Raw genomic sequence first — 103,129 nt, forward strand, 5'->3', positions numbered from 1 at the left:
CTCTTTGTGTTAAACTAGGAGCTCCAGACGGAGGTGGACAGCCATGAAGAGCTGTATCACTCCCTGGATGAGAATGGCCAGAGGATCCTAACCTCTCTGAGGGACCCTGAGGACCGGGTTGTGCTCCAGAGACGTCTGGACAACATGAGGCAGCGCTGGAACGACCTGCGCAGCAAGACTCTCAGCATGAGGTGAGACACACCTGGATACAGACGATCCAAAGAGGGAGAAATGGTTCAATTTGGATCCAGATGATTTAAAAAAACAAACAGAAAAAGGTGGGAGGGAAAAGCTTGTGCTTGTTTGGTAGGTCACAGCTGGACTCCGACATGGCTCCCTGGAAGAGGCTCCACATGTCACTGCAGGAGCTGCTGAACTGGCTAAGGCTCAAGAGTCAGCAGCTGGAGCAGGAGAAGCCTGTAGGGGGCGACGTTCCCGCCGTGCAGACCCAGCTGGATACCCACAGAGTAAGGGGGAAACATGACACAAGTTTATGTCTACGATTAATAAGGAAATATGTGATGTTTTTTTCTGGTGTAAAATTGTTTTAATTTGACTTTATATGGATTAAAACATAAAATTGCTGTGTTTAGAGACAATAATAAAAGCCTAAAATGAGAAGAATCAGACTGGAAGAATCCATGACCTCCTGAAACTCACACTAGCATCATAATTTAGTATCTATATGCAGGGTTTGCCACCAAACAACACAAGAAAGAAAATAAGTAAAGAGTAAATATAATATCCTGTCATGGTAAATGGTAAAAACAGCCAATGAAATCGAAGAAAACCTACAGTGTAGCTGACACTCTGTTCCAAGCATCGTTTGTTCTGAGATCAGAGATAAGTGGAATGAGAGCTACCTCTGGTGTAAGTAGATAAGAGACTTGAACATGTGTGCGTGTGTGTGTGTGTGCGTGTGTGTCCCAGGGGTTCAAAATGGAGCTCAGAGCCAAGGATCCGGTGGTGACCAAGGCTCTTGATGATGTGGGATTCTTCCTGTCCGAACTGCCTAGAGAGTCACCATCACCTGAACTGAGAGGTAAAACACACACACACACACCCACACACACGCACACACATGCCCGCACACAAACTTCATTTATGTCTAAAACAGACTCGCTGACATAAATAACGCATTTATTTCTGCTTTATAATGTTTTTTGTTTTGAGATTGTTACGTCAAAGAACCATTCATCAGTTACAGATCCTTGAAAAAGTATTCTTAGCCCTTAACTTTCTACATTGTGTCATGTTACAACCACAAACTTCAGTGTTATTTAGTGGGATTTTCTGTGTTCCCATCAAACACTAGTAAATTGCAATGTGGGGCAATACAATACAGCCTCACTTAACTGCAGTTACAGCCACTAATCATTCCAGGTATGTCTACACCAGGCTTCCATATCTACAGACAACAATTGTTGTTCATATGCACATGCATGGAGAGCATCTGTGATCTCTCAAGTGTTACCACACATTCTCAGTTGGTGTTACGTAGATATGGACTTTGATTAGGCCATGTTAAGACATGAATATGCTTTCATCCATTGATTTGTAGCACTGGTTCAAATATTTTTTTATATAAGACATTTATTTATTTATTTATTTAGTTAGTTATTTTATTCATTTACAGTTTAAGATGAGCATGCTATATGTTGACTTTAACAAAAGTTTTGACTGAAACTAGTCTAGCCCTTTTCTCAAAGGTCAATTAACTATACGTTGTGTAACCAAGCAACATAGGAAGTCTTCATGAAAATGTTATTTACTACATTGTTTAATCATGAATTAAACAGTGATTTCCCACGTTTTAGGTTCAGTTTCACACACCCTGTATACTACCCCACCTGTAGAATGAATTTGGAGGATTTTCTGTAAATGAGGGAATGGTGAATTCTGTTCTCAAAGTTTTTGAGCTCCTTCAGTTCTGAAATCTGACATAAAGGGAAGCGAGGATTAGCGTTCCATCTCTCTTTGCTCATAAAATAAAAATATGCATCCTAGTGACAGCCTAGTAACGACTGCTTGTGGAGGTCGACACGGAAACGCAGTCACAGATGCTTTACTGGCCGCGCTGTTTGCACCATGGCACCAGCTTGGGATAGAAAACAAGCCAAGCCAAAGGTGTGGTCTAATAAATCTGACAGGCTGCCAACTTGAGCACGTTCAGAGAGGGCTGAGAGGAAGAGGGGAATTCCAGCGTCTGCTCATTGCTTCAGGCGTTAGCTCTATCGCCCTCATGTGGCTCTCAGAGTGGGGCCAAGTTTAATGGCCAAAATTCAACAACTTGAGGGGCAGACGCAAGGGTCTAAATACCTTCCTAAGGCGCTAATGTTTCTATGGTCTAGTCAAAATTTTGACCTAAATTCAATTGAGAATCTGTGGCAAAGCTTGGAAATTGGCGCTCAGAGGAGCTTTTTATCCAACCAAACAGAACTTGAGCTATTATGTGAAGAATAGGTGAAAGTTTCTAGAAACATACCTTCACAGAGGCACAATTGAGCAAATATAGCTTAATAAATGAGACTGTTGCTATTAGTTACTCATTTTGCCAGACTTGGCTTATCCCAAATGTCAGACATCAGCCCGGAGGAGCGTGCTCAGAACGTGGGCCGAGTGTTGCGCAAAGAGGCAGACGATGTGGTGAGCCGGTGGGACCTGCTCAACGTCGACTCGGCCGACTGGCAGAGGAGGTTGGAGTTGGCCCTGGACAGACTGATGGAGCTTCAGGAAGCAGAAGACCTGCTGGACAAACAGCTGAAGCAGGCGGAGATGGTGAAGCAGGGCTGGGAACCTGTAGGGGAACTGCTGATTGACTCCTTACCTGAGCACATCAGTAGAGTCAAGGTAACTCCAACAGAGCAACAAGTCTCTCTGTCTTCATAAGAGTAATTATTTGCATTGAAATTTTTATATGAGCGGTTACAAATGTTTACGTATATGTGTGTGTTTCTCTTTGGTTCAGGAGTTCCAGGAAGAAATAGCTCTGATTAAGGACGATGTGACACACATGAACCATTTGGCATCCACGTTCGATCCATCTGACATCCAGTTGTCTCCTAGCAACCTGGAACGCATTGAAGACCTCAACACGCGCTGGAGACTGCTTCAAGTATGTACCCTTAAACATTCTCACACACACACACACACCCACACCCACACCCCCACACACACACACACACGCACACAAGAAAAACATTTTCCAATAAACTCTGTTTTGTAACTTCATTTCACCCAGTTGGTGTGGGCTCTCAGTTTTTAAGATTATGGTAACAGTTGATGAAAACAGCAATAAACACTAAAAATGTATCACTGTGTGTATAATGAATCTATATAAAAAAGACTTTTTGTAATAGGACTGCACCTGTATTTTTTGTTGTTGTTGTTGGCTAATGTAACTAAAGTTTTGCCGCCTTGCTTACCGGGTTTTTTTTTTCTTTAGCTAAAACAACCATTACTGATATGCCAGGGGCTTCCTGCTGTGAATTTAATGATGTCAGGGAGGACATCAGTGGAAATCATTTGTATTTACCATCAAGAATTGGCAATTTGTCTCCCACCCAAACCAGGGTATTAACCCTCCAATCTGGTTGGCTCCCAGTTCCCTAGCCTTGCCATTTTTAGTTATTTACCTACTAAAATGCTCTCATTTACAATCATGACCAGTGGATGACTAAATTCAGCTGTGTGAAGACATTTTGTAAAGGTCTCTTAACTTTTAATTTTAATTTTTATGTTCATGGATCGAGAGGTCAAAGCTTTTACCTTATTAGGACATTAGCCTGAGTGCCTTCCATTAAAATGTTACGGTGGTTGAAAAGCTGAAAACACATGTAGGCAAAGCTTTTAAGGACATTAGAGCAATGTTTGCACTATATTAGCCAACCAAGGCTGACATTGCTTTGACTAAATTTAGCCAAGACCTCAGTCCCAAACCATGTTAAATTTTCCTGTGATATATTTGGTGAAACAAATGACAATCCCAACTTCGGTGGGGTCGTGGTTCATTAGGTACAGAGGTCACACACACACACACACACTTGCGGTTCAGTACGTGTGGATTTATCTGTTCCCGGACGTTTCTGTGACGTGGAATTTCAAATTATTGGTGGAAAACCGGCCTGTTCACAGATTTATTTCATAATCTATATCTGAAATATTTAAAACAAAATGCAGCTTGAGAAACTGGCATAGCTAAGCGCATTGCTAATTCACACGCTATTTGTTGGTGTTTGCAAAACAGCCATTCAAGGAATGTCATTCGTTTTCCTTGATGCTGATTGGCTGTACCCCCAAGAGCGGAGATAAGGAAAATCATGGGCGCTAGCTTCTGCGGTAGTGCTAAGACGGTTTCTGTTGAGCATTACTGCTTTGTGTATTAATTCATATTAATTAAAAATAGGCAGCTAACGAGCTATGCCTTGTTAGCAAGCTTGAATTTAGCCTTAATGTTATCACTAAGCTAACTAAGGCTGGATACAAACACATTTTTTTCCAATCATAAGACTTATTTACTATTCAAAGTGCATTCTTTATACAGCCAGCTTTGTTGTTTGCTGCTAAAGTTTGCACACAATGAATAAATTCTAGAAATAAAGGTAGCAGCATGTGGAAGTGTGAAGTTTGTTCTGATTAGTTTTTTTGTGTATCTTCTGGTAAACGCTTCTGAAAATTTTTGGGAAGGATTTGTGACCAAAATAAATTAGATAATGTCAGAATCTAACCAAGAATTACCAAAAAAATCTACTTTAATGGCTAAAACTTGAGCAAATTTTCTTTTTTAACACACTATTCAGTTGTATATTCAGTATGGAAAGCAAAATAAAATGTTGAAATGATGAGTAATTACATGTATGTAATGTGTGACAAAAAAAAATTTTTTCAAAAGAATATATCAGCAGGTTGTAGTAGTAGTAGCTGGCTGACCTAGCATTTAAATGATAGACTGCACTCTTGAGACTACACCAAGTCTTTTATCACAACAGGCATTTATGATCTGAGTGCTCTTCTAAATATTTTAGACGTTTTGGCTATTACTAAGATTACTATGATTAAACTGAGCTAGCTCAGCCTTCATGGTAGAATACTTTCATAATGACGAGGTGCCGGTGATCAGAGGCAGTTCAGCCTCGGTTTGTGTCAGCAACAATAAACACCACCCTTTGTGTACTGGAAGTCAACCGGTGATCATAACAGGGTGTGACGGATAGAGCCAATCAGCTGGATGAAATGGACGCCTGGATGCAACAGCGGTGACAGGACCAGAAGGCTAGTCTTTCTGAAGTTAGGACCGGAGCAGATGCTTTGGCACCGACACAAACATCTGGCTTTCTTTTGCAACAATAAGCCAAGGTGTTTCTTTGCTCAGCTTCCGCCATAACACACAGTTCACTACTGTGTATTATAACATCTTGTAATATCAGCCGGGTCTGCAAAAAAAATTATTTTATGCAAAAAAAAAAAAAAAACCCAGTGAATTTGTTTGCTTATATTTAATTTCTGTACCTTTTTTTAATGAAAGCATTTTAGTAGTACAAATATTTGCAGTGACCATGACCCTTCACCCACGTTTAAGTTTTGGCTAATTTCTGATAGCATAGCAGGGTCCTGATCCTGTGGAAGGGGGCCCAACAAATGACATAACACTGTTGTTTGATTTGCCTAGCTTAGACTCTGACTTGGATCAGTGACTGTCCCTCTCCTGGAAGCTTCCACTGTTGTGTTTGAGGAGAGACACAGAATCAAACTCGTAATAAAATGTCCATCAAAGAAGCTGGACCTGATCATGTTAGAATCAGGGCTCATCTCTACGGTTGCGTCAAATGTTTGCGTATGGTATAAGTGAGGTTCAAACATTCGTTTAAACGTTCAAGAACTTTTCAAGAGCATTGACCCGAGCTGAAATCCAGAGTACCGATTGCTGATGCAGCCTAACGGCAACCTGTCGGCCAGTGATGCAGTAGTTTGTTCTGCCGTCACCGGCAATCGTGGAACTGTACATTTTGAGGAATGCAGTTCTGAAAGAAGGGGTGAACAACAAAACTTGCCGAACCAATGTGGAGTGTTTGACTGTTTTACTGGTCTGATACCAAAAGCTAGAGGACTGTCGTAATAACTTTGGCTTCTGTTGTTCGTTTTTCATTGTCCTTTGAATGTTGACATTTAGAGTTTAAACTGGTTCTTGATAACGTTTAGTGTTCAACGTTATCAAGGTATTAATGACTTGTTTAGATGGGATTACGCCTAAACTTCATGTTGTACATCTAATATATGTTTATGTTCCTGTTGGGAGGAGGGGAGTAGCTCGAGATTCAGCTCTTTCAAGTGAGTTCACAGTGTTCTTTTATGCCTAAAGGGTCGCAGGTGATGGTCAACATAGGCACAAAGTGCACTCTCGGTAATAGCAGCAGATTCTGCCTCAACAATCCCACAACATCTCTTGTACAATTCTAATCAGGTTACCGTGGATACGGGAAAAAGCAACTCGGGCAGCAATGGACTGGATGAGGTGGACTCAAAGGTAATTTCAGTCCCTGGCTGCATAGAAGCAGAAAAACTGGGACAGGCCATCACTGTCGCATCTTCTTCATCTCATATCGCGGCTCTCCTCCTCTCACTTCCTCTTTCCCATGCTGTGTCATCAGCTGCTTTGTCATTTGGGTAGCAGATGACAGGTTGGATGTTTAATGAGCCAATCTGTCCACAAAGATGGACTTTAACCCATCTCAGGACTTCAACGCCCAAGCTCACACACAAACGATGGTGCTTCCCTGGGGATTTTAAAGATGTAGCTTACTGGCAGGCGTTGACAACACAGCAAGAATCAGCTGAATTTCCATAATCTTCTATTAAGAAATGATATTTTGCCATGCATTTAATCTTCACAGACACTACTTCACTAAAAATAGTGTCACCAGTATGCCTGTTTAGTGGCTCCAGGACTATTCACCCCTCCACAAATGTGTTCCTTCTGCTAGTAGATATTATTTATGGAAGTCATAAAACCACAAATTGAAATACAGACTATAGAAAATTCTATTCAAGAACCATTTTTTGACATTGGTCTTTTTAATTCTACTAAAAATAACATTGATAGAAAACCAATAGCAGTTTTGAAAAGGAAACAATCCACATTAACAAATATCCCTCTCACTGAAATGAATCTATATATTACTGAAATAAATTAACTTCATGATGATGTTCAAATCTATTGAAATGCCTATGTCCCTTTACAATCCGACAGTGAATCTTTCTGCTAACGGAAAAGGGTTAGCAAAGCATTTTGATTGGTGTGTGGCTGTCCAGCCTCAACCTCATTAGGTTTTGATCCAACACAGACTTTTAGCAACTGGGCTAAACTTGCGCTTTTGTCAAGTCACACAATATTGGGGAGCTACCAGATCATCCACAAGGACTACCTAGCTAGCTAAAGGACTTTAGCTTGTGGCTAGCTAAAAGATGTTAGCTAGCTGCAAGCAGAAATACTGGAACACTTTAGAAATTTTGATTTCTATTTATCAAATAGTGATCTTGTTGTCATTCATGTCCTTTTAAATCTAATTTAAAAAGTCGTTTTTGGCAGGAATGAACCTAGCCCAAAGGGTTCATAGATCTTGGTGGTATTTATAATAGCTTGAGTTAAGGAGGAAGTGAGTTGACAGGAGAGTGGGACCATTTCTGTTGTTTAACTACTGTTGTTTTGATACTTTTTACATTTGAAATTGAAGTATGTAGACATGCCTCATTCAGACTGCATCACCTTCAGTTCCTCCACTTCAAATTCAGTTATCCTGTCCATGCTCATCTTTGTTTTCTTCACTCAGGCCACCAATGTGTTCTTTTGTACCCCACTTTGTCTTTATTAATGCTTCTAATTATTTACAAGTGTCGATTTCAATGTATATAATTTAGATTTTCTTGGTGATAAATTTGGCTGAAATTACTTTTTTTTTTCTTTTTACACAAACCAATCGATGCAACTAAAACAAGTGGACGTAGCTTGTTAGTTAGTGATTAAGAATAACATCAAAGTGGAAGAAAAAACATACATCTGCAAAATGTAATAATGATCTACTCCATAACTTTTGTACACATTGCAACCGAAGAAACTAAAGGAATAGTTGCGATTTTGCTGAAGTTGGCAAAATCTCAATAAATTAGTAGATATATGTATCATATTTATGTATCATAAAATGCATCTAAATGAACATCAGAGGGTCAGGCAATGAATAAAAATGTTTATTTTATTTTTCTTTGAATGGCTCCTGCTTTCTGTCTAACAGATATCTGTCAAAGAACATCTGAAGCAGCTGACAGACGCTCACACAGACTTCTGCCTTTCTCAAGGTGAGGCACCACCCCCACTGCTACTCATTTCTATATACCCATAAAATTATGCTACACTTTATTTATACAGTAAAAATACTGTAGGCTGTTTGGTATTTTATAAATTTAAATAAAATATCGTCACACAGACGTCACCATGTTTTACGTTGGTGACGTAAAACATGGTTTTACGTCACCAACGTAAAACCATGTTGCAATGCAACAACATTCTTGTTGCATTGCAACAAGAATGTTGCAATGCATTCTTGTTAAATGACGTACCCTAGATTTGACTGCACTGGTAACAACTGTTTAGGGTCCGGTGTTAGGTCCATGATTTCACATTTGGTACTGGTAGCAGTAGCAATGTCTTCGTTATCATTTAAAGGAACTTCCAGTGCTTCCTGTTTCCTGTATCTGATGTTTCTCCTAGCGTCTTTCGCTAGCTAGCAGGGTTTAGGCACTTTGTATACAAAAACTGTCGTCACGTCATTTGTTGTTAGCTTGCGAAGGTAACGCGCTTTAGCGTCTTCATCTATTTTGCTCGTACAAATGACTGTCTTCTGGAGAGAAATGTTGAGGGTACAAATAGGTCCTTCGGAAGTTATTTTAGCTCTTCCCCACTTCGCTCTTCTTCTTTTTTTCATGTGGGAAGCGACACTCACCTCACTGTTTAATTTTTTTTTAAATTACATTCAACATCGACACGGTGTAGCATAGTTAGCCTTCCTGTATTTACTCAGTAGATTCCAGTACAGAACAGATCTAACTAAGTCATCAACCCAGCATGCATTGCGTAGGTGAAAAAATATAAAGATGAAATTCTTCAAGTAATTGAGTTTTTTTACTTATCACAAACAGCTATTTTTTCATTTAATTAGTTAATAGGATAATTACAACATATTTAAGCCTCTATGTTCAACTAACTTTATTATGAAAAACAATAATTAAGTGCTCAGAGTTCTAAATGTATATATCAAGCAAGCACTTTGCAAACTCACACATTAAAAATTGAACAAAATATTTCCCAAACTGTTTTTTTCCTCCAGCCTGATGGTTTTCAGTCTGAAGGTTTTAACCAGGTCAGCTTTTACATTCTCACAGCGCTCTGAATGTATCCTGCATTTAACTTGTGGCAGGAAGATGGGTTGTAATCAAATTTGTGTGGTATTTCCTCTTTGGGATTATTCAAAAGTGGGAAACACTTTTTTTTTCTTTAAATATGGATGCTAATCCCTTCGGTCCTCATGCCCGGACTGAGGAATTTAACGTCAAGGTGGCTGGACAATGGTTTGACTTCAGTCCAGTTCTTTTATATTACCACAAATGACGAAAAATGCCACCATAAGATGCTGTACAAATTGACAGAATTCATATGAAGTTATAGAAAATCCAATTTGCTCCGAATTCATTTCAGATCAATTTATGTGGCATATTAATAATATTGGGAAATATGATCTTGCCAGGTTTTATTCTGCTGATTTTGATAGCTGTGTTTTTGATCTAATGTAAACCCAAAAAATACGTGAAAATAAATAAATAATACAGGAAAGTATTAAACCACAAGCCACAAAAGGTTGTTAATGGAAGGTTAAGTGGAAGGAGGAAGTGTGTGTTAGGATAAAAGAACAAGAAGCTGGGACAAATTTATTATATCTACTGGAAAACAGAACAGAGAACAGAAAAGAGCAGGCTCGCTTTGCAACATCCTATCTTTGTAAAGGTTAAGTAACAAAAAGAAGATTAAAAAGAAGACTATCTTGGGATTTGTTGCACCTTTTTTAATAATGCATAAACTGTGTTAAAGTTCAGGTCTTTTGTTGTGACACTCCTCATCCGTCCCTGTGTCTTCTCCAGGATCAGTAGAAAGACCGTTCGAGCAGGGCATCTCTCCAAACAATGTGCCCTATTATATCAAGTAAGTACAGGCCAGCTGATCCTCACATTCTCCTGCCCTTTGTGTCGCTCCAAAAGCAGCTCTGTTTCCTCTGTTCTTAGCTAAACGGATTTCCCTTGGGAACTTTAACTCAACTTCATGTTTGTTTTTAACATATTTTCCCCCCTCTACTTCTTCTAATGTTTTGTTTTACATATATGTCATATGTTTCGAAAGTGATTAAAGCTCAGAGAAACGTCTTCTCATACTATTTTTGTTTGATCAGTGTCAAGAAAAGGAGAGTATATAGATAAATTCCTACATTTTGTGGTTCAGTGATGTTGAAGACTGATTTGGGACAAACTTATGAACCTATGAATCAACCGTAAGGGAGCATTGTGACAAAAGCAGACGTTGGGGAGTGATTTTATTCCACGTTCTAGATTCGTTTTTTATTATTATTATTATTTCTGCCACCATAAAACATATTTAGATATTTAAAGTCTATTTTAACACTACCTAAAAACAAATAATAAAAACTCAAAACATTTCTGGTGAGGAAAAGCCTTGGACATCCCGACATTTTTTTCCATATATAATGTCTAACTCACTTCAGGTACAAATGATATTAACCAGTGGCGACCTCCAGGCAGGGACACGGGGGGCCATGGTCCTCTTGAAAAAAATCTTCTGCTAGTCTGGTAGAGGATTTAAAGAGCTGTTGGGAGAATTGCAAATCAGCCATTTGTGCTTACTTTTAGACCTCAAGCATGTCGCCATCTGAAAACAGAGCCGCAAGATGATTAAGAGTCTCCAAAACCCTTAAATGTCACCATTGAAATGTCAACATTCTTGCTAGCATATCCTTGCTACTGTTGATATGAACCTTCATGCTTGTACAATTGGAAAGAGGCTGCTAAAGTCACAAAAAGAAGAACTGGAAGAACCTGATGGAATTATTTGGACACCAGAACAGAGAACATGTTTGAACTTTTCCTTAAACGGTCAACGTACGCCATGCGTTACTGTAAAGTCTTGGACAAATTGTCAGCTTACCAGGGAAAAGATGAGACGCTCCAACCGAACACATGCTTCTGCATTTTAAATCAGCTGGAAGCTTTTCAGTAGCAGCTGTTCATGTTTAAATACCGGCGAGGATCTCCTGATGGATCCACATGTTTTCATTCTACAGTTGGCACTCATCAGTAATTGGGCGCAGGGATAAAATCCAGAGTGGATCGTCCGGATATCTGCAGCTGTACTTGCATGGGCACAAACTGCTATTGTTTCACTGCACACACACACGCACACCCCTCCACACTGTTCCAGAGTTAATGTAACAGTTGAGACTTGTCCTCACTTTTCTCCTCAATCCTGCAACACTGACTCCCAAAGCAGAGCTACTCCCACCCCCCACCCCTCTCACCCTTCCTCCTCCATCTCAGCTTATCTCTCCTTTCTCACAAACAAAAGGCACTTTGCTCTCCTTCCCTCCTCTAGCTCTCTCCTAGCCGGCCCTTATTGTTCTCCCTCTGCTTCACGATGCCGAGTGCAAGTGGTGTTTAGCTCTCTCTGTCCGTCCTTCTTGTCAGGGAGGTGAAAACCCCCCTCAGATGATGTTCAGGCTCTTTTGCTCCCCTGAAACAGCAGGAAGGGGGGGAAGGGATTCAGAGGCAGGGAGCCTGATCTCTGCCTTGTCTAGCAGAGCTGTGGGTCAATGCTGAGCGGCAGGCCAGGCTAGACAGGAAGTAAGTGGGGTTTAATTTCAAAATAAAGATCTTCATTAATAAATCAACAACTTGTGGATAAGTGTAAAAGAATACTTCAATCTTAGAAGCTAAGATCAAAACAGACCTCCAGAGTTTTGAAACAACTCTCACCTGAAGTGACATTTTATACAATATTTTGTACTGCTGATTGAAGTAGGAAATAGAGGTTGGAGGTTGTGCGACACCAATAATCTTCCTATGTCAAACACAAACTGAAAGGGACACTTAAATTGGTCAGTATATAATAATGACAGACATATGAAATCAGTACAATATAGAAATGGAAATGAAATATGCATTTATTTCAAACTATTTTAAAAGTTAGAATAAGTCATTATTTAGAATAAATACAAGTAAAAATAAAACTAAAGCAAAGCTAAATTACAGGTTAAATTAAGTATTTGGCTATAGTTTATTTTTGACTGAAAAAGATTTAGTTGATTTTGTTCTGGCAACGTATCTTAGCAATAAATCAGAGTTTACTGTATGAATACTGTAGGAAACCCTGTTTCTTTCCCTTTAATAATGCAGCATCAGCAGAGTTGAGTATGTGGACTCTTCCCATTTTAAAAAAAGTAAATAAATAAAATCCTCTCCTCAAACAGCCTAACCTATGAAATTCTGGTGGTCGTCCCTGATTAACCCTGCTCTGTGGAGGCGGATATTGATGTCTGACATAGTTTGTTTCCTAAGAGAAGAGAAAGAAGTTAGCTACTGGTTGCTGAATCCCATCTGGATATCTATCTGAATTTAAGTTGCCTTCAATCATCACAAGTTTTGTTTTCCTTGTGAGGGAGATGCTGCTCCTCAGCAACACTTGTAAATGGTTTATGTTGTTACTGCTTCTTTTTTTTTACAGGTTGTATTCCACATTTTTATTTGCAAAGCATAAGTTGTTTGGCATTGGAAAACACATACTAAACTTTGCTGCTCAAACCACAAATGCATTTTTTTTTAACAAATATGACACAATTTAAGGGGATAGAAACAGGCTTTCTAACTGTAGGTGGGTGAAGTGTCTTTACTAAGGACTCAACGACAGAAGCAGGTGGAGAGGGGATCAAACTGACAACCGATTTGTCCCCATGACCCTTTCAACATGAAAGTTGAAGCCAGATCTTTTTACACTGTGTAGAAATACATCAATGTTTTCCACTGTCTAACATTTAATCAGACTAAACTTTCCCTTCCCAGACAATGATGTCACATTTGAGCATCATTTAAGGCACACCTTAAATACATTGCTTTATTGTTTGATGTCACTAGAAGATCAAGACAAGCTATGCAAGTTTATATAAAAATAAAAAATACCATTAATAGTTTATTTAAGAACACAAGTGGCTACATAAAAATAACTAAAAATAACCACATGGATTTACATATTGTCACCTTCTTAAACTAATGGGCTAATTTATTTTTGCCTAAAGTGATTTTGACTTTAAGACAAAAAAAAATCACCCCCTAAAATTTTAGGAAGGTGACAATATTTAAAAGACATTGCAATCTAAGAACATTTTAAATGAATCTTGATAGTCTTAAATATGAATACAATGTTGCATGTGCACAAGTTTTACTAGTTAAATCGAATTACTCATATTAACTTTTGATGTTCTCATAATTTAAGACCCCCTCCGCCCCCCTGAATATTTGGACTCAGCCCAGTGTTTCAGAATCCTAGCTACGCCTCTGGACCTGAGTTAAACGCCTGTTTTGCTGCTCGAAAATAACAGGAATTTGTTTGAGAGTGACGCTGAAGCCATAAAATAAGTGGGAAACGAGCGGTTTCCGCTTTTATTTTGTCTGACCCAGCGGAAGTGTTCCTCCGCTGTATTCCCGGGACGTGTTAGCCTCCGCAGCCCCGTCGCTACCGCTTGCAGAGAGGAACACACACGGACTCGGTTAGGCCCTTCACGGTAACCTCGGACGCCTCTCGCCGGTGTCAGGAGACGCTCCGTCCGCCTTCTCCTCCTCCTCCTCTCTCCTCGCCGAGTCGAGCCATCACCTCTGGACTTGCAGGGCTGTGATTTGCGGGCGATGCGGGAGCAGTTTCGGAAGTGAGTAGCTGCAGAGGGGCTGGGGAATGTTTGTGGTGCTGATAAATAATGGGGATGGTGGTAATGCAGAGGAGCCTTTCACGCACATCGACCGTGCGCTTTTACTGTCAGTCAATTATAACAGAATATTAAAGTAAATTGTCGGTTTTGCGGAGAAATGAGTGAGAAGCGCTTTCCCCTTTCTCCACTAATGAAGTGGGAGGTAAATGGTTCTCTTTGGGACTGATTTAACCCTTCCTGCGGTTGTTACCGGGGAAGCGAGGCGAGGTGTGCGGCCACTCGCGCCTCCTCAAGCCGCTCTCCTCCCCGCTCCTCTGCTGCCATATTGGAACATGAATCTGTATATATTCAGCCCGGAGTTGCGCCTGCATGTCAGCAGTATGTGATTGAATTTTGCCCACTGGGAATACGTGGTAATCTCAAGGCGTGTAATACACAGACCCCCGCCGTCAGTGCAGCAGTGTGTGAATTCCTTCACACTCCACACACGGTCACCTTCCTGGCCAATCGGCGCAGAATTGTTGCACATTTGGCGCTGTTTTGCCCCGATCCGCTCTTCCACTTATCGGTTTTCAGCATGGCAGGATAGGATGTAGTCTTTATGGGAATGGCTGCTTCCCATTTGTGGCACGCATGTGATTGCAGGTGTGTGTGTGTGTGTGCTCCGACTAATTCACTTTTTAGTCCAATCAAATGATTGAAATGAAAATCAGTCATTAAACAAATGTCAATTTTTCGAAAAGCATAACCTGAATGAATGCCAACATATCGAAACCAACCTAGTTTAGACATTCCTCTTAGCATTTCTTTTTAAATTAAGCAGCATTGTGTTTTGGTCAGAGAATGGCCATTCGTTTCTCAGCCTGCACTTTGACTAGACCACTCCAAAACCTGCTTTTATACATTTTTGTTGGTAAAACTGCTGGTTTGCTTCAGATTATTACCCTGCTGTGTAACAGTAAACTTGTTTTTAAGCCTAAAGTTCTCCTTCCTATGTTCTTCTTCAGGATTTATCTGGATAAATCTTCTAAAGGATTTATGTCAATATTGTTAGCAGCTAGTGCCTAGCTTGTTGCTGTGCTTTCAAATTCTGTTATTTTCTCACCTTTTTTCACTAGTCACTTAAATGTGTTAGAAACTTATAAAAAATTTTTAATTTATTAATCAATTGTTCTCATTGCTACTCAAGAGCTACTTCTCTATATGAAGAGTCTTAATCATACAGGGCATCAAGTGTGAAGCTCTCACTGTCCTATCCAAGGGACAGAATAACTTGTCTTTGAATGATACAGCAGCAAGAGTAGCCCTTAGACCGTAGTGTGTTGAGAAGTTCTGCACTGCTTTACAATGATCATATGTGATGCTACAGATCCATGTGTTACCACCCAGACATCGGTTTTACTCTTCACAACATCTGTCTGAACCCTGGTGTACCCCTCGGCTGTGACATCGGACCACTGTTTTTGTTCATTTTTTACTTCTCCTAATGATTGTCGATTGCAGACTGACTGCTCCGAGTATTTCATAGACTCTTGATTTTATCTTCACGCGCAGCCATGTCTGGTCTGGTTTATTTGAAAGGTTTTTTATTTTTATTTTAGAAAGTCAACCTATTGTTTTTGTCAGTTTATTTTAAGTTGGCTGTTATTCTCCTAATTCGACTGACTGAACAAATTAAAGTTGTGTTGTTTTTACATGTTTGACAACACTTTTTAAGCTTTTGGTGTGTTTAAATGTGCTGTACTGGTGACGAGTTATCAACTACATTTGTAATTCAGTACATTTATGTTTGTGTTTAAAAAAAAAACATTTTAAGTCAATTCAGCCCTGTTTTTCTGTGTTGGATCGATATCAGCCGATACTAAACCTCAGATATCGGAAGTGGGGAAAAAAAGTGGATCGGAGGATCTCTAGTAATTGAAACATGGCTTCTAGTTGTTACCGTGGTACCAAAGTTCTGGTTGAAACGGCAAAAATGAAATGAGGAATGTATATTGATTGCAACATCAATCAATATATTATACAATCAATTAGTGTAACATTTAATTAGTGTAAATATTACACTAATTTTCTTGTTAATATCTCTGTAATGACATTTTTCTCATATCTAGTCTCTTTGATTTTCATTTACAATTAAAGTGTCGTTTTCAGCTGGTTGCTGAAAAACGGCAGCTGTTCACTGTTACATAAGTCAAGGCTCTGCGTTGGACAAACACCTTGCTCGACCTGCAGCCGCTCTCAGTCCCGATGCGTTGCCGTGTTGCCGATGAAAGCAGCTGCTGCACATTTATTCGGGGGCGTTTGTGCGAGCGGCGTTCTCATGACGAGCTGCTGTTTGTCCACACTTTGAGGCTGAGGATTTTAGAGTAGCTCTTCACCAGGGGACCCCTCTCCTCATTACTGGGAGTGCGAGTGTGGGAGAGAGGTAAAACAAGCCCGCGGGCCGATTATTGTTTGTGCGTGCTTCAGAGACGGAGATTAAGTGCGGGTGTTTCTCTCGTACAACCAGCCGGACCGGGTTGCGTTTGTGCACCGTCGTGCCCCCTGGTAGAAACTGGACAGCGCAAAAAAAGTCCGAGCTGCACTGCGTTCTTCTTCTCTTCTTTGTTTTGCTCGATGCAGTGGTTGAGCCACACCGCCCACTGTGTTCAGAAGTCACCCACTTTGCACACCTACTATTAAAGCCTGACCTGAAACATCCACCTGCACAGAGGAGAACACCAAGATATCATTTCACCTTCATCCCCATCTTTATTTACTTCAAATACTGAAGTATGGCTGGAAATATTTAAACTAGTAATGTGAAAAATTGTTTTTCATATTTGGACATTTTAACAGTGGTGAGAAATCCAAATACCGGTAATGTAAAAAGAAAATGTGCATCATATGTGGGGCCAGTTGAAAAAAAATAAGAATAAAGCTTACTGGAGACCGACCCAATATATATCAGCATGTCAGCCAATCAGGGTCTGAGAGAGAAGAAATTAAGTTATAGGCCTAGTCAAAGGCCAGATTTTTCCTTATTCAGCAGCAATATTCCACGAGAGAGACAGCAATTGCTATAAAGGAGGGTTTAATTAATATTAAAATTCATTACTGATTTTGTGGCGCTATTTCAAGATCAGTGTCATCGTTCACAACTCCAGATTGGCCCTGTTGAAATTCTACTGGAGAAATCAGGCGGGATTGGCCGATCAAACCCAAGCAAGATGGCAAAATTTTTTTTGCTTTCTGTAAAAACCGGGTATGACATTCCCAAAACCACAAAAGCCATATCCAGGTTTCTAAAAATACCTAACTCACTCCTCCATAACGTGTTCTGTATTATAAGCCTGGCGGGCCACCAGGCTTGCCAAAAGTAAAGCCTGGAATTTGCTTTTACTTTATTTTAAATACAGCTTTTTATACACCACTAATGATAACAGATAAAGCTAGTTGACGCATTTATGGTTTTCTGGGAGAAACCTGCCTCCACAACATTTCATTGCTGTCACTTCCATTAGTTTGTTGATCACATAATTGAGTTTCCAACCAGCAGGTCAAGCTAAGAACCCTCCAATTGCCGTCGCTAGCCCCAAACCTTTTCTGGACACCATCTATTTAGGCCCAAATACTGTTGAACTTACCAACAAAATATTTTAATCTTTAATCTTCTTTTAATCTTTTGGTCCCTTTGCAGCCACCAGACCCAGACGACATGCTGGGACCATCCCAAGATGACGGAGCTCTACCAGTCTCTGGGTAAGCTTCACCTCAGTGTCTTTTAAGGTGTTTTTTAAAAGAAAATAAAAATTTTTATTTTAGGGTTTAAACTTGCGATGTAACGTTTTGCTTCTCAGCCGACCTGAACAACGTTCGGTTCTCGGCCTACCGCACAGCCATGAAGCTGAGGCGCCTGCAGAAAGCTCTCTGCTGTGAGTACCGTCCCGGTGGCTCCTCGCCCCGTCGCGACGCAGCGCTCGTCCTCCCCATTCGCTGCTTTCTCTTTCCCTCGCCTTCGTCCCGCCTCTCCTGCCTCGTCTGTACTATTAACCATCTGTCCCTTTCTGACGCATCATGGTGTCCATATGTGTGTTTACTCATCCCTCTCATCTTTTGCCTGTGGATCTGCAAAGTGGGAGCTGCCTACGTCTTTTTGTCAGGCTGCTGCGGCAGCACAGAGCAGAGGAATTATATGTGACGCCAAAGTGTTTTTATAAATAAAAGCAAAATCCCCAGGAGTGGAGTTCTGGAGTTGAACATTTGCTCTGTGAGTCTCGTTGGTATGTTTCTAGCCACACAGTCTCAATTGGATTTAGGGCTGGACTTTGACTGGGCCATGCTTGCTATCTTGGTAGCTCTTGGTGCATGTTTTAGGTGTTTTTCTACTCTAGTTTCAAGTATTTGTACGCTGTGTCCCCTACATGGGCTTCAGACAACTTTGACTAGAACTTTCTGTGAATTTTAATTGGTGATATCAACAGATTTATTTTAATAGGATTAATTCTATCTCATAAAATCATTCCTTCTGAGATTTGGAGGAATGGATGGCTCTACAGAGCTGCAACGCTAAATTTAGCAACTATTCTAAAAATAAATTTCTGATTATTCTTTTCTCCTTTATTTAGGATGGTTTGTAACAGAATATTTTCCAAGTTACCCAGGAGTAACTTGGTAAAATGTCCTAACTTTTGCTTCAAGTACGCAACTCTAAATTAAACCAAAAAACCCCAACAAATTTACATTTTTTAACTAATGCCATACACAATAAGGAAGCAACTACTTCTGAAGGCAGTTCCTTACACTGAGCTCAATTCAAATGTACTGTTTTCAGATGGTTGTTACACCATCAATGTCACTAAATAAAATATTTTAATCCGATTAAACCTTTTGTGCCTGCTAAGGCTCAGAAACTTAAATGTTTCAAGACTTTTTGCAAATGACTGACAGGCTGTAGCTGATGATTGACCAGCACCTTTGTCCTTCAGTTGTTCGGTCGCTTCAGTAGTGGTGTTCTCTGAGGCAACATTGCTTAAAACTGTAAACTATTCCAGTGAATGTCATATGTATTTATCAACTCATTTTCTATTTTACCTGGCCCGTCTGAAGGCCTTGGAAAAGTTGAACGCAACTGAGACCAGTTCACACAATTTTGTTTTTCTTGGACTGCGGAAGATGAGGTTTACTGTCAACCAAACTTTGCTTTCATCCAAATCTTTTAAGTCAGTAAGTGACGCAATAAAATGATTTACATCTTGAGAACATGTTCTGTTTTGCCAAGGTATATCCCCCTTTGTATGACGTTATTTTTGGCGTTCCACAAGGACCCATTCTTGGCTCTTTTCTCTGTTGAGGAAAAACTCACCAAAGCCTGGAGAACTGCTGATTAAAACAGCTTTTTAGGGATTTCAAGACTGTCTGGTGACATGGAAGCAAAGTGGCATGTACTCTGTATAGACACGCTCATCATCTGCGGTGGTGTTTCTCTGCTTAGTGGACCTGCTGAGCATGCAGACGGCGTGCGAGGTGTTCGAGCAGCACACCCTGAAGCAGAACGAGCAGCTGCTAGACATCTCCCAGCTGGTGGCCTGCCTCACCAGCCTGTACCAGCGGCTGGAGCAGAGCCACTCCCACCTGGTCAACATCCAGCTGAGCGTGGACATGTGCCTCAACTGGCTGCTCAACGTCTACGACACGTACGTGAAAGCACGCCCGACACGATCCCAGGAGTGTTTTTCCCCCAGAGCTAACCAGGTTCTGAAATGTTGCTTTGGCAGCGGGCGCACTGGGAAGATTCGGACTCTGTCGTTCAAAACTGGAATCATCTCGCTTTGCAAAGCCCACCTGGAGGATAAATACCGATGTAAGTCCAACCAGCTTGTACATAAAACCAGACGTTACAATTAAAGTTGTGTCGATCTGATATTATCCCGATTCTGAAAACAATTCTAGATCTATTAAGTTCAATTCCATGCTTTGTGCTCTAAGCAACATCATTATTATTTATTCTACATTATATTTAGAATTCCTAATTATACTTTCTGGACCATTTTAAAGGTTTGTTGCTGTTCATTTTTAAATGTCTGACCAATATAGTCAACCTATTGTTTTGTCAGTTTCAGTTTTTTTATTATTTATTTTACATAGCCTGTTATGCTAATGGACCTTACCACAGGGGCCGTTTTTCATTGGCTGATGCCCATTCTACGTGGTAGTGTAGAATGGGCATAGCCCTCTCACAAACACACGCTTCCCGTTAGCCAAGTACAGCATAATGACAGTACTGATACAACTTCTACACCCGACTGTGTTGGGTGTTGTGTCTGCTACACAGTCTGACGTTAGCTAAACAGATCAATATGCAATGTGTCTGTATCTGACATACGCTAAAGATTTTATTTTAGCAGAAAAGGCTTTGGACTAAACTGTTACTCGTGTTAGCCACTCTAGCACAAAGTACAGTGTATCAGACCTAGGCATACTCAAACATTTGCCAACAAACCCCAGGAATCACCCACTGATTTCAAAAGTAACCTACAAAACGATGAATGCCCGACTTACCCAGCCTTCCAAGAACAATAGGCATCAGTGATCTTGTCCACAGCTATATTGATGTAGAGGGTGTGTGGATCTGCCGTTTTCCTCATCGAGCGAAAGCATTTTGCTGTGACATGAACAATGTTGGAAGCATCACGTGGCTCAAACACCTTGATCTCATCCAAAAAAGATGACATGAACTTCTTAGTTCCTCTGTCCATTGTAGTAGCTGATATATTGTGAAAATCCGGTAGAAATTATGCACTAATTGAGTCAGAAATACACTGTAGAGAATCAGTCGAAGTGGAAGACGCCACGTTTACATAGAAACAACGCGCCGCGAGGCTTTGTTTGTGAGACTTGCGGCCACGTGGGATTTTCTAGGTTGGTTGTGGGCGGAGCTTGGTAAGGTCCATTGCACTGAGTGGATAAATTAAAATAGTTTTTACTTGTTAGCTTGTGAAGCTATCGGTGTATTTAAGTGTGATGTACTTAAATGTGTAACTCAGTGCATTTATGTTTAAAAGAAGAAAAGGTTTAAGCCAATTCGGCTGTTTTTCTGTCGGGTCGGTATCGGCCGATACTAGACATCAGATATCGGCATCGGTTTTGGAAGTGAAAAAAATGGATCGGTGCATCACACAAAGCATGGTTAAAATCCATGTTTCACACATTTTTGCTTAATATTTTTGTTAAGCATTTTTGTTTACTTTGTTAGAAAAATACATTAAAAATATTTTTAGAACAAGAAAATTATATTTTATAATAAGGATATATATAAAAATGTGAATTTATTGTAATGTTTTATAATTTTTTTAGTGACACTATTATTTTGAGTCCAAATTTATTTTGCACAAGCTATCATAAACTGTATTATGAGTTGATATTTATCCTTTTTAAAAAAGTTTTCAACTCTTTCTCTCTCTCTTCCTTCTCTCTACGCTCCCCTTTGCATCTCCAGTTTTGTTCCGACAGGTCGCCAGCGCCACGGGTTTTTGTGACCAGCGCCGTTTGGGCCTCCTCCTCCACGACTCCATCCAGATCCCCCGGCAGCTCGGCGAGGTGGCGTCCTTCGGCGGCTCCAACATCGAGCCCTCGGTCCGCAGCTGCTTCCAGTTTGTACGTGCCTCCATCAGAACCGGTCTGAATAGACCTGGATGCAGACACAAGCACTGGCTAATTCTGCTGGGTTACATGTGATTACTTGCCTTCTCATTTCCCCGCTGCCTGCCTGCCTGCCTGGCGGTGTGAAGGCAGCTTATCATTATCCAGATCAGTAGCTGGCGTCAACTTTGTAGTCTTAACTCGGCTGTCCTGCTTCTGTGGGGAAACGGAATGAAAGGGGAACATTTTCCTGCTAACTCTTCTCTGTTTATGTTGTGATTTTTAGTTGGTTACTCCTCCCTGAAGAGACACTTTGAAAAATATGGTGTAAAATCGACTTTTTTGAGCTTTACATCATGTTATAATGTTATTACCTCAACAAAAACACACCTGGAGTGTTTCCTTTGTTCTTTCATGCATGTTTGGGAAATCCTTTAATCTCCCGTGGCAACCACCTTGAAGCGACTCAGTTCCTGCTTCGAGGTGATGTTTTTGCAGCTTCCAAGATTTGAAGCTTCCGCCTCACAGAACAGCCGACTCCCCCACTCAGCTTCTTCAGACTAGCCAGTAGCAATTAGCAAACACCTACTACGTTATATTCATTATAGGAGCTACGTCTCAGTGCAATGCTGGTAAAAATGTTGTCAAAGGGTTAATAGAGGACCCATGCTGTGACGACTTCCTGAAGGCGCAGTTTCAGAAAGAGTCAGGAGCTTCTTAAAGAGACAGAGACCCAATTTCAGCGCGTTAAATTACAACGTCAAATTTATTTTACTCTATATTTGATATATGTAGCATTTTTATAACTGATGGTAATTTATTTACTTTACTTTTAAAAGCAAATGATGCATCTCAATAAGTTCTGAACCTAAAATTTCTTTATTACTCCAAAATCGAAGTTTCTAAGAAAATTTCTCTTTTCAGAAATGTGAGCATAGATGGACTGATGTGCTCAGTTCCTGGTTTGGGTGTCTCGCATTCGTCTTTAAGTTCTGTTTCTCTCTCTCTCTCTCTCTCTCTTTGCAGGCCAACAACAAACCTGAGCTGGAGGCCTCCATGTTCCTGGACTGGATGCGTCTGGAGCCTCAGTCTATGGTTTGGCTCCCGGTCCTGCACCGGGTCGCGGCTGCAGAAACCGCCAAGCACCAAGCCAAGTGCAATATCTGCAAGGAGTGTCCCATCATTGGGTTCAGGTGGGTGAAGTGATTGAAATCAAAACCGATCTAATATTAATATCTGTGGCTCGATCAGCCGATACTGCATCGGTATCGGACCCAAAAAAAAATGGATCGGCGCATCGCTAGTTGAAATGTGATGAATTGGTCCTGATTTCCTTAAGTTTGGGATCGACTGATCTTATCCACCCATCTCATCAGTATATTTGGTGACTTTTCAGACAAAAGAAAAAAATCTATATCAAGGAAAATCCGAATTAGTAGGCCAGGCTTTTCAAAGATCAGTGATCGGCCAGAAAACTGCAATCGGTGCCTCCATAATTCATTTTTCTTATTTCATATTTTATTTTGTTAGATGTATTATGCCGACAGTATCTTTCCTTTTCCCACAGCTGACTTCAGCCTTTTTGTGTGCTGCCAGATGCCATGGTAACCGTAACGTGATGTAAACATGCCTCCATAATAGGACTGAGATCATAACTCTTCTATTAACTGACCCTGGTTATGACTCAGCTTATTTCTAAGAACAGTTAAGAGGCTTTTTCACAGTAAAGCCTCAGTCAGGTTTATGTCAGAGTGGTAGCCTGATGCATAAACAAAAATACACTCTGAGCAACAAATGTCCTACATTTATTCATCTATCTTCTTTACAGAGTTTTTTTTTTGTCATATACAACTGATTTTAAAAGATAAAGTCAAATAAACTGCAGTATATGGATTCAGAAAAATAGAGAGTACACAAGGAAAGAAGTTGAAAAGAAAGACACAAAGAAGGCAGAAGAGACGAAGGAAAAGAAGAGAAGGAAAGGAGAAAACCAGAAAAAAAAAACCTTTTAGATAATGGATAACTGAGACTGGAAAAGATGGCTGGTGTGTTCCTCTCCTCATTTCTTCTCTTATTAATCATGTATTCTGTTTTTCTTATTCTTAAGATATCGGAGCCTGAAACATTTCAACTATGACATTTGCCAAAGCTGCTTCTTCTCTGGCCGCGTTGCCAAGGGACACAAGATGCAATACCCCATGGTGGAATACTGCACTCCGGTATGTTTGGGCCAGACCTGAAAAAGAATCCTGCAGCGTTTAAGAGTCCAGCTGCATCCAACTAATACGCAGTCTGATTGTGCTTTGAATTATTTTCTGTTAGTGATGGTTACCATGGAAGACAAAGTGCGTTCTTTATTGCTTTTCATTCAAATGAATCTAAGTGGATTACAAGATGGCTCTCCACTCCATCTTGTCCCCGTCTAGTTTTGAAATTTGAAGTTTATATCTTGGCACAGTGACCATAAACGTAATCTAACATATTCTAGTCCAGATTTTGTCCATGATTGCAGCAAAATGATTTGCCACCTTAAAGATTTCTTGATTTTATTTTATTTTTTACTTTTTCGTCAGTTGCGTTTCAGATCATCAAAGCAAATTTTATATCAGAGAAAGAGAATCCAGTTTTTAAATGATTTCATGGATCAAGTCCATGAACCAGCCTTGTCCCATGTAAATCTAAGCTTGTCCTCCATGTTAAAGGATGAAGTAACTTTAGTGAAAATATATTTTCTGGACAAATTTTACCATCTGTTGTTAAATAGGACCAGTCTGACAACATGAAGTAGGCTGGAGGATCTTTACAAAGCGACACATCTGAGGAAATTCTCCAACAGATGAGAATTGTGAGACTTTAGATTCCTCTTTAAGGAACCATGATGCAGGACTTCTTATCAGCTGTGTAATGTAAATGTAGATGGGTTTCAAAAACATACGTCACCAACTCATTGTTTAAATTTAACATTTTGTTTTGGTTTTTCCATTTAAAAAAAGTGTGTCTTCTGGAGTTCTGACCCTCTTCTTTGCGTTGTCTCTGCAGACCACATCAGGGGAGGATGTGCGTGATTTTGCCAAGGTGCTGAAGAACAAATTCAGGACCAAGCGCTACTTTGCCAAACACCCACGCATGGGCTACCTGCCCGTCCAGACCATCCTGGAGGGGGACAACATGGAAACGTGGGGCTCACAAACACACACACACACACACCCACACACACACACACACACACTCAATACAGACAAGAGACACAAGTAATATTCTGACCTAGAGAAGAAGTCTACACAACTCTTAAATTTGCTATAACTTACAAGGGTCACTCTCTTTAAATTTTGAACTTAGAATAAAAGGACAGAAGCATAACAAACACCTAAAGACCAACCACAAGTTAATATTGCTTCCTGATATTGTTGTGAGTTTTGAGTGGGTTTTTAGATTTTAGATTTCCCAGTCAAGCGTAGCTTCTTCATGCAGGACTGTCTGATCACATCAACGTCTAAGCTTTCAGATAACAACCGAGGCGAACTGCACCTCTGGGTCTGTGACCAAAATCTGCTGTTCCTCAAATGTTATTAGAATCCAAAGATAACCCGATTAAATACAAAAAGCTGTTTTCAGATTTATTGGTATTGCACTGAGGAATTGTATATTTGCTGAAGAAGAATGAAGTGAATTGTTACTCATTTATATCAGCTAAAGATGCCCTGACAAATACTTTTGTAAATTTCAATTATATCAGACAAAAAAATAACTACTACGTTTGAATTATTTAGATGTGGAGGGTTATATCATCAGCATAAAGAAGTACATAAGAATTGTTTAAAGAGTATTTGTGAAAAAATAAGTGATCTGAAAGGGAGACCCTGTGGAACTCCCTCTTTAATAAGACAGTTGAGTTCTCTGGGAAAAACAGCCAAACGGGACATGAGGACCTGAAAACGTTTCCACTTTGTTCCGAGTTTACGTGAATGAAAACAAACATTTAGCAGCATTTAATAAATGTAACATTAGCATTTTGGAGTCCAAAATAAATGCATCAAAATTTAATTTGCTGAATTTGTGTCAGCAGAACCGAATGAAGGCTGAAGATCTCTAAAATATACCAAGAACATTAGCTGCATGTTTTCTATATTTGAAATATATAACTATATAAAAACCATCTGAAACTGAATCTTCCACTGTAGCATAAGCGTGCAATGGAATCTGGTGCTAGATTAATGTGTAACTGGACTGTTTTCTTCTACCATGCTAAACAAACACATTATCACACCTTCCTTATGTTTAGCTTTTGTGTGGATGTTTAACTTCCTTTTACTCAATAAAACTCAGCTAAAGGTGCACACTTTGAACTTTGAAGAATATTAGTAGAGAGATAAAATTGTAATGATGGTATGCTGTTTCTCTTCCAGTCCCGTCACTCTGATCAACTTCTGGCCTGTAGACCATGCGTGAGTATCTGACACACACTCTCAGTCTGCAGCTTGTTTGCTGTATTTCCATCCAGTTATTTTGTTCTTCTGATGGGTTAGGGTTAGCATCTGTTTTTTTATTTAAAAACAAAAACATGGCATCCAAGCACTCAGCAGGCTGTAGAAGCAGGCTCAGTAAGCTCAGGACTTTGTCACCACCTTGAGGTTACAGCGATCTGTTGCACCAGGAACAGATCGCCAACAATAATGAAAATAACCTCACATCCTTAATCCAATCAGCTCCTCAACCGGAGCTTAAAATAAATGTCAAACAACCACTACAACTCAAAAGGTTATTTTTCTTGTGCAGTAATTCATTTTGGAAAAAGAAAGTCTCATAAAGACATTAATTAAACACAGTGGTCAGAGCAGAAGTCTGTGAGCAGGAGCCGCAAAGGTTTATTCTTAAAGCTGGTTGTAAAGAGTTTTAAAAATGAAGGGTTAAAATAACTTCTATTTTTTTAATAGACATCAGTAAAAATGATGGGCAACAAAAAGGTCTAGCGCAACCTATGCCATCAAGCATTCAGTGCATACATACACATGGATGTTTGTGTCTGATGTTTAAAACTTTCTGTAAAACTGAATTCCAGTTTTACAGAAAACTGGAATTTTTAAAATTTTAAATTTTCTATTTTAAATAAGAAAATAAGCATAGTGCTGTGTGCAATCAGTCTATTTAAGTCATATTAGTCATATGGCAAATTACTGCAACTATTCAAGAATATTAAAACTTTTGAATAAATCACAGTATCATCAACGTAAAGCAGGATAAACCATTTATCCAATGTCTGGTATTTCCAGTTACGACTGTCCTTTCCTTTTTGACTCCTTTCCTTTTTGACTCATGCCGTCTCGTTTTCCTTTCTCTCTTACAGGCCTGGATCGTCCCCTCAACTCTCTCACGACGACACACATTCTCGGATCGAGCACTACGCCAACCGGTAACACACACACACACACACTCTGTATTCTTGCTTTCCTGGCATTAGGTGTTGCTAACATGATGTGGTGCAGCAGTCTTTACCACCCCCTACTTATGTTTTTATTCCACTCATATTCCATGCTGCTGTCCTCAACCCTGGAAGTTTCCCAACTAACGGCCAATAATTGCTAATTATTTTAGTAATCTATGCAATATTTTGAGTTTTCCCTACTGTTGTATCTGGACACGAGGGGTTGAGAACATGCATTAAAGGGGGCAGCAGGAGCGGGTCAAGGGGAGTTGTGTTTTTGGCAGTTGTGTCCGCTAAGTATCACCACCAACTTCTGTTTTTATTGGCTGATATGGCAGCTTCCTGTTGTTCAGGAGTTTGTTGTTTGCATAACCACACTCTTAAGTATACTGACAAAGTTTAGAAAAATGGCCTCAATGTTGTTATTGTTTCTTTGTTCAAAATCTAATTTTGAGGAGGTTGAGCAATGACTGTGACGGAGCACAACATGGGGAAGCATCACTAAGGGTTTAGCATAAATGGGAATCCACCCCTTTAGGACCTCCCACACCATGTGATACAGAATTGTTATTTGGAAGGAAGATGTAGATGGTTTTCACCATAACTTCAGATCTGTCCTTTCCTGGAGAAGTGGCAAGAACAAAGACACTAGACACCAATTTCCAAGCTAACATGGACGAAATTGTTCTGGTCAGATGAGACCAAATTGTGTTGCTCTTTGCCAACAAAGTAGGCAAAGATCATCACAGTTTGTCGCCTCAAAAAAAATCCCTGCTGGGCTTCTTCAGAATACACCAAAGACATGACTGACCACTTTCTACCTAACAGGTAGTCTCTGAACAAAAGCCTTCAGATCATCTGGTACACTTTGAGACGCTAGCCATCTTTACAACATATGCTAGCAACCTGGAAGGTAAACCTAAAGCATCCAGCGTGGCTCAACACTGACTAGTATTATACACTTTTATTTCCAAATTTTAAAAAAATCCCCCAAATAATTCCAATAAAGTGTTTCTTGACTTGTAAACTTATAAAGATCCAGAGCGGTTGTTGTATATTGTGTCAAAGATAAAACAAGACGCAATAAGTGGTTCACTAAGTGGGGAGAAAAAAAAAAAGAAACAGTCAGAAATCATCATAGTTAATGATCCAACCAGAACTTGAAATGTTCTGGAACTGATGGAAGCCCCTGAAGCTGACAGCCAGCTGTCGGTCTCCGGTTTGGAGAGCTGCTGACGGATCACAAACCAAAGAGAAGAGCCTCTTTGGTTTTAAGACTGACTGCTCTGTTTCTTCCCCCTCCACAGGTTAGCTGAAATGGAGAACCGTAATGGCTCTTATCTGAATGACAGTATCTCACCCAATGAGAGCATGTGAGAACAGCTTCTTGTTTTTGTTTTTTTTGTTCTACCCTGTCCTCCTAACTCTCTGACTGGTTTTCTGCGTGTCGGCTGCTTCTGTCGTCCTTGTTTCCACTGGCTGCCTGTGTTACTCATCTGTAAATGTGTATTCTGGATTTAAAGTCATATCTTTTATTTCTTTATTTTTTTTAATTCCCCCCTTGACTATCTGTTGTTCAGTTTTATTGTCCTCCTTCAACATTCTGTTGGATTAATGAACAAAAACCCAGAAATGTATGTAAGAATACATATTCAAACTCATCACACAACCATGTTTTAAATAACTTTCTCTTATTTCCCTTCTAAAAAACAATCGTTTTTGCAGTATTACCTACGAAATCTAGAGTTTCATCTAGTCAAAGAATCTATAGCAAAGTTCAGAGAGAGGACACTTAATGCTCAACTATTAAAACTCACCTATTTATCAGTTTCTATTAATACAACACACAAAACCCAGTAGGAGTAAAACGGGCGTATTTCTTTGATTGTAGTCGATCTTCCTGAGACTTTGTCTTCCTTACTCAACTTTATCAGAGAACAAGTAGAGGATGTCCAGTCACTGGCTTTATCAACCAAGAAATGACCAGAGCCAGTGCACAGAGTAAACATGTTTCCTAGATTGTTTAAGAAGCAAAAAATGAAGAATTATTATTATTTTTTTGTTTTGTTGTTCTGATAGGACAACAAAACAATTCTGGCAACATTTCCAGGACAATAGTTGGCTAATTTATGTTGGTGAGGTTTTGGCCTGAGCCAGCTCTGCTCTCTTTAGCCTCATCAAGTGAAAGTTCAGAGTTTTTGGCTTCAAAATCTCATTTTTGTTGCAGTTATGATGAGAAAAATGTATTATCAGCATACATTTGATAAGTGATGATGTAGTACTGAGCTAAGAGGAAGCGTACAACTACACCTTGTTCCAAATTATTATGCAAATTGGATTTAAGTGTCATAAAGATCAAATCTTTTGTTGTGCTATTAGATTTCTAGATGGTATTGTGTGTCAGGGCTCTTTGAATCACTATAATTAATTTCAGAGAGCAGGTTGATTAGTTTGTCTGGTGAGCTCAATTAAAGGAAATCTATTTAAGAAGGATGTTCCACATTACTAAGCAGGCCACAGGTTTCAAGCAATAAGAGAAAGAGAAAGAATCTCTGCTGACCAAAATCATCAGATAGTGTAGTGCCGTATGACAAGGTATAAAAACATTAGATATTTAACGAAAACTGAAACGTTATCGTACTGTGAAGACATTTGTGGCTGATTCAGAACAAAGATGGGTTTGTACAGATAAAGGCAGAATGAGGAAAGTTTCTGTTAGATAAATTCATCGGATTAAGAGAGCAGCTGTTAAAATGCCCTTACAAAGCAGCAAACAGTTATTTGAAGCTGCTGGACCCTCTGGAACCTCAAGGTGGAGGATCCTCCAGAGGCTTGCGGTGCATGAACCTACTATTGGGCCCCTAACCAGAGCTCACAAGCAGAAACGGTGGCAGTGGGCCCAGCCGTACATGAAGATTAACTTTCAAACAGACTTGTTCACTGATGACTGTTGTGCAACCCTGGATGGTCCAGATGGACGCAGTAGTGGATTGGTGGTGGATGGCCACCACATCCCAACACGGCTGTGACGTCAGCAAGGAGGTGGTGGAGTCATGCTTTGAGGAGAGAGCTGGTCGGGGCCGACCAGGTGTGAAAATGACCTCAGCAAAGTATATGGACTTTCTGAAAGATCACTTTCTTTCATGGTTCAAAAAGAAGAGCTGTACCTTCAGTAGCAAAATCATCTTCATGCATGAAGATGAAATGCTGCAAGGAATACCACTGTGTCATTGGCTGCTATGGGCATAAAAGGGGAGAAACTCATGGTGTGGTCATCATCCTCCTCTGACCTCAACCCTATTGAGAACCTTTGGAGTTTCCTCAAGCAGAAGATCTGAGGGTGGAATGCAGTTAATATCAAACCAGCAGCTCTGGGAAGGTTTTCTGACATCCTGCAAAGAAATTCAAGCAGAAACTTTCCACAAACTCACAAGTTCAATGGATCAAGAATTGTGCTGTGATATCAAAGAAGGTCCAATGTTAACATGGAACTCTGTCTGTTAAGATGTTTTTGATTGAAATAGCTTTTGATTTTAGTACATGCTGCACATTCAAAGAATGACCGTTTGCAGTTCTTTATAATCCATAAAATGTTTAGAAAATCTGCTGTGCATAATAACTTGGAACAGTGCATATTGAGTTTTTTATTTTTGAAAAACTTACTGTCCTCATGGGGAGCTTTGTTTAGTAAAATTTGATTTATACTGTAAATCATGAAAATTAATTTTCAAGTCATTTTTATGACTTGAAAATTATACTGACCATCATTTGCATTGACCATTTAAGAAAATCTGAGAAAATATCACTTGCATAATAATTTGGAACATGGTGTGTTAAATGAAAGTGCCCCGAGAACGGCGCCTTGAGGAACCCCAAAAGTAACGCAAGAACTGAATCAATCTAAAACACTTTCATGTAAAATGATCAGAGCTTTCCATTTAGGATGAAATGTTTGCGTCAGGTTTGAACAAATCTTTTTGTCTCTTAGTGTCGTGAGAAGTGATGCATAGTTTTATTTTAGTGTGTACAAAATGAAGCCAAACACAGGACAGACTTTCAGATGATGGCAAATGTTTTTCCCAACCTGTAGGCCAGCAAAAATAAATCCTGTTTTTGTTCCTTATCATTATTTTATTCTTCTTCTGTGCCAACAGTTGGTTACATTTACAAATCTTAATGATGAATGATCCAGTTTAAGATTCAAAGAACTTTTCATGATTAGATTTTAGGCTGGACAGAAATAAAATCAAAGATAAAGCAGTGATCAAACTGCTCATTTATTGATAAAGAACAAAAACAATGTTAATATTTTCAGTCAAACATTTTCCTGTTCTTCTCTCTGAGCTTCAGATTCTCCATCTGTGTTCCAGTCCTGTTCTGCTGCTCCTTCATTCACCTTCTGCTTTTCTTTTTCTCCATTTTTTCCTGTGTGTGTGTGTGTGCGCGTGCGTGTGTGTTCACACATGCACGTCCATGCCACGGTGTCTCTGTGACCTTATGAATGTGTGTGTCAATCATTGGTGGGTATGTTTGATGTGTGTGTGTATCTGCAGCGATGACGAGCACATGTTGATCCAGCACTACTGCCAGTCTCTGAACCAAGGCTCTCCTCTCAGTCAGCCCCGCAGCCCCGCCCAGATCCTCATCTCCATGGAAACAGAGGAGAAGGGAGAGCTGGAGAGGGTCCTGGGTGACCTGGAGCAGGAGAACAGGTCAGTGGAGGAAAGCGGTGTTTAATGCTCGTTAAACCATTTTAAAGTAGGAGCAAAACTCACTTCCACATCCCAACCAAAACGTTTTCAGTAACTTTGCAACCCCAACAGTTGAAATTAAGCCTAAAAACATAAAATCCAGTAGACTTTTTCCCCCCCGCATATGAAGGTACTATGAATAAAAAAAACTGCCCCTGATTGTAACTAAAATACGTTTCCGGGAGCTCTGAGTGGAAACTCTGCGATTCTCCTTACAGGAAGCTGCAGGCCGAGTATGACCGTTTGAAAAAAGCCCACGACAGGAAAGGTCTGTCCCCTCTGCCTTCGCCGCCCGAGATGCTCCCGGTGTCGCCGCAGAGCGCTCGAGACGCCGAGCTCATCGCCGAGGCCAAGCTACTGCGGCAGCACAAAGGTCGCCTGGAGGCCCGCATGCAGATACTGGAGGACCACAACAAACAGCTGGAGTCCCAGCTGCACAGGCTGAGGCAGCTTCTGGAGCAGGTAATCAATACCGTCTCTTTAAATACATCAAACACCAACTGTGAGCTGCACCAGAGAAAAGAGCCGACTCGTAAAGACAAATTTAATATGGCCGCCATGTTTAAAACTGGTTCTGCTTTTGATTTGCCAAATAAGCAACTTAGTTCTAAACCCGTATTTCCATATTAGATGTAAATAATTAGATAAATTAGACCAGAATGAAAAAGTCCCGAGAATGGTGCCTTGAGGAACTCCATAATAAATTAACAAGTTTAAAATGCCTTTTACTGAGGTAAAAGTGCCTCAGTAGTGGGACTGCCTTTTATACTTTGTTGGTATCAAACTTTGTTGACAAATAGTCCTACAGCCAAAATGGCTACCTATGAAAGGTAACCATTTTGAATCATATCCTGTTTGAGTTCTTAAACTTTTTGCCTCTAGTCATGTTGACAGACATTGTAAAACATCATTACACGTGACAAATGAAACAAAAATATATTATTTTTTGAATATTTGACATTCCGATCTTCAGCTTGACGTCCAAAATGGCTACATTCCAACTTATGTTTCTAAACCAAAAAATGCTCAGAAAGACTAAATTTAGCCCAAGTTCAGTGAAACTCCTTAGACGTCCAAACCATTTTGGACATCAAGCTAAAGTTTGTAATGTCAAATATTCCGAATTTAAACCTGGAAATTTCAACATCTGATGCAAAAAATATTATTTTTGTTTCATTTAATTTTAAAAGTAGTCAGAAGTGTTGATGTTTTAAAATGTCTGTCAACATGACCGGTGACAAAATGTTCCAGGACTCAAATAGAATATGATAATTAACATAATCATTAATGTGTATTGAGTATTTCTATGCAATGAACTCAGGCGTCCTTTTGCACCAGTGTAGTGACATCTGGCCAGTCATGGTCAGACGTTATCTCTGGTTCAGCAATGGTGGCGGTCGACGACTCACTCAGGTGTGTGTGTGTGTGTGTGTGTGTGCGTGTGTGTGTGTGTGTTTTTCAGACGGATTCCAAGGTGAATGGCACGGCCCTCTCCTCCCCCTCCACCTCCTCCCAGCGCTCCGACTCGTCCCTGCCGCTGCTGCGCGTGGCAGCCAGCCAGACTACTGACACAATGGGTAAAGAGCCTTCACCCTGCAGCCAGTGGAGCAGGAAACGGTTGGTTGCTTCCATTGATGTTTATAAACCATCAAAGGATTTGTCGGTTTTTAGGCGATGATGAGTTTTCCAGTCCTTCCCAAGATGCATCTGGCCTGGAGGAAGTGGTGGAGCAGCTCAACAACACTTTCCCTCACAGCCAGGGTACAACGCTCTTCACTTCCTTTACACAAATGTGCCGAGGCGAACAATGTTGATTAGAAGATCTGAATATTTTTGTCGCTTTTCTAATCTCAGTTGCAAGGTTTAGTTTCAGGTCTGAAAATATTCCAAACTTTATTTCCTCTTTATGTCTTATTCTTCTTTGTGCTCCTGTTCCTCAAAAATGTAGTTTAGAAACACTAAGTTTAGCCTAATTTGCTTAGACATCCAAACAGAAGGATGACTTTTCCCTCTTTCTTCGTGTCTTTTCTTCCTTTTTCTCGGTGATCCAGGCGGGAGAAGGGGACATCCATGAGGTCAGTCGCTCAGTGTTCCCTCTCCCCACCTCTTCATCTCTAGAGCTTGTTTGCACCATGAAATAACCAAACTGGTAGCATGTAGTTTGCTCTGATTTTAGTTGTAAGTTTGAAGAAATTTTCTTGCTGAGGATGTAGATTTATTTAGCTAATTGACCGTTACAATAAAACAGCTGAAAGTAGACTGCAGTTACTATTTTCTGTCAGCAGGAGGCAGAGTTTCACCATTAAGGAGGTTTAACTGGAGGTTTTGTTGGAAATTTCTCTTATTTACAAGAAAACACTGTGATATTCTGTTGAAAATGTGTACATTTGCAAAGACTAAATCACAACTAAAATATTCTCTGACATTGTAAAGTGTCACATCTATAAGAAAGAAAGCAAAACTCAAGTTTTCTGACATCTGCCATGTTGGAGCTGCTTCTTCATGGCGAGTCTGAACCCGGGATTTGTCAATCTGATGAAGGGAAAGAAAACTCACAAAAGATTCCATGTCACTTCTTGCAAATGTACAACTTTTGACAGCACAGAATATCTAAGCTTTTAGGCAGAAATGTAGTCGTCTGTCATACAACAATAGACCAAATTATTGTTGTATTTGCTTCTTGAACGTCAACACAATTTTTCTGATGCTTAAACTTTCCAATTATTCACTTAAAATGCTTTATAGTCATAAAAAAATTCTGAAAAGTGTGACATGCAGTGCATTCTTGAATAAATAAATTTAAAAATCCAAGTTTTGACACTGATTTGCAACATGATTAGCTTTGTCCACTGCAAACATCATACAGAACGGCCCAAAATGCCCTTTAGCACAAAGTCTGGCGCTAAACACGGAGCCATACTGCAGTAAACACAACAAGAATAGCAAACAGCCTTTTCAGTCAGCTTATAGAAGATTTCTTAAAGTCTTCTATGCAAAGCTAAGGCTGCAATGTTATTGATTAAAATGCAATAAAATTCTGAGACAAAAGCGTGAGCTACTAAATTGTCAGAAAATTATTTGCTTTGTGTTTCACAAATGTCGAAACAAACTTTTATCGCATTACGGACACAACACCACCAGAGTTTTTCGCCTTCCAGTATCAATTTTACCTGAAGACAAAATGCATGCCACACTTTTCAGTCTGCACTAGTAAAACGTTTTGAAATCAAATTATGCTTTTGCTATTTTCTGCTTTTGTATTGTGACAAAATCTGGAAAGTTCAAGCGGCCGTGCATGGACGGTTCCACATCGAGGGTCAGAGGTCTGCAAACCTTCAGCTTCCAAAACGTAACTTTTGTTCAGTTGGGTTTCTAACAGTGAACTGTGCTGTAAAATACGTTGGGTCTACAAAGTGTGAAAGTTGCTGACCTCTGGTCAATATGCTGCTACTAAACTAACAAACTGACTGTAAAAAACACAAAGTTCTTCAAATTTAAAGTTATTGACAAAAATAATGAAACATTCCTAGAAAGAGATTTTCATATGCCAACATATTTTGTCTATTATATAGCATATGAAAACATTTTTCTTCTTTGTGAAAAAATGTATCCCTGATGGTACATAAACAATTTAACCTCTTAACTGGAGCGACGACATCGCCCTACAAACTAGCATTTTGAGGGTGACAGTTCAGAGGTTAAAGAATTGGGATTCTCCAGGAAAAAGTCACTTACCTTTTATTTTTAGTGATCCGAATCGTCTCCCTGCAGGTCCCAGCATCGGCAGCCTGTTCCACATGGCGGACGATCTGGGCCGCGTCATGGAGTCACTGGTCAGCGCCATGACCGCCGAGCGCAGCGTGGAACTCCTGCGTCCTTTTTGATCCCCCCTCCATCGTACCGCATGCTTTTCTAGTCGAAACAACTGGATTGGAACCCGTTTACACAGAGAATATAATGTCTATTTTTGTGAAGGATTGCAGTTAAAGCAACAAGTACAAAAAAAAAAAAAAATCTAAGATTTGAGTAGTTTCTTAAAACATCCTGTTTTATTGTTAAAAGGAGCTGGTTTTTAAACTTCTATGCAATTGTACAAAACGAGAAGCGGGGTTGAGAAACAGAGACGGCGTCTTCAGTGTCCTCGTATATTTGCTATCTCTTTCTAACTGGGGAAACGAGCTGAAGCATTTCTCACTAGATTCTAACGATTGTAACAATGAGGGTGTTTTCTAAGAGGCAGTTCTCTTTGTGTGTGTGTGAGTGTGTGGTGCCTAAAACTTCATAACAGTTTGTTGGTTTTTTTTGGAGGGGAGGGATGCTACTTTTTAGAAACTGGATGGATATTAATACCCAATACAAGCTCTGATGATCCTAATAACAGTAAAGCAAAGTTTAAAAGAAAGAAAGAAAAAGACCTCACACACCATCATTGCATCAAGAAGAGTTACTAGAGGGCACTGTTTAGTTTACTCCCCTCATCTGAACAAAGGTTGTTTTGGTTTTTTTTTTTACTTTTTACTTGGTAGACAAATTCAACACGTTGATTTGCAGCTGATCACAAATCTTACATTTGTAAGAACTACAAATGCGTCATTTCCCTAAAAGGTCAGATTTCTGGCTTGGCTGCATCAACATGTTAAATTCTCCAAAGGTCAAAGTGTTCAAGTGCAGACCAAATTTTGATCAGATGTATTTTTTCCATCATCTCAAGCAGAACAATGAATCTGCTCCCATTTTGCACAGAGACAGAAAAGTCTTCCGCAGTTTAGAAACTTTTAACGGTCAAAGCCTTGATCCATGCGGCAGAGGAACATTTTAACTGTTTGATTTCCACTACCTGTTATTAACTTAACCTCAGGTGAAGTTTGGATGTTAATTTGACCTCTAATCAGTTCCACACTCCAAGATTAGTAAAAATCATAAAGATATTTCTAATTGAACACTGGTGGACGCTGAATGTTCTGTCGAGCCTAATCTGGTTTTTTGTGTTACATTTTGTCTTTGGTTCAAAGCAAGTTGGTTTCGTTCTGTGTGAGGAATTCTGAAATTAACGTGCGACTAAAAGAAAAAAAAATTATTTTTTTCATCAGATTCCTGCAGCATTACCCAGTGAGTTTGAAATTTTGACCCAAGTTGATTTCTTTAATTTTCTATTTCAAAGAATGTCATTTTCACCTAATTTTTTCAAATAATACGTCGGTACTTCACAACATATCATCAAATGTATGCCTTACTACTGTACTATAAAATGCTTTACTGTATACCAATAAAGCATGCCGTTATGTTGACTGCCTCCCTGCTTTATTTCTGACATGTGTATGAGATGACTAGCCAGTTTCATACTGTTAGATTAGCTTTTTATGACGTGATGAGCAGCTAACGTATGTAAATTAGGTCACAAAGGTCTTCTTGACGTGCAAATTTAGATTTTACTCAATTCAGACGAGAAAATTTGTGTACGAACCCAGTAACTCCGAGGTCAACTACAATATTAACAAAGACTCCACCGCAGCGGTCAAAAACTGCGGCGGAAGCGTCAACACCTGGCTGTCACCCCTCGGCTCATGTACGTGAGGCTTCAGCACCATCTAGTGACCAAACCCAAAAAATACACCTGGCTGAAGCAAACAGGAAGGGGCGGGGACGGACCACATGGCAGTCTTGTTCCTTGTTTGGAAAAGGGACCAATGCACTCCGGAAATGAAGGGGGCGCTATTTCCTACATTAGCCTCCCTTTTTTATTTTCTTTTGAAATCTGAGATATATCTTCATCTTTAGGATGGAGTTCCTCTGTCAGCAAGAACCGTGAGCTTCAGCGGAGCTCACAGTTTTTAAATTCTGTAGCTTTCTCTGTACTTCTAAATCTGCTCCTTAGTTGCATCTTTTCAGGTCTGCTACTGCCTCTAGTGGTGTGGGGTGGGTAGTAACATAACTACTTCACTAAATCAAAATACCAAATTCTTTATTTACTATTAATTCTGGCATTACTGGCACCATAAAAGGGTAAAGTTTCTAACACCCTACATTTTCATTTTCTTAAGGATGTAGGGCTAATTAAGTGACCTGTACACATTATAAATACCTATTTGTCTCCATCAATTATAGGAGGAATAAAAGAAATAAGGAGACATGAAAAGCAACATGATCAACTACAATAAACCATTTATAATGTATTCATAAGAAACCTAATTGAGCAAAAGTCAATAACGAACAAATTAACTGGGTTCACAGAAAAATAACAAATCTGGTTGTTAAATACGAGCAAAAATTCACATTTTTTTCTTTTGTGATGCCAAATTATTCTAAGAGACTTTTTGGTGGTAGCGTCTTGCACATAGGACAAAAATAAAATGAAACTATTTAGTCTATCAAGGTGGAAATTTTCCTTCATCACCAAAACGATAAAATAAAACACATTCATAGAATCCCAATATCAATAACTTGTGTATAGAGCAAAACACTTTGCACCCTGTAGGTAAATGTTATTTAGTGTGGTTAATAGTGATTATTGCACTGTCAATAAATGACTTCTACTAGATGTTAGTTGCCAGAGGTGCTAGCACCTTAGGTGCAGAAAATATTCCCTGCTGTTCCCTGTTCTTTCAGCAGCAAACAGTTGAGACAGAGACGGAGGTTTCTCCACTATTTACCTGCTATTGAAAGTATTCTGAAAAGTTAGTCTGCAGCTCATGCGACCATACCAGCAGAGGAGATGAAAAGTTAAAACACTCAACATTGTCTTGTACACAACCTCTAGTTGGGTAACCCCAGGATCACTAGGTCTTAAGAGATAAGAGTCTCTGAGAACATTTCTTAAAAATATAGTGTTTTCTGCAAAGTTGAGCTGGCTGTCCAAGAATGACAAACTATTTAAACTGGAACCACTTCTAGATCTTGTTTATGTCATTTAATTAGCCCTACATCCTTAAGAAAATGAAAATGGTGTTTCATTAGAGAATTTATCTTTTACTGAGTCAGTGATGCCAGAATTAATGGTAAATAATTTAGACTTTGTGGTATTTTAATTCAATGAAGTTACTTGTGTTACTACCCCCACTCCACTAGAGGCAGTAGCAGACCCAAAAAGATGCAACTAATGAGCACACACACACAAAAAACCAAAAACAGTACACAGAAAGCTACAGAATTTGTTAAAAACTGACTTGCGCTGAAGTAAATAAAAGAGACGAGTTCAAATATATGACGAGTGGAACTCCTTCCTAAAGATGAAGCTATATCCCACATTTCAAAAGAAAATAAAAAACGGAAGGTCGTGGGTAATATAGGAAATAGCGCCCCCCTTCACTGCCGGGGGTTCCATTTCCACATAAGGTATTTTTTTTATCTTTATTTTTTTATTTATTTAATATATCAGAATAACAATGACAATCTCAAACAAGTCAATACATTACATTACAAACAAAAAAATATCACCACTCCTACTGTTAATAGGTCTAATTGGATACAGAGGCTAGAGCAAAGCATTAAAGTTAGTGGAAAAAAAAAAAAGTTAAAATAAATTAATTAGAGGGGGCCACTAACTGAAAATCTTCCATTAACTCAAACAATTTAATTGCGTTTAAATTCTGCATTTTTCTCAAACGTTTAAAAAAGGAAAGTTCATTTTGGAGAGCAGAGATTGAGAGGGAGCATTTTGATTAGCGACATTTATGGATATAATATTTTGTTACAATCATTAGAACATTGACTAAAAATTTCAATTTTTTTTCTTTTAAGGGTAAACCGAACTGAATGTTTTGTAGGGAAATAAAATCCACATTTATTGTGTTAGAAGACAGAAAATTACAAAGTTGATCCCATAAGTTTAATACTTCTTTACATTCGTAAAACAAATGTTTAGTTGCACAAAAACCACAATTCTCAACATTACAGTTAAATCTCTCTCTTAAGAACTCATTGGAAGGACATGTGTTATTAATTATTTTAAAATGTAATTCTTTATATTTGGGAGGAATTGGGAATTTCAAATAATTTGTCCATATTTTGACTATCGTAGATTTGTTAACATTTTGTAAGAGAATTCTGCTTTTCATTCTTCCTGGGTACATAACATTTATATAATACTGATTCAAAAACCTGTTGCTGCATTTATTATCTCCAATGTCCACATGCTCAAATCAAATCTTATGGAGTCTAGGAATACAGAAATTAGATCAACTGTTTTTAAGTAACAGGATGAGGACATTAGTGATACTACGTAAAACTTTTTTATAACTTGTTAGTGAACAATCAGTTCTATACTTCCTGTTAAATTCCTCCAAACTTAGAATATCACCATTTCCATCCAGTAAATGAGTAATTGACCAGATTTATTAATTCCACCAATCTTCCATAAATATAGATTTTCTACCACATAGAATGGTTCTGTTGTTCCACAGTAGAACATTATGAGGGCTGAAGTTGTTTTAACATTAACTTCCACTGTAACAAAACCTGTTGATGGAAGTTAAGGTCACAGCAGGTCACAGCAGGGGGCCAATCTTGGGAATCACCTGCTGCGCACTAAGCTAGCTGCTAACAACAGTAGCACTCAAACCTTTTCTGGGGACAACGAAGCTAGGGCGTAAAAATAATATACTTTACATTACATATGAATGCCTGTCTTTCTAAGTAACCGTCCAAAGTATCTGAAAATACAATTTAAACGCTGCTATTCTTACCTGTTGGAAAGTGGCCGCTGCAAACTCCAGCGTTGTTAGTTTCTGCAACTTCCACTTTTAGCCGCAGATTGTTGATCCACTTTTCTCGTCTTTTTTCAGTTGGTCTTTTTAAATAAACTCCCTTGTGAGCAACTGCGTTGGGAACACGAAACATTGACCTGTCTCTCTATTAGAACAGGTGGAACAACCGGACACTATACAAGCTTTAGGCATCTTGAACCTGGATCAACGGAAGTAAACGGGCTGCATTTCCTTTTTGACCGCCATCTGCATTGCGTGACGTTTGCACTACGTCATCTGAAATCCAGCAATACTTTGGGCCACAGCCAAAAAATACACATTGGTGACTATTAAGTGCCATAAACAGTCAAACCTCTCAGGAGAGAAGACAGTGGTTGATCTGCTACATGCAGCCAAACCAGCCAGAACCATGTTCTACAATCAACCTCCTTAAATCTGAGCCACAAAAATAGACACTTGTGCACCAGTAAATCTTAATAACTTTATTGTCTTTGTTCTCATGATTTTACAAATATGATACTTCTGCAATTCAACTTTGACTGTGCAACACAATGGCATTATGGACTGTTAACCTGACATCCTAAGGGACATCCGTGACTCCAGAAGGTTGTGAATCCTGCAGGCCAAAGGCCTTGCATGTAAGTTTTGACCGTTTAGTGTCATCTATGTAGTGTTAGGTAAATATCCCGCCTGCTGGATTCACTAGCAGCTTGTACATAATGGTCCACGGGTGACGTAATGACGGCTACTTTCAGTTTCGGAGAGCGACTCCTCGGACGTGGGCTTGAAGTTAGACAGTCTCTTTGGATGAGGTTGGTTGTTTCTGGTCAGGGCGGCTCGTCTTTTTCTTAGAAATCTCGCCATGTAGGTTTACAGATAAGAACAATGGCATGCAAGACTCACATACAGACCCACTTATTTCCGGGTTTTTTTTTCTCCATTTAAAATAAAAAATAAAGATTCTGACATGGTGGAAACACCCAACGGCCAAGCGCATTGAACTATACGGAGGACAAGTGAATTTTTATTTCTTTTTTTTTTTGCTCAGTATGGCCGCTAAAACCATTTCAACATGACAGCTGGCTTCTTTTCATATTCAACAAGTCCCTTTGTGAGGACATAACACATCTCACAGTTATATTATTTCTTCTTCTACACTTTTTTTGTTGTCGTTTTATTACAAACGTATGTGCTTTTGATTTGAAACGACTCGGGGGGGCAGAAGCTGAGAAAGTTTTGCATTTCAGTACCAGTCCCTCGAACCCCCACCGGCGAGTTTTATTGCGAATGAAGTGATAGATAACCTCTGAACAGCAACACACACTTCAATATGGCACAAGCGTCTGAGAGATGACCGAGAGATGACCGAGAGATGACCGAGAGATGACGTCGTCGTCGTCTGCGTAAGAGGGCGAATATAGAAAAACCAAACCACACCATATCTGAAAATATTAAGACGGTAATCAATAGGAAAGAAAACATGCAGTCTGACGCTCTGCAAGCAAAACCATGAAAAAAAAATGAAAAAAAGAAAAAGAAAAAGAAATGCTCCCCTTCCAAAAACACGTGTTCTTCCAGGGCTGGATGAGGATTCCTTCTCTTCGGAGATCGCACGCCGGGTTGCGAAGTGAAGCGCGAATCGACCCGACTGCCTGAAACGTTGCGTTTCGCCAAATAAAACTTTGCAGAAAATGATCCGAACTCTCTCCTTAAAGCACTCGTTTGCCTACAGATGTCGCACTAAGACATCCTGTGTGCTCGTCTTGCTCAGCTTTGGCACCGTCCCTGAGGTACCCGACTGGAAATCTGGAAACCCAAACCCCCCCGTCCCCCACTTACTGAGGATCTTGTTGTCTCTGGAGTGTTGAGGAGAAATCTACACATGAAGGCATTTTCCTCCAGCCCTTTCTTCGACTACAAATAAATATTGTTTAAAGTAAGGGCCAATCGGTAAACGACAACAAAACGAAAATAAAAAAAAATGTAGTGGCTTCATAACTTAACAACGCTCCTGCTTGGTCAAATAAAGAAAGAAACATTACAAGGGAGGAGATATCTAGAGCAGTGGTTGTTTTACAATGGCGACAACTATGTCGAAAGAATGACCTCAGTTTGTCGTGTGCTTTAGAACGGCTTCGCTCGGATGGAGGTCATGCTCCGTCTGATCCAAGTCTCCGCCCGCTCCGATCAGAGGAGGGCTGCTCAATCGGCGTAGTGCATGATGGATTCCACATAGTTACCGGGGAAGAGACCCGTGGTCCCGTTCATCACTCCCTCAAACCAGCCGTCGTCGTTCTTCTTGATCACGTAGATGATGGCGCCCTCCTGGAAGGACAGCTCGTCTTCTTTGTCGCGGGTGTAGTCGTAAATGGCCACCACTGAGGCGAGGAAAGAAAGGACGTGCATGAAGTGTAGATTTGAACATCTGGAAACGTTTCCAGGACATTAGGAAGCTTCTGGGGGAAGTTGGGATATTTGACTGCTGTACTTGGCAAAACAGGCCGAGTTCATTTAAACTGGTTGGTTTTCCAGCTTTGAAGCAAATTCAAATTTCAGTAGCATTGAGAAGGAATGAGAAGAGGTGGATGCTCTCCTTGTTTCAGGAGTTCAAAGTTCAGTTTTGGAACAAACAAACGTGTCCGAAACAAATAAACTCTCAGATTAAAACACACGATTCTTAAGTAAATGTATGAATACAGTTTATATGATTTTTCCTTTCTGAACACAAACCTTTCTCCAGATAGCTGCGTGGGGCCCATGGTGGGTCTTCCTCAGCGTAGGGGTCGGTGTACTCCACCACCGCCGAATCCTCTTCCTCCTCGTCATCCTCATAGTCCTCGGGCGGAGGCGGGGGTGGGGTGGGCTCTTCAAACACCGGCTCGTCGGCGGGCGGAGGCGGCGGCGGCACGTCTGAAACTACAGGAAACGCGAGACGACTCACTTTGAAGGAAAGAGGCGACCAAGAAAACGCTGAAGGGTTTGGGGACGTAAACAAAAGGTGCCATGCGGGTTCAGAAAGAGACACGCTGCCATGGAAACGAATATGATGCATGTAAAATAAGCGAATCATCCCACAGCAACATGCTTTAGTAATATGAACCACCAACATCTGCTGCCACAGAAGCCTGCAGTTTATCCCACATTCACTTTTAACGATGGCATCATCTCAAACTAAATTCCTGCAGTTTTAGTCGGAACGGCCTGAATGTGGAGGCAGCAGCTCATGTTGGTGGACAGGACAGTAAGATCAACCAGGAAGTGAAACAAAGAGACGGACAGCAGCCGATGAGGAAGGTGGAGTTCACACAAGCCAAGGTCACGTAGAGGGAGCAAGGCGCTAAAACGCTACTTACTAGTCTCCTGAACTCGGGCCACAAAACCCATGAGAGGCAGCTGGGGGGTGATCTGCATGGATGGGGGGAGGGGCGCGTGTGGGCCTGCTAGCACCAGTACACACAATCACACACCAGCATGAGGTTAGAGAATACAAGAGAAGCACAACAGAGTTAAAGATCAGAGAAAAAGGAGCAGAGACTCCAAAGACAAAGTAGAGTCTGAACATTCATTTGATTTTTGCCATTTTATTTCAATTACAGTGTTGGTAAAGTGAATATGTTTGAAAGGAGAACATACAAAGCTCTTTATCAAATTGAAGTTATGTGAGCAGACAGTTTCTGGCAGAGAAACAGGACAAAATATTGCAATAAGAAAAAAAAAAGAAAAGAGAAAGAGTGAAGTCTCCTGATGTCGATACGAAGCATCAGAGGACAGGAAATGATTTAATAAAAGAGAAACAAGCCAGAGATCAGTTTCCTCTACAACTTAAAAGCTTCAATATAGGAACTAAAGAAGGACAAACGGAGACAAAAGCTTCATTTTTGTCAAGCAGCAGAAATGAAAAAGGGTCTGACTAGCCTCTCCTATAAAGTCTTGTATTTTAAATAGTTCACCTCACAAACTAAGTCATAAATGTTAAGTAGAAGGAACAGAAGGAAGTAGTAGAAGGAAAAGGACGGATGATTTTCTAAATGTTCTAAAGACTGAAAAGTCGTATTCAACAATATTTAATCCTCTACCACCGTTATGTGCTGCTCTGACCCATAAAACCCTAATAAAAATCCCTGGGAGTTTGTGACGAAGCGAGTCTGGACCCGTTCTGCGTTACCTTGGTTCTGGGCGAAGTGCGGCCCCCCGTTGAGCTGGCTCTGGTTGTGGTGGGCCGTGTTGGGCTGGCCCGTGACCGACGAGGGCCGGCGGAACGGCAGGGACCCCCCGACCTGGGGGTTCTGGGGCTGCTGCTGCGCCGGGCGGTTCATGCTGTAGAACTGAGGCGCACCTATCGACAGACCACAGCAGGGGGCAGCAGAGACTCCTCAGTTGGTGAAAGAAATTACAAACATTAACATTTAGGAATAGATGGAATGTATAACATTAGGCTAACTCTGCAACATTTAAACAGCTTACAAACAAGATGCTAATTATGATTAGGTTGTTTTAAATTAAATGTACACCATCTGTTATTTATCTTAGTTGCTACTGATATACATAGACAGAAATTCAAATGACTCTGAAAGAAAACAAATGATTCATGATGTTCAAGATGAGAAAAGTCAAGAAACTGCTTGTTAGGGCAGAAATTTGACACCAGCAGGGAAGAAAAAGCTAAATACAACAAACAGGAAACACAGAAACTGTTCCGGCAGACGGTTCGTGCTTTTTACATCAGAACAACACAACGTCTCACACAGACGCCAAAACGACCTCTGTGTGAGACGCAGTGAGGAGGATGATGGGACGTCTGAGGGGCTACATGACAAACACTCAGAGATGAAGTGATTAGACTTCTTTGTGTATTTCTAGGTGTATTTCAACACTCTTCTGTGTGGAAGTCGTTACTATCATATTTAATATATGGAATATTTTTTATAGCTGAAGGTAACACACATGGCAATATGTGTCTATAAACTACATGATACTGCCCCTTTAAAAGACATTTGATTTCATGATTTAATGCCTTGAAATTGGGCCTCTGTTTCTTTAAGAAGCTCCTGCTCTTTCTGAAACTCCGCCTTCAGGAAGTCATCACAACCCCGCTCTTCTATTAAACCTTTAAACAACATTTTTCTCAGCGTTTCACTGAGAAGCAGCTCCTATAATGAGCTCAGCAGATGCTCAGTTCCACCAGTTGTTTGCTAATTGTTCCTGGCTAGTCTGAAGGAGCCGAGTGGGGGAGTCACAGCTTGGAAGCTTGGAAACTGAGGCTTTAAGGAGGAGCAGCGTTTCAAAGGCGGAGTTTGGTTGCCCCGGGCGTTTTACACAGCTGAATGGTTGCCATGGGAGATAAAAGGATTTCTCAAACATGCAAGAAAACACTCCAGGTATGTTTTGATGGGGGAATAACATTATAACATGATGTAAAGCTGGAAAAAAACCAAAAAGACAACATTACATAATAAAGAGGATGGCGGTCCATTACAAGCAAGTTGCATCTCGGTGCGTTTGTGTCTGACCTCTAGACACAAACACACCGGACAACATCCAGAGAAAACCCAACGACTCTTTGATTGCAGTGCGGAACGTTTACAAGACAAGACATGGATAAACCAAGCATGGGGCGGTGGGATGAAGGGTGGGGGGGCGTGCAGGGTGAGCTTCTCCCACTCACCTTGTGCGGGGTTGCCATAAGAAGCGGGGCCGGTGCCTGAGGGGGCCATGGAGGCAGGGAGCTGAGGAGGGGGTGGGGGCACAGGCGGGATCTCTACAGAGGGGTTCGGGGCCTGTTGTGGGCCGTCTAGGACAGAAGGAGGTGGCCCGGGGGTGGTGGCAGTGTTAGGGGGAGATTTGGCCGTGTTAGGTGGGAGAGGGGCTGAACCTGATGGGTAAAGGTGAGGGGGTTAAAGGTCAGAAAGGAAGGAAACAAACAAACAAACAAAAGAGACAGGTGAGGGAGGGGAAGAACAGCAGATCCGAAGTATAACCCGACGCTCGGATTAGTTCAGTTAGTTTCCGGCCGAGGAGGATAAAGGACGCCCAGGGTTACCTGGGAATACTGAGGGCGGGGCAGGCGTCGGCACGGCGATGGGCACGCCCACGCTACCACTGCCGCTGTTCTCTCGGCTGCTGCTGCGACTGCTGCTGGGGTGGCTTCCTCCGCTGCTCCCACTGCTGCTGACGGGGCGGCAAGACGTGTCAGAACACACACACACACACACACACACACACAATGCGATGCACACTCTGGCTTGTTTTCTTCTTTACGCAAACATATTTGTGACGAATTAAATCGTCATTTAAGCAGCTAATTGTGTAATTACGCAACTCAGATTTAGTCATTTCAACACAACAATAAGAGGCAAAATGTTTTTCCACATTCTCTTAAAGCGGCACCCTCAAGAAGCATCGATGTGTTAGTGTGAGCCTCTGAAATGACTGATAAGTTAAATAAATAAAGCGGCTGGACGCCTGAATAAGGGCAGACAACACAGGAGACACTGTAGCAACAGAAGACACACACACACACACACCCCAACATGAGAGTGTGTGAAAGCAGGAAGACGGTGAAGAGCTGCGTTTCCATTACAAATGTACGCAAAACTCTTGAAATGTCAAAAGAACACAATTTTATCATTGCTGTGTTTCTAATAAATAAGAAAACAGTTAAAAACCATACATGAATAAGTTTGCTCATGCAATAAGTCACTAAAAAACATCATTCTTTATTCACTTCCTGTTGTATTCTTCATGTTCTGCGCCAGTGGCAACATCCAGTTGTTGATCATGTGACTTGCAGTTTTGCGAAATGAACCCACCTCATCCTAATGCCAAAACTTTTCACCAAAAAGCGAGAATTATTTTTCTGTTTTTATTAGCGTGGGTCCAATTAAGCAAATTTATTTTGGAAATGTCAAGTTGTGCAGTTATTTGCTCAGTAGCTGCGTGTCCATCAGCCCGCTGAGATTACAAAAATAACCTTGCTTAATACAAACACAAAGGTTAAAAATAAACACACACAAAAAAAAAAAAAACTAGTTTTTCTGTAAAAAAATTTTTGGTGGCTTTTCAAACGTATGGAAACAGATGTATGTCACAAAACTGCAACATAAACACTTTTATCGCATCATGACTCATGATCGGCAGCTGGATGTTTCTACTGGTGAAAACGACAAAGACGACAACAGGAAGTGGAGGGAAGATGGTTTGTTTTTGTTTCGTTGCCATGGTTTTTAATGACTTATCGCGTAAAGAAACTTACTCACGTGATATTCACTTAATTACTTGTTTAATGGACACACCTCGATTGCAAAGTTGTGTCGGTTTTTTTTTTACATTTGCGCACATTTGCAATGGAAAAGCAGCTTCTGAGAGATGAAGAGATGTAGATGTAGAGAAATTCAGAGGAGAGTCGGGGGGGGGGAAGGTTTTCTCGTCTTTACAGACTGGAATAGTTTGTGAGCAACAGATGGGGACACAGATTCAAACTGTGTTTGTGTTTCTCCTCAGAGCGGACAGGAGCTTCACAGAGAGCGTCTGGAAGGACAAAAGCGCATCAAAAAGATTTTGGCGGAGAGTCGCTTCAGAGAAGAAGAAAGGTTTTTAGAAGCTAGCAGCGGGGCTGGGGGGATAGAAAAGGGGCTTGTTTAAAGTTTAAGAGTACAGAGGCATGCTGGGAAGCAGAAGGAGGGGCGAGGGGGAGTGAAGGGGTACCTGTACGTGCGGTTCCTCTGATTAACGGATGCAGTGCGTGCGGGGCTCTGCTGGGGGGGCGCCGTGTTGCGCGTCGGGCTCGAGACGTAGTCGTTAGGGACAACGGGAGGACGCACCGGCTCGAGCGTCCGGAAGGGGGAGTGGCGCCTGTGAGGGGGTGAGGGTTAGGAGGAATCCAGGGGTGGGTGAAGGGGGATGCATTCAAGGGTGAGTGTTGGGGGGGCAGGGAGTAAAGGAGGAGGAAGAAGAAACAAAGTGCAAACTTAAAAAAAATGACATGACGGATGGTAAACAGGTGAGGTGATTGCTGTTGATGGGGAAACACGGAGCAGTTTTTCCTTCTCAGTCAGGATCAGACAGAAATGGTTTTGATAAACTAAAGATTCTCTGGTGAGTGTTGGAAACAACATGAAGCAACTTCAACATCTGGAAGAGTTAGCTTCCTGGTCTGTGAATGAAGCATTAGAAACGGGGTAATTAATGTCAGTTTGGGTCAGTATATTGTTAATCTTATTGTTTTTAACACAAAGAACTTTTTGTGTGAACCTTTACATCTTGTTTCTGCTGTTACACCCGACTTTCCGCTTTGCGGGACAATATTCTATATATTTTCTTGCAGCCATTTCCCACCTTAATTATCATGCTTTCCAGTTTTTCTTTAAGTGAAATTCACCTTGATGAAGGCATAAATTAGTACATTGATGGAAGCTCAAATGAAACTTGTTTTTATGTTACATAAATTGTCAGGAGACAATAATTGTTGGTGATTTTGATTTAACAACAACAACAAAAAAGAGGAATTAGTCTCTATTTTACACATCTTTCAAATAGACAGTGGGCATTTATGGAGATAATTTTCTAATTTCTTATTCTTATGATTCTTATAAATGAAGATAAGAATCTTCATTTATTGTCACAATAAATTCCAATTAATGTGGTTTAAAATCCCCTAAAACTGTCTGTACTGTTAGTTTTACTGTTACCTCCACTGTATATTCAACGAGAGTATCAATTAATTTGAAAATATGATTAAATACAGTCACTTTATGTATTACACCTCTTTATGTAATGTAATACGCGTAAAGAAGCACAATATAAATGGGCGTTTCTCGAAATCTGAATTTTTCTGTGGTGCTACGACCTAAAAGAAAAAGTAATAATAAATACTTCCTATTGTCGCTGTTATCGTTATCACAATATTACCCCAAAATATCGTGATACAACTCATAGGTCATATTGGCCACCCATATCAAAAAGCCTTAGAGGAAATCTCTGAGCAGATCTGAAAAGGTGTGTGTGAGCAGGGCGGCCTACAAACCCGACCCAGTTCCACCGGTTCTGTCAGAGCAAACGCTCCAAAATTCAACTAAACTATTGGGTCAAATATTTGGGTGTCCTTCAATGAGCTTCTCCCAACGTCGTATCCGACCCGACTTCTGATCTGAGAAAGAGATTTTTTATTCTTCCTTTTAAATATAATGCTTGTAAATATCTGCTTTCTCTACTAATTGTAGTTTATTTTCTCTTAAATAACTTTTAACAATTATTTAAGCTAATTCTCGTTAAGTGCACTCTTCCTTCTAATCAAAAATATTTCAAAATGCTGAAACGGTGAATGAGTTACTCTCTCACCACGTTTTTTAAAAAAAAATTTTAGTATTATTGAAAAGATGCAACCAAATTGTGTCTTTTGCTTCGCTTGTGAGCAAAAACAGTTGAGTCTTTAGTCCAACAGCAGCTCTGATAAGTTTAAAACATGAGGAAACAAAGACTCAGTGATCAGAGCCTCTCTCTGCGTTTGGATGGCAAGAACATTTTTTATGAGGGATGTGTAGAAGCCTGGAGTGGTCACACAAACGAAAAGGTGGAAAATAAATGAAAAAAAAAAAATATCCGAGGAGATTTTTCACAAGCTTTGATGCGTCATGGATGATCGATATGCATCTTGAAGGGACAAACACACACCTCTGTGGGTCAATATGAAGGTGTGGACACGCTGGACCTCTCAACAAACAACTGCAGGGCACAAACACAAGCTTCTTTTTCCACACGCAGAGACGAAACAAACACAAAGTTACGAGCAGCGCAAGTCGAACCCCTGAGGGATAAACACGCCTTTCATGAGTTAGGACACAGAACGTGTGCAACTTTCAGCTGCTGTGAGAAACTCAAAGCAAGTCCAACTTCTGATGGGGTTTTTTTTCCCACCAAGAAAGAAGGAATTTTCATTCGAAAATATCAGCCGTTTCCCAAAAACATCCTCTAAGTGAAGAGATGTTTGATTAGGCTCATAATACAAGAACTGATCTCTTCTTTATCACCTTTAAACACATCCTACACTTGTTTAATAACTCAATATGAAACCAAAATGCAAAAAAGCTTTGCACAACACCAAAGAGAAAAATCTTTTCCATTCGTTCATGAGCCAACACAGCTTCCATACTTCCAGATGTCTTGGCCACACTTCAAAAGCTGCAAAAATCATTTACCAATAAATTAAGAGCAGGTTCAAATGTTATGAACCGTTCCAACCACCTGGCATTTCTACTGTTTTTGTCTTAAGTTACACCAAAAGAAAAAAAAAAAAAACAACCAACTCTGAATGATGCCATCAAGTCCCAAAATGTTGATGAAAAGCCAGCAACAGGTTTCTGTTTTTTCTGTCAGAAGACAAGAATCTGTCCAACATCACAAAGGAATATTTGACTTTTCCGATAGAAAATTGATCACAGAGAGAAGCTACTACTCTACTGTTAGACAAATTTCTATGTATAGAAAAAAAAAAGAGAGATAGAATGTCTGAATATACATTTCCATATCATACAGATGCAGTCAGAGTATTTGGTTGAAAACCATCCTAAAGTCAACAGTGAAATTTTAGTTCAACATTCTCCACAAGGTAACATGCAGCTATTATTAATGCGTGAACTGATGTTGATGTTTTATTAATGACGACCTGAGAAAGGCCAATAATGTCAGCCGAGCTCATGTATTGTTAATCCCGGTCCAACCTGTTCTGAAAGTAAAGCACAGATCAACTCTGGGGGTCTGCACCTCTTCAAATGCCCCCCCCCCCAAAAAAAACCCCAAAACAAACCCGCTGTAGCTTACATACCCAAGGGTCCCTTTCCCTGACATAGGCGGACTGGGGGGCTTCTGTGTGGGGGGGTTGGTGCGAGGGAGGGCGCCTCCTCCGGTTTTCATGTTTTGAGTGCTGGCCTGTGTGGGAGGACAGAGGCGTGAACACCTGTTGGCTAGCTATAGCACTTAAAAACATAAACAGCAATGACACCAACCGCAAGAAGCAGCAACTGAATTTCAGAACACGGCAATTCTCTTTTTTTCTACTGAGAACAGATCAGAAAATCAGCAGCTAAATAGCTGAAGAACAGGAGACGACTAGATGATCTATGATGGAGGACTTTCAGTTGGACTCAAGGAGGTTTTTGTAGACTGTCCTAAAGAGCTACGGTCATATTCCCAGCACAAAGTTGAGCTTGTTCCCAGTGTGGGAACCTGTTTGTAGTGTCCATGGACAGGAACTCATGCTGTGGTCAAGGAGAGGAAGACTTTCTGGATGGGGAATCTCAAGATCCCCTCTTTTGTTTCAGATTCAAAAGGTCTGTTGACCTCTTCAAGCCGTACACTGAAGGGTCTGGCGATTTGAGGTTGAAGTTGCTGAAATTAATCCATCGTGGTTCTCAACCAGAAGACAACTGTTACCTGAAGATTGGGAGCAAGTGTCAACCAATAGTAGCTGGACATTTTCATTCTAGTATTAAAAAGCTCTTTGACTTTGATTTTAAAGAATTTTAAGGCTTGAAAACGACGGATGGACTGAAATTTTAGCAGATTTGTCACAGAACGAATTTATGTTGTTTTGTGACAAATTAGTAATTTCCACTTTCTATGGTCATCTTATCTGATTATGAATAGGAATGAAGAGATTCTCAACAGTAAACAAGGTGATTAAAAACAGAAAGAAAGAAAAAACAGAAACAAAAGCCACTCCCATTGCAATTCAACCCAATCCATCGACACACCCTGAAAGCAAAACAATCCTCACCTCATTTCAGGCTTTTACTTTGAAATTCTTACCTTAAACCTTTGCAACCACTAGAGTTGACAACAAAGAGACATTTTGGCAAGCATTAAGAGAGAAACAGAGAGAGAGAGAGAGAGGAAGAAATCAGGGGGTTAGTTGGAGAAAGAACAGTAAAGTTGGTTTTACTGTGAAACAGTAAAGTTGGTTTTCTGAAAAGCTGCTAACAATAGCTTATTGTTCAGATCGGAGGAATTCGATCTTCGGTGCTTTTGTTTCCCCGTTTCTGGGAAACAAAGACGCAGACACTTTCCAGAATAAACCACTTTTAATATGTTATTATTTGAGAAAATAGCAGGACAGAAATCTGTTGCCAGCAGCAGGTGACAGACTTAAGATTTAGTTTCCTGGCGAAAAACACAGACTTATTGATTTTTTTCCTCCATTACTTCACTCTGAAATGCAGTGAAATCCGAGAGCTCTCTTATGTCTGACCTTTATGTCCTCTACATTAGATTTCTTCTTCTTTTTTTTCTTTTTTTTTGCATCCACAAAAACACAATTTTATTCAGATTTTAATTTGAATCAAATTTGGTCAAATGTAATTTAATTTTATATTTGACATGCATCCACACAGAAACAACTCCTATGTCTTGGTTTAAGGAAAGTAAACATTGTTAGAAAAATCTAAGTTCATCAGGATTCCTACATATTCTCAGTGCAAAATTCCAGACTTAATTTTATTTAGCCACATTTCTTGATAGTGTTTGGGGTTTTGTATCAGTATCACATGAGCCACACCCACCTGTGATGGACAAAATAACAAAATAGTCTGAATGTGTTTGTGTCACTGGGATTCCAGTCAGTAATTTAAAAAGTCAACTGGAGATTTTGACAGAATTATGTGATATGAATTGTTTATTCCGTTATTATAATGTAAAGACACCTTAACGGTTGAAACACGGGAAAATGTCTTGTTATAAGTGAAATAATCTGACACTAAAATTAGAACCATTTCATAAATATTAAGAAATTATCGTCTTAAAATAAGCTCCTGTGTCTCGCTGAAAAGTTACTTTTGAGTTAGTTTTGCTTTATTTCAAGTGTACCAAAATATTTGCACTAAAAAAACAAACCAAAAATACTTGGTATGTTTTCTATTTACGAAGTAAATACAAAACTTTTTTTTTTCCTATTCATATTTCACCTTTCTCCAAGACTAATAAAGTAAAAGCATAAACAAACAGATTCAAATCGCCTCAAAACACATTTGATCGAACGACACGAGTTCCTTTTAGTTCGTTTGTTTCTTCAAGAGTGTTCCGAACATTACAGAAGAAAAAACAGTGAGCACCTTGACTCCGTGGCCCATGTCGTCCAGCAAGTTGTAGTCGACGGGTTTGCGGATGTAGCGGACGGGCCTCTCGGGGTTCGCCGGGGCGATGATCTTGTGCGTGCGGGAGGTGTTCTTGTTGGTGGTGAGGATGCCGATCTCTCGCCGCGCTACTTTCTCTTTGTGGATGTCCACCGTCTGAGGGACGTGAGGCAGTAAAGGTTGCGTAACAAAACCACTGAACCCAATTTCTAACTGCGGACGCTTTTTTGTGCGCCGGATCCGCCTGTACCTGCGAGATGTGATTGATGGAGGACTCCATGCGGCGCAGCTGCGACGCCTGGATGTCGAGCATTTGCAGCACATTGTTGGCCAGCGTGTTGATCAGGTAGGCCACGCTGGCCAGGGACTGGGTAGTGTAGTTCTTGGTCTCCTCCAGCGCCCTCTGCTTGTCTGGAGACTGAACAAACATGCATTTAGACGTTATAGCTACCTAGAACAATTGTGCTAAACTTCCATACAATACGATACGATAACAATGAATAAGATAATCTACTGAAACTCTCAGTGGAGCTCTGAATGTGAGTTTATGTTTACGGTACAACTGTGTAAGAGGGTTACATTTTGAGCAAGAGCTCAAGAAATGTAGCACAGATTTTATTTTTTTTAAAAAGTGGAAAATTCAACTGGCCTGTATAAACACGTCGACAGAAAAATGTGAAATGACTCGACTTGTAGAAATATGAGGTTTAAATGTCAACAGGGGGTTAAAAGTTACACCTCTAATTTCTAAATTGACTTAAAAAATCTGATGCCAAGAAAATTGCTTGATAGTATTTCTGATATCTTTTTTTTTTTTAAGGTACTTTCATAAAAAGTAAATAAAACAATTTTAAAAACTTGGTAATATTAGCTTGTACTCTATAGTTAGCTATTAAATAATAACAAAAAATACATAATTTCTGAACTTTAGACAAACTATTGCATTTTTAAAAATTCTTTTAAGCTTTAAGTAGTTAAAATTAAGAGTGCACTGATTGCAGTTTTATGGCCAATCACCAATCTTTAAAAAGCCTTGGCTTCCTATTCCAATACAGATTTTGGTCTGAATACTTACCTAATATAGCAACTATATTTATTAGTTTATAATAAATATTATAATATTGACTGGTATACAAACTCCCAAAATTAAGAAAATTGGGACTGAATTATTGGTGCACCACCTAGTTATCATCACTTTCACTTTTAAATGCAGGAAATCGTAGAGATTTCTTGATTTCATTTTTGTCTTAATGTCATTATCAGCCATTATCATCTGTCTATGGGGCACAATGACATCTTTTTCTAGAAATAAATTAGGCTTTAGTGACTTAGAAGGTCTTCAGTCATTAATTCGTGTGGCAACGTGTGGACAAACATGAATCACCCGAGAGGTAAACGGTATGTGAGCTCTTTTGTAAGCAGCAGTTGAAGATGACAGATTGTGAAAATAACGCCGCACACTGTGATCCACGCGACAGAAACGAGCTGAGAACGTAGAAAATGGCAAAAACAGAGGTCGAGTAAAACCCAAATCAAGTCGTAGAAGAACCTAAAACAGATAGATTTGGTCTGAAAGGAGTTGCTGGAGGCGGGTTGATGAGAACATGGAAGTGAACGTTTCTGACACGGCACCTATCAGAGCAGATTTCAACACATTCAATCAAATAAATAAATAAAGCCGTCTTTCACTTCTAATTCAAACAACAAAAATCTACTAATATGACAAAGATTTTTCCCTGCCAGGACAAAGCTCTGAATAAGGAGCTAATCTTAGCATCCATGTCTTAATTACTTTGGGAAACATTATTCTGCTAAACTGGGAGCAGAAAATCAGTTTGTCTCAGTCACATCTGTTCACACAAATCCACTGGATGCCACCTTTCCATTTAAAACTAGACAGCTGTTGCAAGAACCAAATGTTACTTCTCATAAGACACAGACCCCTTATAACGAGACACATTTATCAGGAATCACGACATAAAGCAGCACTGGGAGAGTAAACAAGAGCGTGTTGGAGTATGAAGACTAACTGGTTAGGAAGGAGTTTTATTTTTATCAAAGAAAAACATGCTTCTTTACAATAATAGAAAATTGAATAAATCATTTAATTAAAAAAAAAAAGGTTATTAGTAGCAGCCAAGTTCATGTCAATAACAGGGTTAAAACCAGAAAACTTGCTAACGGGTTTTTGAGTTGAAGCATTTTAAAGGTTGACAGAAAACTGGAAAGTATTACTATGTAGCAATACCTAAACACCAACTACAACGTCCTAAAAATGGCAGACATTAAACAAACAACAAACTCAAACAAATAAACAAAGCTTAGCCTGGTGGGGGCGCAAGTTAAACCTGGAGGCCCGCCAGGCTTATAATGCACTGAGGGGAAACCCTGACAATTAACTCTGGTAATAAAATGGAGATGAAAACAGAATAGATGTTTTGCCTGCATGTTAGATGTATTCAAAATATAAAATTAGTTAATATCAAAATAAAATTAAAAAAAAAGTAGAAAAGTTCCAAAACCTGAAGAAAATCTACAGGTTTCGGTTTGCTAAACTAATTGGAACTGTTTGCGGCGGTGGGTAGAGACTATATAACAGTCTGTGTGAGCCTGGCATGAAACAAGGCATAAATATAACAACAAATAAAGCAGAATTTAAAAGCCACACAATTGAAATCATAAATAAAACATAAATCATTGAGCTCATTTAATTGTGTATTGTGACAGGCTTAGGTCAATACGTCGTAAGGAAAGTCTCCTCCACCACCACAGCTGATAGAAACGTCAATTCTACTAATAATAATAATAATAATAATGTCATGAATAATAAAGAAAAATGGGTTTGGATCATTTGAATGACATCTTATGCAAGTAGGCCAAAAAGAACTGAAGTCTGCAGACAATTTCTAAGGGTTAATTTTATGAGACGTCCGTCAAAACAAAACACCACAATAAGTGGAAATAGTCAAAACAGCATTTTTGACATTAATCTAAAAATGTGTGAATATGTTCAGAGTCTGGATGTCATTTCTGACGGCATTTCTGTGAAGCGCTCACAAGTTCCAGGACTACATTCCCTGGCGACTGATGATGTTACTAGAAACCTGGCCCACATCCAGAGGAAGATGTGACACATCCTAGTAGTATTCTCCTGACTAACACTCCTGTCACAGCAATGTGAGAGGGATAGCAGCTGTCTGACCGGGCAGCCTGTGGACAAACAGCTGGATAGCCACGCCCTTCCGTCTCCAGGACAACCGGTCAGACCTGATCAGGTCAGGATTTCACTATCACACCTTGTCAAATCTTTCTATCCGACTCAAGCAGATATAAATGCTGGAAAGTTGTGGTTAAATGGGCAATATTAGACTGGAGTTCCTGCATCTTTAACTTAAAGTAAGTTTATTAGTCTAGCAGTCCTCGGAATGATGCAATTGGGAGGCCAAACCATGATAAACAACCAAAAAAAAAAAACAAGAAATAAAGAAATCGGCCTCTGTGTGAGCTGTCGGTCCCCCACCCTATCGGTTCACTTCTATTACTGTGATGCACATCTGCTGCAATAATTGAGTACACTAATAAAGCAATTCTAAAGACTCATTTGAATATATTTTAAGGTTCTGCATTGCATCTTAAATCAGCGGTGTAGTCGTGGGATCACAGCGGTTTATCTGCTGCCAACCACAGCTCAGCAGAGATTAGTCAGACTACATATCCTTCATCGATAGCTGCCTAATCTCCCTGATCGCGACGATTGATTTCGCGGCCCATTTATCGTTGTTCTTATTATTTTATTCTAACCTTTGGTGATGAGGGAAAGTGGCTAGCTAGTGACCTGCGGAGCTACAGCACACACACCCACCTTAACGTTGTTGAAAATGTAAAGCTAATTGTTGTACATGTTAATAAGGTTAATAACACTCAAACCTGCCACTTGTTGACTTAGTTTCAAACCAGACGCCCTGAGAGTGCCTCATTTTCGCCTTAGCAGAGGAAAGCTATAAAAGAGCGCTAGCAATAGTTAGCCTAGCATCAGCTCGCCCAGTCAGGGATGCCCGTCTTAAACCTGAACCAAAAATTGCGTTATAATAACATACCTGGACATAGTTGCTTTCGCAGTATTCTGCTACTCTTTCCAAGTTGGTGAAGCTGTCTAGAAGAGCGCCTCGTCCTGCTGGAATCTCCTCTTCCAGAAGCATTTGTAGCTCCGCCATTTTCACATCTTTTGGCAGAGCGGGATGCAGGGCTCGGCAGCGCCGCCAGCGGCCGCGTGTGGTACTGGAAGGGCTGTCCCAGAAGCAGGGCTTCCCACGATGATTCATGTTTAAAATAGAAGTTTCCACACTGACACACGGAGATGGACTATGCAAAATTAATCGTTTTCAATTCTATTTCTTTCTTATAAACTTCCATTGATGTTTGAATATTGGGTAATAAGTTTGAGTTGCAACGCAGTTCCCCAACTTGTAAAAATGTGCAGTTCACCACACTTCATATTTGTTTATGCTTGTAATAATCAAGCAAGTAGGCAGAGTCATGTAAAGTTATTAGAAGGTACGTTTGCAAATCCATAAATAAACAAATATTTTGTAAAATTAAATAAAAGACTACAACAAAAACAATATTTTCTGTTCAAATTTATTAAACAAGAGGCCTTAAAAAGTGAAATGAAAATATCCAAATGTTGTAAGGCTCTAATGTTTGGCCTAAGGCAGCAATAAAAATTATGATTACCAATATTATAAACATCTGCCAAAAATAAATCATGTTAAAAAAAACATTTTCACATAGTTTCTACTGATTAAAAAAAATTATTTTGTATTAATTTTGACAAAATTAAATAGTTACAAAATAGGACAACTGTGGAAAGTCATATTTCTACGACTAATAAAAAGACATAAAATTAGTTGTTTAAAAAAAAAAACAAAGGGAAAAAAAAGGCTCATTTTGTGGATCCAGAAAAAGGAAGAGCTGAAGGGGTAAAGTTATTTGTCTTCTCCACAGATGATTTACATAATCGTTGATAAAGATATACTTTCTTGCTCAAGAACAGATCGACCAAATTTTGGAAAGCCACTAGATGGCAGTGTTTGTTACAGTGTGCTCCTTTAAAAATAAAACTTCATAGCTCTTGCCTTCAGAGCTCGCCCATTCATGAAGTAGAAATTTATTTGGCTACAGGTTAGAAAAGTCCTGAAAGTCTCTGGTCCTTACAACAGGTTCAATTAAGAGCTTCATTTTAAACCACAGCTGTAATACTTTGCTGGTAAATTCTCACTTAAATTGATTGTTTTCTAAGAGCATGATGCGTTAGTTGCTGGGCTCTTGTAGACTATTTTCAGCTTTTTCTACTGCTGACGGTGATCCAGGTTTCGTCCTTGGGTGTGGACACCAGCTCAGATTTGACTTCTGCCACTTGATCTTTCAGCTGGTGAAGCTTCAGCTGTCGCACCAACGTGCTGAGTAGGACTGTAGCTACAGTGTAAGCAAACCTACCAAAAAAAAAAACAATTTAGCCAAATATTAAACCACAATCTTCTGACAAAAGCTGAGTCACAGAAACGTGAAACTACCTGAGTTCCGGACACGTTTGGTTCCCTGAGAAGCCGAGTAGGCAGAAACTCTTCCTCGCAGGTTCTTCCTCAAATCGATCTGGATCAAACCTGATAAATATAGAATAATGTTTAATTTGCGCAATTTTATCTCCAATAGTGAAGCTAATTTGTAGATACAGCCAATGGAATAAACCAAGTACCCTTGGAGCAAACAGCTTATAGAACCACCTCTGAAAAAGAAGTTGCCAGAGTGAGACTCCTTGTGGCACACCTTGGGCAATGTCTAAACATTGGTGCCCACAGAAAATTTGCTCATCAAATAGTCAGAAAAAAATTAAGTATACCCCATGAACTCTCAGTAGTTGTCTCTTTTTTGCCATATTGCCTTTGCTTGTTGAGGATTACACACCTTCCTTTTTCTGCAACGCTGCGTTTCAATCACCATGAATCTTCTTCAACCACTAAAGTAGATTTGCTGCCATGTTTGAGATTACCGTCCAGTTGATGACCCAGTTAGGAACAAACTTCTAAATGGAACCTTTCCTAAAAGATTTCCGCTTAGGACTCTTCTCTGCTGTAAAATGATAACCTTTAAATAATTTGGAAATTATCCCTGAATTTGTACAAATTGACAAAGCATCAAGAGTTGCTTCTCTTAAGGTCATTACTGGTGTCTTTCTGCCTTGTGTAAGCACACACACACACACACACACACCCACACACCCACCCCCACCCACACACACGTGTACTCCAGGCCAATAATAACTGTGTTTCCGTTGGCCATACAATTGTGCAAATTGGAATTACAAAAGTAAATTGGCTTAATGGAAACACACCAATTTTGGGGAAAAAAATAAGTAAATAAAATTCAATAAAAAGTTTCATATCACATAATCAACAACCGGATGTTAGTGATGGCAGAAAAGACAAAGACGACGACAGGAAGCGGTAGGACGATGATGTTTTTTTTAACGACTTATCGCACGAGCAAACTTATTCACATGTGATTTTAACTGTGTTTCTTATTTGCTGGAAATGCCGCAGTTGCGAAAGTGCGGCGACACTAGCTGAGTACGCAACGTTTTAGTAGTAAAAGCAAAGTAAAGACTCCTGCTTTTACAGAGGTGGTCACTTAGATGCAGCAAAGTTGTACTCAGTTTTTCCATATTAAGAATCAGAGATATTTTAGTTAACTACAGGTTGAACCTGTAGGGGGCGCTCCATGTGTCTGCATCCTGAAGGATTACTCCCAGGGCGTAGATTACCAAAGTCTGAAAGTGAATACATGAAACGTTTCTGTTACTTCCTCCTATTGTGGCCACAAGCTGGACACCTAAAGAAAGTTGATACCTCTTTAGGGATCACATGTTGATCCACTTTGCCCTCCACTTCCTGAAGTCGAGCAGCTACGGGGGTCAGCTTGGCGGTCCTTACTGTCTCATTGAGAACCTGCTGGCAGTATCTTCCCAAAGAGAGACAAGATTAAACTCAGCAGCTGTTTTTCTTAAGCATCCTACATATGAAGGATGATACTAAAACTGGAACGGGACGGGTCTCACCTGAGCTGAGGAATCTTGTCTAGGGAAACCGGATCAGAACCCAAAACATCTTGTAACTCCTGGTAGAGTTTGTCTTGGACTTCTTTGGACGTGGACAGGAAGTGAAGCGCCCAGATGCACACTGCCGAAACAAAACAGCATTTTTCCTTTGGGAAACTTTTTTATGGGGCAAAGCAGTCATTTCTGCTACGAGTTAACTGTCAGGATAATTTCTCGCTTACAGTTAGCAGTGATGACGCATCCAGCCAGAGTGAAGACCATGCAATCCTCCATGACCTAAAACACCGAAATACAAAAAAAAATTATAATTTCATGAGGTTCTCCATCAGTTTAAGTTTTTTGGGGGGGGTTTTAAGCTAACAAAGATTCCACCTGTCGTTCTGTGAGACTGGACTGAAGAAGAGCATCCACAAACGCCGTCTGTTTCCTCTGGGCCTTCCTCTCCTTCACCACTGACAGAAGCATGGATTCCATCTCTGACAAAGCTGATCAAAGGTTTTCAAAAAAAAAATCATTTATGGTTAAAACAAAAAGAAAAATATCCAAAACAATAACAATAAAATGTAAAATCCTGCGTAGAAAGAAAAAATTAACAGATCCAATCTTGCGTCTAAATCGTCCTCCTGGTTTTGAAGATGAGTAAAGAATGTACATAGTTGTAGTTCCCAACTCTGCCACTAGATGTCTCCAAACCCCTCTTATGTGCATGGATTGACAATAAAGTGAATGAAATTCTCCGTGTTGAATTTAGATTCAAACCCATCAAAAACTAGACGATGATTACATTTTGATATGTTTTCACTTTTTTTTTTTTTTTTTTACATAAACTCTCATTTTAGCAGAATACGGTTCCTGAAATGCAACAAGTACATGTTGCTGTTTTGGTTATTTGTTCAATTTTTTTTGGTGAATTTTATCAACAATGCAAGACTGAAAAAACGTCACTTCCTACTCAGTGTGTTTTAATTAATTTTTCTGTTCAAGTTTACAAGAATGTGGGTGAAGCAGCAAAATAAATAAGCCAATCAGGAAGCCCCAAACTTATAGAGAATTCAAAGCTGTTGGCTTCCTAATTTTTGCACACGGAGTCAATCAAAAGTTTTGTCAAAACATCATCACAGACTGAAAGTAGATCACAACAAAGTTCAATGATTGAACTCACCCTTCTCATAATGAACTTTCCTACTGGAGCTCTTCTCCAAGGAGCCGTCCATGTAGCCCTTCCCAATTTCAGACCAGATCTGGCAGAATCAGAAAAAACACTTTATCAATTTTGATTCAAAGAAAAAAAAGAAAAAATTCAAATGATTCTCACCGCGTCGTGGTTCTTGCGGAAGGAGATGATTTCGGCGTCATCTTTGAAGCGCTCGCCCAGACCCAGCTGGGTGACGGTCTTCAGGGCCAGACCCAGCAGGTGGGCACACAGCGGGGTGTGCTGAGCCTCCGGGAATGACTTCCACTTTCCCACAAGTTCCTCCGCCACCTAGACAAAACCTCCTGGTCAGCGGGTCTCCTTTGATTTGAGGCGAGCCTCATTTAAAGCGAGCCGGACGAACCTTGAGCACGACTGGGAAGTTGTTCTTCAGGCTGTTATTGATGGCACCTTCATATAATTTCTTTCTAACCACTGACTCGTTGGGCCCACCTCCCATCCCCGGGGGGTATCCGAGCAGCGACTTCAACATGGTCTCAAAGGAGTCGGCTGAAAATCCGAAAAATGGGAAGAGTTTAGGTATTCACATGGACAAAAGACACTCATTTTGAGTGTGACGTCCTTACTGGTGTGATTGGGGTTGATGTGCTGCTTGAGCTGGTTCACAGAACCCAGGCTGACCACCGGCCGCCCGCCGAACCAGAAGGACGCCACGGATCCAAACTCCTGATGCAGGTTAACAAGGAACTCGTGCAGACTGCCTTGGTTGATGATGTCCTGCAAGTTTCCATCCCTACAGAATGGAAAGAAGAAGACAGAACATTTGTCTGTTTATGCAGCTGCCTTCAGAATTGTCAACTGTACAAATAAGTAAACATATATTTACATGCACCGTTTCATAGTTAAGCAGTTGTCCATGACTTACTGTGTCATATGATTATGTAGGAAATTAGCAAAATGGAAAAGACAAAAACATACTTTTCAACTTGTTTAAATATGCATAGTCTGATAAGAACAGAACAGTAATTACTAATATGTACCAAACTAAATATAACTTACTTCTCATCTGTGGGGTACAGACCAGGGACACCAGAGGCCCTTCTGGACGACTGAAAACATGTTTAGAAGAACCAAGTGAACATATCATGGCGATTTCCATTTGAATGTTGTTCATTTTAAGCCTATTATTTTCCGTCTAAGGGAGTCCAAGCTCTTTAAGACAAACAATTTATCATGCAAACAGATATTTGTGCTTCCTAAAAATCGGCTAACAAATTATACACTTTTCAAGTTTTAAAGTGTTCATATCTACGCGTGTTTCACCTTTTTGGCTGAAACCATAACTCAGAAAACTGTGGCTTTATGCACTAAATTTGTAGCGAGTTGAATAAAATGAATGCCGATTATGAGGTAACATTACACAATGTATGGATTTGTAAAACTGTTACACATCAGCCATTGCAATTTGCAAAAATCTGTAGATGTTTTAAAATCGAGTGTTTTGTGTTTGCAGTCTGCCCTAAGGATAGCAGCCTGCTAAATGCTAACTAACTTTAACTAATCTGGGGCTTACCGGGTACAAATAGAGAACAGCTCCGACCAAAATGATGACAAACGTGACCGCGAAGATGGCAAAGTCCAACATGGCCGCGCTGTTACCTTTTATTCGTGTATGTTTTTAAGTTTGCGTCCAAATGTTGCCAGTTACCACGTCAACGTTGCACATCTGTGTGCGACTGCACCGCCTAGCCACAGCAAGAAGACCAAAGTAATCGAGTATGGGTTTATAGAAGTTCACGGATTTAAAAAAAAAAAAATTTTTTATCTTGACATTTGAGTAAAATGTTTCAAATTTACTAATAATACTTTTGTCTTAATGAAAATAATCGAAAACTCATAACAACTTAAACTTAAACTCAACTTAAAAACTTGTTTTAATATCTTGATCTTGACATGAGTATTTGATCTCTATATGATGGAGTATTAGGGCCACACAAATAAAATAAAAATAAAAAACTAGAATGAAATCATAATATTACGAAAATAAAGTCGTAATATACTTGACCTACCCACCTCAGTTTATATTTGTAAGACAAAATAAATCTTTAAATATTGTAATTTTAGTCTGTTTTCAGCTTTGTTTCTTATAGTGAGTAAATAAATAATAATAATTTTAAAAACATGTTATTAGTTATTTTTATTTCAATGATCCCAGAAAATGCGTCTGGACATCTGCTGTTCAGTGGATTTTATTTCATAAATATTTTATCAGACATAAAGAAGAGCCATCATTGGATTACTTTAAACTCTATATTTTAAGAGACAAACACATTTAAAAAATACAACAAAAAATCATCTCTAATACAATCACAGATGTAAACAATGTTGCAGTAAGAAGAGATTAACAGTTGCTCCTTTTTTTTCTTTTTTTCAGCCAGTTATTTCTGGTTTGTCCTCCGGCCTTGCCGGCTCAACCTCCATCGCCCTCAGATAACCTAAAGAAAACACGACATGATCTGTGATTTCACTGGAATTCAAACAGTTTGCCAACGTTGTCTTTCCTTCTCACCCTCGGTGTAGTCTGTCTCCGGCCTGGTGGCGATAAAGATCCACGCCAAGCCCACCAGCAGAGCCACCACCAGGTTGACGGTCACCCACGGGTGGAGGATCTGGTGCTCCGACCCTTGAGGCCTGCAACAGGAACAGAGGAAACCGGGGAATGTAATCCTGGCCTTTACGTTCGCTCCGTAATGTCAGGATTATCTGAGTCGTCGCACCATATCGTTGTGTTGGAGGACGCGTAGAGGTTGATCCGATCGCTGGTCATTTGCTGACTCAGAGAAAGAATCAATGCAGAGAAATACACTGTGTGGGAAAAACAAAACAGAGTGTGGGGTTAAAGCAAACAGAAACAACAAGGATCAATAATCTCTGAATGGACGTGGATTTACAGAACGAAGCCAGAGCCACTGGATCCAGAGTGATGATCTGCCGCAGAGCCACCGGACCTTTAGCCAGGTTCACCCTGACAACAGAAAAGCAAAAACAAAAAATAAATCATTCTTTTTCAGGCGTATGTTCATATTTTGGTGAACATCGGACCCATCTGGACAGATTGTTCCTAATCTGATCAAAACATGTGGTTCTAGTTAAAGTGTCACTAGAATTTCTTTAACTGGTTCATGCTTGTACGACGGCGTATCAGGACAGTTGTAGACAGAAGAAAAATAATCAGACATTTTGAGATTAATCTCAGAAATTTTCTAGCAAAAACAAAGACAGCTATGAGTTCAAAAAGTCAGGCGTGCTGTAAAAAAAAAAAAAAAGCAGAACTTTTGAGGTTAATCTCAGAGATTTCCTAGAAAGAAAACGTGGAAATTTCAAAAGTCGAAAAGTTTCAACTTTTGAGAGAAATTTTCCCAAAAAACTTTCATTTGCAAAGTGCTGTTCCATTTGTTCTCTCTCTAGTCTTTGTTCTTAAAACTTCAGAAAACTAAGAAAGGTAAAAAAAAAAAAAGAAAAAACACGTTTCATGAGATATGACCGTAAAGTGAAGTTGGCTCTTTTTCAAATAAAAAGATAAGGAAAAAAAAAAGAAATTGGGAAGGTGGTGAAAAACTTATTTCCAAATATTTCATTTTTTCTCCTCTAAAAAAAAGAAACATTCCTTCATTTTTCACAGCAAGAAACCTCATCTCTTCGGAATAAAAGCCCTTTTATGATAAAAGACGTTTTCTTAAGTGACTCATCTGACTTTTTGTAAAGTGTAGACTCTTATTTTGAAAGGGATTCCTCCTGGTTCACCTGTCGAAGGAGGCGACGGTGCAGATGGCCAGCAGCATGTAGAGCAGGGCCTGTGAGGGGTAGGCCAGGCCGTGGTACTGCTCCAGCAGGTTGCGCAGAGCGGTGAGGTGCTGCCCGGCCAGCATGTAGACCACCACCACGTTCCACACGGCGTAGCCGGCCAGGAAGCCGTGACAGAACAGACCGAACACCCTAAATAAATAAATAAATAGAACGGAGGAGAAGCATTGAGGAGGATGCAGGAGAGGTGAAGGCTGAGTTCTCCGGGTTTCCCCCCGCCTGACCGGAAGCCTTCGTGCACTCGGACGGAAACGTCTCTGGTGGTCCAGAGCGGCGGCATGTGCTGCAGCTCGGCCGCGCCGTCCATCTGCTCGCCCGTCGTCCTCCAGTCGGAACGCTCGGCGGCCTGGAACCGCTCTGCGTATCAACACGACAATAACAAAAAGAAAAAGAAAACAAAAAAAAAACCTCAAAGTCATCAACCTTTCCACAGAGACATCTCTGGCGAGGTGCGCCTTCATTCACGACTTGGTGTCTAGCGATTTTGGTCGGAAGCTGAAGATTTTCAATTCGTTTCGGGGAAAAAAAAAAAAAAAAAAAAATGACTGAATCTATTTTTTCCCCACTTCCTGTCCTAGTGTACACACAGGATTGGGCCAGGCTAAGAGTTTTTTTTATTAGGAGAACTAAAACTGCTGCAAGGATAAAGTCATAATATTAGCAGAATAAAGACGCCATGTTGCCAGAAAGTTGCATAATTACTTTGTATTGTTATGACTTTATTGTCATATAATTATGAGTTTATACAATAATTTAAACTTTATTCACATATTTTAAAAACTTTTTTCTTGCATTATTATGACTTTATTCTCATAACATGATTTTTTGTCATCCGACTTTATTCTCATGTTATTATGACTCCAATCTGATATTATGACTGTATTTTCGGATTATTATGACTTTTTCCTTGAATTATTGCAGCTCTACTCTCACTTTATTACTTACTTTGTTCTCACAATATGACTTCTTGTCGTCCCATTTTATTCTCATATTATTATGACTTTGTTTTCACATTATCACAACTTTTTTCTCTCATCGGTTTTGTTCTCATCGGACTTTGTTCTCCTTAATACGACTTTTTGTCAGGCGACTTTATTCTCATGTTATCGTGACTTTTTTTCCGCATTCCTAAGACTTTTTTCTGTTTTTATGATGACTTCGCTCTCGTATTCTTCCACCTTAATGTCATAAGACTTTATCCTCGGAACGGCCTCGTTCTATTCATGTAATAAAATGTCTGTAATTAATTTTTTTCCCCCCCTGAGCCTGGTCCTAGTATTTGTGAGGGAGACAAAAAAACATTACATTTTCATTATATTTGTACATAAATTCAGGCAGTGAGGAGTTAAAAACAAAAAAACAAGCTTATTCCACTCATAATAAACTTCCATTATTGTAGATTTAATGGAGTATCTTACATTTTTAGTTATACATTGTTTCTAAAGCATAATTTATTATGATGTCATTAACTGCTAGTTTTATTTGATTCTTCATATAGCCTGTAATTCAAGTGTAAAGCTCATTACTTTACTATAGATAACCATCGGTGTGATGAACTCACTGGTTCTCTCTACGAACAGCTTCCCGACCGGCTGGCTCTGACCCTGCGGCGCTGAGAACAGGGCCTGCTGGGGGATCGGCGAGCAGCTGTCGTTGATGATGTCGTCCTCTTCGACGCAAAACTCGTCGGGAAGCGGCGACTCTGCGACCTTCGACCTCCTGAACACGAGAAACACCTTTTTTTTTGCTGTTGTTGTCGTCGTCTTAACTCTAGTTTTGTTATTTTTCTTTGTTGTTGTTGTTTTTTTTTTTACTTTTTCTTTTTGGTTTTCTTCACCACTTCTTCCCCGTCGGTGGTCTGATCTCCTGTGTCTCCGTTGACCAGGTCGGCTTGGTTGTCTTCCAGATCTGAATTCGAGACGGATAAGCTTCAAACCGCGACCGTACTTTTGAACAACATAAAAGCAAAGCGGCGTGGTTTCACCTGTGGACGTGGCTTTCTTCTTCTTCCGTTTCCTCTGCGTCGGAGCATCTGTTGTGGCTTCCAGTGTCAGGTGATCTCCGACCTCGGACGCCCTCCGGCTGCCGAGCCCTCCCATCTCCATTTCCTGATCTGAAGAAACATAATTATTCAAAGAACGCTGGTGTTTTTGGGGGGGGGGAGGTTCCGGTTTTTAACCTCAACTCCTTACCGTCCACATCTCCTTCTCCGTTTGCGTCTTTTCTTGGCTTCTTCTTTTTCCGTTTCGGGGCTGGAAAATCTGTTAACGGTTTTCCATTTGAATTTAGAAACAGAAATAAATCAACAATGTGGCTTCTGAAATAAAAATGGAACCCACCTGCTGTGTCTTGGCTTGTATGAAACAATGACAAAAAAAAGAGAGTTTTCTTATTATTCTCATTTTTAACAAAGACGTTGTTAAAGAGGAAAGGTTTTCCTACCTGGACATGGTGGGAAGAGCTCGCTGCCCTCGCTATGGAGACAAAAAAGCAAGCATGAAAATAATTATCTCTAATTATTTAGTCATTTTTTTTACCAATGTAATATTACTGATAATCAAACAAAGAGTGGGCCTTAAAGAGATAGTTCAGATTTTTGGATCTATCTCCAAAAACACTTACCCAAGTCTTTAAGAAAGAAAAAAAAAGATATCTCCACCACATTTATTGTTTACTATTATGTAAAAAAAATGTATCATTATTTTAAAAAAAACAAACAAAAAACATTCATGTGTTTTCATACACGTGAAGCTCCTGCACAAATCTGCCTCTGGGCGTTGTTACAACATGCCAAACCCATAGGGGGCAGTGTTGCGCAAAAACAAAAACCTAATTCAGCCAATCAAATTGCTTCAAAATTACCACAGCTTATTGTTAGGAATTAGACATTGTTCCAGGAGGTGCAGACAGGTAGATAAGTTGAAGTCCTTTTAAAACAAAATAGTGTATTAGAATATAAAGTAAAAATTAAAAAGAAACACAAGACAATGTTAATTGGGAAATGTGTCAAAGCAAAGATATAGATATTTTTGGCTCAGACTGTAATGCCCAAATCTCTGTTTTCACAAAGGAAGTTTTCTCAAATCTCCACTTTGGTCGAAGTTTTTATAAACAATAGTTTTTAGTGACAGGAAGCAGAGTTTTTGTCGGGATGAAAGGTATTAGTTCTCCCAAATATCTGTCTGTATTTAGATTAGATCCAAGTTGGATTGGTAAATTATTTTGAAGCTCTGTAGGTTTTATGGTACATAAGTATGAACAGGTACCTGCACAGAAACAAAAAATGACCACAAAAAACATTAGTGGATGGATGTGGATGGACGTTTGAGCCTGTATATGTAATTTTGACCTTGTGGAATAGAGAAAACGCACAAATTTAAACCTGTTGACTCAGTTTTGTTTTATTATTTCAAACAACATTGAAGCTATATATTCATCCCACCCAGATAATTTTGTTGAGTATATGTAGGCTACTGACTAGTATTGTTAGGGGGCTAAGGACTGATCTTTGAGGTACACCACAACCGAGTTATTGAAGTAATTAACTAAAAGCAATAGAAAAAAGAAGTTCTCTCGAAGAGCAAAAAAAGGCCTTAAAAGAACAAATCAAGATGCAGCATTTCTGGGGTGACTTACTTCCGGTCTTGTGGGAACTATCTCTAGGAAGTCGGATTTCAAAAACAGGGCTAACACAATACAAATTAAAGTTCTAAATGTTTCAAAACACACATTTTTTTAGCAGTTTTGCCAAAACTTCAGAATATTTCATAATGAATAGCTTACCTTTTAAAGAGTTTCGCACGTTTTTTCGCAAACTTATAAGTCACTGTTTCTGTCAAATAGTTCTTTTGAAACTATACCAAACTGTCCAGGCTATTAGTTCTACTTGTACCAGTACTTTGTCTCCCCCTCCCCACCAAAAAAGTATTTAAACCACAATAACTTTGTGTTCTTATAATAATAATTTAAAAAAACCCTGATCCAAATAAGAAACTCTTACCCTTACTAAACGGAGCAACCACATGATAAGTAGTTTGTTTATTCCCGGACATTTACGTAACATCTGAGCAGGTGTGGGTTTCAACACTCGTCTAGCAGAACTTCTTGGACCTAGCTAAGCCTGAAACAAACGGCTGAGATAGCAAAAACCTTACCGTGGTTTTTCTGGCCATTTCGGTCAAGAATGCAACTCAGAGCGAAGCGAATCCTGACAGATAAATCCTGAGCTAAATCTGCCAAGACGGAGGATTAGTTGGGAGCAGAGGTCAGACGATTTAAACCCTTTACAAAAGACTTGGAGCATCATAAGAGTGGCTGTTTGTGGTGATCGAGACGCGAGCTTCGGTGGGATTTGTTTTGCTTTTGCTGACGCCGTTGCAGCGCTTTGCTGTTCGGGAAACCGCCACTTTTAAACCTTCTCGAGTTTTTGCAGCATTTATTCATTATTTTTGCTTGGTATTAGTAAAAACAAATTAAATGAGATCTGACAGAGATCTGTAATTATATGGATGTGTCAATAATTCATTAAATACAGAATTTTATATCAACATCTTCAACTAATACTTGATATCAATATGTATATATAGAATTATTGATATATTTATCCATTTAAGATTTTCTGCACTGGGGTCTGCCATGGAATAAAACTCAGTGGGCGGTCCTCAATAGTCCCCAGCATCTGATTGGATAACCTGCACAGTCTTAGCTCCTCCCACTGCCCTTCATGGATACAATTAGTTCAAATAAAAGTTAAAGTAGTGAGGTAAAGCAACATAGGACTACGAAATGTTTCAATTATTAATGGTAATGCCAAAACAATTATGCATTCTTTACATCTATATGATAAATGTACATTTTATTGTTTATATGTATTTAAAATATTACTAAAAGAGAAAAATTATGCACATTTCTTATTTGTGTATTTCTAAGTGTATTTAAATGATCACACAAATACATATTTATTCACTAAATTGCAAAAAAAAAAACCAACTTGGTAATTGGTACACAATAAAAAAATGTAACCCAAAAATAAAATTAATTCTTTTTTTTTTTTTTACTTTTCATTTGCTAGATAACAGCAACAAAGACAAAAAATCTGAGCATTTTAATGTGGAAGTTTTTAACTTCCAAATTAAACGATGCATTTAAACTCTCTTTTTATTTTTTTGTCTACATAGTTTAAAATGAAAATCGACTGAAATAAAGAACCTCTGAACTCTACCAGACCTCCAACATCCTGCCGTAATAGACACTGCCAGCACCTTTTAAAAGAAATGCAACAGAAGGATAAATAAATAAAATAACAAAATTAAATTTCTCCTATTATTAGTAGTTAAATTGTATCTAAAGGTCCAGTTATAAAACGATTAAATTTAAAGTTTTATAGACTTTATTGAACCCTACAGAACCGTAGCCTTAGAGCCAGCCCCACTTCACCACCCTGTACTTAAATCAGCTCTGACTTTCTACAGACAGTAATAATAATGGAACCCTAATAAATAAGTGAGTTCACTTACCTTAGGAAGAGGCGGCAGCTCCCTGAACCTTATACTCTGCAAAGTAACAGAAAAAACACAAGAAGTTATAGGATATATTTTTTAAAAACAGCAAAAAAGAAAATGGATGGAGGGTGTGCCTGGATACAAGTATGAAACAAGTATAAAATGTATCATTTTATTCTGTTGATGTGGGAAAATTACAATAAACAATGGAGGGAGGAGGGAGATGCGCATTTTGTTGGTAGAAAAACAGGAACTGTTTTGAGTTTCTGTCGCCAAGTCCGATTATTATAAGCGGCTGTGGGCTTTTTTTTTTTATTAAAGTTGCTAGCAAATTTAATGAGTGGTGGGTTGCGCGTTTTGGGCTCGTTTTTGAACGTGAAGTTGCTCATTTGGGCTTGGAAATAAGCAGACAGAAACCCCAGAATGTGTCTGACCTCCAGTTAGTTTTAGTCAGGCTCTGCCTGCCCATCATTTCCCGGATGATCCGTCCCGCTGCGTCTTTGTTAATGTCAAGTTAATATATTACCTGTCAATTATGTCGAGCTGTCCAGAACATTGGAAACATTGAGACTAATCTGAACAGCGCAATGAACGTGAAAACAGCCACGAATGAACGTAAAGTTGTGCAACTAAACGCCATTATAATTATTAATATTAAGATAAGTGTCACAAATCTGTGCAGCAGCCATCTGAACTGTGGAGCAGCAGGAGGAGCTCTGTGCTCTGACACCAAACGCAGGGCCGTAACGCAGAACCTGGAGGCTGGGGGGCCCGAGGGGTTAAAATCCTTCTTAGAGTTTTCCAGACAATAGTGGAAAACACAAAAACATGCACAAATTACTAACTTTTTCTTTTTGTACTGTAACCATTAAAAAATCTCCCCTTCAGTCCAACCTTATAAGTGGAGACACATTGTTGATGTTACCATTATAAAACAGCTTACAATTAAGTTTTGGTAAAAGATCAATGTCATTTTCACAGCGTTGTTGTTAGCAGCTGCTGGAAGTAACTAAAAAAGTTACTTTTAATGTAGCTCAGTTACTTTCCTAATCAAGTAGTCAGTAATCTAACTGAGTTACTTTTTCAAGGAGTAATCAGTAATCCGATTAAAGTTACTTTTTCAAAGTAACTATTCTAAGTTCCTGTATATTCCCACCAAGATAAAGCTATTTGGGTTACATGTACGTTGTTTTTCACAGCTGCATGGGAACCAATCCGTTTCCCATGCTGTGGATCTTTTATCCCTTTAGTATAAAACTCATGTGTTTCTCTGCCTGGCAGATCTTTCCATCCAGACCCGCTTCATTACTGATTGTCTGTATTGTGCACAATTTATGAAATCACCTGATTGAGTGATTTCACCTGACAGTGCTTGGAAATAGTTTTTTTTTCCACAACAATGTTGAATAAAATGATACATTTTACCAAATGTATCATTTTATTTTGAATAAAACGTATCATTTCATTCTGTGTCTTACAGACATTGAGATGTGAGAACATTTCGACTTATAAGAACCGTTATTCATCTTGTACATAGATTATTAGTACTTACTTTACCGTCTCCTCCGTCCATTCTCGGTCTTTTCACCTAAAACCTTTCAGCGAAATGAATTCCTGTCACATTCTCATCAATATAAACGAACTTTTTCAACACCAAGACAGTTAAAACTCGAGTTAACGCCGGTTTGTTTACCGTCCCTGAGCTACCTTACTTAACCGGATATGACGAAGTGCCAGGAAGTAGTACGTCCGATTTCAAAATAAAAGCACACGTTCAAAAAATTCAAACTGGAAACGCACAACAAAGTGTCCCAAGTTAATACATTTCTGCACGGATATAAATATACTTTAATCAGTCACAAAAGTATTCACATATTTAACTCTTTTACTCAGGTTGCAGTTATATAACATTTTACTGTAGAAAGCTTTTTTACGTTGATTTATTAAATTACGAAGTCAAATTTCTAAGTCGTATTTAACATATATGGCATTTTTACCCTTCAGCTTAATGCAGTTTTTAATAACTTATGTGTACTTAGTTACTTGGCTGTGCTATAAAATGGCAGCCTGAAACATACATAATAGTGCCCTTTCAAAATTCACCTTCTTTTTAAGATTTTCTTTTTTTGTCATGAAAACACACAAAAACGAGACACACCAAAAATATTTTATTTCTATATTGCAAACATTCAGAAAAAAAAGTATTTCAAGTTTGTGAGTACATTTCTGATCTTAAAAAAAACACACAAATCAGTTTTAGTGGGTTTTCTTTTTTCTTTATTGAAAATGGAGCTGCTTCCAAAGTACAAAACTGATTTATTTTAATCTAAACACCTTCCAATCCAGTACACACAAAGCACATCTAAATAAACAACGACGTTGAGCAGAGTTAAAAAAAGAAAAAAGAAAAGAAATTGTGACACAGTTTATGGGATTTCTTGGGGCTTTGTGTCCTCCTCTGGGATTTAAAGAGATTTAAAGACCAGAACAAGCTTTCCCCACATATACATACAGATCAAAGGATTTACATATTTCCTGGCTTGCTTCCCCTCAAACATCCAGGCAAAGATTTTACATTTCAACATTTGTATCTTCCCGGCGAAGAGTGCTTTAATCCCTCTCTCTCATGATTCGGCCGTGGGTCGGATCCAGCAGGCGGGGACCCACTGTGGTTCATCCTGTGCTTTCCTGACGGCTGTCAGCAGCTGGACACAGGAGTCCTGCAGCTCATCGTTGACGATCACCTGGTCAAAGAACTGCCAGTACTGAGCCTCGATCTTCCGGGCGGACTCCTCCATCTCGTGGAAGTCTTCATCCTGTTGAAAATCAAAGTCAGATTGGATTTCAGCTTGAAGCCTTTGGTGGATTTTTGTGGTTTGATGACCATAAAAAAAGAAAAAAAAGAATGCTCAAATCTTTAGCTTATATTTTTGTCTGACCCATTTAATCACTGTTGTTCAGCTTTTAAGTTCAGCATAAACTGAGTTTTGTAATAGCCACATAGGAAAATATATATAGTTTTTGAGTGATATAGGGCATACATTAGAATATTTTTTTAGATAAAAAAATATAATAATAATAAGGATCTCAAAAAATTGCAAAAAGTTTGAATTGTATTATATAAATGAATAATTAACACATCTAAGGTGGAGAAAAAAGAAGTGGCTCCAGTACAATTCCTTGGGTTATACCTCATGATAATCTGACCGCTAAAACCACTAAACACACAACAGCAGAAATAACTTTAAAATAGTCATTTTCTGTCATCGTATTGGACAGTTTGCATGAAATCTTTGTGCTGACGCTGATTTTTGATGTCGGTCAAACATCTCTACTTTGGTCTCATCTTTCAAAACTCTTCATTTCGGATCCATTTTGAAGTTGACCCTGGAAGACCCTGTGCTGGTTCACTAGTGACATCATCTTACACCTGCTACTGATCCTACTACTGTCTGTAACTAAGAGAGACTAGATGTAAACAATGAAAGCCGGCCGTCAGAGTGCATACTTTGAATGGACGGTTGACGTAGTAGTTGGTGGTGATGTACGAGTCCTGTCTCGTCTCCCTGAGGCGCTCCAGAGGCGGGGGCTTCACATAGATAATGTACGCTCTCAGTTCATGAGTCCTCACTGCCTGAACAACCTAAACAATGAGGCAAAGTGCGTTCGTTTTACTCTACGTCAACATTTCTGCCTCTAAAGCAGGTGCGTGGCGAGACTTTCAAGGCTTACGTTTGGCTCTATGTCAACGACACAGATCTTTCCGCTGTTTAAAACGTCTTTCACAGCATCAATGCTAGTTCCGTAAAGGTTACCTTTGTACTCGCCAAACTCCAGAAACCTATGAAAAATAACAGCGCTAAATTACAACATCACAATTTATTTGAAGGCATTTAAAAGCATGTGACAGATAGGAGCGTTACCGATTATTAGAGATCATGTGATCAAAAATCTCTCGGCTGGTGAAGTAATATTCTCTCCCGGATTCCTCGTACCCTCTTGGACTTCTTGTTGCGTCTAGTGAAAGAGGAAAAACTAAATATATGACTTGTACTAGCTAAAACAACGATGATTCATAACATTTTTGTGACTCTGAAGGCTTTACACGTACGAGGTATAGCTCCCTGGAAGATGTTTGGGCTCATCTCGATCAAGCGCCGTCGGAGTTCATTCACACCTACACCAGATGAACCTGAGGAACAAGAACAAGACAAAGTCTTTCTTTATCCAGACCCGTGATATTCTGAAATCAAACTGCATACTTCTCCAGATTGTACAGACATCAAGCCAAAGTTTTATTTCTGTACCTATGAGGGCAATGACGCGATGCGTGTCCTCTGGGTGGCGTTGGTACCGGACCACCTCCTCATAAGGGTTATTTGGGACGCTGCTGCAGCTGCTGGGACAGCGGATGTGGGAGGAAGGCTGAGTTGTGCTCTGGGAACGCCGCCGACACAGACGGATGCTGCGCCTGAACCCCGCTGATGGTTAAAAACAAAGGATTTCAGAGGCTAAACTATACAGACGCTTTTTGCACCGTAACAGGAGGCGCAGTGGACGCATATTTTACACGCTGTAGAAGTGCTGTTAAGATATAAAGTCCACGTGTTAATTACACGTGGCATTTTCATGCGTTTTCGTCACGTAAGCATCACGTCAAAGCAGGGGGTCGTCACTAAGTTTCAAGGACAACGGGGGCTTTCGGAGCGGAGATGCAAAGATGTATCAAACAGCAACAAGAACGGAGAAGCTGCTGTAAGCAGATAACTGATATAATAAAAGGCTTTCCTAGCAAATGTTAAGATAATCAGAATTTTCTGCAGGTCTACATATAAAATTTATACATTTTATAAAGTTATAAAACTTACGTTGCCTTCTAAGGACATTTGCCAAACATTCATATTTGTATCACCTTCCGAGGAACTCCAGCCGTATTTCACACCAGTTATGTGATTATTTATTCAAACTCACATCCTGGTCATATTATGCAGATTTTTGTTGTTGTTGTAAAACAACAAAACATAATAATAACAACAATAAAATATCCCCTCCAAATTATTTACAGGGCTTCAAAAAAATGTTTAGGGCGGCTGTAAGCGATGAGGTTTAGGTTAGACCTGAGGAATCGTCATCTCAATATTAATATTATTCAACATCACAATTATACATGACTGCACAAACTCACTATTATATTTACACTACAATTAGTTCATTTTCTGGAAAAAAGAGCAAACAAAAAAAAATCGCCATGTGCAAGTTATTTGGTGGGGCTTTTGCCCCCAATAAATACATTCACTGACTCTGGATTTCTCTCATGGAAATTCATACAAATTATGTGAAACGCACATTTAAATATTAAATGTGCACTCTAATAAACAATTGCTTTGAGGTCAGTAGTTACCCAAGTAAACTCCTTCAATGTTGCTGCTGAAGTCATCCTCCTCTGATGGGGGAAAAAATAGCAGAGAAGGAACATTTAGCAAACTTATTGATTAAGTGAAAACCTAATGGATGGAGAAATTATGACTGCAAACATGATACAGAGGCTGAAATCTATTAAGCTTTCCTTCTCTCAAATTAATTCAAAGATTTAAAAAAAAACCCAGCAGTCTCACCTTCTCTGAGCTCCTCTGACGTTTTGCGCATCAGGCATCACAAAGGTTTGGAAAGGACAAAAAATGTTTTCCATGAAGGGCAGGAAAACAGATTGAGTCGTCGATTTCAGGCTCCAAAGTAAATTTATTAAAGACTTACCTACCAGATTCAAATGCCTCCTCATCTGTTTTGACCCCAAAAACACACACAGAGAATTAAATACAAAAGAGGCAAATAAATAAATACAAACATGTGATGGTACCATCTGAACTAAATCTTACCTGCTTCAACACATCTCTCATCAATGGCCATCAAATCCTCCTCTGAAAAAGAAAAAAAAAAAAGACGTGGAAGGATTTTTTTAAATTCAAAAGAAACTTGAACGTAACTTTTATTTACCTTCGTCGACGGTGCTCACTGCAGGAAGCATGGAGTGAAACAGATAAAAACCTATCTGTGAGTTCATATGGACGATTGTATACATGGCAACAGCAGAAATCAAGAGCAGGTCACTCACAGATTTGCATGCAGATGTGTGGTTGGTACGGCTGGGACCACCAGAACTCCCTCTGCTTCCTGTAACAGGAACACAGTTCAGGGGAAAGTTCTTTATTTCTCCAAGATACAAATGTAATCAGTTTGCTATAGAAAAAAAAAGTCTTGCACATATAAAGCACAACATTCCAGATGAGAAACAGTTCTATTAAAAAAAACTATTGTTGCTAAAGGTGTACAAGCTAATGGATCATACAGTGTACTTTTTTTTCAAAGACTGCAATTAACTGACAGATTTTTGGTAAAGTACCCCAAAGAATAATACCAGGATCACTTCTTTTTTTACCTGAAAAGTTTAGATATTGTGCAACTTGAAATTGGAAATCTGTCTCTTTAAGAAACTCCTGCTTTTTCTGAAACTCCGCCTTCAAGAAGTCATCACAACATCACTCCTCTATTGACCCTTTAGCAAAGTTTTTACCAGCATTTCACTGAGAAGCAGCTCGTATAATAAGCTCAGCAGATGCTCAATTGCTGCTGGCTAGTCCAAAGGAGCTGAATGGGGAAGGTTGCCACGGGAGACTAAAGGATTTCTCAGCAGCTATCCCGTCAGCCCGTCAGTTCCCGAAACCAAGAAAACAAAAAAAGCTTGTGAAAGAACACACAGGGTGAGTGTGAGCCCTGTGTGTTCTGAGCCTGTTTCCCTTCCTCCTAGGACTGGGGGAGAGTTTTAAAGGAAAACCAGATTTTCCAAAGAGCTCAGGATGAAAATACAGCTTATTCAAAGCAGAACATCCCTCAAAATCCTCCATGGAGCTCCTCCAGACCGATCTAGGTTTAAAGCATCTTCATAAAGAAGATGCAGAGTGTTGGGTTCAGACTCACCGTTTGAGCAGGCTAGTGGAAGGGATGAGTCCGGCACAGGCCGAGCTGCCGGGCAGCTTCTTGGCTTGCCACCAGAGAGCGTCAGTCTGGTCCACGATCTCCAAGATGTCGCCTTTCTTGAAGCTCATCCCGGCGTCGGCGCAGGGGATGGTTGGGTCCTGCTGAGGGCTGTAGTCGGTCATGGTCCGGACGTAGAGCTGAGCAACGATTTACACTTGGTTTTTTGAGGTTTTATGTCTAAAACAAAGAAATTACAGAAGTGTGGTGGAAGACTCACCATGGTCTGGTTGTGGATTGGCCTCTCTGTGATGGGAATGACCTTAAACATGATGGTGCCATGTGACCGAGCTTGCTGATCGGATGTAATTAAACAAACAATAACTTTATTATACCCTCTTTATCCAGTTAAGACTACAACATCTTACAGTAAGCATGGTGGATATTAAATGATGGAAATAACCGATTTAATTTCTACTCTTAATCAACCCACCACGACTTGGATAACTTGCTCAGGCTCCATTCCGTCCACAGGAAAACCATTCACCTCTATAATCCTGTCTCCTGCATGAAGCAGGCCTGCATACAGAGAAACAAATTCAAACTAAACCTGAGGATTTAGTTGAAAGATATGTTTAAAAGTCATTTGGTTACTTTTTCTGCAAACATAACCAAAACACAAGAGTTTAGTAAACAGGTTTGAGGTTTCTTTGCAAAAATAAATGCGATGCCCATCTGCATAACATGAAAGCCTGTTTGTTTACTAAAATAAATAGCTTTTGAGGAGCAATTCAAGGGGCAAATGTTTAAGAAAACAAAGGTTTCAGAGACTCGGACTCTTTCGGAATAGTTGAAATATTTGTTGAATCATTGCAGGATGGAGTCAGAGATGAATAGATAGATCTTTGGATGGCAGTATGCCATTTTCTTTATAACTTCACGGTGTTTATGTTGTAATTTTGCCCTCACTCCACTGTTCACTATAAAGTGTCTCACCACTTCGATCGGCCAGCCCTCCGTGAATAACACGAGCCACGAAAATCTCTCCCGTGATGTCATTTCTCTTTATGGTCGCTCCCTGAAACAGGAAACAGAACACATTGTTAAGCGCGGCGGTTGAACAAACGGCGTGACTGGGATGCTGATGAAGTCTGCTGAAGGTCATGAAGGGACAGAAGGAAGTGGATGAATTTGTAAAGACAAGAATGAAACAAGGGCACAAAAGGAGAGGAAATTCTTTCAGTTCTTGAATGTAGCTCGGAAAAATGATTGGAGGCATAGTGATCCAAAAAAAAAAAACGCTCACTGTTATTAACCCCTTTATCGTCACTCAGGTGGGTTTCTTCCTCTTCTTCTTCCTCCTCTGGCTGGTGCGACATCCCTTCACATTGTTGGCCGTCTTCATGAGTTCTAGTTCACCGTTTGTAAGTAAGCCTCTAGAGACGTCTGGATCACCAGGGCTACGTTTTCCTGTTGTGACGGTGGTGAGTGGGGGTCCTTGATGATTTGCAGTGATAGGAGAAGGGCCCTTTGAGGTGGAGGGAGCATCCAGAGAGCTGGCGCTGGACGAGGAGGAACATCTGGACTGCTCTGCGTGTGAAATCTTTATATCTGTCCTGGTGCTTGTGAGGAGCGTTTGCAGGCGGTCCACCACCTGGGTGAGGAGGACCAAAGACTGCACCGTCTCTGTCATTCGATCTGTTGCGGCTACCATCCTCTCTCCCAGGACTCTAATGTCTTTACTGCTGCTTTCCATTGAGCTGGCTGCTTGTTGTACCGTCGTCCTCAACTTGTCCAGTCTCTCCTGATTGGACGTCTCCATGGGTGTCTCTTCCGGCACCCGGCGAGGCTGCATGGGGCTCGGGGGAGCTGTGCGGACGCAAGGGCTTTGGGCACGAAGCTTCTGAGGCAAGTCTGGATGAAAGTAGGTGCCTTTGTTGAGGTAGCATGGTACGCCAAGACAGGGAGGATATGGAGCACAGGTGAACGGTCCCGACTCTTTAGCAGGGTGATCCCCAGAGAAAACAGACAAAATATTAATCCGTATGGCAATGAATAGATGGATGGATGATGGATGAAGGCGGAGCAATGACGAGTTTTCAAGGCATCGTTTCTGGAAGCGTCTTTTCTTACCAAACCCAACAGGGTTGTAGACGGACGGCGCCGACTGGTTCAACTTTTGCTCCAGATCGGTGTAACAGACGCTGCAGTGAATGGTCTGCTTGCGATAGCTCACTTCGTGTCGAGGCGTGCAGGCGAGCAGATGCGGTCGGACCCCCGCGGGGCAGCACGGCAGCTCAGCCGGGTGGCAGTAGGTCCGACGGACCTCGCAACACGAGAAACGCCGCAGGTGCTCCGGAGCGGGGCTTTGCACTCCAAATGTCTCGTCGCTGTGAACGCTCCAGGCACTTCCTGTCCCTGATCGACACCTTCTTGCACAAGCATGGGACGTATCACTCAGCCCGCAAAGCTGTGACACAACACAGTCACTGAAAATATGCCGGTTTTTTGCTTGTTGTTTTTTTTTTAAAAATATGTCAATAACTTCTTCACCGAACAGAAAATTACGAAAACGTAAAAATAGCAAAATCACAGATTTTGTTGGATGGTTAGTGGCTATAAAGAATTGAAAGCACAGAATGTATCTGATATGGAGAGCAAGTATAATCGTGATGTTAAACAAGGTGTGGACAGATCTCTGTTGTTTCTGTCTAACATAACAAACTGTAACAGCATATCATACTAGCTCTGTAATTTCCCAATAAACAAAACTTGTTTTCTCTCATAGAAATTTAGTTAGATTTAGGAAACTAATCAAGGACTTCATTAAGTCTTTGAATCAACAAAATCTTTCATACAATCTTTTCATACCATCTAAATGCAATATAATGCTGTAAATGACATTTAAATGTGGTCTGACTAAAGGTTCAGATCTCCAAAACGTAATAAATATAATAAAAATATTTTTACTAAGCCTTAGTATTAGTTTAGTGTATTCATCATAACTGAGTCAGGTTAAAACTACAGAATAGTCCAAATAAATACTAATCAAATGTTTTAAAGTTGACTTCATTCAACTGATTGGATTTTAAATCTTTCAAAATGAGCAGATCACCAGAGGCTGCTTGTTCTTGACCAGGCAGACGATTCGGGTGGCCTCCTCATCGTCTGGCAGCTCGTCCGGCATCGGCGGCAGCACCGGCTCGTAGTCCTTCTGGGCCACGGTGTCATGAGCCGAGAGAAGAGCCTGAACGACAAAAAAATTTAAAATCCTAAACATTGTCAAGATTTTATCAGGGAAATTCACTTTATCGCCACTATTATCTGGGATTCCACAAGTCTGGCCCAAGAATTCTAGACTTTTTAAGACTATTATTATTCAAATTTAATACTAACTTAAATCATGAAAGAAGCATATTTATTAATGTAGTTGCTTTCCAATCAATAACTGAATAAATATCTTTCAGCTGATATTTGTTGACTAGCGTGCAAGTCTAGCACTTTTCCACTGAGGTCACCAGACTTCAACGTTGTTTCGAAGTGCACAGTGAACTGCATAAATCCGATTTTCAAGTCAAAACTTGCTAAATGTATCATTTTTATGAGCTACTAGTGGAAGAAAATTGGCATTTCACTGTAAACGTATAATACAGCAAGTCCTGCTCAAGGCGATTTTTTTCTAACGGAAAAAAGTTGTTGAAAAAGGACGCAACCAAATTAAATTTGAGAGCTTTTGAGCCTTAAAGTCTCATTATGTTTTTGAAACAAAAATAATAATATATATATGTTAACCTGAAAAAAATGACGCAATGTCTTTATTATGTTTTCATTAAAGTGCCTTAAATAAACACATAACGGGGCGATTTTCAACCTTTTCCTACCTACTTCATCTAATCTTTGTGATTCAACATCAAGGGTGTAGGTTGCAAATTAATAGCTGATAAAATTATATTTTATTAACTTAATACTTTGATTCAATGTTTTTAATACACAGAGATAGTATCAGTGTGAGCACATCTTTTCAGGAACTTTTCCAATGTCTAAACAATAATGAATCAAATTCCTAGGGCTGCAATCACATGTGGAGTTCCTCAAGGCTCCACTCTTGAGTCACTTTTTTTTATTTTTTATAATGTGGCTAAAAACTACAGGGACTGTTGAAACATCTGTTATCTTTTTTTGTCATTTTTACATTTCCACATGCTAACAACAAATTTGAATAAAGCAGAAAGCAGCTGGTTTCTCACCTGCATGTGCGGCTGTCGGAGGAGACGGTACAACTCTTTGGCTTCTTCGGAACAGTATGGGAGCGATCTGATGTCTATCAACAACTACACCCGAACAGAATACATGTTCAACGTGAGAAAAGTGCACACCGACTGTCCTAAAATGACTGCATAACAAACCTGAAGTGAGAGTCCTGAAGCAAAATCCAGAGCTGGAGCTGGGCAGTCTGTCAGACACCTTTGAAGACATTCGTACACCTGAAAACAGCATAAAAATAGCCTAAAATATTACAAGAAAACTTTTGCTAATTGAAAAGGTGAACATAGAAATGTCTGTCTACCAACCTTAAGCAGCGACTGGAGCCAGGAGGCGGTCAGCAGACTGTGGAGGACCTCTGCTCCATCAATGTCCTGACTAACAGAACGTCTCACCTCCTCAATCACGTCCGACAGGATCTGCCGCAGGCCTGCAGCGGAGAAACCGTCACATCAGACCGCCAAACCGCACAACAGATTAAACCTGTAGGCCAGGACTCTGCTTCACCTTGCTCTCCCAGCTCAAAGGACGGAGTTACGACCTGAGCCTCCACCGCCTGCCTCATGATCCCTGGACCCCCGACCACCTGTTAGCTGATCACCAGGACGGACGGTAAACCAGGGGATTAATGGATGTAAGTCAGAGAGCTGAAAGAGAGATTCTTTGATTCGTGTTATTTAACATTTCTTTGATATATGGTCAGCCTCTCTTTTTTTCAAATCATAAAATGTTTGTTGATTTAGACAGAATGTGTGTTAAGCTATTCCTTTTTTTTAAAAATGGATGTGGTACATGACATCGCACTATAGTGCACCTTCAAAATTGTCCCATTTACAGTCTGTAATGTGTTGTAGCTCTGAAAGGAAGATATACGAAATGGAAATGAAATTGACAAAACCTAATGCCAAAGTTATTGTTAGGATAATTACATTCAAAATTGCAAAAAAGAAAAAAAAGAATACAAGAAATCTTTTGAACATTCCCTGCAGTTTTAAGCCATATTTATATACAAAAAAGAGGTCTCGAGAACAGAGTCTTGAGGAACTCCACGTGTGATTGAAGCCCTAGTAATATTATTTTATATTGGTTTTATATTATATTTTATGATGGGTTTTTTTTGTCTTTGAACACTTTTTTAAGCTTTTTTTTAAAATCAAAATTGTTAGCCCAGACACAAGCCTAACTACCTATAATTGAGAAATCCATATCATAATTCTTGATTCTATATTGTCTTTCTGCTAAGCTAAAGCTAACTGAATCTGCCTGGGAATCTAGAATAAAACAGAACCTTCATAGGGAAATTTTGCCCAGGTTTTTGGGCAAAATTACTGCCAGAATAATTACTGCATAAAACTGAAGCTCATAGACATCCTGTAACTTATTATATAAAAGAAAACATGTACTCAGTGATTGCAAGGGACTTTGGTCATGTGGAGACACAGACATATAAACTTGAGTGTCATCAGGTAAGGTCAGAGACGTTGTCATACTTGACAAAGTGGCCCAAAGGTGGAGCCTTGAGGAACTCCACATGATTGCAGCTCTAAAATCAATTAAAAACAAAACTGACACCCCATTAGGGACAAGGGTGTACAGAAAATGGATGGATGGATGGATGGACAAAACAGAGGTTTGCAACAAATATCGAGTTAGGCACAAATAATTTGCTAGACATGAACAATATAACTTTCAACGATCTCTAACCAGTCACCAGTTTGGAAATAGTATTTTGAAATCTAAACAAACACAAAAAAACATTTGTCAATTTGGTAAATGTTAACGTGGACGACTCGTACAAATATTACTCCTTACTGATGCATACCAGTTTATTAATGTGGCTTCAAAATGGCACCACACAGCCCCCTCCACTGGTGGCCCTGATAGCATCCCTACCATATAAAGTGTATTTTAGGCATACACTACAACACAGAATTAAGTTAATTTTACAAAGCAGCAGATTTAGAATATTTCAAAAAATCTGTAAGTTTGTCTACTTTAAAAAAGGGAGCAATCCATGGTGTAGGCTGGCAGTGGGATGAAACGGGAACATGTAGTCCCAGCTCTGCTCTCATAGTCCCAGCTATGAATAGGGTCAAATGTTAATGGCATGCTTTATGACGTCAGATGTGGAAACGGATAATAATCTGTGACTGATCAACAACACACCAGAGTTCATCAGAAATCAAGAGAAAGCAAACTAGATTTGCACAATGGGCAGCCACAACTCTAAGGAAGAATCAACTTTAGGGAGATGTTACTGCTTCAACAGGTTCGACTGTCCTGAAAAGTGTAGCTCACATAGGATGATAGATCTGTCAGTAAAGTGTTGTGAAGTAGGTGGAGCTAGTAAAGGGGTAACTACTGCCCTGCGGCCTTCACCCAACTCTTCCTTCTTCAACTAACCAACATCATGTCTTACCTGAGGTATCCAAGTCCTCTTCCACCCCGTCCTCCAACCGAAGAGAAAACTACAAATCAGTTCGTTGAGAAAATATATTCCCCTGAGAGTGGACAGAGTCCTACGCTTTCATCGAGCAACAGGGGGGAAACGAGAGAGAGAGAGAGGGCCGTAATCTCTCTCGATCCCACTTAATCCTGGGCAAGTGAGCTGCCTGCCTCTGGCCCCCGGAGGCCGGTTCCTCCCTCACCGGGTGGCTAGTTGCTGCTGAGCTGCCAAATCTTCTTAACCATTTCAGCTGTTAGCGGTGGCCAGGAGAAGCTGTGAGATAAGGAAGCAAATGTGTCCCCCTTAAGGGATAAGAGCAAGACTTGATACAACATCAGAGGAGTAATTACAGAAAAGAAAAAGAAAAACCTGCTAATACACTTCAGCAGTTGGAGCCAAAGCTAATTTGTTCCCTGCTTCGGTTCTCCAAGTAAAAACTAATTTAGCCTTTTTTTGTGATCATCAAGTCCAACTTGTCAATATCTGTACTGTAACTTAAACAGGAACAAGCTAGTTTGGCTAGGTTTTTTAAAAACTACTTTCCTTTTTTTTTAAATTTCAGGTTATTTTAGCTTATATCATTTGTTTAATTGTTGAAACAACAAATAAGAAAAAAACCCTGAAGATTTTAGTGTGGAGATTTTTTTTTCAAAGCACTGTAAATTCACTCAGTCGTTTATCTTGAGTCAATCGTATTCACTGCGACTTTTTGTTTTGCTTTGTTTAAAAGGTCAGCATATTTGACGGCATGTAAAAAGGTCAGCAGGGGGAAAAAACAACACACCGACTCTACAGTAACCATTTTGTTTCTTTTTTTACAAACAAAAGCATGAGGTACAGTCAGTTTGGCAGTCAGTTTTCATGCGCAAACCGTTTTAGACACAGGCAACCGTTGGAATGACCCAAATAAATTAACGTTTCTTTGTTTTTTGGGGTTTTTTTTACAAAACCACACAATTTCATCTCATCATGTGGTGTTTTTTCACTCCTCAAATCGTGATATGTTGTATTTTATTAAAGGATCCTCTCTTAAGTCGGTTTTCCCACACTGGAAGAAGTGACACGATGCACGAGTAAGAATGAGAAAAGTCGGTATTAACAGATGGAGCAGAAATCCCATCTGTCACTCACACGTCACTTGATGATTTATGTAATTTTTTTTTTTTTACTTTAGGAATTACAAGCTTCCTAAATCCATAATTTATACCCAACGATAATTCAGATGACAAGGTTTTGGAGGCGTTTTGATTTTTACAGCGCTAAGGGTTTAAAGTCCGGTACTGTTCAGGTATGTGTGGCATCTAGGCTCAGATTCTCTAGAAGGACAAAAATAAAAACAATACACAAGTTAAACCTCCATAACTTTTCACAAAATCACTTCTGTCTGAGGTCCAAAAGTCTTCCATTAAAAAAAAAGTCACTTTTTTTTTAGTTTGATCAAGAGTCACAGTCAAAGCAGTTCAGATTTCTATATATATATATATATCTTTCCCCAGTTTCTCATTTATCAAATTGGTTTTAGCATTAATTAATCTCTCCTTCATCTCTAACAAATGGACTTTTAGTCTTGCAACTTGCTTTTGGTGCTACAGTTTTGAGTTGATGGCGACGCCACTTGTAAACCATGACACATGGAAATACTTCCAAATCCGTTTGATTTTTCTTTTTTTTTTTAAAAATGTCTGCATCTTCTTTGTAAGAAATGTGGGTTCCGTCTCCTTGCAGCACAACTCCAAACTCTCTCTTCCCTTCGACGCAACCAACACAGTTGGTTTATTTCCCGTTTCCCCACTCCACCTGGATCAAAATGGAAGGAAAGCAGCTCATCGTTTACACCTGCTCAGAGGAGAAAAGTCAGAACAGACGAGGTGATCCTCGTCTGCGTGACAGCAGCTGAAGGACTCGCTTCCTGAGCGGTCACACTGACTGATCGTCTGCTGCAGGGATGGATGAGGAAGTACAGGGCGCTGCCGTCGTTCTATGTGATCTTCTCGTGTTGGATCTGGTAGTAGCAGGCCTGCGGGGTGACGAGACATGAGTGAGTGACCCGAATATGGATGCAAAGACCCCAGCAAAGCTGAGAGTGCGTGGCCGTGCGTTACCTTCAGGGTGGTAAACATGATTCCGTGCTCGCCGTGCTGAACGCACGGATCCATCAGGTCTTCGATCAGGCTGACCTCGGAGCCGAGATTTCGGATTCTAACGGGAAAACATGCGATGGTTTTAGTCAAAGGATAAAAAGAAAGGATCACAGACAATGTGGTAAATAAATAAACAAGCTGCAGACCATCAATGGACTAAATCAGCTGCCTAATGATTGTTTAAAGACACAGTCTCAAGTAAATGGATAATGGACGGATACATGGTTGGATGGATGAATGGATAAATGGGTAGATGGTTGGTCGGATGGATAAATGGTCAATTGGATGGATAAATGGTTGGATGGATGGATAAACTTTTTGGTTGGTTGGTTAGATGGATGAATGGATGGATAAATTGGTTGATCAGACGGAATAATGGTTTTATGAATGTCTGGATGGTTGATCTCTCATGATCTCAAATTGAGATGCCTGCACTGTTTTCTGAAACAACCGTTCCGCTTCCTCTGAGCCATCAGAGCCAGTCAGCGCCGTACCGGGCTCGCAGCACCACATACAGGAACACGGGGAACAGGTCATCCATGGACCACAGGAAGTCCTGCTTCAGCAGAAACTGCACTTCCTGTGTGATTTCCTCAAAGGTGAGCTGGATCACCTGCAGCTTGTCTGACGGGGTGAATGTTGTGCTGCAAACACACAGGGAACAGGAAGTCTGACTGATCTGTGCTCATGTTAGATTTACTATAACTGTAGAGCTGACTTTTACCTGATCTGCTGTAGCGTTTCTACTGCCGAGGCAAAACAGGCGTCTTTAGTGCTTGAGGCAACCTACAGAACATCATTGTTATAGGAGGCTCTGTATTTAAAATGTAGAGAATTCAATTTATTTTATAAGTTAAATAAATGATACCGGCTGCTTCTCTCCTGGAGCAGGCAAAGAGTTTGGGATTGAAACAGGCCAAAACTTTCTGCAACAGGAGAAGAAAAGCTAATAAAGTTACCAGGCCAGATTTCTCTCCCATGTGGTTATAAGTATTCAGATACAGTGTGTGCTTTTACTGTTGGACACCCAGGAAGGCAAGCAGGGCGAGGTCGGGCTGCTTGTTGAGGCGCAGGACACACTCCCAGTACATGTCGTCCTCCTTCTCCTTCTCCAGAGCGTAGAGAGTGAAGAGTGGTGGGTAGAGGCGAGGCAGCAGGACAGGCAGCAGCAGAGCCGAGCTACTCACCACGCGGCTGTAAACGACAAAAAAAAACAGAACAAAACAAACATAAACAAAAAACACAAGAAGAAGAAGTTCATTCTGATCCATTCCAGCAGTGAAAGCAGCAGCTCGGTTCGTACCCTGGTTTGGGCGACTCCGTCCGGGTGTCAGCGGACGTCTCCTGGTTTCCATCTGGAAGGTTTTCGGCTGGTTCAGGTATTAGACCGCCCTCTTCTGGCAGGTCAGGGAAGAGAAATCTGCAGAGAATTTAACACAAAAATAAGCCGGAAGATGAAGCACACAGAACAGCCGCGTCATTTTTGCTTGAAGACGCTCCTGCTTGTACCTGACAATCTGGAAGATGCGGCAGAGGTAAGACTTGATCTCGTTGACCGCCTGAGGCAGCAGGCGACGGTTCGCGCCCACGCCAACGTAGGTCATCCTGTAGACGGCCACCAGGGTTTCCAACAGCCGGCCCAGAGGGTGAAGGGGGGTGTCACAAGCCTAAAACAGCAGAAGATAATACTGATTTTCAGGTGTTTGCTTGTTTGACAACCTGAAGCTAAATTCCGATAGGGATGCAATCATACCAAAACTAACCATCATCTATGTGCCAACATGTTTGTTTGAGAAACAGGCCAGAAAAAAAGCTTCTTCTTTTATTTTACACATTCTTACCAGTAAAATGTGGCTCATACTGTACATGTTTATATTTCTTCAGAATGACCTCAGTCAGAAAATAAGTTCTTAGTAATCTTACTTTTAAAAACATCAAAGCCATTCCTTTAGACACAGTTTAGGAAGGAAATAAGACAGGAATCATAACCAACTGTATTATATGAATGACAGAGGCATGAAGTATATAAATATATCAATATAACCAAAAGAACCCATGCAAATTAAGAGAAAAAAGGAGACTGATGACACATCCTTGAGGGACACCACAATGGATAGCAGCTATTCAACACTCTCTTTCGTGGTTATGATTACATCAAGCAATTTTATTGTTGAAAAAAAAAAGAACTGATCATCCATCAATGCTCATTCAGATATGTATACCTAAACGCATAATAAATGTATTTTGCAGTTTAAAAAGAAAGTCTGATGAACTCACCTTGAGTAGGTACAGTCGGATGCTGTGATATCTCTCGATTGTGATAGGCCCTTCATGTTGGGGGATGACCTCCAGACCCTCTAGAGTTTTACTGTGACTCCGAGACAATATTTCTGGACTAAGAAACAAAAACCAGGAATGCAACCTCTCCTATTTTGTAACTAAGTATTAAAAAAGGGGTCAACTCTCATTTTTTTGGTACCTGTCTTGTATCTGCTGCCTCCTAGAGGTCAGGGCCACAGCAATGTTCTCCCAGGCCTTCAAGTGCTCCCCTTCACCTGGTGCCTCGCAGCCCAGCTCACTCCAACACTCTTCGAACACCGCCTGCCACTTTTCCTCTGCCCTCACGCTCATCCGACCCAGCTTCCTGAAACATTACAGAAACCTTTTTAAACCCCAGCAAGGCATTTCATTTAAAGGGTTTTCAAAAATAAAAACAAGAGCTTACACGGCCCGGTTCCTGTCCTTTTCAGCGTCAAACAGGTTTGGCTTGAAGTAGGAGCCCGTCACTTTGAGGCCAGACCCCCACTCGCCACTAAAGGAGCCCTCCAGGTAGTCACCATTTGGCATAGTAAGTACACCCTAAGTCAGAAAGAGACGGAGCATTTAATCTCTAAATAGGGCTCATCTGATCCCCAATGGTTGGCTTAGATCAGTTCATATTCAGACCACCTTTCCACTGAGGGTCCAATCATCAGAGAACTCCCCCTCATAGGTTGTGTCGTCCTCAGACAGAAGGATTCCTGTACCCTGAAATATAAAAACCACCCTGGATTTAACCCCATAATCCACAATCCGTTAGATTTTATAGCCCGTTTGCTAGAAATTCTCACCATCATCTTGTTGTCTTTGAAGGCACCTTCATAGTACAGACCAAACTGGGTGACGACGACCCCTGTGCCCTGTCGCTGGTGGTCTTGCCACATTCCCATGTACTTCTCCCCTCTTCAAAGATAAAAGGAACATCTGATTAGACAATCCTTTGTCAAAATGCGTCACGGAAACGATCTCGGGAAGTTCCGAGCGTTACTTTGTGATGTCGTCAAAGACTCCGTAGCCCGTTTTCTTGTCTTGTAGCCACTGTCCGATGAAGACGCTGGGGGATGAGGTGTTGTGCTTTCCACTGCGCAGCATCCCGTGACCCTGCCGCATGCCATCCTGGAAGGAGCCGTCGTAAACTTCGCCACTTGCGTACCTTCAGCCAGACAGAGGAGGCTTAGGCTCTTAAAACATCGTGAAGAATGCAACTCGGAGCATAACATGATTTGTTTGGCAGCTCTTATTGGCGTGACCGAGGAACTCAGTAAAGATCCAAGACAGAGAATTGTAGATTTACACAAGTTGGAAAAATCTTAAAATGTTATCTTTATAATAGATTTACCGGTATGTCCCAAGGCCATGCATCTTCCCTTCTTTCCAGTAACCTTGATAAAGATCACCTTGATTCAGCGCCTTGTTGGGGCAAGCGAACTCCCCAAAGCTACAAAGAGACATAAAAACAATGTTTGAAAAAATAATTCTTTCTGCTCGGTGATTTTGATACATTTAGAGGTTATTTTCATTGCTCACCCATCCTCCAACCCGCTTTTGAACGAGCCGGTGTAAATCCTCCCATCAGGCCATTTTAGAATACCTCTGAAATTATTAAAAAAAATATAAATGACAGAAATCCTACTTTGGCTAAAAAGCTTTCTTAGTGTCAAACAGTGACCAACCTGCCATGAGGCTTGCCAGCGAGCCAGCGACCCTCATAAGTTGCATCCTTCAGTCGTCCGTCTTTATAGAACGTGTACGAGGCGGTCCTGGAGATCGGAGGGTCCGACTTTGATGCCGAGCCGCCGGCGTCCTGCCCCGCCCCGCTCAGAGCCTGATCCACGGCCTGGTTGATGGCGCGGAGCCACTTGGTCTAAAAAAAAAGCAGAAAATCACAAGTCCGGCAAAAGGAAAGGCAGTGTTTAGGGAGAGAGTTGTGTCTGCTTGTAGGTTTCACCTTCTCGGCGGAAGACGAGGCCAGCAGAGTTAGCGTCTCCTCAGGCGTGACCACCTTCAAACCATGCCTGCACAGAAACCGGTTCTGGAATCAGCAACGACCAGCCTAACTTTGTCCGCATGTTTTCGAGGACAAAAATATTTCATTTCAAAGTATTTGTCAGTCAGTACTGATGACGTACTAAAAACATCTGTCCAAAATGGATTCCAAAACATTACATATTAAGTGTGAGTTTTATATCTTCTGTAAATATCCAACACTTACAAACAGTGTATACACACACACACACATATATATATATATACACCCATACATATATACTGTATATACCATTAAGGCATCCAAAAGACAATGAGAAATATTAATTTTACATAAATATTTTTAAAAAGTACTGAAAAACGTCTTTTTTAAATATCATTCCTCAGTGATGGATACCGAGTGAAATTTCTGTTGACTTTTGCAGTCTCGCACCGTTTGTAAAAGCTAACTGCTAATCTGTAAAATTCTGGTTCAAAAAGAGGAAATTTGTATTTTAAAGCAATTTATGTCAATAATATTTTTGAGTTTTGGAAATCGTGTCACCTTTAACGCTTTTGCATTCAACAACTTACAGTCCAGAATTGTCCTCTGGTGCAGGCTCCACCCACAGCGTGGCCAAGGCGAAGATGTGATGGGTGGAGAACTGGACGTAGGAGGAGAAAGGAAGAGTGGAAGAGCGAAGATAAGAGAAAATCTCCGTTTATAAAATGTGTTTTCAATAAATAAATTTCAGACAAACGTCTCTGTTTCCAACCTTTAAGTGTAAAAGAATGTAGATGTGCAACAACTTCCATTACTACAACCATATACATTTCTTTAAAAGCTTTAAAAAAGTCATTTTATGTCAAACTGTTTATTCTAAAATATTCTACTTTTCGATTTTTGATCCATCTTTTATTCAATGAAAAATTATTTGCTATAAATGGGAAATTATTAAAAGTTTCTCCATGGATAAAAATAAAAAATTTTCTAAAAACGTCTCAATAATGAACAAAAATATTTGCATTTTTGGGCTTTATGCTTCAGGCTTTGCTTGTATTTAACGACAAAAGAAAAAGATCTCACATTTAAACAACAGATTTAAAACAATCATGCAAAACACATGATTCTACATGCAGGTTCTAATGTCTAAAGACGCACCGCTTTTCATATTCATACGGCAAAAAGTCCTGCAAAGATGTCGCAGAAATAAAGGCCTGGCTTCCAGTCACACATTTTACATTTAAAAGCAATGACGGCTGCATGTCCAAACAGGTTTCACACCATCAGGACAATCACTAAACCACTCAACACAAACATCGAGGAAGTGGGAGAAACGAATGAAACAGGAACCTGCTTTTGAGAAGGTAACAAAAACTGTTGGTGGTTTTACTTTTTCATATTCCAAACCAACAGCGCGAACCAAGGCTTTCCCGGGAAATAAAAACTTTCATCACTTTTTCTTGGATGTAGGTCAATTATCACTGATCAAAATGTGGGCGAAGAAATAAACAAGCAAATACAAGAAATGGGTCAAATGTTGGAGCCTTGGTTGTGGAGAGTTTATCTTCCCATGCAGCGTCCTGGAGGTGGAGAGCAGGCAGAGGGTGGAGGTCAGGATAGGGCTGAGTATCACTTAAAGGATCCAGACAGAAACGCACCCGGCTTTAGATATTTGCGGTTGGAAACCATAAATAGAGGAGGATGGTAAAACATACAAGTTTAACGTCAAAAAATGTCTGGGTGGAACGCAGGACCCAAGTAGAGGCAGTCACGGGTTTGAGTCCCGGCCCGTTGACCTTTGCCCTCTATCATAACAATCTACTGTTAAATAAAGGGCAATAGAGCCAAAAAAATATTTTAAAACCTCTGGGTGGTTTTGGATAAGCGAGACCCAAATGGAAGTAGAAAAAAAGTACAAAATGTTTTTTTATATATCTATCAACATGTGCCAAAGAAATAAACTAGACTGCCCCAAAAAAAGGCATGAATTAATACAACCTGATCATTCTGGAAAACCTGCCTCTTAATTTGGTGTTGACGGCTTGGAAAACTCATGACTTAAACTTTTGAATATTTACGTGCAACATATTGTAAAAGGGGTTCACTTTTATAACCCCTTAAAGTGCTGTGAAGGCCAACTGCAGTTTTTGTTTATTATTAATTATTACTCCCTCAAATGAATTGCCTTTTTGGAGGCTTGAAACATACACCAAAACTAGTGAGATTGAACTGATCCAAAAACAGATAAACAGATATATTGACTTCAGTTATTTTCACAAATTTTAAATTGAATTCTCCGATATTAAGAATAGAAAAAGAAAAAATAAAGCTGATGACACAAAGCCCTAAACTCCTAAAACAAAGACAGACGAGAAGAAAAACAAAGAGGATGAAGAGGGGCTGGACAGGGGGAGATTTGGGGAAACTGAGACGAAATCGTCTCCTGGCTGGATACTTACAAGGTTTTTACAAGGCGCCACGCCCTGACAGCACAGAGACAAGCACACACAGACTCTTGAAACACATCAGAGAGAGAAAAAGCAGAACAGCCAAAGATGTGACGCGGCGAGAGCATGTGTGAGGGGCCGACCTGCGCGTGCACCAGGGAGTCGTTGAAGAGGATGAACCAGTTGACGGAAAAGCGGCCGGCGTTCTGCATCGTGAGAGATTTGTTGCTGCTCTCGTAGATGAGTCTGCGGCTCGGCTTCCTCAGGGAGTCCTGGCCACAAACAGAGCTCACATTCATCCTGCTGAACCGCCACGAGACACCGAGGACGCCCAAAATCAAAGGAGTACCGTCATTTTCCCCGGGAAGCTCTTCCAGAAGTGGAAGGTGTACTCGGCCTCTTTTCTTTTCCTCTTCAGCTGCAGAGTCAGAGCTTCGAACTTGGAACAGCTGTCCTGCAGCTTGTGGTAGTCACCGGAGCTCTGAAACGACGACAGAAATAAGATAAATATGCTGCTGCCTGCTTTAGGTGGAATAATAACAGTCGTTTCAGTCAGCTTTACCACCAACAAATCAACAATTTAAGCTGATTTCATTTCAGCATTTAAAAATCACTTCTGATACCAATATGTGAGGTTTAGTATCGGCCGATACCGATACGATACTGAAAAATAACGTTGAATTGACTTCAAATGTTTCTTCTTTTTTTTTTTTTTGAATACAGACATAAATGTACTGAATTACAAATTTATTTGATAACTCTGCACCAGTATAGCACGCTTAAACACACCAGTAGCTTCACACACTACAAACACGCAAAAACTGAAACTGGCACAATTAAGTTGACTACATTGGTCAAACATGTAGAAAATAAACTGCAAAAAACCTTTAAAATGGTTCAGAAAGTACAATTAATTCTAAATATATTGTATAATAAATAAATGTCACTTATAGAACAAAGCATAGAATTAGACTAAATAGATTTGCTCTCATGGAATCGACACATTGTCATGATTTCTGATCTGGAATTGTTTTCAATATCAGGACGGATACAGGTATCGATATCGGATCGGCGTTTCTCTATCATCTACTCTGCATACCACTTCAAAGCAGGTGGCCAGTTTGAGCAGCAGCCGGCCGTATTCGTGCAAGTGTTGGGTTGGGAGGTAGAAGAGCGCCACCAAGAGGTCAGCGGTGACGGTGTTCTCCTCGCTGCACTCCGACAGCCTCTGCAGTAGCTCGGGACTTTTCCCGAATATGTCCCTTAAAAAAAAAAGAAAAAAAGAATAAAATAAATTAGCATTTAGTATTGTGAAACACATGTTTTCAGGTTAAGACTAATAGTAAACTCACAGGGATGGTTTTGTAAGAGCGTGGAAACCTCCCATCACAAAGAAGTTCCCCACAGTTGAGCAGTAGCTTTAAAACAACAGAACAGTTGTTCATCAGAAAGCTGGAGTGTAGAATCAAAGGAACGACGAATTTCTGGATGCGTACTCATTGTAGACGTCTAAGAAGATGCTGGCGTGCTCCAGCATGAGGAGGCTGCTGACGTCACGGCCACGTCGCAGGTTGGCGGTGAGGCTGGCGCCGTGCTGCCCGGTCAGGTGGCTCAGCAGGCTGAATCTGCCCGCCAGCGTCTGCAGGAGCTCAGTGGCTGCCGGCCCCAACGCCGAGCTCAGCGACTCTGAAGAAGAAGCCAAATTAGTGAGGCATTTTACACACACACACACACGGGTACCAATATCAAGTTTAACTTGTTCTCACCGAGCTCCAGCAGGGGGCGCAAAACTTGGGATTTGATGTCGCACAGCTTGCAGTAGAACTTCCTCTCCGCGGACGCCAACTCGTGAAGGCTGGAGATGAAGCCCATGACGTTTCTGTCGGAGAGCGCGACGCACCGGCGACCGCCGGCGACCACGCTGCTCACGAAGCCCAGCTGAAGAACGACACGCGACACATACAAAATTTATAACAAGATTCTGAATAAAAAATATCAAGGAGACTTAAAAAAAAAAAATAATAATAATTTTAGCCTAAAGCTGACTAGTTTTACATCATAATACCCCACAGTTTGCAACTATAAACCACACTCTGGACTGATTGGTCAGCTCCAGCGAACTGATAAAGTGATTTCCACAAGTCTTTTAAAGACTATTAAAAAGACATACAATTAAAGACAAAAAGTTTATTACTATATAACTGGATAACATCTGCATACACAGAAATACTCCAGAAAATAATAGCCAGAAATCAAATAAAACCCAGACAAAAAATAGCCCAAAATTTCTCAGAGGGCCCCATACGGGTTTCACTAACTCCAATTCAAAACCTTTTAAATAATATTCTGAATGAAACGCAAGACCTGGTTCATGACAAACATGTACAAATGTATATATTTTAGACATAATTTTGTGCAGAACGAATGTAGCATCGAATGAGTTGGCAACTAATCTTACGTTCATGCAGAACGGGAGCAGGACGGGCTGCTGGGTGTAGCCTCCCGGCCTCTCATCTTCCTCCTCCTCGTCCTCCTCCACCTTCTCTTCTCCTTCAGCCTCCTTCACCTGCTGCCCGCTGTAGTAAATGATGGGCTGGATGCAGTCTCCGTCAGCCAGCAGGAGAGTGTGTCTCTCCCCAGCGCTGGCGTCCCAAACCCGGATCCCCTCCGACAGCTGGAAGGGAGTAAGAAGAAAAGAAATGAATGAAAACGCCAACATGACTTCTGGGACGAACTTCAGCGCTGGTTAGTTTACAGACTTTTGCAAGACGAGGGACGGTGCTGGGCGTGTCCATGTGTCCCAGTTGACCGGAGAGGTTACTGCCCCACGAATACACCTAGAGAGGACACACACACACACACATTTTTAAAACTTTTTATTTTTAAATATACTGTTAGCAATTCAAAATAAATACCGTAAATGTTAAGTGCTGACAGGCGGACCTGAGACTGAGCCGTCAGAGCGATGGAGTGATGGGCGCCGGCTGAAACACGGATCACCTCCTTCTTGTTCAGGCTCTTGATGCAGAACGGCTGGAGCCTGCAAACACACACCGCAGCGTTTCCACCGACCGCATGATAGACAATATTGAGAATTACTTCATGAAAACATGGCAATTTAAAAAAAATAAAATAAAATGTTTTGGTACAAGGATGAGTTGTTTTTTTCTATGACAGCATGTTAGGGCCATTGTAGATAGAGGAGTAAAATATCTGATAAGAAACGTAGAAATTTTGATAGGAATCTCGGAGATTTGCTAGAAAAGAAATGCAGAAATTTCTGAGTTTCAAAAGTCAAGAATGTTCAACTTTTGAAACTCTGAAATAATATCCAAGTTTCTTCCAGAACATTTCTGAGATTCATCTCAAAATGTTTTCTTTTTCTTGCCAATTTTTGACTTTTGGAGCTCAGAAAATTTCTGAAAAATCAAACATTTTATTTTTTTTTTACTTTTGAAAGTTTTTTTGTTTTTTTTTAAATAGAATTCTAAGATTAATCTCAAAATTTCAAATTTTTCTGACATGATTTTGCACATATTTGTAATGCAAACACAACTAGTAACATTCAACACAACCACAGCGAGTTAAACTTAATAATCATTAAGCATCAGCAAGAAACAGCAGCTAAAAATCGATGAAAAGACAGAGAGAAATAGCACTTTGGTTCCTCAAATGTCTGTCCATTTGGTCTGTCCCACCTGTCCAGGTTGTCTCCATGTCCCAGCTCCCCTTGCTCGCCGTGTCCCCAGCTCCACACTTCGGTCTGCAGGGTGGGAAACACCTCCTGGTCCTCGGGTACACCCCCTCCCATGGGGGTGAGGGCGAAGGCCCGCGTCCTGGAGCGTCCCATCTTCCTCAGCAGCCTCGGCGACACTGCGGAGACGAAGAGCCGGCACGTAAAAAGGTTCGTCTTTGGAAGATTTGAGGACGTCGTGATGACGGAGGTTAAAGTGACTCAAAGACGGAAGTGAACTCATGCCTGCGGACAGACGGAAGCAATGGTTGCATTTAATCAGAAGAGACGTGCAGATTAGTGAAGGTTAATAGAAACGATCAAAACAAAACTGACCCAACCTATCAATGAAGAAACCTGGATATGCTTCGTGCACAAATAACGACCTTCTGCAGGACTGCAGGTCCTGCTCATTTAAATAATGAGAGAAATGTGGTGCATTTTGGTCAGAAACCACACCTGCGTTCAGCTCCACTTCCCTTTGGAAACCGATTCTTCAGCTAAATGTCTCACTTCTTGTCAATATTCACGACCTGCCGCAGGCCGTCTCCAGACGAGCGGCTGCCGCATGTCATTTACTGACTGGGAAATTTCACAGGTTGACCTTTAGCCTCTCTGTGGCGAAGGTTGAAAACATGAACGGCTCGAGACAAACAGAGACTATCAGGACGATAGAAAAGAACAGAAAAACCAGCCAACACAGAAGCAGATGAGGTAAGCTGCGTTTCCATTGCAAACGTGAGCAAAATTCAGTTAATATTCCGCTAAAAAAAGACCCCACAATTTCGCAATTACATAAACGCAATTCAAATCACACGTGAAAACGTTTGTTCACATGGTAAGTCTTTAAAAACATCATCCTCCTGCCACTTCCTGTCGTTTTCTTCATCTTTTCTGCCAGTAGCAACATCTGGTTGATCATGTGACTCGTATAATGCGGGGAAAAAAAATTAAAAGTTTCCATTGCAGTTTTGCAAATACGCTAATTTCCATACAGCCAAAACCAACACTGCCCCCTACCGCAAAAACTTTTTATTGAAAAAACACGAAATTGGTTGTTTCCATTAATACATATTTATTTTCCTAATCCAATTTCAATATGCCTACACAATTTTATGGCTAATGGAAACGCAGCTGTAGAAGCTGCAGAGCGAATGGGATGCATCCAGTTGCACACGCGCTGGCTGTACTTACGCAGCGGGCCATAGGAGGAGGATAAGAGGTGAACGGCGTATCTACCCTGAGAGAGGAGTCCCGGCAGCGAGAGGCGGCGCCGCAGACCCTCCGCCTCCTCCTCGTGAATGTCCCCCGTGCTGGAGCTCTTCTTGGCCTGGACCGACTCTTCCCGGCGGACGCGCTCCGCCCCGCCGTCGGCCACCCCGCCGAGAGCCTCCAGCCGCGACGACGGCAAGTAGAAGTTCATCATCCTCTTCAGGGAAAGGGCCTCGTAGGTGGAGGCGACACGCTCGCCCACCGCCAAGGCGCAGGACGCCACCAGGCTGTTGAGGGCCGACTGGCCGCGGCCCGACGATGGCGCCTGGTGGGAGGGGAAGGAGGAAAAAAACACACAAACAAAAAAAAACCTGAGCAGAAGCAGACATTCTGAAAACTTAGAGCTGCAGCATGTAACTTTTCTAAAAAATAAAATAAATCTTTTGACTTATTTATTAGAACTGTCACCATGTCATTACAGTTTATAAGACAGATCATGTGTGAAAAGATCAATCTCCCCATCTCCTCCCTGAGCTGCTATTGACATCGGAAGAAATGCAACCAAAAACAACCAATCAGAGTCCGGAGGAGGGTCTTAGAGCTGTCAATTGAACTCATGTAGTTGCTGCTAAAAGTGCTAATGCTGGAGAAACAACTTGGTCATTTATGTATTAACAAATGCAATGAATTATTAAATACAAGATATTTTAATTGTACTTTACTTTACTAAAAGTTGGTAGATGAGTTTCTCTGTTCTGTGACAGATTTGGATGCTCACCTGCAGCGCGTGCAGACCGCCGTTGGCCATCTTGGCTTCAGTCTGCGATGCGTCCGACAGTTTCCTCAGGTATTCCTTCACTTCCTTCTCGCCAGGATACGGGGAGCTCTTAGACGAGGAGGTGGAAGCAGCAGCTTTAGGGGAAGGTGGGGGGTCCGGGTCAGAGGGTGGGTGCGCTGCGGTAGTTGTTCCTCCCTTCTGGGAGTCCTCGGGGTCTGGGGTGGGGTCAGGAGTGGGAGCTGCTGGGGTTGAAGTGAAGCTGCTGTGGGAGGGCAGGATGGGTTCAGATGGGGATGCTTTCAAGGTTTGGGTAGGAGGGGGGTCCTCTCTGGCTTCCACTCCCATGGGGCAGTAATGGCCGTCAGAGATTATGACGTGGTCCTCCTTATCCGTCATGGTGTACAGCAGCTGGTTACACTGATTGCATTTGTCCACAGGGGGGCGCTGGATACCGTCGGGTCCCACGCAGCGCACCAGAGCCAGGCTGTGCGAAGCACCGCAGGCCACCTGCAGCACCCACCTGCCAGCCAGCTGCTCCACCTTCTGAGGCTTCCAGACGGGGAAGACAGCCGCCTTCAGGCCCAGCTGACACCCGCTGCCCCACGCCCACACCTCCCTCTGCGCCGACAGCGCCAGGCTGTGTTTCTCTCCGCACGCTAGCTCCAGGACGGGCACCGACTGAGCGCCGCCGGGTTCCAGCAGGGCCACGGGCGTCGGGTTGGGCACGCAGCTGAGGCCTGACAGGCCGCACTGGCCCGCCGCGTTGTCCCCCCACATGTGGACGCTGCCGTCCTCCGTTACCGCCCCGCTGTGGAAGCTCCCGGCTGCGACCGCGACCACCCGCTGCCCGCTGAGCGCATTCTCCGGGGTCGGCTTAGTAGGCTGGGACGCCTGAGTCTGTTTCCATGGCAACTCCCCGAAAGTATACACCTGTCCTCCTATTAATTAAAAAACAGAAACAAAAAACAGAGGAAACTTTTCTTTTAATAGGAAGTCAGTGTCACATAAAAAAAGTTAAATTAAGATCCAGAGTAGGACTGGGAAATAAAATCTCAAGATTTTTTCCAACCAAATCCGATTCTAATCAATTTTTCCACTCGCTTTCTTTTCTGAAAAAACAAAAGGCAGAAAATATTTCACAAAGTGTTTTTTTTCTTCAATTTTCCATTGTGTGATTGTACGATGGAGTATTAGACCAGTAAACAGTATTTGTTTAATTATGAGAAAAGAATCACAATATTAGCAAAATAAAGTCGGAATTTTACCAGAAAAAATCCTTAAATTTTTTTTTCTATTTTATTCTCCTAAAATCACGACTGCATTCTTGTACTTTCATGACCTAATTTTTGTCATTAAAAAAAAAGAAAAGAGAAATCTTAGTCTGGCCCTAACACTCTGTCGTGGAGCTGACCTGGATTTAAAGTCCAAGTAAATAGAAGCTGTAAAACACACTTTTCAAACAAGACAATTGACCCTGGGCATGATGACATCACTGTGAACTATGGAAACCAAAACTATGAAGAGCTTTGTTGGGGAAAAAAAAAAAAGTTTTCCAAAATTGAAGTATGTGGAAACCAAAGATTTGTTAAATCGATTTATCGCCCACTTAGGAAGCTTGGCAGTAATGTACTCTCCTAATTGATAAAGACATTACTATATCGGTTGCTCAAACCACTGCACCACCACTATCTTCGTTTTTTTGAATCACTGCAGCGCAGTCTCACCTTCCACCAGCAGGACCCCATGCTGCGCTCCGAGGGCGACCTGCAGCACTGGCCGCGGGAGGAGCAGCCTCTCTGGGACCACGCTGTAGGAGTAGCCCCTCCAGGAGTGGAGGAGACCCCGCCCCCCTCCATCGTCATCTTCAGAGCTGGAGGAGAAAAGCACATTGATGTCAGTGCAAAAAAAAAAAGAAGCTTCGATCAGTTTTAAATAAAAGCAAGAGTGATCAAAAGAGGAATTGGAGATGTGTGGGTGGCTGCAGTAGCAGCTTTTCCAACAACAGTTGTTTTGTGGGTTAAAGCAGAAGTGATCGCTGTCCGTAGGCGAAGTCACATGGTGATCACATCCATCCAGAAACAGCTGAGCAGGATTATATCAGGCCCAATCCTGGGGAGGTGGTGGGTTTAAGTGGACCTACCTCTTCCCCTGGGCTTCCATCAGTGAGTGGGCTCTACTCCTCCATCAGGACCTGGCTGCTGCTCTCAGCCCTGAGAAACAAACCAGGCATCATCAGTCAGCTTCCTAATGAAGCCCGTTTATAGGCTGTCAATCTGATTTTAACCAAACAGAAACCATGCAGCTGTGCCAACTGGTTCAGATGTTAAAACGAAAGCACGTTGTCGCCCTTCACCTCTTTTCTGAGATAAAATGTACCATTTCATTACAATACATTTATTCCATTATATGCAGCACAAACTGTAATAATCATGAAAAACATCGTAATACAGCCTCTGGCAGGTGTTTGCTAATCTTTGCCGTCTGACATCAGCTAACCTGGCAGCTAGCAGCAAAAACAAACCCAAACCTTAAAGGTAAACAGGATAATAAAAAAAAAACAATTTCTTTTTCTTACCAGCCGGTTCTCCTGACTGCTCTTCTGGTTGTTACTTTAACCCAGAAGGTAAGTCCTCCGTTAGTGGAGCTGTTAGCAGAGAAAAGCCGCTGCTTGTTGTTTTACTGTTGACACTAGCGGTTAGCTGCAAAGATGGTCTACAAAACATGAGGAGCTACTCAGCATTGAAATCGAGGAAAAACGAGAAGGAGCTTTCTTAAAGTGACAGTAAACCTACGCCGGAGCTAGAATTTGGGACATTTAGAAATCCTTTAGTATCCAACTTATACATAATTGTCCTCTAATGAATCACAGTGCCGTATAAATCAGGAGTGCCCAGAGTGCGGCCATTTGTAAACCTGATGCAGACATTTTATATAACATTTGAACCGGGAGCATTTCAAACCCTAATTTATATATTATTAAATGGAGAGTGTTTGGTAATAAAGTATTCTATTTTATTAGCCATGTGTTTGCGGGTAAGTGGGAGGTTATTTGCTGTAATTTAATAACATAATAGGTAGGTCACAAAAGTCCAGGAATTATTTCCTCAAAAAGAGACATGGCTGAATTCAACAAGGGTTTTTGAACAAAGTTTTTGTATTCTTTGCCAAGTATCAGCTAAAAACGTCTTCTGGACTCAGGAAGTATTAGGTTTATTCTTGTGTAGTTTCTTTGTCTTCAATCTAAAAATGTAAACTTTTTCTACTAATTACATTTATGCAGAAGGCCAAATCTTTTAAAAGGCATCATTATTGCATTTTTACGCCAACAAGGTAATTACAAAGGAGGTGCTATTGGATATAATTTGGAATATATTAGAATGTAAAGGAATAGAGCAAATGGAGGCTAAATAAAGTTTACAATAATATTGTTAGAGATGTCTAATCTCGGAGTAATATTGTCACATTTCACAAATGTCTTGCTGACGGAGGTCTAATTTTCTCTAAACATCAGAGTGAGACCTCTTAGGTTTTTCCTGCTCTGTAAAACTGAAGCTCAGATGGATGGTGAGCAGAT

The 103,129-nt window shown here is 40.4% G+C and overlaps 6 protein-coding genes across 41 annotated transcripts in view; 1 reads left to right on the forward strand and 5 right to left on the reverse strand.

Moving 5' to 3' along the window:
* Positions 1–37,109, forward strand: part of LOC116716291 (dystrophin-like) — a 235,817-nt gene extending 198,708 nt beyond the window's left edge. The window contains exons 48-70 of the mRNA XM_032557211.1: positions 19–191; positions 311–467; positions 931–1,042; positions 2,582–2,850; positions 2,969–3,115; positions 8,286–8,349; positions 10,186–10,246; positions 17,707–17,768; positions 17,867–17,941; positions 19,501–19,702; positions 19,784–19,869; positions 21,505–21,662; positions 22,674–22,840; positions 23,755–23,866; positions 24,687–24,823; positions 26,054–26,092; positions 26,992–27,057; positions 28,377–28,442; positions 31,623–31,781; positions 32,039–32,282; positions 33,283–33,397; positions 33,492–33,581; positions 35,592–37,109. Of these exons, the coding sequence (XP_032413102.1) occupies positions 19–191; positions 311–467; positions 931–1,042; positions 2,582–2,850; positions 2,969–3,115; positions 8,286–8,349; positions 10,186–10,246; positions 17,707–17,768; positions 17,867–17,941; positions 19,501–19,702; positions 19,784–19,869; positions 21,505–21,662; positions 22,674–22,840; positions 23,755–23,866; positions 24,687–24,823; positions 26,054–26,092; positions 26,992–27,057; positions 28,377–28,442; positions 31,623–31,781; positions 32,039–32,282; positions 33,283–33,397; positions 33,492–33,581; positions 35,592–35,704 (2,874 nt within the window). The 3' untranslated portion in view covers positions 35,705–37,109. The remainder of the gene's footprint in view (positions 1–18; positions 192–310; positions 468–930; positions 1,043–2,581; positions 2,851–2,968; positions 3,116–8,285; positions 8,350–10,185; positions 10,247–17,706; positions 17,769–17,866; positions 17,942–19,500; positions 19,703–19,783; positions 19,870–21,504; positions 21,663–22,673; positions 22,841–23,754; positions 23,867–24,686; positions 24,824–26,053; positions 26,093–26,991; positions 27,058–28,376; positions 28,443–31,622; positions 31,782–32,038; positions 32,283–33,282; positions 33,398–33,491; positions 33,582–35,591) is intronic.
* A 3,880-nt stretch (positions 37,110–40,989) lies between these two features.
* On the reverse strand, positions 40,990–57,914 carry LOC116716118 (abl interactor 2). 29 transcript variants are annotated; one of them, XM_032556937.1, is made up of 12 exons: positions 57,741–57,914; positions 53,894–54,061; positions 53,623–53,799; positions 52,325–52,342; positions 51,342–51,445; positions 48,227–48,373; positions 46,563–46,687; positions 46,188–46,394; positions 44,688–44,858; positions 43,876–43,962; positions 43,253–43,438; positions 40,990–42,900 (listed from the first exon to the last, which is right to left on the reverse strand). In XM_032556937.1, exons 1-12 carry the CDS (start codon positions 57,855–57,857, stop codon positions 42,725–42,727), a joined length of 1,683 nt encoding a protein of 560 aa, XP_032412828.1. In that variant the 5' UTR covers positions 57,858–57,914; the 3' UTR covers positions 40,990–42,724. The 29 variants fall into 29 exon arrangements, with proteins under 29 accessions (XP_032412828.1, XP_032412830.1, XP_032412827.1 ...); XM_032556939.1 differs by having other exon boundaries at positions 43,876–43,959; positions 46,563–46,690; XM_032556936.1 differs by having other exon boundaries at positions 46,563–46,690.
* A 351-nt stretch (positions 57,915–58,265) lies between these two features.
* Positions 58,266–63,671, reverse strand: cyp20a1 (cytochrome P450, family 20, subfamily A, polypeptide 1). The gene is made up of 13 exons (XM_032556108.1): positions 63,484–63,671; positions 62,970–63,019; positions 62,537–62,703; positions 62,314–62,459; positions 62,073–62,240; positions 61,920–61,998; positions 61,130–61,242; positions 60,979–61,033; positions 60,758–60,878; positions 60,549–60,660; positions 60,405–60,469; positions 59,217–59,306; positions 58,266–59,135 (listed from the first exon to the last, which is right to left on the reverse strand). Exons 1-13 carry the CDS (start codon positions 63,553–63,555, stop codon positions 58,982–58,984), a joined length of 1,392 nt encoding a protein of 463 aa, XP_032411999.1. The 5' UTR covers positions 63,556–63,671; the 3' UTR covers positions 58,266–58,981.
* Positions 63,672–64,143: 472 nt separating this feature from the next.
* LOC116715614 (transmembrane protein 237B-like) lies at positions 64,144–73,010 on the reverse strand. The gene is given in 14 exon segments (XM_032556109.1): positions 64,144–64,405; positions 64,480–64,601; positions 64,688–64,800; positions 64,803–64,935; positions 65,715–65,906; positions 65,999–66,131; positions 67,336–67,493; positions 67,589–67,682; positions 67,759–67,887; positions 67,967–68,035; positions 68,114–68,127; positions 68,217–68,248; positions 71,291–71,326; positions 72,828–73,010. Coding segments are annotated over 14 exon segments (1,311 nt in total). The 5' UTR covers positions 72,849–73,010; the 3' UTR covers positions 64,144–64,340.
* A 664-nt stretch (positions 73,011–73,674) lies between these two features.
* mpp4b (MAGUK p55 scaffold protein 4b) lies at positions 73,675–85,544 on the reverse strand. Of its 5 annotated transcripts, XM_032556103.1 has the most exons (22): positions 84,930–85,510; positions 83,018–83,103; positions 82,819–82,940; positions 82,654–82,731; positions 82,495–82,578; positions 81,363–81,494; positions 79,244–79,325; positions 78,741–78,826; positions 78,528–78,602; positions 78,251–78,447; positions 77,388–77,446; positions 77,270–77,287; positions 77,152–77,193; positions 77,034–77,054; positions 76,891–76,905; positions 76,677–76,718; positions 75,583–75,756; positions 75,387–75,467; positions 75,199–75,292; positions 75,008–75,116; positions 74,784–74,918; positions 73,675–74,091 (listed from the first exon to the last, which is right to left on the reverse strand). In XM_032556103.1, the coding sequence occupies exons 2-22, from the start codon at positions 83,073–83,075 to the stop codon at positions 73,900–73,902; spliced, it is 1,896 nt and encodes a 631-aa protein (XP_032411994.1). In that variant the 5' UTR covers positions 83,076–83,103; positions 84,930–85,510; the 3' UTR covers positions 73,675–73,899. The 5 variants fall into 5 exon arrangements, 4 of the variants coding, with proteins under 4 accessions (XP_032411994.1, XP_032411996.1, XP_032411995.1 ...); XM_032556105.1 differs by having other exon boundaries at positions 78,528–78,569; positions 83,018–85,510; XM_032556104.1 differs by lacking the exon at positions 76,891–76,905 and having other exon boundaries at positions 83,018–85,510.
* A 202-nt stretch (positions 85,545–85,746) lies between these two features.
* Positions 85,747–102,278, reverse strand: als2b (alsin Rho guanine nucleotide exchange factor ALS2 b). Of its 4 annotated transcripts, none has more exons than XM_032556101.1 (35): positions 102,131–102,278; positions 101,696–101,765; positions 101,280–101,425; positions 99,556–100,493; positions 98,805–99,102; positions 97,531–97,705; positions 96,776–96,872; positions 96,592–96,669; positions 96,291–96,506; positions 95,599–95,770; positions 95,329–95,518; positions 95,185–95,250; positions 94,932–95,094; positions 94,182–94,313; positions 93,976–94,104; positions 93,845–93,868; positions 91,976–92,046; positions 91,365–91,431; positions 91,090–91,280; positions 90,944–91,009; positions 90,756–90,854; positions 90,405–90,569; positions 90,208–90,319; positions 90,047–90,124; positions 89,823–89,956; positions 89,577–89,741; positions 89,375–89,492; positions 88,607–88,764; positions 88,401–88,517; positions 88,115–88,291; positions 87,966–88,023; positions 87,822–87,883; positions 87,592–87,741; positions 87,059–87,155; positions 85,747–86,973 (listed from the first exon to the last, which is right to left on the reverse strand). In XM_032556101.1, the coding sequence occupies exons 2-35, from the start codon at positions 101,713–101,715 to the stop codon at positions 86,935–86,937; spliced, it is 4,968 nt and encodes a 1,655-aa protein (XP_032411992.1). In that variant the 5' UTR covers positions 101,716–101,765; positions 102,131–102,278; the 3' UTR covers positions 85,747–86,934. The 4 variants fall into 4 exon arrangements, with proteins under 4 accessions (XP_032411992.1, XP_032411990.1, XP_032411993.1 ...); XM_032556099.1 differs by having other exon boundaries at positions 98,760–99,102; XM_032556102.1 differs by lacking the exon at positions 93,845–93,868.
* Positions 102,279–103,129: the final 851 nt, after the last annotated feature.

Source organism: Xiphophorus hellerii, chromosome 24, assembly GCF_003331165.1.
Source record: "Xiphophorus hellerii strain 12219 chromosome 24, Xiphophorus_hellerii-4.1, whole genome shotgun sequence".
Taxonomy (NCBI): Eukaryota; Metazoa; Chordata; class Actinopteri; order Cyprinodontiformes; family Poeciliidae; genus Xiphophorus; species Xiphophorus hellerii.

Bases quoted from the DNA above. Each gene is read 5' to 3' on its own strand.
- LOC116716118 (XM_032556936.1), bottom strand. From the start codon at position 57,857: ATGGCGGAGCTACAAATGCTTCTGGAAGAGGAGATTCCAGCAGGACGA. The intron at 48,374-51,341 runs GTATGTAAGCTA...ACCCCCTCACAG, and splicing joins TCAGGGAAAGGGACCCTTGG to GCGCCACTCCCCCTTCCGGA. The intron at 43,963-44,687 runs GTAACGCAGAAC...TACTGGTGCTAG, and splicing joins GCACTTCGCCCAGAACCAAG to CAGGCCCACACGCGCCCCTC.
- cyp20a1 (XM_032556108.1), bottom strand. From the start codon at position 63,555: ATGTTGGACTTTGCCATCTTCGCGGTCACGTTTGTCATCATTTTGGTC. The intron at 63,020-63,483 runs GTAAGCCCCAGA...ACATGTTTTCAG, and splicing joins CTGTTCTCTATTTGTACCCG to TCGTCCAGAAGGGCCTCTGG. The intron at 61,034-61,129 runs GTGGAATCTTTG...TCGGTGTTTTAG, and splicing joins CCAGTCTCACAGAACGACAG to GTCATGGAGGATTGCATGGT.
- mpp4b (XM_032556103.1), bottom strand. From the start codon at position 83,075: ATGAGGCAGGCGGTGGAGGCTCAGGTCGTAACTCCGTCCTTTGAGCTG. The intron at 78,603-78,740 runs GTGGGTTGATTA...ACATCCGATCAG, and splicing joins AGCAAGTTATCCAAGTCGTG to CAAGCTCGGTCACATGGCAC. The intron at 77,055-77,151 runs GTAAGATTTAGT...GGGTCAAAACAG, and splicing joins TGAGAGATGTGTTGAAGCAG to ATGAGGAGGCATTTGAATCT.
- als2b (XM_032556099.1), bottom strand. From the start codon at position 101,715: ATGGAAGCCCAGGGGAAGAG. The intron at 101,426-101,695 runs GTAGGTCCACTT...TTTCTCCTCCAG, and splicing joins ATGGAAGCCCAGGGGAAGAG to CTCTGAAGATGACGATGGAG. The intron at 99,103-99,555 runs GTGAGCATCCAA...CCCTCCCACCAG, and splicing joins GCGGTCTGCACGCGCTGCAG to GCGCCATCGTCGGGCCGCGG.